At 37.4% G+C, this 144,179-nt stretch overlaps 5 protein-coding genes, 3 long non-coding RNA genes and 2 pseudogenes across 13 annotated transcripts; 6 read left to right on the forward strand and 4 right to left on the reverse strand.

The window, feature by feature from the left end:
- Positions 1–10,055: 10,055 nt before the first annotated feature.
- Positions 10,056–20,011, forward strand: LOC120012401 (tobamovirus multiplication protein 3). Of its 2 annotated transcripts, none has more exons than XM_038863815.1 (12): positions 10,056–10,216; positions 10,338–10,537; positions 11,108–11,198; positions 11,297–11,358; positions 11,442–11,534; positions 11,614–11,685; positions 16,766–16,838; positions 16,942–16,987; positions 18,362–18,425; positions 18,519–18,572; positions 19,004–19,081; positions 19,592–20,011. In XM_038863815.1, the coding sequence occupies exons 2-12, from the start codon at positions 10,379–10,381 to the stop codon at positions 19,682–19,684; spliced, it is 885 nt and encodes a 294-aa protein (XP_038719743.1). In that variant the 5' UTR covers positions 10,056–10,216; positions 10,338–10,378; the 3' UTR covers positions 19,685–20,011. The 2 variants fall into 2 exon arrangements, with proteins under 2 accessions (XP_038719743.1, XP_038719744.1); XM_038863816.1 differs by having other exon boundaries at positions 10,057–10,216; positions 11,297–11,349.
- On the reverse strand, positions 17,807–20,457 carry LOC120012403. Its single transcript, XR_005471263.1, has 2 exons — positions 20,313–20,457; positions 17,807–18,387 (listed from the first exon to the last, which is right to left on the reverse strand). It is a non-coding gene; the product is annotated as an uncharacterized LOC120012403 (long non-coding RNA).
- An 11,460-nt stretch (positions 20,458–31,917) lies between these two features.
- Positions 31,918–40,297, forward strand: LOC120012954 (aldo-keto reductase family 4 member C10-like). Of its 2 annotated transcripts, none has more exons than XM_038864528.1 (3): positions 31,918–33,249; positions 34,832–35,083; positions 36,634–37,392. In XM_038864528.1, the coding sequence occupies exons 1-3, from the start codon at positions 32,683–32,685 to the stop codon at positions 36,814–36,816; spliced, it is 1,002 nt and encodes a 333-aa protein (XP_038720456.1). In that variant the 5' UTR covers positions 31,918–32,682; the 3' UTR covers positions 36,817–37,392. The 2 variants fall into 2 exon arrangements, with proteins under 2 accessions (XP_038720456.1, XP_038720455.1); XM_038864527.1 differs by lacking the exon at positions 36,634–37,392 and adding an exon at positions 39,798–40,297 and having other exon boundaries at positions 31,939–33,249.
- Positions 35,213–36,951, reverse strand: LOC120012955. Its single transcript, XR_005471315.1, has 2 exons — positions 36,813–36,951; positions 35,213–35,877 (listed from the first exon to the last, which is right to left on the reverse strand). It is a non-coding gene; the product is annotated as an uncharacterized LOC120012955 (long non-coding RNA).
- A 12,124-nt stretch (positions 40,298–52,421) lies between the features above and the next one.
- Positions 52,422–58,423, forward strand: LOC120013165. Its single transcript, XM_038864888.1, has 6 exons — positions 52,422–53,817; positions 54,886–54,941; positions 55,049–55,279; positions 56,892–57,183; positions 57,425–57,621; positions 57,784–58,423. The coding sequence occupies exons 1-6, from the start codon at positions 52,609–52,611 to the stop codon at positions 57,935–57,937; spliced, it is 2,139 nt and encodes a 712-aa protein (XP_038720816.1). The 5' UTR covers positions 52,422–52,608; the 3' UTR covers positions 57,938–58,423.
- A 14,473-nt stretch (positions 58,424–72,896) lies between these two features.
- On the reverse strand, positions 72,897–91,973 carry LOC120012514 (annotated as a pseudogene).
- An 11,253-nt stretch (positions 91,974–103,226) lies between these two features.
- On the forward strand, positions 103,227–104,679 carry LOC120013892. Its single transcript, XR_005471495.1, has 3 exons — positions 103,227–103,276; positions 103,561–103,652; positions 104,324–104,679. It is a non-coding gene; the product is annotated as an uncharacterized LOC120013892 (long non-coding RNA).
- Positions 104,680–121,706: 17,027 nt separating this feature from the next.
- LOC120012516 lies at positions 121,707–126,471 on the forward strand (annotated as a pseudogene).
- Positions 126,472–127,918: 1,447 nt separating this feature from the next.
- On the forward strand, positions 127,919–134,837 carry LOC120013814 (inactive leucine-rich repeat receptor-like serine/threonine-protein kinase At1g60630). Its single transcript, XM_038865753.1, has 2 exons — positions 127,919–130,175; positions 134,004–134,837. Exons 1-2 carry the CDS (start codon positions 128,849–128,851, stop codon positions 134,660–134,662), a joined length of 1,986 nt encoding a protein of 661 aa, XP_038721681.1. The 5' UTR covers positions 127,919–128,848; the 3' UTR covers positions 134,663–134,837.
- A 34-nt stretch (positions 134,838–134,871) lies between these two features.
- On the reverse strand, positions 134,872–137,549 carry LOC120013815 (photosynthetic NDH subunit of lumenal location 3, chloroplastic-like). Of its 4 annotated transcripts, none has more exons than XM_038865755.1 (4): positions 137,460–137,549; positions 137,213–137,285; positions 135,423–135,672; positions 134,872–135,338 (listed from the first exon to the last, which is right to left on the reverse strand). In XM_038865755.1, exons 3-4 carry the CDS (start codon positions 135,660–135,662, stop codon positions 135,240–135,242), a joined length of 339 nt encoding a protein of 112 aa, XP_038721683.1. In that variant the 5' UTR covers positions 135,663–135,672; positions 137,213–137,285; positions 137,460–137,549; the 3' UTR covers positions 134,872–135,239. The 4 variants fall into 4 exon arrangements, with proteins under 4 accessions (XP_038721683.1, XP_038721684.1, XP_038721682.1 ...); XM_038865756.1 differs by having other exon boundaries at positions 137,218–137,285; positions 137,460–137,531; XM_038865754.1 differs by lacking the exons at positions 137,213–137,285; positions 137,460–137,549 and adding an exon at positions 137,040–137,200.
- Positions 137,550–144,179: the final 6,630 nt, after the last annotated feature.

The raw sequence follows: 144,179 nt of genomic DNA on the forward strand, positions 1-144,179 counted from the left end.
ACTATTAGTTTTATAATGCAAACTTTATGGGTTTGAGAATAATGAACTAAAAAATGTGTTTGTTTTCTCTTTTTTAAATACTTTTCAATTTAGGTGGTGGTGATTTTGAGAATTCTGGAAGAGAAGACAATGAGTTTACATAAGCTAGTGTTTATGATCGTGATGGTGGGAGTGGGGAGCATGAGCATCCATATGGCTCGAGAAATTTGGATCATGGAGATTGTTCTTTTGATCAAGTTGATCTTAATGAAGGTGTTGATAAAGGCATGGATGAAAATACTGAAAAGGAAAACGCTAAAAAAGATGACAGTCTTGAAGTATAAGGTGTAGCTAGGGTGGACATGGAAACAGATGCAAATGATCTTTTTTTAATATCCTGTGCACTTAGGGAAATACATGATGTGATTATTTTAGTTTATATTGAATGACTGATATGATTATTCTCATATTGGAATTCCACTTTTGATGGATTTTTTTTGGTAAATGATATTAATTATGGATGGATGTATCATGTATCATGTATGTCATTTTAGGTAGTCAGTGATTTTCATTTGTGAGTTATGCTTGCCTTACAATCTTTTTTGAATAAGGAAATACATGATGTCAATAATTTTTTTTCAATGAAGATTAGATTTCAATTTCTCATATAAGACCTATTAAGGAGGACAATGTATAGACATCATTATTGTATTATTTTATATTTATTTTTAATTTTTTGTAAAATCTTATGATTTCACAATTCGATCTTGTCGACCTCTCATCGATCTTAAGTAAAATCTCAATTTTGACAACCTTGATTACACCTTTATTTTTTAGATTTTGAATACCCCAAAGTTTAGATTGGTTCAGTTAGACAGGGGTGGAGCCACATGGGGACTGGCGGGCCGAGGCCCCTTGGATTTTGAAAAACATAGTACTTATATATATTTTATACATAATGTATCAAATTTAAGGTGGGGCCAGTTGCACTCCACAGATTCTCATTCACACCCGAAAACACACAAAAACCTAGTCTGTAAAACACCCCAACGCACCAATGTGTCACCCATTCCCTCCTTCCTCTTTTTTCTTCCCTCTCACTCTCTGTTTCGTCTCTCACCCTTCCCTCTTAGTTTTGTCCGAAACTGATGGGCGACGACGATTACGACGTCGATCCGAACTTCGATGACTTCACTGATGAGAACATCTCTGACGATGAGGCCAGCTCCAACGATGAATATGTAGAAGACCCAGAAGACCTGGTAAGTCTATCTCACCCACACAGTACCACATTACCTTTTATTTCTTGTTGAGAAGACTAGTTTGTTTAGGGTTTAGTTGAAATACCCACTGTATGTTGTCATTATGTAGGATTTGGAAAAAATGGCTGAGGTGCACACCCCTATAAACATTGAAGTGGACACCACACGGCATTTTGAAACTGATATGGTATGTTTTCGAAACTTTTGGTATGGTTTTGTGCTATTAGGGCAGATTGTTGGTTACTTGTTTGGATTTTGGTAGAATTTGAGAATAGGGAGATTGTTGTAGACTATGCCAGAAAGTGTGGACGTAAACACGGGGTAGTTGTTGTGGTTAAGAGATCAGATGTTAATGATACAAAGAGAACCCCAAGAATTATGCTTGCTTGTGAGAGAAGTAGTGGGTATAGGGGGAAAGGCAATGCAACAAAGAGGAGGTCCTTAACAAAGAAGTGTGGCTGCCCTTAGTCTGAAAGCTCATGTGTCTAATTCAATTCCTCAAGGATGGCGTTTGATTATGGTGAATGGGAAACACAATCATGATCTGGTTAAATGCTTTGAAAGGCATTCATTTATGGGTAGGCTTACTAGGGAAGAGAGGGATACTATTGAAAGGTTATACAAGACAGGAGTGAGGTCTAGGGAAATTTTGAATAACCTCAAGTTAAAAAATCCAACAAATGCAACAACTATGAAGACCATATACAATGTGAGGACTGCAATGAGAATCAAGGAGACTATTGGCAAGTCTCATATGCAACAGTTGTGCAATTTGCTTATTCAGAATGAATATGTGGTAAGGATCGATTTGAGGCAAACACTGAGGTAGTGAAGTATTTGTTTTTGAGTTACTCAACTTTAATCCAACTTGCCAGAGCATTTCCATTTGTTTTCATGCTTGATTGTACTTACAAGACAAACAAGTATAAGCTGCCTTTACTTCAGATGGTTGGAGTGACTTACACAATGAAAACTTTCTGTGTTGCATTATGCTATATGAGTTCAGAGAAGGAAGAATCTTATGAGTGGGCTTTATGTTGCTTCATGAACTTGTTTGATATTATGCTGGTAAGTGTATTCATCAGTGATCATGAACTTGAACTAATGAATGCTTTGAAGACAATTGTCTCAAGTACGCATTTTCGTCATCTGTAGAAAACTTACATAATGTGCTTTCTGAGTATAGAAATGAGTGCTCGGTTGTTGAATGTCAAACGATGATCAACGATGTGACAACGGGGGAGACGAAGATTATTTTGAGTAGTTCAAGATTAAAATATTAATAATTTTCAAATAAAAGTGCATAATAGTTATATTCAGAGTTGAGCATAGCGTGGGACTACAACTAATCAAATTAAATAATGAAATGTTAGTAGTTGTAGAATGTTAAGTGTATCTTATGTTGGACACTAACAAATGTTACGATTTTGGTCTCTATTTTCTTAGTGTTTTACAAAGCTAATGCCAACTAATATATGCATTGTATCTACATGAGCATGCAAGTTCCCTTGAAGTTAATTGCATTACTCAATTTCTGTAATCAAGGTAAGTGATAATTATTGTCGCGACACACTAAAGGAACCCTGTTGTTTAACACTAAATTTGTACTTGTATAAATGAACAGATGCCTCAATAATTCATCAACTAAATGTAATTAAGATTTAAATGTACATGTAATTTACGTGAAAATAACAGCTAGGAATATCATGAAAACATTTTGCTCTAACTAAATGAGCTACTATTATGTAAACCATTTATAATAACAATCAAGAAAATCCAACAACAATATCTAAAACTATGACATTAGAATCTACAGTGACATTTTCAGTATATAACTATAGAAGTTCTAGATTAAAGATTATACCACTAAAAGAAGGCGGCTTAAATACTTGATTATTCATGTCCACGACAATTATTTCTAGAATACAGAAAATCCTAACCCTCGGAAACAATCTTTATTCCTTGGCCAATATAAAAACCACCTCTCAAAATAATAAAGGTATACGTAATGACGTGCCATTCTTCAATATTCAAGACATATTGACAGGAATACTTAAGCATAGCGTATCATCCAAAGATAGAGAACCACTAATGCTAAAGAATATAATTTAATGAGAAGAATAATAATGTGTGAGTGACTCCAATCCTTGAAGAACAGTGACACGCATTACGCCAACTCCCTATCCACCATCAATACTGGCTTGCTAAATAACAACTAAAATTGCCACTCTATCTGCTTGCCTCAATCTCTCTAAAATCGATTTTGTGTTCAACATCAATATTTTTTTTATAATTGGCAATCCTATTTCAAAGGGCTCATAATTCATATCTATGCTCATAATTCATATCTATGGTCACAATTTACAGTTACATATTTCTCTCAAAAGCAACAACAAATTATGCAAACTAGTATTGAAATCACAACAATACTAACTCACTAAGATTAGAATGGATAAACAAGGATAACAATGTGACAATCATTCTCAAGAACAATGACTCACTCCTAGGAATCTCTCCTAATATAAAGAACTTTCTTTCATATCAAATAATGTACTAAGTCCAAATGATAAACTAGAATAAATAGCAATTCGATCTGCATTCTTAAAACAGCCAACTACACATGGTTTGCTTCATTCACGTTTGACATCTGTTGCTTTCTTTCACCTTTTCAATCAACCCGTTAATCATGCTCATTGATGTGCTAAAGATTTGATCATGCTGTTGACTTCCTTAATTCTTCATTTTGCTACCACTTCTCACACCTTCAATTGAGCTTCTGATTTGCTCATTTGTCTTGCTGGAAATCCCACCTATTATGTTGTTGACTTTGTTGCTTGTTTCAGGATGACTAAGAAGCATTTGAAGTCTTGCCCCTCCGTGAGCCTTATGGGATGCCTAGCTATGTCTCTTGCACCAATTCTTCTTGAATACCCATATTGCATCATTCTCACCGTTTCACAAAGATTCGACTCCGTCGAATGAGCAATTTGACCCAAGCTCAATCTACCAGGATCAAAACAAAAGTTCAATCCATTAAGGTCCAAAAACAAAAGTATTCTACTTGCTAACACAACTGCTTGTAGAAAAAAATTAGATGTTCTTTCTAGCATATTATAGTCAGTAAGACATGTAGATTCACCAAGTCGAAAACACATAGACTCAAAGTATATTGATTTGTTAGGAATCATAAAATCATGCAACAAATGTCCTTCATGAGGCAAGCCCACACCTATAATGTGATCACATGGTTCAAGAACAATAGTTTGAACTGCAAAATTAACAGGGGAACCAAATGAAGGTTGAATATTGACACCACTATTCTTTCCATCTTGGTGATATGCTTCAAAAACTCTCTCCTGACATAGTGATGCAAGTTATGTGCTCACTTCCACCATAGTAACTTTTATCATATTATTGTCCAGAATACTTGTTTGTGAAATAAGAACCAAATTCTCCATCGCTACTCTAGGTGTAAAATTTTCTGAGGCAATAAACTCGAGGCCTTTCAATTGTCTTTCCTTATCCATACCAATAACATCAGAGATCAAAGATCAAAAAGTTCTCCACACCCCATTCAATATTTTTTTATGTAAGATATTCACTTCAATCCTATCTTTGTCAACTCCCTCATGCACAGGCAAAATATAACCCTTGCTCTTGCGTTTATCCTCCAAGAAAAATAGAAAAACAATATAAACAAAGAAGATGACACTCACCTGAAAGCAAGGCAGAACTTCCAACTTTACCTTTCAGACCTTACAAAAACAAATAGATGTCACACAAAGCAATAATGAAGAATGAATTACAAAAGACAAATATTTTTTGAGGAGTGATTGCAAACTACCCACCATCCCCAAGGCATAGCACATAGCGCAGTCATGCATGCATTATTGAAGAATGGTGCAGAGATATTAGTAGTTGCAAATCTCATTTGTCTTTCTCCACCACGATGATGTTATCCTCCCCTCGACGTCGACATTCCTTGGAGTCCCAAGTCAAATATAGTGAATGGTCTCTTTCGTAAAAGAGGCGTGTTTGAAGCCTCTGTACTTACCAACAAATGTCGAATCCTGAAGGTTAAAACTTTCGTACTGGTGATAGAGGAGAAAAAGTGGAATATTTCATGGGAGCAACGTGTTGAGAGAGAGATCATGCAACTTTTCTGTTGTTGAGAAAAATGTATTTGAAGTCTTACATGGACTAAAATGTGAACAATGCAATTCGCACTGTCGTCAATAAGCCCCTCATTCGTAATTTTTAAACCGTCGCGAAGAGAAAAAGCTTCTCATTCATCTGTCAATAAGAATTAAGACCTATTGCAACTCAATTGAGTAACAAAAAAAAAATTATTAGCAAACTACCACCATCCCCAAGGCATAGCACATAGCGCAGTCATGCATGCATTATTGAAGAATGGTGTAGACATAATCAGTGGTTGCAAACCTCATTTGTGTTTCTTCACCATGGTGAGGTTATGCCTCCTCTCGATGTCGTACCCCTTGGATTCCCAAGTCAAATATAGTGAATGATTCATTTCGTAAAAGAGGCATGTTTGAAGCCTGCACTTAACAAAAAAATGTTGAATCTTGAAGGCTAGAATTTTCGTACTGGTGAAAGAGGAGAAAAAGTGGAATATTTCGTGGGAGAAATGTCTTGAGAGAGATCACGCAGCTTTTTTTTTTTTTTGTGAAAAACATGTTTGAAGTCTTACCTAGACTAAAATGTAAAAAGTGCAGTTCAAACTGTCTGGAATAAGCCCCTCGATTAGTCTTTTTTATACTGCCACGAAGAAAAAAAGCTTCCCATTCATCCTTCAATAAGAACAAAGACCCATTAAAACTCAACTGAGTAACAAAAAAGCAATTGTTACCACTACCAAAGAAGCTTTCCTATGAATACCTTATTCTGCTTTGCCGCTTACAGAGGGCGATTCTCCTACTGATCATACGCAACACTCGAAGCGCCCTTCGTCTTGACATAAGGGGGAAAATCCAAAATCATCCCTAAAATAATTAATATTTGTAGATTGAAAATCATGCTCAAAAAAGAAACTATTGGAATTCTTGGATAATGATAAATTTGATGTACATGCATCAACGCAGAAGCTGAAGAGACTGATGAATGTGAATTAAAATGTGCATGAATGAGACAAGTCCTTCAAACTTTCTTGAATTTAATTCAATTAAATTTAAATAAAAATACATGTGGTCGTCATGTAAAGTACGTAAAATACTAAAATCTTACGTGGCTTTACTAAAACTTGGCAAAACTTTATCTCGGCTCCCGTCTTATAAAATTGTATAGATAGATAGATAGATAGTAGGCCGACTTAGCGTTCAAAATGAGGTCGATGCTTAGGGCGGGGCGGGGCCGAGTTGCATCGAAAATCAATCTCAATACAGAGAATAGGGGTGTTAATCGGGTTACAAAACCTGGACCACCTGGTGACCTGATGATTATCGAGCCAGCTCGATAAGGTTTTTATCGGACTGGGTCAGACCTAACCTGGAAGCTATTTTATCGGACCGGGTTCCGGGTATTATTTTTCTAATTTTTCGGATTATCGGGTCACTCGATAACTCGGTTATAGAAATAAAAATAAAAAATACATTATACTGAGCCCGTGAGTCACTTAGACATGTTTGGGACAAAAACACATTTTTCTCCCCTCTTCTTCTAGCTTCTAAGTTCTATGCTCCCTGCCGCTTGCCATCAATGTTGTCGGCCATCAAAATGGTAAAAAGGCTTATCAGTTCTTGTTAGGGGTTGTCGTTGTGTGAGATCAAAAAGTACCAAAAGGCATAGAGCTCCAGATCTGCAAGCATCTCTTCAAGAAATTGGCGAGGGAAAAATTGCTCAAGAATTCAAAAACAGATCTATGATTCTGGATCTTGTGACTTTGCAAGCATGGCACGAAGCGATTCAAGATCTTATGGCTTTGCCGGCATGACAAATATATTTTTTTGTCCTTTTTTCAACTTTAATTTGGGTTTTAGCTTGACACGAACAAAAGGAATGATTTGAGAAGGTGTATCGAGTACCTGGGGTTAATTCACATGGGGTGAGGGATGAGAGGTGTGGGTGTTTGCCGTGTGGGAAATATCATTTCTTTTCTTAAAAAAATTTTCTTTAATTCTTCGAGAAATTATAACAAAATGTGGGCCTTGTCGCCTTAATATATTGAATGGGCCCTGCAGCAGTCCAGTAGGCATTAGGCAACTATCTAACATGTAGCTCTACTTTTAGTTTTTGTTAAGAGTATTGGGTCACCCGAAACCCAATCTAGAAAACCCGATAACCGGTGACCCTAGACCCATTAATCTGATATGCCTTAACAGGGTTATCGAGCGGGTCACTTTTATATTAAAAAATTTAGATCGGGTCGGTTTTGACCCGATAACCTGGAACCTGACCCGATGAACACCCCTAACAAATAAGATCCAGTATTTTGAAAAGCAGACCGGACCGGATCAACTGGTGACCAGGCTTGGCTCCGATCCAGTCACATACACGAAAATCAGTGATCAGTAATCTTTCAAAGATGTGAACCGGATCATGCGAACCGGCGTATATGAATAAATCTGAAAATTTTGATTTTGGCAAGTCTCGAACCGATGTCCTCACCTCATGAAAAAAGTAGTCTTACCGTCAAGGCATGACGCCTGTAACACTCACAGTAGGATGTTTATTATATATATTCTATTCATTTAAAAGTGTGTCAGCACATTATAATGAGGTGTAAAAAATATTTTTGCACATTTATTTTTTAAATACATTATAATAAATATATATTTAATAATTTAAATATGTTTACGTATATCTGTTGTAGTTTTTTCACTATATGCTTCTTTTGTATTTTTTTCATAACAACTTGTTTATTTATTATATTATTTTATATATTATATTTTTTGTTTTATTTGAAAACTTAAGATTTATGAATGGTAGTGAATTTTTGAATATAGACATATTAATGATGTATTTCTACATTATTGTGAATATTATAATATATGAAATATTTTTAATCATCATTTATATTAAATAAATACTTATAATAATGTATTATGTTGAATCCAGTTCGAACCCGATTTGAACCCTGATTGAACCATTGATCTTGAATCAAAGAATTTTCGGATTCGATGACCGGTCCGGTTTTCAAAACTTGGATAAGATCTTATTCGATCCCGTCCATGATCAACTTCTTTGGGACGGAGAACACCAAACAATGAATGGTCAGCATTCCGCACAATAATAAGGAAAATGTTATTTGTCCCAACATTTTTTGTCCCAAATCTTCCCAATCCCATGTGGCATTGCCACCTAAGCTTGTTGACATGGAAAGTGCTTACATGGATGAAACACATTTGAAATTTAAGTTTCCCTCTTCTCTCTCCACTTCTCTTTTGTTCAAATTTTAAAAATCAAATCTCCTTATTTTATCTTCATATTCTCTCCTATTCTCATCTTCTCTCATATACCTTTATGCACACTGTTTTTTTGCATACAAAATTGCGATTACATTGTTTTTGTTGCATACAAACATTATGAAATTGGCAAATTTCCAGCAATGTAAATTGCCAAAACAATGTAATTTCCAGCACAATGTAATTTCCAGCAATGTAGACATTGCGAAATTGCCAAAACAATGTAATTTCCAGTAATGTAAATTTCCAAATTTTCAACACAATGTAAATTGTCAAATTTCCAGAACAATGTAAATTGCCAAATTGCTAAAAGACAATGTAATTTCAAAATAATTTGAATTGCCAAATTTATCAAAACAATATAATTTTACAGAATAATGTGAATTGCCAAATTTATCAAAAGAATGTAATTTACAGCTATGTAAATTGCCAAATTTCCAACACAATGTAAATTGTCAAATTGATCAAAAACAATGTAATTTTCATTGTTTTTCCATATATAAGCTAGAGAAAAAATAGTCTATAAGCCAATCAAGAATAACAAAATAAAATAAATTGTCTCAAAAGCATATTCATTCAAATAAGTGTCAAACACATTGTTACATTGTTTTGAATACAGTGCAACTTCCAAAATATGTAAAAAAAAATAAGTGAGAAAACAAATTACATTGTTGCTGGAGCTGGAGGTGGAGGTGGTCGGAGACATGCTGGAGGTGGCTAGTGCACGAATTGACAAATTACATTGTTTTTAAACAATGTAACTTGCATTGGGCTGCCGGATTCCGACAGCTATATGGCTGAAAAATGGTTGGGTAAGGTGTGTCTTGGTGTGTAGAGCCCAAATATGGGGTCGGTTGTCGGAGATGTCGCCGGAGGTGGCCGGATCGACACGATTTGTGTCGCGGTTACCTCCCTCTTTTGATGCTTTTTTCCGACTATACAAACGGCGATGAGTGGTGTGGAGGGTTGGGAAATGATCGTGGTGGTTAGGCGCTTCCGATCGGTGGGTCGATGACTCCGATCGATGGCCGGACGGAGGAGCTCCGGTGGGAAGTGGTGGTGCTCTTGAGAGTGGGAGGGAGAAAATGAGAGAGGAGAGAGGGAAAGGGGAAAAGAGAATAAAGAGGGAGAGAGAGTGTGAGGTTTATATAGAGACAAAAAAGATGATGTGGAGTCTATGTGGCATGCCACATGGGATTGGGAACAATTGGGACCATTTTCTTTGGGATTGCAATAATAAAGATGGTCCGACTGTATAGAGGATCAACACCCAATCAGACGACAAGAAGGACCTGAGTCCGCTGACGCGGAATTCGCTTGAAAGCACATGAAGCGTATCGGTAAAATTATTATTGACATCCAAACAAAATCCACGTGGACGATCAAGGGCGCGTGAAGTAGCAGTTAATATCAAGGCGCGTTGTAGAGAAAGCTAGCCAGCCAAGAGAGACTAGTGCCGGTAGATTCGAGAAAAACCTACTCGATTCATTCCCTCCTCCGCACATCCTCCCTTTTCTTTCTCGCCGGACGTCTAGTCGGAGGCATACCATCTCGGTGAGATAAGACAAATTCTAGAAGATCAGTTTTATTTTGGTTTCTTTTCAAATTGAGGGAAAGAGAGACCTACACGTGATTCCAATCGTCCTCACACATATTGGATTTTTTTTTGCATCAGAGAGGGAAAAGAAGGAAATCAAGTGTGTTTGAGGAGGCTTGATGGGGCGGATCAGCGTAGAAGTAGGTGAAGCGGTGATCGCGTACAGTCTGAAGGAGGCGTCGAATTGGTGGGAAGACATAAATAAATCTTCATTATGGCAGGATCGCATCTTTCACGTCCTCGCCGCCCTCTATGGTCTCGTCGCCATCGTTGCCTTGGTCTACCTCTCTCTCTCTCTCTCTCTCTCCCCTTATGCGCATACGTATACTTTACCAATTGATGTCAATTTGGTCAATTTTTGTTGAATATTCAAATGATTTAGAGGGCATGGCTACGAACTTCAATGAGATTCGGTGAAGCAACGTACGACCCAACAAATTGAAACGATTGGATGCCTATATGTTATTTGTTGATTTATTTGTATTAGTGGGAATTGTTATATCTGGAAAGAAGAAAATGGAGGAATTTTGTTGGGTTGGTTGTTTTTGTTTGATTGAATGAGAGAGGGAACTGCCTTTTACTTGAGGTTTCTAGGGTTTATAATAAAATGTAGTGAATTTTTGAATTTTCGTTCCTCATCTTGTCTGTTAGTTGATGCCCTATGCATGCAACTTTATTTGTCTTCTATTAATGAGCTACTGGGGTCTATATTGTTTCAAACTTGTTCTTCATCTCTCTCCCCAGCTATAGCGGGGTGCATTGGAAGTGGTGCTTATATTCTCAGTTCTTCTAATTGTTGTACTTAGTAAGGAATTTCAATTATTGACTTGCTGATTTATTTTTTAAAGGTTCAATTGGTGAGGATACAATTGAGAGTTCCAGAATATGGTTGGACCACGCAGAAGGTTTTTCATTTCCTCAATTTCCTTGTAAATGGGGGTCTGCAACGAATCTTTCTCTTTATGCACTCAATATCATTTTTTGCCCCTCATGTGGGATGTTAACTTGTGTTTGCTGTGATTTTTTCTCTGTCACAGTTCGAGCACTAGTTTTTGTTTTTCGCCGAAATGTACAACAGTTGCATCCACAGGTCTGCACTGTGCGTGAATTATATATATTTTTTCCTTTTCAGGACATTGGTTCTTAGTTTTTATTTAGTGATGGATACTGAATCTTATCTAGATTGTCCAACATATCCTGCTTGACTTGCCAAGCCTTGCTTTCTTCACAACATTTGCGCTTTTGGTTCTGTTCTGGGCAGAAATTTACTATCAGGTAAGGGTTATTTGCCGTCCACTTCCAATTGTCATTTTAGCTGCTACCTTAGTGTAATTCTATCATTATTTTTTAACAGGCACGTGCTGTATCGACTGAAGGACTTAGACCGAGTTTCTTTACGATCAATGCAATTGTTTATGCAATTCAGGTTACGTTTCTCATTCATAGTTTCTCTAATAAGTTCCAGAAAGAGGGAGATTACCAAGTTCGGTTTCTGCTCAGTGGAAGCTAGTAATGTTTGATGACACCATCATAATACTGTATAGCCTTTAGTTTATTTTCTTCTTATTTGAATGATTTATTATTGGAATGTCGATATGAAAAGTCATGGATGTGAAAAAGTTTCAAGTTTTGACTATTTTGCGATAATTTTATCTCATAATCATTGATTCTTTAAAAGTAATCCTTATGAAAGCAGGCCATTAAGAGAGTTTATAACTAGGGTGATAAATCTGTTTTAGGGAATGCTTTCTTCTATTCATGTATACCTTTCATATAATAAGGATGCAACTTAAATGGATATTGCCTTTTTTTTATTCCTTGAATTGATTGACATTCTAGTATGTAATTCAAAAATAAATAAGTGAAGATGTCACATGATTTCCATCAATGGAATGTTCTCAAGAGATTTATTGGTGAAAAGTCTATGGGTGGGATACTAATTTGGGTTCTTAATTTTTTTTATCATTACTCTGCCACGTAAATGTTCATTTGAGGGCTGAAAAGGTTTTTGTGGGATGATGGGCTGGGGTTTAAAAGCTGGATCACCCTTTGGTCAATAAGGTTGTGTCCATGGCATGTTGATTAGTTATGAATTAACTGGAAACCAGTAGAAGGTGAAGGGATCAAGTTAGTTTTTTTTTTTAATTTTTAATTTCCTGTGGATTATAATTTGGGCAAGTGGTTTTGTTGTTTTCTTATCGAGTATTTTGAGTGGCAAGAAATATGCTTGGTTGATGCATTTTATTTAATTCGGATCTCTTACAAGAAATATGTTTGGTTGATGCATTTCATTTCTTTTGAAACATTTGGTTGTTAACACAAAGCCAATTTTTTACTTAGACTAAATTGTTTCAGCATGGACATCATGTCTTACTATCATCACTTTTTTGTTTTCTTTCTTTTGCTCCCCCTTTTGACTTAACAAAATAGGCTCGCTAGAAAAGCTGAAAAGGACAATAATGAACTGATGTAGTTTTCGGACTACTGATGTAGATTTTTGTTTAGGATTGAGCAACCAAAACCCTAACCCAAAATTTTAAGAACCCTAGGACAAATTCACAATTCCCAGGTCTGAAACTGGAACAAAATTCTTGAATTTTTTTGAATCAAACAAAAAGTACCCTGAATCTCTTAGGTAGGGTTCGATAAACTCACCTTCCCCTCTCTGCCTCTCACCGAACGTGTCTAAGGAATCTCTCCTATAGCAAATTTGTATAAAAACTCTCATTATTATTTATCCTTGACTTGCATCCATATATAATATATATAGACTCCTAGTAATCCTAATTACATAAGAAACTTCCTTCAAATAAAACTAGGATCCCTAAAAGTAAACTAATATGACTCCAATTATGACTAGGACTTGACTTAACAAAATAACATAATAAAAGACTCTCAAAACAAATAACTATTACTAAATTCGAAATTCCAACATATCTGAAAATTCCGACAATACCCTTAGTATGAAAACTAAAGAACTTAATTAAATAGACCCAATAATAAACTAGCTTATGAAAACATAAAATTAATGGTCTTCCTGCATCATGAACATTTCCATCTTGAAGAATTGGTGCTTTTCTACCTTCGCCTTAGCAGTGTTTTTGGGATTTTTTTAAAATTTTAAAAAAACTACTTAGTCACAAAGGTCAAAATGCTTTATTGGTAATTTCTTGTGAATGACGAGATTTTTTTTTTTGGATAAAAAATGATCTTGTGGGACGTTGGTGGTGTTTTCTACTCTAGAGTATTGTCTCTGATGTAGCAAACTTTTCAGCTAAAGTATTTATTAAGTCCCTTTGCCCATAGTTTAGTTTCCGTCTTTAGGGGTCATAGTCTTATGTGGAGTCCTTGCCTTCCTTCTCTCTTAGTTTCTTTCACATAAAGAAGTTAGTCTATCATTCTCCTTCGTGACATAGTGAGCACTTTTTCTTCCTTTCTGTCCTTCTACTTCTTCCTCTTCGTAGGGTGAAAACTGAAGAGAGAAAAAAAGAAGGAGAAACTTTGTGTTGGATTGTGAAAGACATCATATTTAATGAGAAGTTGATGGATTTTCATTGGAGGGATGTAAATATTTGATCAAATTTAAGAAAAAAGTCCCTTCCCTTGGGGTTGACCTTTTCTTGTTCTTGGTGGAGGCGTAGAGCACAACTTGCAATACCATGGGCTTGTCCAATAACGAATTCTGACATATATTTGTTCCTCTTCCTATAGTTTAAGAATGTGCTGTTTAAGCTAAGCTTGGTAAACGCAATGGCGAATAAGTGTTGTTGTGAATTTCTTGTTTTGCTATTTTCCATGCATATTTGTGACATCCATAGGCCCAGTCTTCTTGTGTTAGTAGTTTGGGTTACTCTAATGGGCTGTGCGGGTCTGTGACAAGTGAGAATCTGGATTCTGATATCCTCCATTTAAGATTTCAATTCAGCTCCAGTTGAATTTTAGTTTAACTCCATTCACAAAGTTGAGAGGAGATTGTAGGAGTTCTAACTTGTTTGACTCTTGCTCTAATACTCGCCACATTTGACTATTACAAATGCTTGTTTCTTTATAAGACCCAATCTGAAAAAGTGGCTCGTTTAATGAGAGGCCTTTAGATAAAAGTTAGATTAAAAATGCCCAAGAGGATTGTGGCCGAGTATAGTATATCATGCCTGTTGATTTTACTCCATCTTTTTCCAAATCGCATTGGAAAGACTTTAGAGGGAACAAGGCATTCACATATGCAGATGTGTTCATGGATTTGATGAATTCCACTTCTATTACTTAAATTTTGAAGAAAAGTTGAGGCATCGATGTCTAGAATTTATGTATTAATGTGGAAAGTGTGTAACAGAAGAACATATGGCCCAGTGTTAGAGTTGCATGGGTGCAACCTAGAGATCACATGTTCAATTTTTAGAAACAACCTCTACACATATTATGTGAGGATAAGGTCTACGTACTTCTTGCCTGTATCCGACCTTGCCCACTGCGGGAGCTTTGTGCACAGGAGTTGTTTACTGATGTGGAAAGTGTGTACAAGCTGATTTAACTTGTGGTGGTTATTGACCATAAAATGGGATATCAACAATATGGCGGATTCTCTCTAAAAGTATTGCTTTGGGAAAAGTGAATCTGAGATGCCTCCATTGCTAAGGAGCTAAAGGACTCCCAAATGAAGAAGTCTGGAGGAGTTATCTGCGAAGTCCATACGAGAAAAGTGAGCATGTAAATACAACCTCATCTAAATAATGGATAAATTGGGTGTTGTGCTGGAGCATTGGAGTAAATGGATTAGTGAATGCATTTGAACTTCATTTCCAATTTTTATCAATGGTGTTCCTTCTTGTTCTCTGGGTTTGAGGCCAGGGGATCCTTTATCTTCTCTTTTTATCTTTTTCTTTTTTTGGTGATGGATATTTCTTAGTAGAATGCAAACCAAAGCTGCGGAAAGAAGCTTGTTGGAGGGTTTGTAGGTTGAAGGAGAAGGTAGGTTGGTTGGTGGGTGCTCATGGATGGGGGTGAGGGTTGGTGTTTAATACTGTCAGATATCCTTACGGCAGATGATCATCAAGTCTTTTTTTGGGGTAGAAATGCAGCAAAATTTGTCACTTAAGTAGCATTATATTGTGAAGTTTTTACTAATCTATGGTAAACTTTAATAAAAGTAATTTGATCCCTTTAAGCTGCTAGCCACTCTGTGAATGCTGACATGTCACATATTGATGGATTTGAGTTGCAAAATAGAATATATTTCAACTGTATATCTTGGTCTTCGGTAGGTTGAGGATTCTAGGTGTAAACAAACTGAGCAAAGTTGGCTCATTATCTAAAAAGTTATACCTACAATATATTTAAACTGTATATCTTGGTCTTTGGTAGGTTGTGGATTCCGGGCATAAACAGACTGAGCAAAGTTGGCTCATTATCTAAAAAGCTATACCTAACCTTGGCCCATCTTTGAGGGCTTAAATTCGAGTTTGGTTGGTTTAGGCTCATTTTATCAAGATTAGGCTTGAGCTTGTCTGATAGACGAGGCTGATCCCTCAATGGGTAGCTCTTGAATGGCCCTTTCTGTATAGTGTTTACACACATAGGGTGGATGTCATGGACACGGAGAAAAATAAATACATCTTTTTGAGAAGCCAGCAAAGTGGACAACAAATTATCTTTCAAAGTTGGAAATTCATTCAACTTTAAAATAAAGTATTTTTCCCAACTTAAAACAATTATAAGTTGATGTTTATATGTTTATATTGGCTACCAAATACTTGGACGATATTCAAATGGGGCTTAATATGGTATGGTAATTATTTGTTTTTCATTTTATATTTGTTTTTCCCAAATTCTTGAGGAAATAGCTAGTTAGGTTGAGCTATTATTTTGCTGGCAACTAGTTTTGTGACACCTTGTTCTTCTGTCTCGGTTAACCAGTCTATAGTTTGAATTGTTTTAAGTTTTGTCTTCCTTATCTTGTAAAAATGATGTTGAGGCTATTTGCTTAGCCCTGTTTGTAATTTCTGTCCTTGTACCTTCTCGGTGCTTAGTAAATTTTCTTTCATACAGAAAAAAAAAGAAAATGCATATATGTTCAGAATTGAGTTGGTGGCAGAACAATTTGAACAATAGCAATGAAATCACTCCCTCTTTTTTATTGGCGCCCATTGCATAATGTGATTGGAGGCTCACTCTTTACTATGATGTCCTGGACTCTTTAGTTAAGTGGTTGTATTGCCCCTTTTAATCAGTACAAAGACAATTTATTTGGAAGGTACATAAGTCAATGTACCTCATTACTAGCAATTGTTAGGCAAGAAATCAATGAGATCTAGATAAATAAATTTTTTACAATTGCTTTCCTACTTGACTAATATCAACAATATTAAGATACTTCATTACCTATATGGATCCTGTGAGGTCAATGTTTTATAATGATGATGATTTTTATTAATTTAGGGCTGGTCATTTTTGTGTTGGTACTGGTTTTGATTTTCTGGCTCTCATTTCTTTGATTAAACTGTTTGTAGATCGTCATCTGGTTTGTGTTATGGTGGAAACCTATCCCTGTTGTGATCATCGTCTCAAAGATGTTCTTTGCAGGTTCTAGCTGCGTACCCACTAAATAAACTCCATGTACTGCTTAATAGTCTATGTTGATGATTAGTTCTGGTGCTCACGCCCGATATTTTTATTTGTCCGGCAGGAGTATCTTTGTTTGCAGCTCTTGGCTTTTTGCTTTATGGTGGGAGGTAATATCTATGGCAGTGTGTTTCTTATTACATTTGAGCACATTAAATGATGCTTTACTGTGGGTGTGGTATATAGGGGATTTAACAATTCTGACTAATAAATTCAACATGTCAAAAACAGATGTAAAAGCTTTTTGTATCTCACAATTTTAAGTTGTTAACATCAGAGGAATCCATATAAGTTGTTGACTTAATTGTACTGTAACTATACCATCAAAGTGAATCTATTTATACTCAGCATCAACATCCATGGTATAGTAGCCACTATTATTGATGCCGAATCCACCCTGTTGTTCTGAAGTAGAATTCAGACTAAACATAAAAGCTAATAGTATTATAAGTTTTATGGTGGTCTAAATAACTTTGGTTGTGAGACTTGTCTTGTGGAAGAGTTTTGGGTCCCATTTTCTAAAGAGCTTGCAATGTCCCTGTGTTTTACGTATAGTCCTATAGATTGAATAAAGATTATGTATATACCTAGTGATTAGTCGTTGAGTTTGTTTGGCTGCTGGTATCCATATCTTTGCTATAGTGCTGCAGGAAAAATAGGCTTATAGCATTAAGAATAGCAAAATCGAGAACATGAACATGTGGATTAGAAGATGGGACGATAGAATTGACGCAAAGGAGTCTCTAGTGTTTAAACGCACAGGAAAATCTGTATTGTCATTTATCAAAAAGCTATCGCGAAAGAGTCGTAACAACTAACAACCCTATTTATATTAGGTTTACAAACTAACAACCCTAATTAAATTATAGTTTTCCTATTAAATAAAGATACTTGACTCCTAAAAGATATGACTTGTTTAACAAGTAATAGACTTCGTAAAATACCCTAATAAATTATTAATTTTGTATTTCTAATTAATTTTGGAATTACGACAATGACCTTGCTTCTAAAGATTAAATCAAACCCTATAATACTAACCCTACAGTAATGCTAACTCGAAGAAACGTTAAATGAGACCTCAACCTAACTAGAAAATATTTTCTAAGCTCTAGAACGAACCATAACTCCAAATAACTCTCAGCTCCAATTTAACTTATCCCCATCCGCATCATTTCGATGTGGATACCTTGAAAGAAATCTAACTATTTTTGTATTGCAATGTCACTGGCATTGGAGTTGCCAAGTTTGAGAACCTTTATGTGCTGTCACTAATGGGTCCTTCATGTGCATCATCTTGTCCTTGGTCATGTGATACATTTCTGTCTACAGTAGTAATTTGGGGCATGTTTCCAAATCAAGTTATGGATATCATGTTCAATAGTCATGGATGAGACAATGTGCTTGTGTGATAAATTTACCTCATCTTGTTGTACGTGATGTGTGCCAAGCTAATGCCTTTTCTTCTCTATGTGATCTTCTGGCAGGCTTTTCTTGATGCTGCAGCGGTTCCCTGTAGAATCCAAAGGTCGGCGTAAAAAGCTTCAAGAGGTAATTATTTGATTCCAAACTTAGTATGATTCTTGATTATTTCTGTTTACTTCTTTTCTTTTTGATGTGCTGTTTTTGTTTATGATCAAGCAGGTTGGCTATGTAACCACCATATGCTTCTCATGTTTCCTTGTCAGATGCATTATGGTGAGTTTATGTTAAGAGTCATTATATTGTAGTTGTATCTTGTTATGCTTGGGGCTTGGGACTTGTAAATATGTTAGCCAACACGATCAGCAAAAAACAAGAAAAATGAAGAAAGGCGACAACGGTGGTCTATTTGATGTTTCATAGAGTCACATAACATACGCAGCAATGTAAAATTTTCAGGGACCCATAACATTTTCCTTAAATATGCTATTTGTTCTCGTGTATCTATTAACTTGTATCACAAAGGTCCGCAGGTGTTGAATTTTATTGAAAATTTAAGTAGTTGTGTCGCTTAGATTGATTCAATGCAAACCTTTCCTAAAATAAGCAGCAGCCAGCAAGGATAAGATGAAAGCAAAAAAGAAATAGCGATGTATACCACCGGTTATAGCGTCAGCTTGTAATCTCTGTCATTGATTCTGTTGCAGGAGTGCTTTAATGCATTTGATAAAGCTGTTGACCTTGACGTCTTGGATCATCCGGTCTTAAATTTCATATATTACCTGGTAAGTTATGATGGTGTTTTCTTTTTTAATAAGTATGATGTGTTATATTTATGCTTAAAGATTTCCTCACTGAATAAAGAACCTGGCTGAGGATCTGAAATCAGTGGGCTGACTGCTTGGCTCCGTGTGTTTGCAAATGGGGTTAATGGTCTTTCTTTGCATTTGATGCGGTTTAACATTTAAGTTTTGTGGGGATAAATATAATATACATGGTTATTCTACACCTCCATGGACTGTTCCATGTCATTTGAAGTAGCAAATAGAACAAGATATTCTTTATTTTCTGTGCATCAATGCATGAATGTCAGTACTGGAATCTATGAGCATATGCATCCAATACTTTTGAATAACTCTATTGGTAGGAGAGAAGAAAAGGGGAGGGAAAGGGAAGGGCAAGAGTGATGGAATGAGATACTTGTTTGGCTTTGAGTAACGGAGCTGAGGGAAGGATTAGAAGTTCAAGTGATGATTTATTTGACGAAAAATCCATTTTGCCCCTTATTGTTGCAGTTGGTGGAGATATTGCCGTCTTCTTTGGTCCTCTTCATTTTGAGGAAGTTGCCACCAAAGCGTGGTATCACTCAATATCATCCAATACGTTAAGGACCGCGTAGCATGCCAGCATGATGGAATTGTGGTGACATCAAGACTGTTTATACCTTCGAAGGGAATAGAAGCGAAAGGGAGGAACAAACATTGAACATTCTGTTTGGAATTTCAAGCTAATCTTGTGGATTTTATAGTCGGTTTGTTTTCAAAAGGCATCATGATAAAGTTGTAAGAATGACCTAAAAATAAAATTGTGAAATATGTTGTGAAAGTGAGATGAGTTTGTCACTTTTTATCTCTGTTGTTTTCTGGTTACACTAAACTTTCAGTTAGCAATGCTAATGCTACTGACTGGAAAGAAATGAAGATCTATTTTTGGTGTTGGTGGGGGTGGGGTTGGGGTCTGGGCTTGTTTGGGGAGAAGAAAATATTAAAGTAACTCTATAATTGGAATTTTTATGGTGTACGTTGAGTGATGATAATGTAATTTTCTTAATCTGTGCATGTATTTTAAGGGTCTGTCCGTTTGTTTCCTATTTGGTTTATCTGCTAATTGCAATGGATATTGAATTTTCGAAAGCAGAGTATGATGGACATCATAGAGGTTGTAATTTGTAACCCAGAGAATCTATCAAATGCAGTAATGAAGGATATATGTAATCTAAGATCAACAAGAACTAACCTTCCTGGACGTCCTCCCTGTAATGGCTTGTAATGGCTGCCTGGGCCTGAACGAGGTTTGCCCTGGAATCTTGTTTTGATTGTGTAACAAGGACGGAAGGAGGACGATTAGAATGTGGAAGATAAAGTTTTTCTGGTGAATATGAATGACAATGTGACTCCACTACCATTCAAATCCCTGGTGCAACTGATGAATGTTAGGTTTAGGGTTTCATTATTTCTAAAACTATACACACTTGTGAATGGTAGGTCTGATTATTTCTTTCGCAAAAAAAGTAATAAGTGGGAGTTGTGAAATATGCTCACTTTTGAATGGTAGCTCAGTTGATGTATTAAAGGAATGAATCCTTTTCCATTAAATAATAATCTTCTTTGTAATAATAAAATTAATTTAGTGTAGCAGTATTGCTTTGTTTTACTATAAACCAATTATTTGAGTTTTCCAAATGTAATAACTTCATAAAATCTTGAGTACAAATAAAGTTGTGATCATCAACGTGGCATCCACTTTGAATATCCAAAAATATCACAAATGGACAAAGAAAGGCCGGCCTCATAATCCACCCACTTTTTATCATCTATATTACATATCATATTCTCTAGGGTTAATTATATTTATCAACACCAAAAGATAGTGTTTGTTACGAATTTACAAAATTGTCATGCAATGTTTCAAAATAAGATAATTTAATCACTCGGTCAGATTTAACACAGTTTCAATCAAACGTATTGCTGACGTGGTTTTAAGTCGACAAATCTTATGTGACAAAAAACAACAGTGCTAGACATTCCAATTGCTGAGGTGTATGGATAATATTTAAAGTGCATGTGGAGCCCATCAACATTGAGCCCGAAGGAGTCCACTGGGGGGTCGATGTGCTAGGGAGTCTGAGTATGCCACATATGTTTAGATGCAACCTTTATCAGTTCTAAAGACGAAAACTCAACTTAGAAAGACGATGATTTCTCTACAATCAGTTTGCAGAAGAAGTCATGTGAATCATGATAAGTTTTGCAAAAGAGACCTTTGCAATCTTATTTTTGAATCATTTGTAATCTATTTTTGAATCAATATAAATTACAATTTAAATATATTTTATTTCTATTTCATATTATTGATTTGAGTATAAATCCTTGAGTTGCCGATTGCACGATTAGGACTAGGGGTTTACTCGTACACGATTTTTTCTATATGATTCCAAGATTTTTCGAATAAACACTAATATAAGTAGCGTCTCCGCTCGTATAATCATTCGGGTCAAATCGAAATGAGGTACTATATCAACATATATAATCAAACTATCAATCATTTCTCACGACCAAAAAGAGGACACGTGACCGGCGCATGATCTCAATGGGCTGGAGCCCACAGAGATCAAGCAAGCCTCAAAACAGAACATATAAACCAATTGAGATACGGAAGTCCTTCCTATTTATATGTCCAAAACATCTCCGGGCCTGTTGGCCGTAAATACAAGAAGTGCGCTAACTATTTTTAAATGGAGCATATAATTTCTGAGATAAACATAAGATCCAAAAGACACAGATATAAAATACTTATACAACAGGTGTGGGGCTCACCAAAACAACGGAACAATCGAATAAATCGAGGACAATCCTGGTCCTATCGGATTAACACTATATGAAAAAAAAAATCATCAAAAGAGGCGTGAGTCACAAGACTCAGGGAATGAACAGTGACTTAAACAATACAAAGGGAACAAGTAGATTGAAGGAGACAAGTAATCATGTGTCATACAAGTTAAATTTATAATCAAATCATACGAGTCAAGCTAATGTTCAAGTCATACGAATCAAACGGATGTTCAAATCATACAAGTCGAACGGGAGGAATTCCATACAAAATCAACATGCAGCGCCCACAATACCGTAACAGGAAACACACCAAATGTCATATCAGGGTAACAGGTAGCACATATTATGTCGTAACAGGCAGCACACATGGTGCCATAATTGACTGCACACAAGCATCATATCAAACAACGATTGACTCGAAACTTGTCCCATAAAATATACGAATCAAGGATTGCGAAAATGATAGACTGAAATCAAATTAGAAAGTACATGCAGGGTCATAGGCGCGTATACAATGTATTGGATAAATCTCTATTCATTCACCTAGTTTGCGCAAATCCACTCATTTAGCTACATCCCCGCATGATTATGGATGTAAAACGGTGTCTCAATCATTAAACAACATTCATTAACTACCTAAACCTCCAAAAATATACCACAATGTAATTCAACAAGTATTTAAGCATGAACCTCAAATTCCCTTAGCTAACTAATTTATGTACTTGAATCTATATGAAATTAATTTAATAAACTCAAAATATATGACATAACCAATCCATAACTCATACCCACGCTTGTTACGTTTGAAGACTTGATTCTCCAAAATCTTAAACCTTTGATCCCCACAATACGTGAAGAATTCCACCTTGAAACGCCCCACAACTTTTCCTTGGTCTCTAGTCATCCCTAATTGAAAATGTAAATGTTACTTCAGCTTATATCAACTGCATAATTTCACAAAATAAAATCTCTCAAAAACCAAGATCTTACCTAACTGCATGTGTAAAGTTCGTTGACATCAACCCTTTTTTCAAAAGTGGAATACTGGAGGAATAACTGAGGTTAACAAAGCTGACTTGTCGACTCACCAAAAGACTAAGCAAATTAGCAATACTGTCCTTAAGTTGTTGTTGTCGACTTGTAGAGTACAATCCAACATAATTGATTGAGATTGGAATTCAATGGACTTCAAACACCATGCTTTAGAGCTCAATAAGAGAGACTATCGAGATTGAGATATAAAGACTAAGTGCATTGATTTGTGAGAAGGGAATTACACTAACAACCCAACTACCCCTTCTTGTAACAGTAGTGATAATCATACATATATAAGGTACATAAGATACATAATTTAGGTGGCATGCCACATAGATATAGTTACACAAAACCCTAGATGGCAACTTTGATTCCCCTTTCTCTCTCTTAAGACTCCTGCCCGTTGTTGTATCTCTTACTTGTAGGGTGTACGATACCTATTGAACTACTTTCTCTCTCTCTCTCTTTACGGTAAACGAGTTTCTCTTGGCATATCTAGACCGACAAGTTTCTCTTGGCACATATACATCGACGGTAAACGAGTTTCTCTTAGCAGGGGTAAATGAGTTTCTCTTGTTTGATCTATCCAACATTGTGCACATATAATCGACGGGTGTGACTTTTCTTACTGTGAACAAACTAGTTTCTATGTGGTTCTGAGTCTCTTCTTCATACAAGTTATGAGTTTCCCTAGTTGTTCTAGGTTCTTATTCTCTTATTCAACATATTTTGATGGACACTAGAGTTTACCTTTGTGTTTTTGTATGGATTTGTTGAGACTGAATTGGATGTGGTAAATGCCCATTTATTCCTTTTAGATTTGTTGATAATGAAAGCTTAATTTGTAATTTTTGTATGTGCTATTTTTTAAAAAAGTTTAACAATTTGTTGGTGATGAAGATTGTTAGTTATATTTCTTAATTACACATACGTTCTACATAGTCATTACACAAGCAACGCAGTTGGAGGGTCTGGAATGAATGGAGATATAGAGAGTTGAGTTTTTAAGATGTGGTTCATTGTGTTTTATCTATTTGTTGGCGTAAATTTTAGTTGATATGTCTTTCATTGATTTTTCTATCAAGTCTAATTGTTATCATGGCGGTGACTAAATACATTATGTTGTTGACAGTGTATTTGTTTCTCAGATAGTAATGCATTACGAAATACCAGTGTATTACACTATTGTATGATAGTGTAATAATAACATAGTCATTATATTTTGTAGGTGCGATTATATGAGTTACTACATTTTATAAAAAATTTATGTATGCATCTAACAAATGTCTATTTCAAGAAAATGTGTAGAGCTTCCTTTTTTGATAATAAAAAAATTTTCGATTATAAGTCGCTAACAAGTATGCACAAAGCCTTATTTCTTATACATAAAAAGCAACTGAAATTATAACAGGGTAGATTCGTATACTTCCACAGAGAATATTAAAAATTTCGTATTCAAGAAATCAAACCTGCCGAATTTATTCCATTAATTGAATAAAAAAAAAAACAACATAGAAACACCAAATACATTGTTTAAGCACAAATGGAACCCTGAAAGTTCATAACTTTACCTTGGATGTGGATTGCTTGTCGATATGAAGTCGATATCAACAAAACCAGGCCAGAAATAGCTCCTTCTTCGGCGGAAATAATAAATACACTATATCTCGACAACGATTGTAACAGATGCTTCTCACCGAAGTCGAAAAAAAGTCATCGAAAGTGTCAACAGGCCTGAGCAGTTGAGAGAAGTTTGAGAGGATTTTGAAAAGTTCTCTTAGAAACGTTTATCGATGTTTGGAGGGTTTAGTCTTGGAATATGTAAAACCTTCTTAAAATATCATTAAAGCTCTACAATTTTAAAATTTAAAATTACGTAGTCAACAAATCAAAAACATACCCAATCAGCATGCCATGTCATTATGATCTCTCATGTACACAAAACCTATGCATGACTCACTACCGTTGTAATTATATTCTTTGAACTAGTTATTGGACTCGTGCGATGCACGAATAATAAAAAATTTATGATTTCATTGAAATATTTGATCATAAAAGAACCAACACAAAATGGATTTAACAAAAGTGAAGAGACACTCCAGAGTCATGACATTAACTTTAACTTTCTTGCTAGAATTTATTGAAGTCGATAATCATAGAAAGTTGACAATAGTATGACATGCTTTTATTAAATTATGAAAAAAAATACTACATACATTGCTTGCATGTACGTAGTATTACATAATTGTACTTCATCATTAACAATCAATATCTTCAGTCCATTCATACTTTTTACCCTTGTGACTGTAACATATAATTGGCCATAACTTAAAACCGACATTGACAAATACAAACCAAAATGAGAAAGTGATTATCCTTGACTTTTGTTTATTGTCATAGCAAAATTAATAGCTAATTGATACTATCTTCTTTGGAGTTTAAATGACAACCAAGAATATGATGGAGATAATACCATTCGAGATATAAATATCTTGTGACCCACATTGATTTGTGAAATAATCTTAGCTTCTATAATGTGTTTTTTCAATTGTATTACTATCAATCTGGTTTCATTGCATGCACCAGATTTCTGATCAATATTTGTAAACAGCATTACTGGAACACCAATCATCAATATTGATTCATGGTTTAAAAGACCAAAAGATGCAATGGAATTTAAGAATTTAGTTGTGTATAAATATCTTCATGACTATCGACATTCACATTTACTTTGCAAACATTGTCAAAACTAAGATAAGTTATTTGTTCACCTGACACTAATGAAAACATAAAGTCATTCACTCTCTCCACAATTTCAAATGTATGCGCAAGAATTGTCTTCTCCTACATATACTTAGAATCACTCATTTGCTGAAGTAAAGAAAGATATGTGTTATTAACAATTACTGTCAAAGGTTTGTCTGGGTTCTTGATAAGGAGATCATCTAGAATTTCTACAATTCTCTCATAATTATGATCTCCAATTTCACCATCACCGATTTTTAATATCCATTATGAGAACTCTCTTATAGTGTTTAATGCAAAATCATGGCCACTTATATGATGAAGCCTCATTTTTTTTTTATCAATCTTAAGACCTTGCAAAATTTCACAAATATAAAAATTTTATCATTAAAAATACGATGTCTATTCTTCAACATGCAAACCTGCAAAGGACAAAGATAAAAAAAATATATTTTGTCAATCAAAAATTTCTTTGATTTTTTCAGCAATTTGTAATTATTCTTCTTTGGCTCTACACATTAAGCTACATTTTTAAAAAATAATTCATTTCTTTATATTTAATTTCGAAAAAAGATAGCATAACGAACATGTACTTTGACCGTTACAAGATATTCTCATACGTTTGTTTGAGAGGTCTGAGAGGTATTTACTCATCTTGATCAAGTAAAGGTGGATCATGAGGAGAGTCTGAATTTTTTTGGTAAGTGAGTAGAGTCTGAACAATGCAGTGAAAAATATATGTGCATTTAAATAAATTTTAAAAGACTCAAAGAATAAAAAATTCAAATATGTGTATCATATATCTAAGATGATGAAAAATTCAAATTTGAGTGTGACTATTATTATCATGTAGAATTTTAAAATATATATTATAATTTAAATTATTAAACTAAATATAATAATTTCCAATAACTTACAAATAAATGAAAAAATAAAAAATATATTTTGAATACTTACCCCAAACAATGAAATCGAGTTCTCGTATTGCTATGGATTTATATAGTCAAAAGTCTAACACCTTTAGTGCTAGTTAAATTTAATTTAAATGATTAAATGCTATAATTCGTAATAAAATGAAAATTTAAATTTAATATTAAATTTAATTACTTTTCATGGATATATATCACAAAATTTAATTTTACGTATTATATTTAATTCCAATTAAAAAGTGGTTGTAAGTTGTTTGGATATGATTTAAACTATTTAATATAAATATTTAAATTAATTTTTGAACAAATATTTAAAACTTATTAACTAATTTGCTTATTTAATTTGAATTTATTATTTTAAATTCTAACCATCTAACATTTATATTTTTTATAAATTTAATTTGATTTATAAAAGTAAAATAGAAGGTGGCAAAATTATTAAATTATGATCTATTATTGTAGAATTTTCATTTAAAATTGTAAAAAGATGGCAAAATTTTTTATGTTGATAAAGATAATCATAAAACTTGTTATGTGTAGAATTTCAAAAAATAATTATTACGATTATAATTATTATATTGTGAAATTTTCAACAATTTCATATTAATCAAAATTATATTCAAATAGTGATAAAGTGATAAAGATAATAACTAAAAAATGATTGAGGATTAAAATTTCAAATACAATTAGTATCGTTATTCATTTAACTGAATAAAATATTTATTCACAAGGATGACTCATGGTTCGTGGGGCAACTATAATGTATATATAAATTGAATAAATAATACAACTTATAAATATTTTTATTCATCAATGTCATGGTGTAATCATAGAGGTGACACATGAAGTAGTTATAGTATTTAACATCCTTGTGAACAAATATTTAAATAATAAAAATTATCAATTAATAATTTACCTAGTGATAAAAGATAATGATCATATTTATAATTAAATAGTGATAAAAGATAATAGTTAAATAATTATATTATAATTTATAAGATCATAAAGGGTATTTATAAATGTTGTTAGAAGAATAAAATGATAGCAAATTCAAATATGTTTAAAATCCTGAAAAAATTATTAAGGATTAAAATCATGGGTACAGTGATAAGGATAAAAATAATATTGTGAAATTTTCAAAATTTTCATATTAATTGAAATTATATTCAATCAAACACAGTAAAGTGATAAGGATAACATCAAAAAATATAATTAAGAATTAAAATTTCAAATACAATTAGTATCATTATTCAAATATGGGTAAAGTAATAAGGATAATAACTTATTATTTTTGATTGAGAGAATAAATTAATAGATTAATTCTCTAATAAATTAATAGCTTAATTCTCTAATTCTGAGAATTAATCAAATCCAAGTGAGCAATATTGCTTATTTCGTAATATTTAATATTTATGTGTATTTTTTTATAATTTACATATTCATTCATGATTAGAATTATCATAATACATACTACTTTGCTAACGAATTCATTGTTTCTAATGAAGTTAACATAGTCTATTTCACTTCGTGAATATCAAAATTATATGACCGCAAATTATCACTCTCTCCAACAACAATGAAAAATAATGGAAATTATAACACCTTATCGCGGAATGACTACTCTAGTCACTGGTGGAACATAAGGAACCGGGTTTCAATTCTTCTTCTCTATCAATTTTTTATTTATTTTCTAGTTTCAACATAAAATTTTCATTTGATTTTCAGTTCCAAGAATGTTGTCACTTGTCAAACCCTGATAAAAGAAAACAAAACATGTTGATTTTGAACCTATTGAAAACACAATTACAAAAAAGAAAAAGAAATAGTGTACAATCCTAACCTACAATTTCGTAAGTGAAATTGACTGAATCCGTAGCAGCCTTTGAAGGATATTTTTGAAAAAAAATAATCAATAAAATTATGTTTAAACTCATCGTAATTAGAATATCTATGAATATTAAAAGAGATTGATGCACACTGAATTGTGAGAGGGCAAACCATATGAATAAGGTGTAAAACCATAATCAAATTGAAAAAACAATTGAGTTAAACAAATTAAAGCTCCCCACGAGAGAGCTAAGTATATAAATATTAGTGGGTGGGAGAGGAGAGGAGAGAGAGAGAAATTGGGATGTAATTTTTAAATATAGTTAGAAATATTTGAAAAATCTTTGAAATATTGGTTATCAAAATCTTTTTTCAATATCTTTAAAATATTTGAAAAAAATCTTCAAATATATCTTTGATTTAAAAATAGTTTATTGTTGGTTTAGGAAGAATAAATTATTTAATTAATTAAGACTAAAAATCTTGGAAGTTTGGGAGGGAAAAAAAGGTCAAGTGTATCCTACTTTTATTTATATATATTTAGATAGATTTCAACCTTTATGTTGGGATGATACATCTTGATTGATTTGCATAATCCAGGATCTGCTAGAAGATTTCTAGATAAGATTCAAACTCCATCTAACTTCTTTTAGAACTAGGAAGCTCCTTAATCACTGTCATTTATATAGGGATAAATTGGACAGTAACAACATGTGTAGACTAACACCACATGTCCTTTTAAAGTATCTCTTCATAATGAGCTAAAACTAAAAATTCCTTATTGTAACTGCAAATTATTTAATACAAGGTACTCTTTAGTAACCGATGATACATATAAGATTTTTGGTAAATAAATAGTCGAACCATTATGTAATTGCATGTCTTCAGAAATAAAGCAAAAAATCATGGTAACAAATAATTGAAAATATCTTCACTAGTTAGTTAATTAATTAGTTGACTAATTGTTCTTATGGGTTATCTATTTTTTCATTGCATTAAAATCTTTCCCGAAGCTGACAATGACTATAGTTAGCAGACATTTCAATGTATTGTAATCCCATTTCATTTTTGTCTTATTTTCTTGATAATAATTTTTAAAATTAATTATTGTCTTACTTTTGGCCACAGAGGGATTTAGTTCCATTCAGAAATCCAAACATCTAAAAAATTAATTTGTGAATTATAAGATTTACAATCTAATTTTGCAATAAAATTCAACATAGAACAAGACTTGTAAAATGGGTAATCTAAATTTGAAAAATCAATAAAAATAAATAAATTGAAAAAAGAAGAGCAAAAATATCTAGGGTTCGTAAATGAGTCCTTATCAGCCAATAAAAGAATGAGGTCTTGAAGCTGGGGTTGTTTTTGGATGAATTTCTCAAACGCAGCATCAAAGGTTGGAACAGTCGCATCGATCAACTAGAGAGGCATTTTTTTTTTTTTTTTTTTTTTGAGTTTTCTCCTACAATCAAAGAGGAAGGCCCTACTAGGTTGTTAACAATTATTCAAAGAGCACGACCCACTAAATTGACCCATGAAAATAGGGATAAAATATATCCTATGAAAATATGGAGAGAAAGTGTTCGGGTTGGAAAAAATAAGAAATTATAATTACAAATATGGGTAGCATATAGGGTATTCTAGTTAAAATATTTATTTTAAAATATTATGTCAAAGAAAGGGAATAGTAATTCGAATTATCTACTTGAATTAGGTCATAAGACATTTATGCCTATTTTGGTATTAAAATCTTTAGTTGACTAAGTTAAAACTAAATCTATCTTTGGGCCAATAAATTGGTCAAGTGAGCTACTACCTATAATCTAATCAGGCCAAAAGTATTTTCAGTCTCTTCATTGATGGTTTTATAGTGGTTGTGAGCAGCCTATTCATGAGTTCGGGATTGGAGATGCTTAGAGCACGTTTTGTTGGGGTATTGACCAGGATGGAATGGGAATCACCATTCCTCGTCACACAATTCCCGCATTTGATAGTCTACTTTCCTAAAAATCGGAATGTCCATTCCGAATTTGGTTGGAATGGGCATTCCTTTGATTTTTATTGGGAATGGACATTCCTATTCTTTTTGTCAACAAATGTTAAACAGGCCGGACGCAAGAGTGGGCTACACTAGGTGGTAGCCTCAATTTTTTTGTAAAAATTTATACTTCACACACATATATATAATATACACACACATATGTTTATATATATCTTAAACAAACGTAATACTTCATACACACACACATATAGGCATTCCTTTGATTTTTATTGGGAATGGACATTCCTACTCTTTTGATCAACAAATGTCAAATTGGCCGGAGGCAAGAGGGGACTACACTAGGTGGTAGCCTCAATTTTTTTGTAAAAAAGTATACTTCACACACACACATAATATATACACACACATGTTTATATATATCTTAAACAAACGTAATACTTCACACACACACACACACTTATATATATCTTTAAAATTTTTTTACTTCATATATATATATATATGTGTGTGTGTGTACTATGTGTATTTTTTAGTCCGTGTATATCTAAACGACAATACATAACAATATTTATGTGTTCTAGTTATATATTTATATATTATTTCATTTTACATGGTATTTGATTAATTTTCATCAATTTTAATATGTATTTATGTCAACCTTTTGTGAGACGAAATATTAAGATGAATGTTCATCGATGATATCATTTTAATAAGTTGTAGTGTTATACAGTAACCCTAAACAAAATTTCTGGAGCAAATCAAAATATAAGTAGCCTATCCCACCGTCACTTCCTAGCTCCGCCCTTGATGTCCAATGACATGTTTGTCCCAATTTTTTACTTATAATATAATTATATTATAATATCTAAATATTATACTAATTAAAATAATCATAATATAATTAATATTAGATTATAATTTTATATATAATTATAATCATAACATTATTATTATATTATAATATTGGAATTATTGGAATATAATAAAGAATAATATAATATAAATGTTAAAATCAGATTTTTAATTTAATAAATAAAATTTAATCATATTGTATTTTAAAATTTATAAAGTATATAATGATATGTTGTATTTTAATTTTAGATCACAAAAAATATTCTCTAACCATTCCAACAAATATTTTGCATAACAAACATTCTTGATGCAACCAACATATCATTATAATGATCGTCCTCATTATCATTACCATTACCATTACCATTACCATTATCATTTGTCATTTGTCATTATCATTCATTTTTTTTTTCTCATGTGCCAAAAAGACAAAGAAGTAAAACTAACTCTCCATCTCTACCTCTATCTTTTACTAACGTAAATATTTTTAACCCTAGTAAAAAATTCCTTTTAACCATGAAAAGCCATTTAAAAATAAAACAGAAGAAAACAAATGTCATTCCATTGTTTACCGTTATGACAAGTCCCTTCATTAGTTTAAAAAGACGAGAACAAAAAAAAATCAAAAGGAGAATATTATCACATTGAGCGAGAAAATAACAAGGATGCAAACTGCCATATGTGTCTGCTTTTGTGTCGGTGAACGTAGTAGTACCTTGGTGGGTGGTGGGTGGATCCAGACGACGCTTGTTCTTTGTTTAGGTGTAGGAAAACCCAATTTTGTCTTTGCTTCTCCTTTCCCTTTTATCTTACGCAGCACGTGTGTACATGTTGGACTTGGACTCTCTTTGTTCCGTTGCATCCTTTCTAGATAGAGAAAGTGAGAGATTGAGATTGATTTTACAGCTAAGCCTTTGATTTGTTTTTTTGGGTTGAGTACAACCCCCGATTGAATACTTGCCGTGTATTATTCTGTTTGCATATACGAATTATAGAAGAACAAAGTCTTTGGTTTGGTGGGTTTATTTTTCGTGAATTATAAGTTTGATTATTTGATGTAAGTTGTCCAGTTTCGTGTAGATAGCAACGTCTTGTTGATGGCTTGCTTTGTTTGCCGTCTCAGCCGTTGGATTTCGGTCAGACAAATTCGCATACACAGTTTGTGCGTACTTTCAGTTGTTAAAGCTGACTTCTTTGAATTGGGTATTTGATTATTAGGTGTTCGCAAGCATTGCAAATCACAGTTATACTTTCGTGTTGTTTTGGGTTTCCTGTATATGGTTGAATTCGCAAAACCGTGCCGCCAGAGCTAGATTGTTGTGAATCTGCCATAGCCGTGATTTCTGGTATCTGGGTCATTTGGTTTCTATCTGGTCAAGGAGATGAAAGAAAAGTCTTGCAGTCCAGGAAGTTTCTTTGTTTTGAACACAGGAGCCAAGATCCCTGCCATTGGGCTGGGAACATGGCAGAGTGGCGGTGACCTTTGTGTTGAAGCTGTTAGGACAGCCTTGTCGGTGGGTTATTGTCACATAGATTGTGCACATCTTTATGGGAATGAGATTGAAGTTGGGGAAGCACTGGCTGAAGCATTTCAAAGTTCATTGAAGAGAGAGGATGTTTTCTTGACTTCTAAGCTGTATTGTACCATGAATTCACTCAATAAGATTGAGAATTATGTTAGAGTTTCGATTAAGAGTCTTGGAGTCACATACTTGGATCTATATTTGATGCATTGGCCTGAGATCTCTGCATTTGGGGATGCAACTGACCCTCCTTCAAAGTCAGGGGGTGAGTATAGACAATTTCTCAGTCGATTGAAGAAAGCATGGAAAGCTATGGAAGGTCTAATTGATTCAGGTTTGGTGAAAGCAATAGGTGTCAGCAATTTCAGTGTTCAACAATTGAAAGAACTGCTTAAATTTGCAAAAATTGTACCAGCTGTCAATCAGGTTTGCTCCATTGTGCTCATTCTTGTTGAATTTCAGTTGTTTATCTTACAGTACTGCATTGAGTTCTGTTTGATTGATTTTTTAAAAATGCCTTCTCCATCAGCGGATAGATGAGGGGGACCTCCTTCAATCTTTCTGTCGGTGATACAGATTTGAATTATAGATGGAAGTCTATTTGATTGGCTGCATCTTGCTTTATATACATTGCTGGTGTGAAGGCTGGTAAATTTGTGTCAGTAGATAGCATAATCAACATGGTAACTTTTAGGCTTTTAGCTTATACAAGGGTTTCTGAATCAATCCTTTCTTTTACGACCCATCTCCAATTGGACCAATTATCCATCTCAAAGTGTTGGAAGTTGTATTTGATTCATTGTTGAGTATCAACGTAGGTCTCTTCTGGTAGCAAAAAACCTAGATCTATTATTGAACATACCATTCATCTATCTGGATTCTTCACTAGTGGTTTACCAAGGTGCTCTTGGTTGGAACTTCTTTTATTTATTTGAGTGTATGGCTGGAACTTCTTTTAGCTGCTTACAAGATTTATCTTTTGCTTTAGGAGATACTTCCATGACTGAGGTGTTGAGTTTAGGGTAAAAATGAACCCCTAATTATTATTTAGTCTTAACTAGGGAACTCAACTAAGAACAAGCAGGAATATAGTTAGTAGGAACATGAAGAACAAATTGGTGGTGTAGTGTTTGTCCATATGTAAATTCAACTCCAACCCATGATTGGAAGAATTATGACATACTTGCAGTTACTTATCTTTGTATAGCTACCAAAGCTTAGGTTGTACTGATCGGAAGACCTTGACTACTGCTTATGTTTGAAGTTTTTTCTCTCTGTTTTTTTTTGCACAAATCTACATGCACTTTACCTTTCTCCCTCAATTAGTTTTTTGCAGCTCTATAATTTATTTTGTTATGACATCTTTAGGGAAGTGATTACAGACACAAAGACTACTACTAGAAGTGATATTTGATGAAGGCAGGATCTTCCTCGGGATTTGTGGCTCTTTGTTACTAGTACTTCATCTCATGAAATTAACTCTACCCACTAATAATTATATTGATAAATACTTGATGAAGATAGGATCTTCCTCGGGATTTGTGGCTATTTGTTACTAGTACTCCATCTCATGAAATTAACTCTACCCACTAATAATTATATTGATAAATACTTGAAGTTAAACATGAACTTGTCAATGTTTTGAGTTAAAATTTCATGTAATTCAGCACCACATAAATGTGCATTTCTTTTCTGTAATCTAGTTATGTGTCTTCCACCCCATGCGCTGATATGATGGATTTTGCAATAACATAATCCATCTCTAATTATTTCTTTAATGGATTGCTGTATTTTAATGAAAGTAACTGTAGATTTTGAAGGCTAAGTTTTGTGAGTTCCCTACTTTACATGACCTGTAATTTTGTTAGGAATGAAGCATTTTCTCTCGTGGTCTTATTTCTTTCGTTAACAATAGAGCATTTCCTCTCTTGTCATCTTATTGTTACCAAATATTTATTCAAATGTTTTAGCCACGAATTTGAGGTTTTGTAATTATTGTATCTTTCAGGTTGAGTTACACCCCTTTTGGAGGCAGGATGAACTTGTAAAGTTCTGTCAAACGAAAGGTATTCATGTATCTGCGCACACTCCTTTGGGAGTACCTACTTCAAGTCCTGGACCATCTGATAGTGGATCTGGGGAAGATGAACCTGGAACTCCTCGTATATCATTTAGAAGATCAAGATCAGTACATGGACCAATGCTGAAGTTGTCTATTGTTTCAGAGATAGCAGACATACACAAAAAGACGCCTGAACAGGTATTTCAACTCAGTTTTATTTCTGATAAGTCCCTATATATTTTCCATTATATCCAGTATACTCTTTTGAATATTATCATAGTTCCTTTTCTGCCAGTGATAGTGCTAGCTACTTGGATACACTTCCTGTTTTTATCTAAACAATGATGCATCATTAGTTTTTTTTCTGAATGTAGAATGTGTAGGAGCTTACAAAATACAAACCATGCTTTAGAAGTGCAATATGTCTGATACTGCATATTTTCTTGAGATATATAATTTACTGGAAATTTTAGGAATCTTTGTAAAAGATTGTAGTATACTATATTTTAAGCTGTCACATCTCTGGTCCACAGGTCCTCTGCACCAAAAAACTTACTCCAGTAGCTTAAGATTTGTATATTTTAGAACCTTGTATCAGCTAAGGAGTTCAGTACAAATGCTGGATTCTTCTGTTATAGACCCTGAATATCTCTTTCACGTCTGAGTCTTGTTAATATCTATATCATATATGCTATGTCCACTTTGAAATTGAGGAATTCGCCTGACACAATTTCCGCCTTCCTAGCAAAGAATACTTGTACTGAATTGGTTTCACCGAATTTTCGTCACGGTATGCATTAGAGCCATCCATGGCTTAGTCTCGTGTTCCAATCTTGAAGACTTGAAGTTTTATGCCACACATTCCGCTCACTGGGGCCCAGTAGGCATTGGCTTTTCCCAGTCTAGTCTTCTACCATTCCAAGAGACTCCAATCCACCAAACAAAAACTATGTCCTCCATCTTCTGATGGCTGCCACTTCCTGTACTTTGTTCTGCTGGAACAACATCACTGATTAGCATTCGTGGAACAGGTGAAATGTACCTGTTGTGTTATTAGCTTCAAAGAAAGAGTTGGAGGTACTATATTCTGGTCAAACAATTTCCTGTATACTTGATTCTCGGCAGAATGATAAGGTTGTTCTGTTCTCGACAGGGATTTCATGAATTAAACCGAGAAAATACCATTGTTGCATATGCAGTCCTAATTCTGTTTACATATGTCCCTTCTTAGACCCCACACGTGCAAGGAGCTGGGGGACACAGGATGCGGGGATTCGCAAAACCTCAAAGAATCTTGTATTTGAGTGCGGGGGGACTCGGCGAATAAAAAATATTTATATATTTTATATACATATTAGAGAATTGTATATAAACAAATCAATCCAAATGAAACATAGTTGCCATAATAGTTGCGTGGGACCTTTGACTAGTCTTCGAAACAATGCATTCTTTTAGTTATTGTACTCTACAAAAAATACTCAGGAACAAGGATTTGGGGGAGAGCTGGTGCAGTAGTGCACCGGTTATTAACGAGCTCATAATAAGAACCGTCCGATCATTTAAAGTAGATCTGAATGGTGGTAATTTACTTTATTTTATTTTAATTCTTTAAAGACGATATTTCATCTTTATCCCAATTCATGTGATCTTTATCTTTCTTTGTCTGTCTGCACTCTCTCTCCCAAATTGATCTGGTATATCACTTGGAAGTAGAAGAGAAAATTAGGATAAATTTTCTCTCTCTTTAGGTTCAAGCCCATCTTACTCTTATCGAGCCAACAGAGGTGAGGTCGCGATCGACTGAGAAGGGGCTACAGTCGCGATTGACAAAGAATGAAGAAGAAGGGGAGACAGAAGGCAAAAGCACAATATCAAAAAAAATTGATGGGTCGATGGGAGAAGAGAAGAGAAGAGGTCGATCACATACCTGAGATTCAGTGGCGAAGTCGACGACGAAGAGAAGAAGTGTGAAAGGAGAGCAGGTCTTCTATTCAGAGCTTCATTCGCGCCTGGAAGGAGAGCTTTGGGTCTTCGATTCAGAGTTGGTGATCCATTCAGAGGTCTTCTATTTAGGGCTTCGTGTGTGGAAGGAGAGCTTTAGAGGAGGTCTTCGATTTAGAGTTCGCGTGTGGAAGGAGAGCAACAGAGCAGGTTGTGAGTGGTTTTAAGTGGAAACCGAGTCCCCCTGCGTCGATTACGAGTCCTCGGTGAGTCATTGCTGTGTTTATTGTTCCGACGTGGTCAACGCGTGTCGTAGCCGTATTTTTGCGCGTCTACCGCGTTGGGGAACTAAGTTCGTGTGTGACGCGGACTCGGCACCCATTTTGCCGAGTCCGTGCTTCCTAGGTCAGGAGTCTCCTATATGGATCTTGCATCCTCAAACTAAGTGACATCTAGCTTTCTTATGAAATTCTTGTTTAAAGGCTGTCTGTCTGTCGCCTACTAGTGCTAAAAACTAATGCAAACTCCATAAGTATTCATTCTACTTGTTCTTTGCGATTCCTTAATGCGAACTTGTACTACCCCTAACCTATGTTGTGTGGTCAACATTTTGAAGGGATTGCTTTGCAGTACTTACAAGTTTTTGATCCATCCTTCGTATTGGACTAAATATATTTGGAAATATTATGTCAAATGTGATCCATGCGATACCGATGCTTCCTCTTAAGCCAATTATTGACTAGACACCAACTATAAGAAATTGAGAGTTCTAGAATACCTGTGCCTGCTCCATTTCTTTCCACATGAACTGTATCCCTCGTATTAATGAGGCTTTGAAGTAATACAAAGGATGTAGACACTAAATATTGGTGGAAAGCATAGCTTTAGACTGGAAAAAACTGCAAAGAAAAACCGATTTGGAAGATTACCGCTAATTATTTCTTAAAAATTTCCATACCTCACCCAAAAATGTTTAGAATAAGTTTTTGAGGATTATAATTTTCCAGGCCCCATTTTTTACTTTTATTTTCTCTGGTGTATCAAAGCTTATAACTTGTATTTTCAATCTTATAGGATTTTCACCTCTCTATTTAGTCTCTTGTTAACAAATTATGTTAACCGTTCGTCTGAGCATAGTATCAACTTAATCTACCCATGAGTCACCATATGTTGGGAGTCTCTCCCAAATCCTATGATCATGTGCTGTCTTCTTTACCACCCCCCCTCCCCCAACTCCTTCATCAGGGTTTAAGATTTCATTAAAAAGGTGTGGGTTATTACAAGGCAAAGTTAATGGTCAGATAAGGAGCTGCTAGTTGCTTCAAAATATTATGATATCCAAGATGATCTTCGAGAACTTTATGGCAAGTGAATTTGATAACCAGTTTTTGATCTGTTTTAACTAACTAAAGAGTTGCATGGACATTGGAAAGTAACTTATGGCATACAACACAGGCCAACAGCACGGCAGATAAATGCTGTAGCATGTTAAAGCAGTAGCAGGTCATAACTGCATATTTAGCTTAGGCATTCCCAGGTAGGATTCTAATCTGAGAGCGGCAATAACTTAATTTGGACCGCACATTTCAGGGGAGGTACTTCTGGTTCATTAGTTTAAGATAACATATGCTTCTCGACATTTGAAAAAAAAAACTGTATGAAGACGTTCTTTGTTTCGTACTAATATGTCAAGGTTGCTGAGAGAAAACCTAAAAGTTTAAGTGATACATTTGAATTATTAACAAAGTAATCCTTGTATGAAGAAGCCTTGCAGCAATGTGGTGTGGAGTTGTTGGCCTTGTGTCCAAGCCAGAGAAGTTGAAATTGATGTAGGTATAACATACTCAAAGAGCTTGTTTGTGCCATGATGTGGCCAAGAAGGCATGGTGGGGCAAGCTCTTGTAATTTTGAAATGTAATTTACTATTAGTTTTGATTTGAGCGTTCTTGGAGAAAGTCAAATTGCCTGATTTAGGGAAAAAGAGTAAACAAAAAATAACGTGATCATGGGCTTGAGAATTGGCCGAGGTGCTCACAAGTTTGAGCTTCTATTGCTAAGAAAGCTTTTATTTTTCTTTTTATTTCTTTTTCCAGATACTGACCCTTTCATTGTTTAAATCATTGTTTAAATGAATTTCCTCTCGGATCCAGCTGCATACTCTCAAGAAAAAATTTAACACAACAGTATGATATGCTCGAATCAACATGAAACTTGTGTTTGTCCTTATTGCTTATATTTTTGATGAATCATACCTATCATTTGAAATTCATTCATCTTCTCTTCTTAGAAGCAGTTGAAATCGAACACACGTATATAGTAGTGGTAGAAAACACTCAAACAGAGAGTAAAAATAGAGAGAATATTGTTATCTTGGTACAAAACCCTAGTCTGACCTTATATAGGTTGTTACACACAAATAGTAATAGTAATACACCTAATCGTAATACGACTTAATAACTCCAACAGGAGCAATGCAGGAAACGAAATGGAAAGATCTATCTGAGGTTTCATTTAGTATACTATGATTCTGATGTGAAACTCATTCTCAATGTTATTGACTGAAACTCAAGATGCGTATAACTGATTTGGCTATCAGTAAGAAGCTGCCCTTGAAGTAGGTAAAATTAATTAACATCTTCGCAATGAACATATCAGATTAGTTGTTCTATAAGATATCCAAATATGTACTTATTTATATAGTCTACTCGAAGTATTCATAGTACGGAAACACTTTGCACCACAGAACCTCAACTGAGGTAAGCACATGGAGAAAGAGTGACTGAATTGATAATTGCGAAGTTTGCAACAGTTGTCATGAACTTGAAGTCTCAGGGGCATTAATTGGTTTAGCAAAGCGAATGGACTTCTATCTAAAATATTACTTGAACATTTGGCTTCGTAAATAATAGTATGTGCTCAATTGTTGCTTGTAAAGTAAATTTATGCATTATTTTGCTTTGATCTGTTGTAGGTTATTCTAAGGTGGGGACTGCACAGAGGAACTAGTGTCCTGCCTTGTAGCTTGAAGCCTGATCGAATACGGAAAAACATTGACATCTTCAGTTGGTCTTTATCAGATGATGAATGGAATCGCTTGAACCAGATCGAGCCTCAAGTATGTTTATTCGGAAATGGTCCTCTGAATAATCTCTCGGAGAGTGGTTTCATATCCGGAAGGGGTCCCCTTCAATCCGTGCGTGAAATGGAAGATGATGCGGAGTCCAATGCCTGATATATAAACACTGGTTTCTTGATGTAATGTGCCATATTGCGATCAAACTTGAACTTGTCCTCATAATATATTGTATTGGATTTGACCATTAATTTGTTTGTGAGGTTTTGATTTTGTGGATGCTGAGTAGAAAATTGAAAGGAGCTATACCACTGATCAAAGTGGCAAATCTTTATCTGTAAACAATGTTTATCATATTTTAATGTCTTTTATAGAGGATCTTTTGCTTTGCACAGCCACTTGGGTGTTTCTGGGTTCCTACCTGTTTTTTCTTCCTCAATTGGACTCACAATTGTGCAAAGCCAAAGCAAGACAGTCAAGTCTGCGCGCGCAGACATGCTATGTTCATGCTAGAATATGATGATTCATAAGAGTTCATAATTTTCCGAGGTTTGTTTGAAGAAGTTTATTTGTTGAGAACATATTCATAAACTTATCTACTATGACTATCAAGATTCAAGTACCAGATGAAATCAAAGAAGAAATATGTCAACCTCCGATGAAAATGACATAATAAACATCTCAATCAAAACCTTCAAACATGGACATTTGAACATGCTCATATATATAACACTGCATTTAAGGAATGCACATTTAGAACATGCTCCAAGAATCCTTGGTTAACTTAGCAGCCTACCGAATTTCAATACCTAAAAAATTATCGACTTCAAAGGATCGAGCAATACAAAAGAATTCTGACAAGTAACTAATTTTCTGCAGATATTTTCATCGGATTTATAAGTGATAACAACCTTATTTTTCCTTCTACTTGTATTAGGGTTATTGGCTTACTGCCTTACTGGGTTAGAAAGGGCCGGTCCTAGCTATTTTGGTGCCTAAAGCGTCACAGTATAGTGGTGCCCTATTTTGAGGAAAAAATCGCAAAGTGAGACAGTAATCACACAACTTTTATATCAAAAGCGAGACAGTAGACGCACAATTTTTAAAGATAATTATTGTATTTGTTAATAAAAAAATAAAATATATTAAACATCTCCACTAAATTGAGCTTTTAAAGATAATCTTGTATTTGCTAACGAAAAACACAGAAATAGAGAACATTAAACAAGAGAGGGAGAGAGAAAATTCTGGAAATATAGAATCAATAGAGAGTACTGTTGAATTAACGGTACAATGATTTGACATTAAAAATAATAAATAAACTATTTGATTTAAGACAAGCGTTGGACTGATTATTTATTTGAGCTTATATATTGAGTAAGATATACAAGCCTACAACTAAGTTAGGCTAAAAAAATAGTTAGGCTGATTGTTTATTTGGGCTTATATATTGAGTAAGATATACAAGCCCGCAATTAAGCTAGGCTAGAAAAACTAAAAAAAAAAATTGATTTAAGATAAGAGCCGGGCTGATTACTTATTTGGGCTTATATATTGAGTAAGATATACAAGCCCAAACTTAAATTAGGCTAAAAAAAATGTAAGCAGAATGCTGACTTGCAGAGTTGAAGATAAAACAGTTATGTAGCACCAAACTAGTTCCATCATTGTGTTATCTATGTAAACTAATATATATACATATATAATTATTCTAAATTAATATGGTGTTCCTTGGGCCTTGGGCTAGCCTAGTGCCCGAAACCCTAACTTTTGCTTTTGCTTTGGGCTTAGGCCAGACATAGAACTTAGAGCAACTCTATTAGAAGTTGCCCAAATGAAACTGTTAGAAGTATATAAGGTTTCTCTCATACGTTTAGCGTGTGTATTGCATTAGGATATTGTATTTGCATGTGTGTATTTATTTAATGTTGAGTCAAGAGTTACTCTAGAACTTTTGAAGAGGTGGTTGTGGTTTATTTATTATGCTAATATGATTCATTTGTCTAGACTTTTCTGACATTTTGTATTCTGTCATAAGTCTATATATCTCTAGTTAGTTCTCTGTAAGCTATAAAACTTGTATTGATGAAGATGAGTAAGCAAGCAATCATATGAAAGATCAAGAGTGTTTAATGATTATAATTAAGTCTGTTTACAACTATTTTCATTGAGTTCTATTATACTGCCTTGTATCTCTGCTACAAACAAGGACAGTTCTTATCTGTAAAGTGGTATTGGAGCCTTATTCATATCTTACAAGAACTGTGAAGGAAGTACATATGTCTACCAATACAAACCTACCAACTCCACCTATATTCACAAGGGAATGCTATGACTTCTGGTACATGAAGATGAAAGCTCTCCCTAAGGCTCAAGACCTATGGAGTATAATATATCAAGGCTATGAACTTGCCAAAACTTCAGATGATGTCACAATTTAGCAATTCAAACAACAAAAGGAAGCTCAGACAAAAAATTTCGAGGCCCTCAACTTTATTCATGCTGTTGTCTCAAAATAATTTTTTTCAAGAATAGTTGATCTCAAGACAACCAAGTAAAATTAGGATAAACTCAAAGAAGAGTTTCAGGGAAGTGACAGTTAGATCTATCAAGCTATTGACTCTCAAGAGGGAGTTCGAATTGTAGAAAATGAAAGAGAGCATCAATGATACTGTGAAGGAGCACTCGGATAGGTTGATTGGATTGGTAAACAAGATGAGATTATATGGTGAAAATATCTCTAACAAGAAGATAGTTGAGAAGATGTTGATTTGTTTACGTAGAGAAGTTTGAGGCAAAGGTGTCTGCAATCGGGGAGTCTTGTGATCTTTCAAAACTAACAATCTCAGAATTATGTAGTAAACTACAAGCTCATGAACAAAGAGCTTCAATGAGACATGAAGAAGTTTTTAAGGGGGTATTCCAAGCCAAGCACAAGGGATGGAAGAATGGAATCACTTCTAAAGATCGAAGGAAGTTCAATCATGACAAGGCAAGGAGAAACAAACCTACTAAGGGTTTTAATCGTACTCAAGGAATAAGGAAGTTCCCCCATGTGGTATTTGCAGCAAGACAAACCACTTAGAGAGGGATTATAGACTTAAAGGCAAGCAAGTTCAGTGTTGGAACTGCAAAAGAATTAGTCACATAGAAAGGAATTGCAAACAAAAGCAACAATTTAGTGGACAACAATCAAACCAACAAGCAAATATAACAGAAGAGCATAAACTAGAACATGAAGACCATTTGTTTTTGGTTCATAATGCTACACAACCTTCTGCATCAAATGTATGGCTTATCAACCTTGAGACAAATGTCTTACTTTCTTGGGATGGAGATTTATCAAAGCAGCAAGGGTATGGATCATGTCGCATATATAACTGCATCTTGAATCACATACTTGCATTACTTGAAATTTGACTAGATTAATCAATTAGAACAAACCACAACAATAATCAAGATATTATATCAAATGTGTATAACTAGTTTACAGATACAACAATCAAAGCAAAAGTGATGCAATAGAATGGCAGAGATAATGTGGATATGGATCATGTTGCACACATAATTAACCATGCATATACACCAACAACATATATATATATAAATTCTCTTATGCATACTTAAAGTACGGACGTATATTTTCACTGTTGATTTGAAACATATGGAACCCAAAGCAGTTGGTCCCACATGTCATCTCACTTATCCACACCCTCAAAAAGTTGTCCACATTTTACATCTCTACCATAATTTTTAATAGAATAATTGCTCTCTGTGTGTGTGTGTGTGTGTATATATATATATACTATCCAAGGCTGCATAGGGTGGTCCAGAACCACCATCAAAGGCCATGACGCTCAAAAACCATCCATAACTATCAAACTAGCACACAACAATCTAGAACCACTATCCTCTTTGAAATCCTTGATTCCTACGTCTAGTGTTTTGTTGCCTATCATCTTGTCCTTGATAATCTCGATCATGACGATCAACCCTTTGATCGTCTCTTCAATCTGATCTCCGTTCTAACTTATGCCTCGAATTCTACTTTGCCTTCTTTCTATTTTCTTCTCCAACTCTTGAGGATGAAGATTCACCCATCTTTGATGGTCTAGTCAACTCATAATACTTTTCAACATCCATATTGCTATTTGCTACCATCTGTGTCGCCTCCACAACCTCCACATACGATGTAGTCTTGGTGGTGGTGAATTTTCCAATTACTTTCAGATGTAGTTCTATCTTAAACTTACCCACTTGGGTCACCTCATTCGGCACATACATTCCTTCAAATTTTCCTAACTCATCAAACTTGGCCTCATACTCGGCCACTATCATACTGCCATGTCAGAGCTTTAGATACTCTTGTGACTTAGCCTCATGGACTGTTAGAGGCACATATTCTCCAAACATGCAGTATCAAACTACAATCATTACACTTTGTCACAAAATACGCAGCTCACTCTCCTACCAAGTATACGCTAGTCCCTCAAAAAAGTGAGTGGCCAAATCAATTCTAACGTCCATAGTGATCCCCGTATAGTCCATCCTTCTAATGATCATCTGAAGCCACTCCTCGGTAGCCAATGGATCCAACTGACCACGAAAATTTTTTGGTCATGAACTTTATAGCTCTCCTAACTCCAATAATGATTTGTTAGCAGCTCCAATCTCTTGCTCTCTAACTCAAAACCCATGCAGTATGTCCCATTGCCTGTTAAGCCCCAAACATTTGTGGCATAAACTGAGCTACAACCTGTGCAAATGCCTTCATCATCTCTCTAACCATTGAATCCAACCGTGACGTTACCATTGGTGCTAGTGACAGATACATCAACATATATGTATGTATGTATATATGCAGTCGCACATCACAAAAGTGATGCAATAGAATGAGCAAAGACAATGTTAATATGAATCATACCGCAAACATAATCAACCATGCATATACACCAACAACACACATATAAATATGTGCAATCACACATCACAAATTCTCCGCGTGCACACCCATTTGGGACAACCATCGGAGGTTGTGGCTCCATAACTATCAAAGGCAGCACACAATAGTTTGGAATCACCATTAGAGGCGCGGTGCTCAAATACCCCGTATAATCACATAGGTAAAAAAAAAAAGGGATACAATTTTAATCAGTGATCACGTCTCATAATGGTGTGTCATGAGTACAATCACCACACAAAGCCAGAAAACATCAACATGTTTTCACAACCACTCGCACGACTCCTAGTCATAATTCAATCCATCCAAACACACAAACAACCATATATCATGATGTATGTATTTTCAATAAGTTTCTCATGTTCTCAAAAACAATTCAAAACTCGTTTAGAAAAATAAATTTTCTAAAATATTGCAAGGCTTTACGAAGAGTCCTAATCACATCACCACCTACAAAAATGATTTAAAACATTTAAAATAATTTATTTATGTAAATCAATGTAAATTAAACATTTTATGAATTTTACAAACGTGGAAGGAATTTAAAACAAAATAATTTTTTTAACAAACAAAATAATTTTTAGCCATTTATAGAATTTCCATTTTTTCCCCAAATTCCTTTAGTCTCTTCATTTACCCCTAAGGATTTTTGTTTAAGTTCAATTGTACGCCTATAACAATTTGAATTACGCATAGATTAAATATGTATATATGGGTATGGTTGTCTTTGCCTGGAGTTTAAAATCTCATCCAGTGAAGCCACTTGGATAACAATTGCAAAAAATAGCTTCACTTTTTTAAATCAAATTGTCCAAACTGCATCAAAGAGCACGGTCAAATAAATTGACTTATTTATGGTGATTTTTTCCGTCTTAAGAAAATCATAAAGAAGTTTTTAAAAAATCAATACTAAATATTAATTTGTTAAAACAATTGAAAGGAAAAAATGATTATAATTTTGAATAATATTAAAATATCATTTCAATATCTTAAATTCGAGCACATATATTGAAATCCCACTATTCAAATTATATCCATTTATATCGTTCAACAATTTGTGACTAAATAAATTGATCATTGATGATACCAAAATGATCTCCATCAAAAATGTGACTGGTGTAGCCCGAGTGGGGATTGACCATCAAACATCAAACCAGCAAGCTGATACTGCTATTCACGAATTGAAACACAGATAATCAAAGAAGGCATCCAACTATCAATTATACCATGAAAGACACCGATATCTATTACTTGAGATCTCTAGGATGCAATACAAGGCAATAACTTGCTAATAACAAAGACTAACATTAAGAGAATCTCTCCAGAGATTTGTTCAAAATCTAAAACCTAACTAATCTCTAGCAAATACATACATGTCCATGGTCATTTTGCCAACTTATTAATTTAACCATCGTACATACCAAATAAGTAGTTAAATAATTAAGGGAATAATTTTAAAGATTCTAGTAATCTATTTTAGACTATTTAATAATCTACTAAATGCCAGTATATTTTTAGGGGATCAAGGAAACATGGTAGACAAGTATTTGATTGTGCATTGCTATCGAGGAAGGGGTTATGATCTCTTTGGCCTCTTATATATGATCTTTCATTTTATTATAAATTCTGAGATATTATTCCCCTCGTTATTTACTTCTTCATTAACTCCCTCATTGTCATTTACATTGGGAATTATCGACGTTCTGCTGTCTCTGTCTGGATTCGTATAGAGCTTGATTTTGATGTTGTGAGTTTTGATTCTGTATTATGTTCGTAGCGCGTTAAATACTCACTTCATTGGATTGTTACTTGATTTCTATTCATTGAATCGCCATATGCTTGCATCATGAAATATGGTTGATTGTATGTTTGGATGGGTTGGATTGTGACTGTGAGATGTATTATGGATGTGATTGGTTGGTTTTGTGCGATGGTTGCGCTTGTGACACACCATCGAGAGATGTGATAACTGTCTGAGATTTATCCCTCTTCTGTTATTTGAGCATCACGGCCTCCGCTGAGGAATCTGGACTATCGTGTGCTACCTTATTTTGTGTATGGATTTGAGTGCCACGACCTCCGATGAGGAATCTGGACTACCATGTGCTGCCTTGGTTTTTGGATGGATTTGAGCGCCATGGCCTCTGATGAGGATCCGGACTGCTATATGCTGTCGATCGGTTGAGGATGTTTTGTGGTGTTTACGCCCCACATGTTGGATGTGTGTTTTGCATATATATATATATATATATTTGTAAGCTTATATATATGCATACCGGGTTGTGATTGTGGCATGATCATGTTCATATTGTTCTCGCCCTTCTTTGCATCATTTCGAGTGATTTTTGTATCTATAGACTAACTCTAGTCTTTCTCTTATCGTTGTGATTTGCTCTCTCGATATCCGTCTCATGGATATTCAGGTCATTATCAGGTATTATACCCCTATTGGGCTATTTAGCTCAACCTCTATTTTCTTCTTTCCCTTTCAAGTGAGTACGCAGATGGCGATAAGCTTCTTGGGTCGTGAGCGGTTTCCCCATGGATACAGTTGAGGTTATGGGTAGTGTAGGGTTGATAGTATAAAGACTTCCGCTTTGTATAAATTATAAAGACTTATTAATTACATTTTAATGGATTTATAAATACATTTTATTCATTTTGGGATTGTATTAAATGATTTTTGGAGGATTTGCATAGATAGTTTATGTTTTAGTCAACTTGGTAATTTTGTAGACCCCCCCTTCGGGACCGGTCATTACACAACTTCTGCACTTGCCAACTAGCCAATCTGGTTATGTTCCTTTGCAAGACCAAGTTATGGCCATATAAAATATCTTGATCAATAAAAGAACAAAACACATGCACAGTTGGCTCCAAATATCCTTCCTTAGAGGTGTTTTGATTGCCTTGTAGTAAGCTAACATATTTAGAGGTCAATACAACAAAGGTGGTGTCTCCACCTCTTTGATAGATTTTATATAAAAATAACAAAACATGGTAATGATCAAGCATTTTCAGCTGACTTTCACAGTGGATAAAAGAGCAAGACTTAATCAGTTACACCAGAGTATCAACAAGCAAGACTACTAACAAGACCCAATTCATAACTTTATAAAAGTGATGGAGAAGTGAATAACCTTGGCCAAATGTCAATCCTATTTTTAGTTTCAAAAAACTAACTATGTCAAACCAATACGGAATAGGCAAGGTGATGCCCCAAGCAATAGTAGTAGTGTAAATTTTCACCAAGTAGGAGCAAACTACCTCCATAGTATGATGATACATTGCCTAAACGAATTGTGGAATTATGCTCCCAATCCTTTTACAAGTTTGTCCATGCTCTAGGATCCCCACAGCATAACTCATCACATTCTCTTTAGTTTTGTCCATATCGTGGCAATAGATTTCAATAAAATTTTCTTTTGAAAAATGATCCTCCAGTGACTTGTTTGTGCACTTGGCAACCAAGTCCACCCCTTCATAGATGTCTTATTCCTTTATAAGCATGGACTCTATCAATGTATCACTACCTGGAACAAAAATAAGATTGTTCGTTTTATTTGGGAGCTCAACCTTTTGCTTCAATACATTAGTAGAGTCCCTGTGCACTAGGATATTCAATGTTGTAAAATCTCCTCTCCCACTCGGGTTAAAGGTTGTCTTGGCTTCACTTGTTATCTTTCCACATGCACATGCCCAAGAAATAATTGGTGGTGCCTTAATGGCACAAAGATCAACAAACAAAGAAACATGTAGAGCTTTTGTCCTTCCCATACCCAGAGACCATCAAAAGAGACAATCTATGTTTCAAGGATGTCTCCTTGGTTTGTAGTAGCAATGTAAGGTGAGGATTGAGTTACTTTGGCCTAGGACGGATGACCAACATGTAGGACAACAACTGTAAGCTTATTTACCTCATGTTTAATTTCATATTCCTGGGTTTCACATTTTGATTGAATCTCCTCACCGACAACTTCTTCTTGTTTCTCAATCATATGCCCATTGGGTTCAACACTGAGCACCTTAGTTACCTGTTTCGAATGGAATTCACCTCGTACTACACCCTTACGATTTTTTTTTGGTAGAAAGTTTGTCCAACAACATGCCTACTTTGTCAGTCCAAGCACCCATTTGTTGACTCATAGAGTGGAGTTGTTCTGACATACCCCAGAGGATATCATTATGTTGCTTTGGTGATATTATTGCTTTGTCATATGAGCACACTAAATGTCGAGCGCGAGGCATTGAGCTAGATTCTCCATATGTAGCATTACTTGAAACAAAAGCTCGTTCGAGCCTTTCGTCAAACAAATGGTAGGCGTTACTTCCTCGTTGTGGTAGACATTACGCATCAAATTTTGAAGCATGCCCTCCTCCGCTACTATAGAAGGTAGTGCTTGGTTGGTCATATTGAGAGGGGTTGTACCAATTTTTCCAACCACCTACAAACTGACCATCGCGAGCTCTAGATCGTTGGTACTAATGGGTGCTATCATAATGTGAATCAAACTCATCAGCTCTGTAGTTATGCCAACCTTCGAGCTTCAGATTATGGACAGGACTATCCCATGTGCCTAAGTCCTCCGATACCACTTTGGTGCTATTCACTAATTGAAGCATAGATAATAAAAAAAGGTAGCAACTATCAATTACACCATGAAAGACACCAATATCTATTACTTGAGATATCCAGGATGCAATACAAGGTATAACTTGTTAATAAGAAAGACCAACATTAAGATAATCTCTCCAGAGATTTGTTCAAAATCTAAAACCTAACTAATCTCCAACAAATACATACATGTTCATGGTTCTTAATACCTATAAATACAATAAGAAGTTGCACAATCAGAATAGAAAGGAGATTACTAACCAACGGGGAGAACCCCTAATGTCGATTGATTGCTTGTGTAACAGGTTGAAGAACCCAAACTAGAAGAAAACTAAGAACACCTAAACTTTAACCAAAATATCCAAATTTAAGCTCCCTTAAGCTACTGCCATTCCTGTAAAGAGGATATTACTAACTTCATGGGCCTAGGCCTTGAGTACTAACCAAATCAAGGTGCAACCTATTTCCATTCCCAAATGGGCTTGCTAAACAAAAGCCCACTGCATCAGTGACACATGTCTTAACATGTGGTATAAATAAATGAACATCTTTGGGAGAACAAGTGAAAAGAGCGAGGGAAGAGCTCCTCGTTAGCTCGGCACCCCACCGAGCAAGTATGCTCGGTATGAGGAGAAGGGAACATGCTCCATTAATAAGAACCCACGTAGAGATCAGTTACTAGGGGAGTAAATATTGGGTCCACTAACCCACGTTCTCATCCACGATCTCACTCATTAATGAGGAGATACCCACGATCTCCTATAACCGACCCTTCCTAGCTCATATAATAGGGGACCCTCCAACCATGTAAAAGATTCAAACTCGGTAACTTTAACATACTAAAGAGCGACTTGAGAGAAGAGAGTTTCGAACACTGAACACTCTCCCTTTTTGATTGAGATGCTTGCTTGAGTGTCGAAGCAGTTGTCCCGAGCACACCCTCGGGCCTCCCATAGCTTATGTGTTTTCCTATGTAGATTAGCTTTCACTCTCATGAGGATCATCCTACCTTCGATCTCAGCTCTTATGACATCCTCATAACTAGACTAAATTTTGAGCAACATCAATCACAAACCTACTTTTTCTAAATTTTTTTATCATAATGTAGACCAATTCTTGAGCAATTAAATCTTAATAGTTTTTTAGTTTAGCTCTTTAAAATTCCAAAGAAAAAGTGTCATGCGACCAATAATTTTTGGGAAACGTATTTGAATGAGTCGCCTTTCTCTCAGTCACACATCTATAAGCCATACTTTAGAGTTGAAATGTTCTGGGTCTTGTGGTAGTAGCTAATAAGAAATTTGTTTACAATCAAATGGTCCCCCTAGTTCAATAGAAAAATAAAAAGGACATTTGAAAAAAGAGAGTGAAAGATTAATAACTAAAACAATTGGAAAAAAAAAGGAGATCATAATTTTTGATAAGAACCAAATATCCTTTGAATATATTCAATTATAGCGCAAAATGTTGAAATTCCACCTTTCAAAATTCTACCATTTATATCCTTATGATGACGTGGAAAATCGTGACTTCTCAAATCTCAATTGCTCGTTATCATATCCAGTTACTCAATTTTTATTGACGTCTTAGTTTATCAGACTAAATATTAGGAGGTTGATGTTTTGTCTTTGCACATGTAGAAAACATAAGATTTGGGTCCCCAAGGTATGCCTTAGGTGGACATTTCAACTCTCAAGTTAGTTATGCAGGTAATTTCCGTAGCAAAATTCATAGTTTTTTATAGTGTCGGTATTCAAAACTTTCTCCTTAACAAGTAGTGAAGAGCGAAAAGTGAGAGAGTTTTACCTGAATGGAGTTCTCCTTATATATGGCTTTTGAATTACTGATTGCCCCTGATTGGAGAGAGATTTTTTTTGGGTGAATCCCCAAAGATCTCTTGTAGATATCCTAACATATTTTCTTCCTAATTGGGGGGATATTTTCGACGGTGAGTCCATAAAGATCTCTTTGTAGATATCCTAACAGATTTTCTTCCTGATCGGTGGTAAGTTATTTCGAAGTCTTTTGGTCATCCCCCAAGGCCACTAGTTAAGCCATGTCGAGAAGCATAGAACGAGGTGATATATAGGTTGATCGAGACGCTCCCCAACTCGATCTCCTCTTTTTCCATCTGTGTGGTGTCACGTGTTAGCATCCCAGCTCCCATTCTTGCTCCAATTTTTAGCTCCAATTCTCTATCAAAACCATGTTAAATCATGAATTAAAATGTGTGATTGAGTATTTTGGTGTTTAAAATGTTATAATATAGTAAGTTTTCGAAAAAAAATTCTAAATATTAAAATTTCTAAACCCTAATATTGGAATCAAGAATTGGAGTCCCTCCCAACCCGAATATTTTTGGTATTATCACATTCCACTATTTGTTACTTAATAGATTGTTTCCAAACTTGCTTTTCCTATATTAACACTAAGTCAAAAAATTATTTATTACCTTATTTTTTATTTTTCTTCTAAACTAGAAATGGAAAATATCAACCTTCTCTATATTATAAACAAAAATAAAAATGGTATACAAATTAGTCCAAACACGTTTAGGCGACGACATATGGACCATGACCGGGTGTGCCCTCTGGACACGTTCAAAATTGATAATCAAAATAAGATTACATCATCTATAGGTGATAAAAATCAGCCCCATTTATATCACCTGGATCATCGCAATCCCAAGTGGATTGCATTGACTTTTCAAAATCAAGTTTGACTCAGCCAAGTCAGATAAATTTGGATTCGTCCTAACTATTAAGTGCTAGATTAGCGGCCATTGATTCTGAATTTACATTAAAACCCTTCACTCATCACCTAAAAATTAAAATAACGCGCAAAGTGGGGCCAAAAATATCTCAACGGGCCGGCGTCACACAATCTGTGAGCAGTTTCGCCGGTTGAGCTGCTGACCAAAGCGACGTCGTTTGGGGACATCATGTCATGTCTTCACGTTGCTGACCCCTTCCTGTATCATTTCTTTGGTTAAACCTCCCATAATCTCCTCCATAAAACCCCCTCCGGTTTATTCGTTTCCTCTCCATCGTTTTCTTCGCTTTCGATTTTGTCGCCTTTCTCCTCCCATGGCTTCTTTGTTTTTCTAAAGTAATCTCTCCATTTCAATTCAATCAATGGGCTTATCCAACCGAGAACACGCCGTCGCCGGTGAGAAAAGGCACTTGCTGGACGATGGAGTTTTCGCCGGGAATAAAATCAACGGGAATCTCGAGAAGATTTCGAATGGATATGCTCACGATTTGCACTCTGATTCTCGAATTTTAAACTGCGAAAATAGTGTAGATGAAGATATTCAAGATTCTAATGATTTTGTTGTTGAAGCTCCGGAGGAACGTTTGACACGAGAAGAGGAAGAGTTTTCGGAAATCGAGATGGGGAAGCGCGACGTAGAAGATATCGTTGTTAACGATTCGGAAACAACATTATCGCAGGAAATAGGAAATAGCGCTCCCGATACTCGCGAGAATCATGACATAACCGTTGGAAAAGAAATCAGGGGGCATGAAGGGATTGAGCAGCCTCTTGCACAGCTGCCGAAGCCAGAGGCACCACCTGGCGTCTCCATCTCAACCACACCACCTCCGTCTGGCGAAGACGATTCTAACGAGCTGATCCGATCGCAATCCTTGACGGAGAATCTTAACGTCGACATGCCTGCGATCGGCAAGTTTATACGCGAGAGAAGCAACAGCATATCCGCGGCGATTGCGAAACGGTTGTCTTCTCTTAAAGATAGCGGCGACTTTGACGATTCGAAAATGAACTCGGTGGACTCGGAAGTGACCGAGTTCAACATCTCCGGACTCAAAGTAATCGTCAAGCTCAAAAACGAAGACGAAGAGCTCAAAGGTCTCATAAGCTTCTTCTCGAGATCGAACTGCAGAGACTGCACAGCAGTCCGCACGTTTTTCAGGGAGAGAGGATTGAAGTTCGTTGAAATCAACATCGACGTTTATCCTCAGAGAGAAAAAGAGTTGATCGAGAGGACAGGGAGCTCACAGGTGCCGCAGATTTTCTTCAACGAGAAGCTGTTTGGAGGTCTTGTGGCGTTGAATTCGTTGAGGAACAGTGGGTGTTTTGAGCACAGGTTGAAGGAAATGTTAGGCAAGAAATGTCCTGATGGTTCGCCTGCACCGCCTGTGTACGGGTTTGATGATCCGGAGGAGGAATCGACGGACGAGATGGTGACGATCGTGAGGGTGTTGCATCAGAGATTGCCCATCCAGGACCGTCTAATGAAAATGAAGATCGTCAAGAACTGCTTCGCAGGGGCTGAGCTTGTGGAGGTGCTGATCCATCACTTGGACTGCGGCAGGAGGAAGGTACGAATCTGACCGTTGTTTGATTCCCTGTGTCGCGGTTTAAAAAAACAAAAACGTACTCCCCATTTTATCACCAATAAAATATTTGACCTTGGATTTGATCGATGACTAAGTTGCTGACTCTATTGATTTTTAATTTTCGAATAGAATAATAATCAATATAATTTTGCTTTTATGGTTATTGAGGCATTGGTGCTTTCTATGGCAAAACACTAATGATGGCGGACACGCAACTGGTATGATGACAGACAATAACAGCCTCGTTTGCTAAAAACAAATAGTGAAATACATCATGAAGTTAATCAATTCATATCTTAACAACAACTATGACAAGAAGTGTATCAGGGATTATAGTCTGTATATTATATTCCAGATTAGCTCAAAAAAGACAAGGCTGACAAACAAAAAGTAAAGTTTTGTTTGAAAGAAGTCCTTTGAAGCTTAATAAACCGTCATTGAATTGCTTGCCGTTCAAATCTCGCAAGTATTTTACTTGTGTGACATGTTTACAAAATTTCAATGAACTTAAACAGGTATTTGTTTTAATTTAATTCTAATTAAAGTGCAGTTTATTGTTTTCATAAATTTCAATGAACTTAAAAGGTAAACTCGAACAATTGCAATTTTTTGATCATTTTTTGGGGTCCCATACGTTAAATTTTGTTTTTCCTTTTCATTTACTCTTATCCTGAGTTGCAAGAATTTCTCGTTAGAGTAGTTTATCTGTTTGAAGTAAATAATTAATGAGTTTCCAGATCTATATTGCATGATGTCAACATTAATTAGCTTGTAAATTAGTTCATCAGTCAACATTTAGGTTGTAATTAGTTCATCAGAATCCTCAAGGATTTTTCTTCCTGCTACTTTTGTTATAAAGCTATTATTGTCAAAACAAAAAAATTCATTCAAAACTTGCTTATTTTAAGTTTTAAATTGAGTCCCAGGTTAATTCAAGATTGAATTTAAGCATCCATTGTTTTCATGCAATTATTATATTACCTATGTGCACACCCGATGGAAGTTCCTTTTATAGATGACGATATTAGTTCGATATGACAACTCCTGTAGGCCATTGATGTTGGAAAGCAGCTAGCAAGGAAGCACTTCATCCATCATGTCTTTGGGTAAGCAAATTTTTTTCAGCGCACATGAACATATATAATTGTTGGTTTGGTTTCTTTATGCATACAGGTTCTTTTTTTCTTATGTTATATATGTTTCATGCTCGTAGGCAGAATGATTTTGAAGATGGAAACCATTTTTACCGTTTTCTAGAGCATGAACCATTTATTCCCAAATGCTACAATTTCCGAGGATTTACAAATGATTGTGAACCTAAGCCGGCATCTATGGTTTGCCAAAGGCTCACCAAAATAATGTCTGCCATACTTGAGTCGTACACCTCTGACAACAGGTGCCATGTTGATTATGCAAACATCAGCAAGAGTGAGGAATTCCGGAGGTATGATCTCATTGCATACTCTTCCTTTGCTTCTTTTTTATTCCCTTATTCCATTTGACCGGGAAAGATTTTGTCATCTTGGATCTATGTTAATTTTGAGTTTTTAAACTTGATCTACCGCAAGCAACAAAAACTTGCTTTTAGAAAATTTGAATTGGCATAGTTGGTCAATGCTCCAAGAAGAACCCATTCTATTTTGGTCTCTTGAAATTTTTTTATTCAAATGGATCTAACTGAACAAATAAGATTGTGAAGACGGCAGTAGATGAGTCCATTTTGCTTTAGTGCTCGGTAAAGTGAGGGTTAATAGGATGAGTACTGGGAGTAGGAAGTAGCGAAAAAAAATAGCAGAACCAAATTTATTAGTTGAAAATGGCCAAATAGATCACCATTGCTGTGTATTTATGGAATGTGAACTAAGATTCATTGATATAAATGCTGTGTAAACTGTTCATCGATGATAGATGAGGTCATGAACATCTACTAGACTGCTTAAATAAGTGTGAAAGATTCTTATACAGTTATACATGTGATATGATTGGTAAATCAATTAATGAAGGAAGGGTCAATCTTCACAAGTGGGGGGAGAATTTCCCACTTGATTCAAAGACTTGCTCCCCTCTTCTTTTGAATAAATAACTACACACACATGCACGTAGATGTGCTTTGTTAAGTGCATATTACAATAATTGCACTAATTTTTCAGAACTTCTGGTTCTAGTGAAAATTAAACAATAGAATTGTATCATAAACTGAGTTATTAAATCTCCTTTATTTGCATGGCAATGGTAATACCTTCTAACCTCAGTGAATCATGTGTGAATCATGTGGTTGGTGTATTGAGAAACTCGTACAATGAAATAAAAGATTAATGTCATTTTAATTGAAATTGTGATTCTCGCTGGCATATTTGAGTGATACAATTCAATAATTTAATACATCATGAAGGACTTACTCAGAGATAACTAAATATGTGCTCTCTTGTCAAACCGGGATATCAATTTTTTTCCTTCTGAGCAATTGACATTTCCTGTCTCTTTTTTCTTAATAACTCCGGTTTCTGGAGATGATGTACTTTATAAATGTGCCTGGTTTAAATGATGAAGATGAGTTTGTTTTCTCAATTTCGGATGGGTTTTTTATTAGTTATATTCTGATGCTTGCTCTTTGCTTATTATTTTATTTGTCTGTACTTCTTATCATGGCGCAGAGTTTAATCTTTCTTTTCCTTTAATCCTTGAGGCATTGTGTAAGACCATTAAAAGACATAACAGTTTGTCTAGGATCTAGTAGCTTCAGTATTGACTCCTTTGTTCCTTCAGTGGACTGTAAGCTTATATCATGCCACGCTGTTCTCAACAATATTCATCGGGACTAATTCAAAGCATCATATGATTTGTCCAGCTAAGAGTCCGTAAATTAAAACTAGGAGAACAATAACCGTAGAGGAATTTTATATTTTTGTTTGAATTCCATTGACAGGTGCATATGTTCGTTCTCTTCAAATTTACATTATTTATGCGTATTGCTAGCTTCTGGAACTGCCAGCATCCACGAAATCTTTTAATAATAGTAATTTTCTAAATGATTCTTCTCTCTGTCCTTCGCACAGATATGTAAATTTGACTCAAGATCTTCAAAGGTTAAACCTCCTTGAATTGTCACCTCACGAGAAGTTGGCCTTCTTTCTGAATTTGCATAATGCAATGGTGATCCATGCTGTAATTAGGCTAGGGCATCCTGAAGGGATGAACGATAGTAGATCTATCTCTTCTGATTTCCAGTATATTGTAGGAGGGTATCCGTACTCCCTCAATACAATAAAGAACGGCATTCTCAGAAGCAACCGGAGAGCGCCCTACTCCTTGGTCAAGCCCTTTGGTACCGGAGACGGGCGCTTAGAGGTAAAGAATTTCCATCAGTTTACTTTCTGAGAAAACTATAAGTTATAAAATATATAATTATGTTCATCCGGAAAAGTATTTTTCTATTTACTCATCCAGAAGAAAGGATAAGAAAACGTAAAACATTAAACAACTTGGTTTTCTAAGCATTATAATGAAGCATAAACACAATTTAGTCACGTAAACCAATTTCTGTTAATGGAAGCTGCATAAGGACTTATTTTTGTGATATATATTGCAGATTGCTCTTCCCAAAGTGAATCCATTAATTCATTTTGGACTTTGCAATGGGACAAGGTCGAGTCCAATAGTAAGGTTCTTCACACCCCAAGGGATTGAATCTGAATTACGGTATGCTGCAAGAGACTTCTTTCAAAAGAGTAGAATGGAGGTGGACTTGGAAAAGAGGACAGTTCATCTTACGCGGATCATTAAATGGTGAGTGATAAGAGCTTGCTTCTTTTTAAAGATATTTTTAGCTGCTTGTTTGCTTATATATTTTGAAAAGGAAGTTAATAACATGAGATTCCTGACAAGTATGTGAATGTTGCTTCTTTCATTCAATTTCGTCTCTAAACTTAGTTAAAATTTTCAATACAGGTTCAGTGCTGATTTTGGGCAAGAGAAAGAAATCCTGAAATGGATCATCAATTACTTGGATGCAACAAAGGCAGGTCTTTTAACGCATCTATTGAGTGATGGAGGCCCAATTAACATTGTGTACCAAGACTACGATTGGTCTGCGAATTCCTGATCAGTACAAATTGGCTGTCTATTGGATATGTCATTTAGATAGAGAGTGAGAGAGTTTGATGGGTATGATGTGGTATAGAAGAACCTGCCCTGCCCTGACCAATGACATTTTGTATAGAATACCTTGAGATTTGATATTTGTCATCTGGCCTTGAGCAGAGGTTTCACAGAAGAAGATATAGGAATTTTGAGTGAATATTTTCTATTGAATTTTGGGCAACAATTTTACATCTGGGAAAGGGAAAAGAAATTAGTCTTGTTGAAACATCGCTTCCCTTTTCCTGTTTCTGCATGGTGAACGGATGGTGAAGAATTAGTCTGAGGCACACCACATGGATGCAGTTAGGAATGGCTTCATATATCCCCTTTCCTGGCAATAATATGTTTCATATAGTCTGCATTTCCAGTGCTGGAAACTCATCAAAGCCGATGCTGTCAATAACAATGGTTACTATAGTTATATACTTGCAGTGAATGCTTTGTGGAATTGGTTGGCTCGAGTAATCCATTTCCTAGATTGCAGAATTATGGAGACTTGTAACAAATTAAGTGCAGAACTGTGTTCACATCGAAAAAATGAATCCCGCGGCTAGGAAGATTTAAATATGTGACATTTTCATAGCATGCGAAATGAGGGGCTCGGCGGCCGGAAAGTGAGCTGTTTAGGGCTCACATAAATTTTTGAAAAAAATATTAAAAATAGGAAATATAAAATATACATGATTTTGAATCAATGGTGTATTTTTTTGTATAATAAAAAAATTCATTTAAAAAATGACAAAGCTGAATTGTTCTAAGTTGTTGAATGTAGATTGTGGAATATATTATACTCTTATGTTAACATCTAAGGTTAAGGTCAACTAAACAATTTAAGGATAAAAAATTGCATACTACCATTTTATTTTATTTTTGAAGGCTTGGCCATGGTACCTACACCACTCAAAGTTTCTTTGAGTTTCATTGGATCAAATCCAAGTTCACTCTTATCAAGGTAGTGCTTTGAGAGGCAAGCAAATCATCAAGCTTAGATGAACTTATAGAGAATTTAGAAAATTGAATTTCTAACATCATGAGCGTGTTTGGTAAGCGTTTTGAAAATGGTTTTCAGCTTTTGAAAATTTTAAATAAGGTTAAAATTCATTGGTTGTAGTTTCCATTAAACAATTTAAAAAAAGAGTTTCTCATTTGTTGCTTTTAAAAACTGAAAAACAAAAAAAATCTTTAATCGTTTTCAATCGATTTTAACTAAAACATTCGAAACAGTTTTCAAGTATTGACGTGAAACGGTTTTTCGTAACCTCGCGTATCTCTCGACATCACTCGATAATCCTAGCCGCAGCACGCTCTTCTCTTCTTTCTCTCCCCTTGGTAGATCCAGGTATGCAATTTCTTGAACTCTCTCTAGCTCGATCACCATCCGCTTATATCCATGCATCACAGTCTCTCTCTCACTCTCTTTGTTTATCTCTCTATGTTGAAAAAGTAGCGAAATCTTCGATTAAGATCAACACCATATTTGAGTGTTCAGGAATACTACTAAAATTATTCTTTACTTATATGCTATGTAGATACCTCATAAAATAAGGGTCAACCGAGTTGCCGGATAAATACAAACAAAACTCAAAATATTATCCATGGTTCGAGGTAAACCCAAAATCGTTATTGTTATACTTTATTTATTTTGCAGAATCCCTGAAAGTTTGTTAACTTCACACTTTGTGTTTATTGAATTGTATTGGGGCCATTGACGATACACATATAAGTGTATGGGCTCCCATTGAAAACTAATTGCTTGTAGAGGGAGAAAATCAATTGTAACTTCGAACATCATGTGTGTCTGCGACTTTAATATGTTTACCTTCGTATACACGGGATGGGAAGGCACAACAAATGACTCAAGTCTTTCTAGATGCAATAACAAGATTAGAAAATAAATTTTAACATCTAGTTGGAAGTATCTACATAACTTTTAGTATAAATTTAGCTATATTTTTTATATATGTATGTCAACTAATTCAAAAAATTTAAACCATGCAAACCAATATTATTTTGTTGATTCCAGATACCCTTGCACCGCCGGCTTCTTACCACCTTATAGAAAGAGGTCGATATCATATACAAGAGTATCATGATCGAGGTAGAGGACCACGGACACGCAATGAATTGTTCAACTATCGGCACTCATCAATGGGATGGTGATTGAAAGATGTTTCGGAGTTTTAAAGGCCCGCTTCCCAATTTTGAAATTGATGCCCTCTATCTGCCAAAACTCTTTTCAAAATCTAAACTCAAAATCGTTTTTAGGAACTAAATAATAAAGGAGTTTCCAAACACACTCCATATATTTTTCTTTCACATCATCAAGTTCAATTTGCAAAGAAGTAGAGTGGTTCAAAATTATGAATTCATACTCATCCCATGTTCTCAACTCTTCTTCTAATTCACGCACTCTAGTATACAAGACATCAAAATCATGAATTTTTGAAGTAATACAATTTGTCATGTTACTACTAGAAGCATGCATAGACAATTGCTCTATAAGATCTTCATTTTCTTTCGTCAAAACATCAAGTGAAAAACACGTATCATGATGTTTAGCATTAAAATCAACATACTTAGCATTCAAGTCACTAATCTCATCCACATGTGATTTCTCACTTTTAACAAGCCCAAATATTTTTATTCTAGCATCCTTCTATTTAGAAATTAAAGCACAATGAGCATCATACACATCACTCAATTCATCATAAGTGGGGAGTGTAGAATCATTTATCATATCATCCGAAATGGATGACAACTCTTCTTCTTTGCCACCATGCAAAGGTTGGCCTTGATTTCTTTCTCTTCATCATTATAGGTCTCCTCCACTTTGGTCACTAGGCACACATCGTCTTTTGATCCTTCATACTTTTTTTTCCATCATTTCCCAAATTTGTTTAGCATTTGTACACCCAGAAATGTGGTCAAACCCATATCTACTAAGAAAAATATGAAAGAGATTAATAGCATAGGCATTTAAGCATATTAATTCAATGTTCTTATTTATCCATTAATCTCCACTCTTACTAGGACAATGAAGACCATCCCTTACTATCCTTCATACATCTATGCCTCTAGATCTAATGATTGTTCTCATTCTATTCTTCTAAAATAGGTAGGCACCATCAAAGATAGGTGGACTGATCTATAGAGAGCCTTCAATCTCAACATGCAAACATGTGTAAGCCATAAAAACACTAATAAGGGTGTTAGTCCTATGTTTTAGCAGATCTAGCTCCGATACCAATTGAGGGACCTAGGTTCACCTAAGAGGGGTGAATTATATCCCCAAATTTCAATAGCAATCCCTTTTTTAAGTGATTTATAGTGGTTCAGAGCCCTCTCCTACATCCACTATCTAGGTTCAACCTAGGATTCCTAAATCCACTAAGGGTGTAATTTTCACAAGAGCTCCACAAAACTCACAACAACTAGGGTTTCAAGAACTCCCTCAAACTCCAACGGTTTCAAAAACTTTCTCAAACTCAACCTCTTCAAGGTTTCTGCCCAATAAAGAGACTTTTACAAAATTGGGCACAATAGATTCACTCAAGGTTAGCTCAAGCTAATATGGGGGGGGAACACTCAAGAATTACAACAAATATCTCATGGATAGTATAGAATGTAAGCCTAAGTGAGGTATTTCAAAAATCTAGATTTGAGCCCTAAAATGATAAGCACTCCCTCTTTGCAAAAGCAAGTAGATAAGGAAGTTTTGAGATTGTACGGCTCGGGTAGAAGCAATTTGGAGTAGCAAAGATGGCTTTGAAGGCTTGAGAATGTTGAGAGCAAAGATTTCTTCAAGTTTAACAATGGCTTCTTCAAGAAATGAATGAGAGGGAGACCCCTCTTTTGTGTCCAAGCTCTCTCCATCTCTCAATCATAGGATCAAACATTATCTTCAAATCTGGTCTCTTCAATGCAATATATAATCTTGACCCTTGAAATAAAAAGCTTCAGAAAACCTAGTCCATTCACTATATGGTCGTTTGAACATATGAGAACCCCTCAAAGGAGAGTTGGCTTTCCTTCACTATATGAGAACACCAATTTTTGATTTCCTTCACTACCAAGGAGAGTTGGCTTCAAACAAGAAGCCTCCTTCTCGTGGGATTCTGTCCCCGTATGGAGGAGGTCTTTCTTGCCACTTCTTTACAAAGATTACTCTGTTTTAATATAAAGTGTTTGAAATTATCTTGGTTTGATTTTGTTTTTCCTCTCTTGAATACCCATTTTGGCAAGAAGCCCCGAACTCATAAGTTTCTTCTCTCATGAGATCCTATCCCCGTATGGGAGGGACTTTTTGATATGGAGTCAGGCATGTCAGGTCGCTGGCTTCATTGTTGTGTGTCTTGCCCGCTTTATGTCACTAACCAATTTTAGTCATTCTCTTCTCTGCTGAACATGTTTGTCTTCTACCATTCCCTTGCAAAAGCTTGATTTTGTTCTTAAAATTTGTTGTTTACGTGCTTTGGTTTGCTGTAGAGGAATACTTGGGTTGGGTTTAGGTTATACCAAATCCTTGTTTTGGACCCAAATTCTTTTATGGATCAAATCTGTCACGCCCCTCTCCCCTAAGGTATACCGAAGTATACCTATATCTACAGAGACGTGACCGGCAGGGGACACCCCATCCCCCAAACCAGTTCCTAAACCGATAATTAAACCAAACAGATAATTAAACCAAATAACCATACGTAATAACAATAGTAATAACCACCTAAACCACTAGAGATGTAATATCCTAACCCGATTATACACTATTTATGGTATTTTGACACGTTGATCGAGGTGGAGTGAACCTCGGTAATCGTGAATCGGGATTTAGGGAGAATAAAAATTAAATCAAGAAAAAACTATGAAAATATTTTTAACAAATGGGGGATTTAAAAAGAAAATTATTGGCGCAAGAATTACTCGAATCGGATGTAAATTGGATTTATTATAAATTTTTGAAGTTAATTTGAACATTTTAGTTAGGGGTGTTTTTGAAAGATAGGTGTTTTTGAAAGTAAAATATTGTATAAAAGAAGAATTAAAGAAAATAATAAAAAAAAATAAAAAATTGCAAAAATACCCTCTTCTCTCACGATTTTCTCTCTCTCTCTCTCCTCTTTCTCTCTCTAAAATGGGTTCAACTGTGATTTTATGATTCCGGCGACGGTGACGGTCAAGGCTGGTATCAAAAGAAGCGTACGGACGAGACGAGTGTAACCCAACTTGAATCACGTCGATCGGAGCTCCGGTTTGGGAGAAATCTGAGATTGAAGTTCCGGCCACCGTGAATTTTCTTTGGTCGATCCGGCCGATTCCGGCAACGGTTTGGCTTGATTCAGGTACCTATGAGTTCATTTCATCGAGCTCTTCAATTTGATATAAGATTTGGCAGGTTTGGGTGGCCGGATCGCCGGCGGTGAAGTTGAATGGGTTCCTGCCGAGTTGACCGAGTCAGGCCGAGTTGACTCGGTTGACTGATGTGTTGACCGGTTCAACCCAGTTTGACCCGATTTAACCCGGTTTGACCAGGTTTGACCCGGTTTTGACCCATTTCACCCGGTTGGACCCGGTTTTGACCCATTTGATCCGGTTTGCCCGTTGACTGTTGACTTTGACCGTTGACCATAGTTGACCGAACGTATTTTAACTGTATTTTCGTATAATGTGTTTTTCGATGTAGACGGTGATCCCGGTTGAGATTTGAAGCAGGTTGACTTTCAGAGTTAGGGGTTTATTGGGGACGCGTGCGGGGTATTCGGTTTCTGATTTTCAGGTAGGGGTTTTCTATGTATCTTGCGTGTGATTCTAGTGTTCCGGTTTCACGGACTCTTATTATATTATGAATCTGTCGGTTTCCGGGGGTGGAAATACGACCTGTTTGTATAATTTATATGTTTTCTATGTTGATTATCATTGTTGGTACGTCTTTGGGAGTGGGGTGATTGGAGGAGGTTGAGGTACACTGTGGGGCCCATATATGAGCCCAATATATTGGATTATGATGGATTATACAGTAAACTGGGTACGTACCTGTAGACCGTATGAGGTGAGGTGCATCACAGGGGACGCTCTCTGGTGTAGGCTATGCTATCGGGATATCCGATCCTCATCCAGTTTCGGTGTGGACCTGGACTGGGAGACACCCTACGGGGATTAGGGTGGGTCCAGGGGTGGATTATGGATTATGGATTACCGGAGACTAGTGTTTGTGGTTACGGTGATGTATAGCCTTATCGGCTACCATATTACTTGGGTGAATTGCCAATGATTGTATATTTATTGTGCTGCATATTATGCGTCATATCCCTGGATTTCTTATTTTTTTGATGTCGGTGTTCCCTTTCTATGCCCTACTGAGCTTCTTGGCTCACCCCTCTTCTTGTTTCCCTTTCAGGTGAGTTGGATTTAGGTGATGCTGGTCAGCGGCGGGACGCATGAGCTGGTGTGTAGCCTCGAGCTGTTTCTTTAGCAAGTTTTGAGGATTTGGGGTTTTGTAGTTGTATATATGTTACTTATTTGCTCAGTCTGATCTCGGGTAGATAAGTCTTCTTATTTCCGCTGTTGTATAGATACTCCGATGTTTTCGATAGGTGTATATATGTGGTATTCTGGAGAGACTATGCCCATGTTATATTTCAGGAGTTGTTACTATTTTATATATTTTATATGTTGATTTAGGTATATTGGATTAAGGGTTGGTTCGGGGGATGGGGTCCCCTGCCGGTCACGTTCTTATGGGTTTAGGTACACTTCGGTATACCTTAGGAGAGAGGGGTGTGACAGTTTGGTATCGGAGCTGTAGGTTTAGATACTTATGGGGTTAGACTACCTAAGTTATGTCGTTGGCTACATATCATGCGCTTCCCGGCTGACCTGGTGAGTTTTTATTTTTGTGTTTCTTGCTTTTAGATTTATGTATACGTGTGTTAAATTTTGTAGATATGGTTGGCACACGTAATACTCGGGTGCGAGGACATGGAGGGGGTAGGGGACGACATGAGGCAGATGAGCCTCAGGTGGTAGGTGAGGCGGGTATGCCGGAGGTGTTTCCATTGGAGCGTGGGCGGGGACGGAGAGGTAGGGGTGCGAGACGTGGTAGGGGTGTGAGACGTGGGAGGGGCGGGGGCAGGCGAGGAGCGTATGTAGCTCCAGTAGACGATATTGGGGAGGTACCACTGGTACAGCCAGCACCACAGGGGGTAGAGGCAGTAGTAACTACTTTACGGCAGGAGGTCCGTGATGTTACTGAGTTGGTGCGAGCACTTGGGCAGACTGTTACCGGACTTGTGACACAGATTGCCGCTCCAGCCCCAGTTGCATTACAGGCTCCTGCTGAGGATCCAGCACAGGTTCCTATTTTAGGTGGGTTATAGGAGGGTGCAGGACAGATTATTGAGGCGCAGGCAGCTCCTTTGGCGATTGATACTTCGATCAAGGAGCTAGCTGAGTTACGAAAGACGAACCCTCCAGTTTATAGGGGAGTGATAGATCCTGTGGCAGCAGAGGAGTGGCTTCGCCAGCTACGCAGGAAGATGACTTCCTTGCGGATTCCTGAGGAGAGGAGAGCTTTATTGGCTGCAGAGTTTTTAGAGGGTGATGCTTTTACATGGTGGGAGGTGATGACAGTTAGCAGGGGCAGAGAGGGTATGCCATGGGCGGAGTTTGAGACAGTTTTTCTGGCACAGTATGTACCACAGACAGTGCGTGTAGCTAAAGCTAAGGAGTTCCTTGAGTTGATTCAGTCCCCAGACATGACAGTGACTCAGTATCAGGCTCGCTTTGAGGAGTTAGGGAGATATGGGGAGGAGTATATTTCCACTGAGGAAAAGAAGATACTGAGATTTCGGAGAGGATTGTCTCCAAAGATTTCACCTCACTTGGCAGCTCAGACTATCACCACCTATCGCGAGTGTATTGATAAGGCACTCGGAGTTGAGAGGACTTTAGTGGAGATTAAGGATTATTGGGAGATTCATAAGAGGAAGCTTGAGAGTTCTACATCTACTACTGGTGAGAGTAGTCAGCGCAGACAGAGGACTGATACCCGTGTGCAGCAGCAGAGTCAGGGGCAGAGTTCTCAGAGTCAGAGACAGAGTTATCGGGGACCTAGGCAGGGACAGCAGGGTCCTAGACAGGGTCAGCAGGGGCAGAGACAGGGTCAGCAGAGGCAGAGATTGGATCAGCAGGGTCAGGCTCTGAGACGGGATCAGCAGCCTCAGCATTGCTATGCATGTGGTCACGTGGGCCGTATGCGTTGGGATTGTCCTATGGCAAACAACCCGTTATGTTTTCAGTGTGGCTTGCCAGGACATACTCGGAGAGATTGCCCACAGGGTGGAGGACCTGCTCCGCCAGCACCTCGAGGTCAGAGAGCTCCAGCTCCAGCTCCAGTTTCAGCACCAGCACTAGCACCAAGAGGTCCTGCAGGACGTGGTAGACCATTAGCTCAGCAGCAGCAGCAGGTCCAGAGAGGTGGAGTGTATGCACTCGGGCCTGATGCAGTTCCAGCAGAGCGAGATCATTTGGGAGGTAGGTTTCTCTTATTCAGTTCTTGGGTACGTGTCTTGTTTGATACTGGTGCTACGCATTCATTTATTTCTGCATCATTTGCTGAGGCATTAGGTTTAGGGATTACAGGAGTGGCGAGGAGATTTATAGTTGATTCGCCCCTAGGATCAGGTACCGTGATTAGTGGTATCTGTAGGGACTGTATATTTAGTTTTGGAAACCATGAGTTTAGAGCGGATTTGTTTGTGATGCCATTTACTGATTTTGATGTTATTCTCGGATTGGATTGGTTGACTGAGTATGAGGCAATTATGGAGTGTGCTGAGAGGAGGATTACACTGACCACACCTGCGGGGAGGGTTAGATTTCGTGGGACGAGACTTCTTCCGTGTCCACATTTTTTAGATAATCCTCAGTACACCGATTGTATTGTAGCAGGTTTGATTACCTCAGAGTCTAGGGAGGAGTCTTTGACTCCTATACCTGTGGTGGATTACTATATGGATGTTTTTCCTGATGATTTACCGGGGTTGCCACCGCAGAGGGAGATTGACTTTGTGATTGAGTTGTATCCCGGTACAGATCCTATTTCTATACCACCGTACAGGATGGCACCAGCAGAGCTGAAGGAGTTAGACGCTCAGTTGACAGGTTTACAGAAGTTGGGTTTTATTAGACCGAGCACTTCACCTTGGGGAGCACCTGTTCTGTTTGTGAAAAAGAAGGATGGTACGATGCGGATGTGTGTGGATTACCGACAGCTGAATCGGGTGACAGTGAAGAATAAGTATCCGTTGCCGAGGATTAATGATCTGTTTGATCAATTGAGGGGTAGCCACTATTACTCCAAGATTGATCTCAGGTCAGGATATCACCAGCTGAGGATCCGGGAGGAGGATATTCCGAAGACAGCTTTCCGTACACGGTTTGGCCATTATGAGTACTTGGTTATGCCATTTGGGCTAACCAATGCACCTGCAGCGTTTATGGATTTGATGCATAGGGTATTCAGGCCATATCTGGATCAGTTTGTGATTGTGTTCATTGATGACATATTGATTTATTCAGCCACTGAGGAGGAGCACGTTAGACATCTGGGGATTGTGCTGCAGACGCTCAGGGAGCATAGATTATATGCCAAGTTGAGCAAATGTGAATTTTGGGTGACTCAGGTGAAATTTTTAGGGCATGTGATATCCCAGGAGGGGATAGCAGTGGATCCAGCTAAGGTGGAGGCAGTGATAGCATGGAGGAGACCGAAGAATGTAGGAGAAATTCACAGTTTCTTGGGGTTAGCAGGGTACTATCGACGTTTTATCGAGGGGTTCTCGCGGCTTGCAGTACCGATGACGCAGTTGACCCGAAAGGATACTTCGTTTGTATGGTCAGACGAGTGTGAGCAAGCTTTTCTTGAGTTAAAGACTCGACTCACGTCTCCACCAGTGTTGGTGATACCAGACAGAGATATTGGTTATCAGGTATATTGTGATGCTTCAGGAGTTGGATTGGGTTGTGTGCTGATGCAGCAGGACAGAGTGGTTGAGTATGCTTCACGTCTACTGAAGCCGCATGAGAGGAATTATCCGGTGCATGATTTGGAGTTAGCTGTTGTTGTGTTCGCATTAAAGCAGTGGAGATATTATCTTTATGGAGAGAGATTCGAGGTATTCTCAGATCATAGGAGTCTCCGGTATTTGTTTACTCAGAGAGATCTGAACCAGAGACAGCGTAGATGGATGGAGTACCTTGAGGACTTTGATTTTACTTTACAGTATCATCCAGGCAAGACCAATGTGGTGGCTGATGCCTTGAGTAGGAGATTGGTTGTAGCTCGATTGGCTATCCGTGAATTTGAGTTAGTGGATACGCTTAGTCAGTATCGACTGGATATGGGGGAGCGTGGAGACTCATTGAGTTTACGGAGTTTGATTGCTCGTCCGACACTTGTACAACAGGTGTTGGATGCACAGTTGGGGAATACACTATTTGATGAAGTTGAGGATATTGAGGGATGGGTCAGAGGTACCGACGGTGGAGTTAGATTCCGGGGTCGGTTAGTGGTCCCAGAGGATACCGAGTTACGGGAGGAGATACTTCGAGAGGCACACCATTCACAATTTGCGATGCATCCTGGTGCTACTAAGATGTATCAAGATTTACGGAGACAGTATTGGTGGAGTGGCATGAAGAGAGATGTTGCACAGACCGTGACTCGATGTCTTACCTGTCAGCAGGTAAAGGCAGAGCATCGACGACCCGCAGGATTGTTACAGCCGCTTCCATTACCTGAGTGGAAGTGGGAGCATCTTACTATGGATTTTGTGATGGGTTTACCTATGACTCCACGGAGGCATGATGCGGTTTGGGTGGTTGTTGATCGGTTGACAAAGACAGCTCATTTTATGCCTATTCGACAGACAGATTCGATAGAGTCGTTGACCAGGTTGTATGTACCAGAGATAGTCCGACTGCATGGCGTACCATTGAGTATTGTCTCTGATCGGGATCCCAGATTTACTTCACGGTTTTGGGGCAGTTTTCAGGATGTTCTAGGAACGAAACTGAACTTCGGTACAGCTTTTCATCCTCAGACTGATGGGCAGAGTGAGCGTACCATTCAGATTTTGGAGGATATGCTTCGGACTTGTGTGGTAGACTTCCGAGGAGATTGGGAGACTCATATTCCTCTGGTGGAGTTTGTGTATAATAATAGCTACCAGAGCAGTATACAGATGGCACCATGTGAGGCATTATATGGGAGACCTTGTAGATCACCATTATGCTGGTCAGAGGTTGGTGACAGACCATTATTGGGTCCAGAGATGGTGCAGCAGACTACTGAGGTAGTGACAATGATCCGGCGACGACTTCTGACAGCTCAGTCACGTCAGAAGAGTTATGCAGATAGGAGACGTAGACCTCTAGAGTTTCAGGTGGGGGATCACGTGTTTCTGAGGGTTAGTCCGAAGCGAGGGGTCCAAAGATTTGGGAGAGCGGGGAAGTTAGCTCCGAGGTTTATAGGACCATTTGAGATTTTGGAGCGAGTGGGGACAGTAGCTTATCGATTAGCTTTACCCCCACAGTTGTCAGGGGTACATGGTGTGTTTCATGTGTCTATGTTACGGAGATATCATAGGGACCCTTCTCATATATGAGATTGGTCTACCTTGGAGATTGGTGAGGACGCTACTTTTGAGACACGTCCTATTAGGATTGCGGATAGACAGGAGAGGCAGCTACGATCGAAGACCATACCCTTAGTCAAGGTGATATGGCAGCACTATGGTGCTGAGGAGGCGACCTGGGAGTTGGAGTCTGACATGCGAGCTAGATTTCCGGAGTTATTCACTACCTAGGTACGATTTTAATTTTGGGGACGAAATTATTTTCTTAAGGGGGGAAGGATGTAATATCCTAACCCGATTATACACTATTTATGGTATTTGGACACGTTGATCGAGGTGGAGTGAACCTCGGTAATCGTGAATCGGGATTTAGGGAGAATAAAAATTAAATCAAGAAAAAACTATGAAAATATTTTTAATAAATGGGGGATTTAAAAAGAAAATTATTGGCGCAAGAATTACTCGAATCGGATGTAAATTGGATTTATTATAAATTTTTGAAGTTAATTTGAACATTTTAGTTAGGGGTGTTTTTGAAAGATGGGTGTTTTTGAAAGTAAAATATTGTATAAAAGAAGAATTAAAGAAAATAAAAAAAAATAATAAAAAAAATTGCAAAAATACCCTCTTCTCTCACGATTTTCTCTCTCTCTCCTCTTTCTCTCTCTAAAATGGGTTCAACTGTGATTTCATGATTCTGGCGACGGTGACGGTCAAGGCTGGTATCAAAAGAAGCGTACGGACGAGACGAGTGTAACCCAACTTGAATCACGTCGATCGGAGCTCCGGTTTGGGAGAAATCTGAGATTAAAGTTCCGGCCACCGTGAACTTTCTTTGGTCGATCCGGCCGATTCCGGCGACGGTTTGGCTTAATTCAGGTACCTATGAGTTCATTTCATCGAGCTCTTCAATTTGATATAAGATTTGGCAGGTTTGGGTGGCCGGATCGCCGGCGGTGACGTTGAATGGGTTCCGGCCGAGTTGACCGAGTCAGGCCGAGTTGACTCGGTTTACTGATGTGTTGACCGGTTCAACCCAGTTTGACCCGATTTAACCCGGTTTGACCCATTTGACCCGGTTTTGACCCATTTCACCCGGTTTGACCCGGTTTTGACCCATTTCACCCGGTTTGACCCGGTTTTAACCCATTTCACCCGGTTTGACCTGGTTTTGACCCATTTCACCCGGTTCGACCCGGTTCTGACCCATTTGATCCGGTTTGCCCGTTGACTGTTGACTTTGACCGTTGACCATAGTTGACCGAACGTATTTTAACTGTATTTTCGTATAATGTGTTTTTCGATGTAGACGGTGATCCCGGTTGAGATTTGAAGCAGGTTGACTTTCAGAGTTAGGGGTTTATTGGGGACGCGTGCGGGGTATTCGGTTTCTGATTTTCAGGTAGGGGTTTTCTATGTATCTTGCGTGTGATTCTAGGGTTCCGGTTTCACGGACTCTTATTATATTATGAATCTGTCGGTTTTCGGGGGTGGAAATACGACCTGTTTGTATAATTTATATGTATTCTATGTTGATTATCATTGTTGGTACGTCTTTGGGAGTGGGGTGATTGGAGGAGGTTGAGGTACACTGTGGGGCCCATATATGAGCCCAATATATTGAATTATGATGGATTATACAGTAAACTGGGTACGTACCTGTAGACCGTCTGAGGTGAGGTGCATCACAGGGGACGCTCTCTGGTGTAGGCTATGCTATCGGGATATCCGATCCTCATCCAGTTTCGGTGTGGACCTGGACTGGGAGACACCCTACGGGGATTAGGGTGGGTCCAGGGGTGGATTATGGATTATGGATTACCGGAGACTAGTGTTTGTGGTTACGATGATGTATAGTCTTATCGGCTACCATATTACTTGGGTGAATTGCCAATGATTGTATATTTATTGTGCTGCATATTATGCGTCATATCCCTGGATTTCTTATTTTTTTGATATCGGTGTTCCCTTTCTATGCCCTACTGAGCTTCTTGGCTCACCCCTCTTCTTGTTTCCCTTTCAGGTGAGTTGGATTTAGGTGATGCTGGTCAGCGGCGGGACGCATGAGCTGGTGTGTAGCCTCGAGCTGTTTCTTTAGCAAGTTTTGAGGATTTGGGGTTTTGTAGTTGTATATATGTTACTTATTTGCTCAGTCTGATCTCGGGTAGATAAGTCTTCTTATTTCCGCTGTTGTATAGATACTCCGATGTTTTCGATAGGTGTATATATGTGGTATTCTGGAGAGACTATGCCCATGTTATATTTCAGGAGTTGTTACTATTTTATATATTTTATATGTTAATTTAGGTATATTGGATTAAGGGTTGGTTCGGGGGATGGGGTCCCCTGCCGGTCACGTTCTTATGGGTTTAGGTACACTTCGGTATACCTTAGGAGAGAGAGGCGTGACAAGAGTAAATATGCAACAGTGGATCAGCAGAATATATCTACTCGATACCAAAACGTATAATACACACAAAATACAATACCAAAATCCATGCTCCGCTAGAATAGTCGGCTCGAGGTTACACATCAGCTCGCATAACCCGTCACTGACCACCATCACTCGCACCGAACTCACCTGAAAGGGAATAAAAAAGAGGGGTGAGCCACAAAGCTCAGTAGGGCGTAGAAAGGAAACACTTACATCTGGAAAAAAAAAAAGGAAATCCAGGAATATGACGCAAAATATGCAGTACAATAAATATACAATCATTGGCAATCCAATCAAGTAATATGATAGCTGATAAGGCTATATAGCACTGTAACCACAAACCCCCGGCCTCCGAATATCCATAATCCGCACACCAAAATCCATAATCTGTGATCTATAATCCACCCCTGGACCCACCCTAATCCCCATAGGGTGTCTCCCAGTCCAGGTCCACACCGAAACTGGATGAGGATCGGATATCTCGATAGCATAGCCTACACCAGAGAGCGTCCCCTGTGATGCACCTCATTTCAGACGGTCTACAGGTAAGTACCCGGTCTATATATATATCATCCATCATAAATCCATATCCAATAGGTTGGGCTCCTATATGGGCCCACAGTTTACATCAACCACCTCTAATCACCTCCAACCACCCCACTCCTAAAAACAAACCAATAATCATAATCAACTAGAAATATAAATAAACATATAACAAGTCGTATTTCCACCCTCGGAAACCGACAAAACCACCATATAATAAGAGTCCGTGAAACCGGAACTCTAGAATCACAAGTAAGAGATAAGGAAACCCCTACCTGGAAATCGGAATGCCAATACCAAGCATGCGTCCCTGATTAACCCCTGACTCCGAAAGTCAACTCGCTCTGAATCTCAATCGGGGTCACCGTCTACACCGAAAAACATGATATACGAAAATCCAGTGAAAATACGTTCGGTCAACTACGGTTAACGGTCAAACAGTATCGAACCGGGTCAAACAATGTAAAATCGGTCAAACCGGGTCAAACAGTGTATAAGCGGGTCAAACCGGGTCAAAACGGTCAACACACCAATCAACCGAGTCAACTCGCCCAGACTCGGGTTAACTTAACCCATTGGTGTCACCGGCGATCCGGCCACCAAAACCGACCAAACCACACACCAAATTGAAGAGCTTGAAGAGATAAACTCATAGGTACCTGAATCAAGCCAAACCGTCGCCAGAATCGGCGGGATCGACCAAAGAAACCCACGGTGGCCGGAAACTTCAAACTCCGATATCTCCCTAACCACAACTCCGATCAACGTGATTCCACTTGGGTTATGTTGCTGCCAACTGTGAGCTCCTTTTGGTACCGATGGTGTCGCTCACTGTCTCTGAAAATAGTAGATCGCCGTAGGACCCGTGTATAAGAGAGAGAAATAGGGGAGAGAGTGAGTTGTGTAGAGAAGAGGGTGTATTTGCAAATAATACAAAAGTTGGGTATTTAACTTATTAATTTAAAACTTCACTGTAGTCCCTACAGTTTTTACAGAAATGCCATTGTACATTTACAAAACATATATACGTATTAAACTTTAAAAAAACATAACTAATCCAATTTAACTCTCATTAAGGTGATTCTTGTCCCAAAAATTTTCTTTTTAAATTCTCCATTTATGAAAAATATTTCCAGATTTTTATCTTAATTTAATTTTTATTCTCCCCAAATCCCGGTTCACAATCATCGAGGTTCACTCCACCTCGATCAACGCTACAAGATACTATGAATAGTGTAAAAAATCATATCAGGATATTACATCCTTCCCCCTTAAGAGAATTTCGTCCCCGAAATTAAAATCATACCTAGGTAGTGAATAAATCCGGAAATCTAGTCTGCATATCCGACTCCAACTCCCAAGTCGTCTCCTCCACTCCGTAATGCTGCCATATCACCTTAACCAAGGGTACTGTCTTCGACTGTAATCGCCTCTCCTGTCTATTAGCAATTCTAATAGGACGTGTCTCGAAAGTAGTGTCTTCTCCAATCTCCAAGGTAGACCAATCTAATATATGAGAAGGGTCCCTATGGTATCTCCGTAACATAGACACATGAAATACACCATGTACCCTTGACAACTGTGGGGGTAACGCTAACCGATAAGCTACCGTCCCTACCCTCTCCAAAATCTCAAATGGTCCTATAAACCTCGGAGCTAACTTTCCCGCTCTCCCAAATCTTTGTACCCCTCGCTTCGGACTAACCCTCAAAAACACGTGATCCCCCACCTGAAACTCTAGAGGTCTACGTCTCCTATCCGCGTAACTCTTCTGACGTGACTGAGCTGTCTGAAGTTGTCGCCGAATCACTGTCACCGCCTCAGTAGTCTGCTGCACCATCTCTGGACCCCAATAACGGTCTGTCTCCAACCTCAGACCAGCACAACGATGATCTACAAGGTCTCACATATAATGCCTCAAACGGTGCCATCTGAATACTGCTCTGGTGGCTATTATTATACACAAACTCCACTAAAGGAATATGAGTCTCCCAATCTCCTCGAAAATCTATCGCACAAGCCCGAAGCATATCCTCCAAAATCTGAATAGTACGCTCACTCTGCCCATCAGTCTGAGGATGAAAAGCTGTACCAAAGTTCAGTTTTGTCCCCAGCGTATCCTGAAAATTGCCCCAGAACCGTGAAGTAAACCTGGGATCCCGATCAGATATAATACTCAACGGTACCCCATGCAATCGGACTATCTCCCGTACATATAATCTCGTCAATGACTCAATCGAATATGTCTGACGAATAGGCATAAAATGAGCTGTCTTTGTCAACCGATCCACAACAACCCAAACTGCATCATGTCTCCGCGGAGTCATAGGTAAACCCATTACAAAATCCATAGTGATATGTGTTGGATCGGATGGCACCACAAGAGGGGGGGTGAATTGTGATCTTAATCAAATTTAGACTAAGTCACCTCTTTTTTGTTTCAATTGAGTTTCACCCTAAGCGGAAGCAATTTAAATAAGTTGAATATAAATGTATGCAAAGATAATCACATAAATCAAACTTAACAACAAGAATCAAGTCAAATGATCAAAATGAATATCACACACCAAAACAAGTTGTAATGAAGCACAAAATCAGATTCAACAAATGTATGCACAAGCTTGATTCTATCACCCTAGATGTCCAATTTCAAGTATGCAATGCAAGTATGATATGCTAAAATGAAATTACTGTAAAGTAAAGAGGGCAAAGAGATTTATAGTGGTTCGGCTTAACCCAAGCCTACTCCACTCCCCAAGTCCCACTTGGGAATTTCAAACACTCCACTATAGCTTGTTCAACCGAGTCAAGCGGAACTCATACAACCAGTGTTTTTGTAGCTCAAACACCAAACTTTACACACCGTGTGGTTTATAGCTCACCACACAAACTCTTATCAACAATACACCTCGGTCTCACCGAGAACACAAATCAACAAGTTGAATTCTCAAATAGGCTCTTTATGACAGCCGGGTAGAGAAGTAGTTTAAGCTCAAGGTATGGCTCTTTGAGTAGCTAGATATGGAAGTGTTTAGGCTCAATTTATGTTCTGGAAATCAGATTGTTCAAGTAAGAAAATGGCTCTTGAGGAAAAGATAAGAATCAAGTAAGAAAGGCTCAAGAGTAACAATAAAGCTTTGCTTGGCTAGTGTATATGATCTCTCTTCAAAATCAAGTATGCAATCAAGGAATGAATGAGTGAAAGGATGAAAGCTTAGAAGATGAAGAACACTTAAGAGAGAAAGAGTAATTTTCGGCCAAGTCTATGCACCATAGACAAAGAGTTAGTTTTTATAGAAAATTGTGGAGTGTAAGCTCATGAAATGAGGGCCATTGGATTGATATGAAAGATATGGACCCTTGGATCATTATAGACGTTAGAAGGCTTAGAGAAGTGTGAAAATGATTACAACAAGTCTCTTTTGGTAGGAAGAAATAATGGCTTTTGGATGGATATAGACTTTGGAGGCCACATTGAAAGATACAACAATTGACTTGAGAAAAGTTTGTCTTTTAGGTGGAGTAAATCATGGCTTTTGGATGGATATAGACTTTAGAGGCATCTTGAAAGATACAACAATTGACTTGAGAAAAGTTTGTCTCTTAGGTGGAATAAATGATGGCCTTTGGATCAAATGAAGATTCAATTTTGGCCATAGGATGTAAAGTAGGAGAGATAAGAATAAAGCTTGAATCTTTGGCCATTGGATTAAAATGTGATTTTGATGTAGAGAGAATATGATCCATTAGATATGGAGTGTCTTGGTGGGAAAGAGAAATGGTTTTGAAATAAAGCTTCCCACACATGTGAAGAGAAAAACTTGTCATAAGACTTGTTGTACCTCTTGTCTCCTCTTTTCAAATTAACTTTTCCTTCTCTTCTCTTTTTGGCTCCAAGTCTTCTAGTTAAGATGTAACTATGGTTAACTTGTCTTCTTTGCCATGTCATCAATGCCATGTCATTAATGCCATGTCAACAATGCCATGTCAGCTGCCACGTCACGTCCGTCGATTCTGACTTTGACTAGAAAGTTAATTTTACTTCAATTGATCCCAATTAAGCTCCAAGACATCTTTGGCAAAACTTGACTTATGTTGACCACGAAATTGACTTTCTTAATCATGTTTGACACTGATTAAGTCTTCATTACAGTTCGGTTAAGGTCACCATGTTGATACATGGCCAACTTGATCATCCTACACACAATTAAACTCAAGATATGCTATGTAAGCCTTATTAGGGCTTCTTGCAATGTTAGTCCATGTTAGTTCAATAATCAAATCATCAAATAAGCACAATTGAACTAGTTTAATATAAGTCTTGAATTCCTAAACTAATCGGGTAGTTTCTCAACACAATCAATAGATCAAAGTTCAATCAATCATGCTTTTGTAATCACTCAAACATATATATTCAACATTCTCCCCCTTTTGATGATTACAAAATAACCTATGTAACTTTGAGCTATTTTCTTTAATTCACATGAGAAACTCTCCCCCTCACATTATGCTTCACACAAATAAACTTCCTATAAGCATATGTTTCAATAAACACAAGGGAATTGCAATTCAAGACAAGTAAAGTATCAATAAGCAAAGTCTATACAATATGACATTCAAGTTCCTCCCCCTTAACCTATGCATACCAAACTTTAAAGTTCAAAGTATATTTCTCCCCCTTTATTTTGTAAATGCATCCAAAAGGTGTTCAATATAAGCAATGCATAAAATTCATACACATATCAAGGAATCATTCTCATGCCAAGATTACCTCTTAAAAATTCAAATCTCTCTTGGTTTAGAGGTTTCGTTAGTATGTCCGCAAGTTGGTTCATTGTGTCCACATAATCTAATTTAATTGTCCTTTGAGTCACATGGTCTCTAATAAAATGATGCCTAATTTCAATATGTTTAGCCTTAGAATGATGCACCGGATTTTTAGAAAGGCTAATGGCACTAGTATTATCACAATATATAGGAATATCTTTCAATTTAAGTCCAAAATCATTTAGTTGTTGTCTAATCCATAAGAGTTGAGCACAACAACTCCCTATAGCCATATATTCGGCTTCGGTGGTAGATAAGGCAACACAAGGTTGTTTCTTGGAGAACCAAGAGATAAGCATACTCCCTAGGAATTGGCATGTACCCGAAGTACTCTTCCTATTTATCTTACATCCAGCAAAGTCGGCATCACTATATGCATGTAAATCAAACAATGAATTTTTGTCATACCATAAGCCAAGAGTTGATGTATGCCTAAGATACCTAAATATTCTCTTAACCGCTAGGAAATGAGAATGCATAGGCTGACTTTGAAATCTAGCACACATGCATACACTAAACATAATGTCGGGTCTACTAGAGGTCAAATACAAAAGTGAACCAATCATGGACCTATACATTTTAGAATCATAAGGTTGTCCATCTTCATCTTTTTCAAGTTTAGTTGTCACACTCATGGGAGTAGGAGAAGGGTTCAAAGAATCAAAACCAAACTTTTTAAGCATATCATGAATATATTTAGTTTGACTAATATGTATACCTTTCTTAGTTTGTTTAACTTGCAGCCCTAAAAAGAATGTAAGTTCACCCATCATAGACATCTCAAATTCATTTTTCATGCAAGACTCAAACTCTTTGCACATAGCCTCATTAGTAGCACCAAATATAATGTCATCTACATATATTTGAACAATAATCATGTCATGACCTTTTTCCTTTAAGAACAAAGTGCTATCAATTCTTCCTCTTTTAAAACCATTTTGAATTAAGAATGAGGAAAGTCTATCATACCATGCCCTAGGTGCTTGTTTTAAACCATACAAGGCTTTTGTCAATTTATAAACATGGTTTGGAAAGTTAGGATCTTCAAATCCAGGTGGTTGCTTTACATACACATTCTCATTGATAAAACCATTCAAAAATGCACTTTTGACATCCATTTGATAAAGTTTAAAACCTTTCAAACATGCAAATGCCATAAGCAACCTAATAGCTTCTAACCTAGCTACGGGGGCAAATGTTTCTTCATAGTCAATCCCTTCTTCTTGGTTGTACCCTTGTGCAACCAATCTAGCCTTGTTTCTAATAACTTCACCATCTTCATTCATTTTGTTCTTAAACACCCATTTAGTTCCAATTATGGTTTGGTCTTTAGGTCTTGGAACTAGATGCCAAACTTCATTCCTAGTGAATTGATTCAACTCATCTTGCATAGCAATAATCCATTTATCATCAAGCAAAGCATCATCAATGTTTCTAGGTTCTACTTGAGAAATTAAGGCATAAGAACCATGCACATCAACAATCAAAGCAGTATTCATTAAATCTGCAGTCACATTATCTACCACATTAGCATGCATATCACCATTATTAGGAGCTAAGTGAGATCTACGAGTCCTTACCCCTTGACACAAATCGCCAATTATGAGTTGTTTGGGATGCTTGTGTTTGTCCTTCACTTGCAGCCATGATGTAGGAGCTGTAGTTTCACTATTGGAGGCCACGGGTGCAACGTCACTTTCTTCCAAGCCCACGGGTGCATCACTATTTTGTATCTCCTTGTGCTCATTTTCTCCCTCTTTGCTTGGATCATCATCTTTAGGTGTAGGAGAGTCATCTTTATCATATTTTAAGCTCAACTTCTCCAAACCTAACTCAATCTCATCATTCTCAAGCAAAGGGTCAAATGCAAGAGTTTCAATAAATTTAACATGAATGAACTCTTCTATTCTCCTAGACTTTGGATTGTAAACTCTATAAGCTCTAGAAGTTAAAGCATACCCAACAAATACACAAGGAGTAGATTTTACATCAAATTTATCTAAGTCATCCTTAGTGTTTAGTACATAACATTTGCAACCAAAAACTCTAAAATAGTCAACCTTAGGTTTTCTATCATTCCAAATCTCATAAGGTGTCTTATTTATCTTCTTTCTAATAGACAACCTATTTGTAACATAGCATGCACAATTAATGGCCTCGGCCCACAAGAACTTAGGCAAATCATGTTCACAAAGCATAGTCCTAGCAATTTCTTGCAAAGTTCTATTTTTCCTTTCTACTACCCCATTTTGTTGGGGTGTTCTAGGTGAAGAGAAATCATGTCTAATGCCATATTCATCACATAGATCAATAAATGCATGATTATCAAATTCTCCTCCATGATCACTTCTAATCTTGCTAATGCTTATGTTCTTTTCATTTTGAAGCCTCTTGATTAGTTTTGAAAACTCATGAATGGTCTCATGTTTATGTGCAAGGAAAATCACCCAAGTATATTTAGAATAGTCATCAACAATCACAAAGGCATAGGATCTACCACCTAGACTTTTTACTCGACTTGGACCAAACAAATCAAGATGCAAAAGTTCTAAAACCCTAGTAGTTGAAATCTGGTTTTTAGACTTGAAAGACTCCCTAGTGTGCTTTCCTCTAATGCAAGGCTCACAAGCATCATACATGTCAAAGTTCAAAGAAGGTATGCCTCTAACAAGATTATTTCAAACCAATTTTTCAATTGTAGAAATTCTTATATGTCCTAATCTTCTATGCCATATATTCACATCATTAACATTGGAAATCAAACATTTAAGCTTGCAATCATTCAAGTCTTTCAAATTAATAGAATACACATTACCATCTCTTTTTCCTACAAGCACACATTCGTTCATGGCATTTAAAAGCTCACACTTTGAATCATCAAAACATATGCGCAAGCCACCATCACACAATTGAGAAATACTAAGAAGGTTAAAAGACAATCCATCAACTAATTGCACATTAGAGATAGAGAAAGAGGATACATCACCTATGGATCCTTGACCAAGGATCCTACCCTTCTTGTTGTCACCAAAAGTCACATGACCACCATTAGAGAACTTCTTGAGAGAAGAAAAAGAACTTGAGTTCCCGGTCATGTGTCTTGAGCAACCACTATCCAAGTACCACTTGGAAGCCTTAGAACTTTTGATTTTCAAGAACACCTACATTAGTTTAACTCGCTTTAGGTACCCAATTTCTTTTGGGTCCTAGGAGGTTAGCATCAAGAATCTTGGCATCAAGAATCTTGGTTCCCTTTGGAACCCACATTTGCTTAACTTTCTTGCCAAATACATATTGAAACTTTGGAAAAACTTTGGCATTCAAGTTATGCATATATGCATCATTTGAAGAATGAAATGAAGTGCTAGCATACATAGAGCCTTGTGGAGCTCTAGGAGCCCTAGAATACCTTATGGGTTGCCCTAATTTCTTAGGAAACCGTACGGGTCTCTTGGGACCAGATTTGATATCCTTCTTCCAAGGCTGATTTGGCACACCCCTAATGGGAATAGGCCTATGTCTCACGGATTGGACAAATGATACATGTTCATGATGTGATTTCGAAGTACTAGCATGCATATCATTCAAAGCATTGTAGTTAGGAGGTGAAAAAATCATTTTCTTAGGAAAACAATCCTCCTTCATGTCATTCAAGGAATGCAAATATCCATGTGATACAAAAGATGTAGAAATATCATGCATATCACATTTCTTCAATTTTACATCATCACCAACATAACCTAAACCCGATTTGTCCAAAGATTGTCTAAGGCATGATAAGAGTGAATCAAGTCTAGAAGATCCCACACTAAACTTTGAGAAAGATTTCTCTAGATCCTCATATCTTAATTTCAAAGCATCTAATTCATTTTGAACAATAGAGTCATCATGTGACTCTTGGTTCTCATTAGGCACAATAGCAATCAATTTCAAATCATCATACTCTTCTTGCAAGGTACTAAGTTTAAATTGCAAATCTTCAATCAAGGGTTCATGATCACACTTAGATATATTACTAGCACACATGGCAGCAAGCATATCGCACTTTTCATCACATTTAGCATTTAGATCATCAATGGTCTTTTCATGCTCTTCTACCTTAGCATTTAAACAATCAATCTCATTTTTTAATTGTTTCTTTTCCTTATGCATTTTCCTATTCTTAGCATTCATGTCATTGAGTAAGGAAAGCAAATCATCAATAGACACATCATCATCATCATGATCAAAAGAATTTACCTCCTCATCCGGATCGGATGAGTTTCCTTTGGCCATCAAGCAAAATCTAGCAAACTCATCCTCACTTGAAGAGCTTTCGGAGTCCGAATCACTCCAAGTAGCTTTGAAGGCTCTCTTGGATTGCTCCTTGCTCTTATCTTTCTTCTTTGGACACTCATACTTCATGTGCCCCTTCTTGCCACACTCAAAGCACCTCAAATCTTTGTCTTGCTCCTCATGGTTCCCTTTGGAGTCGCTTTGATCCCCACGGCCAGATTTGAAGTTGTCCCTCTTTGAGTGGCCAAAAGGTCTACCACCTTGCTTCTTCTTGTTTATCAAGTATCTCTTGAACCTCCTTGTCATTAAGGCTACTTCCTCATCACTCAAATCATCTCCACTATCAACCTTGGAGGCAAAGGCAATGCTCTTCTTTTTGGTGTCCTCTTTTTGAGCTTCTCTTGCCTTCAAGTTTGTCTCATATACTAGAAGTGATCCTACAAGCTCATCCAACTTCAAAATTTTGAGATCTTTAGCTTCTTGGATGGCAGTCACTTTGGCATCCCATGCTTCCGGAAGACTTCTCAAGTACTTTTGCACCTTTTCTTGATTGGAGAATGTCTTCCCTAAAGATTCAAGAGAATTCAGGATTTTGGTTAGTCTAATATCCATATCGGTAATAGACTCATGTGGAAACATAGTGAACAATTCATATGAATGCATGAGCATGTTAATCTTAGACTCCTTTACTTGATTAGTTCCCTCATGCTTCATCTCTAACCTAGTCCACATATCTTGAGCCGAAATGCATGTAGAAATATGTTTAGCTTCAATTGAATTCAATGCATTAAATAAAATAGACATAGCTTTAGCATTCAAAGAAATCTTTTTCTTATCATTATCATCCCATTTATCCCTAGGTTTTGAAATCTCTTTTTCGACATCACCGATCTTGGTGGTGATGGTAGGCTCATAAGGTCCATCCTCTATGACATACCACAAATCAATATCAAGAGACATGAAATAAAGTTTCATTCTCATCTTCCAATGGTCATAGTCTTCTCCATTAAAGAATGGAGGTCTACCACTAGATTGACCCTCTAACACATGATCATGTCTACCACTAGTAGATGCCATCATATAAATCACTAATAATGCACAAGAAAATTACTTCTATATGCAAGGGAACACAAGCTCCGATACCACTTGTTGGATCGGATGGCACCACAAGAGGGGGGGTGAATTGTGATCTTAATCAAATTTAGACTAAGTCACCTCTTTTTTGTTTCAATTGAGTTTCACCCTAAGCGGAAGCAATTTAAATAAGTTGAATATAAATGTATGCAAAGATAATCACATAAATCAAACTTAACAACAAGAATCAAGTCAAATGATCAAAATGAATATCACACACCAAAACAAGTTGTAATGAAGCACAAAATCAGATTCAACAAATGTATGCACAAGCTTGATTCTATCACCCTAGATGTCCAATTTCAAGTATGCAATGCAAGTATGATATGCTAAAATGAAATTACTGTAAAGTAAAGAGGGCAAAGAGATTTATAGTGGTTCGGCTTAACCCAAGCCTACTCCACTCCCCAAGTCCCAATTGGGAATTTCAAACACTCCACTATAGCTTGTTCAACCGAGTCAAGCGGAACTCATACAACCAGTGTTTTTGTAGCTCAAACACCAAACTTTACACACCGTGTGGTTTATAGCTCACCACACAAACTCTTATCAACAATACACCTCGGTCTCACCGAGAACACAAATCAACAAGTTGAATTCTCAAATAGGCTCTTTATGACAGCCGGGTAGAGAAGTAGTTTAAGCTCAAGGTATGGCTCTTTGAGTAGCTACATATGGAAGTGTTTAGGCTCAATTTATGTTCTGGAAATCAGATTGTTCAAGTAAGAAAATGGCTCTTGAGGAAAAGATAAGAATCAAGTAAGAAAGGCTCAAGAGTAACAATAAAGCTTTGCTTGGCTAGTGTATATGATCTCTTTTCAAAATCAAGTATGTAATCAAGGAATGAATGAGTGAAAGGATGAAAGCTTAGAAGATGAAGAACACTTAAGAGAGAAAGAGTAATTTTCGGCCAAGTCTATGCACCATAGACAAAGAGTTAGTTTTTATAGAAAATTGTGGAGTGTAAGCTCATGAAATGAGGGCCATTGGATTGATATGAAAGATATGGACCCTTGGATCATTATAGACGTTAGAAGGCTTAGAGAAGTGTGAAAATGATTACAACAAGTCTCTTTTGGTAGGAAGAAATAATGGCTTTTGGATGGATATAGACTTTGGAGGCCACCTTGAAAGATACAACAATTGACTTGAGAAAAGTTTGTCTTTTAGGTGGAGTAAATCATGGCTTTTGGATGGATATAGACTTTAGAGGCATCTTGAAAGATACAACAATTGACTTGAGAAAAGTTTGTCTCTTAGGTGGAATAAATGATGGCCTTTGGATCAAATGAAGATTCAATTTTGGCCATAGGATGTAAAGTAGGAGAGATAAGAATAAAGCTTGAATCTTTGGCCATTGGATTAAAATGTGATTTTGATGTAGAGAGAATATGATCCATTGGATATGGAGTGTCTTGGTGGGAAAGAGAAATGGTTTTGAAATAAAGCTTCCCACACATGTGAAGAGAAAAACTTGTCATAAGACTTGTTGTACCTCTTGTCTCCTCTTTTCAAATTAACTTTTCCTTCTCTTCTCTTTTTGGCTCCAAGTCTTCTAGTTAAGATGTAACTATGGTTAACTTGTCTTCTTTGCCATGTCATCAATGCCATGTCATTAATGCCATGTCAACAATGCCATGTCAGCTGCCACGTCACGTCCGTCGATTCTGACTTTGACTAGAAAGTTAATTTTACTTCAATTGATCCCAATTATGCTCCAAGACATCTTTGGCAAACTTGACTTATGTTGACCACGAAATTGACTTTCTTAATCATGTTTGACACTGATTAAGTCTTCATTACAGTTCGGTTAAGGTCACCATGTTGATACATGGCCAACTTGATCATCCTACACACAATTAAACTCAAGATATGCTATGTAAGCCTTATTAGGGCTTCTTGCAATGTTAGTCCATGTTAGTTCAATAATCAAATCATCAAATAAGCACAATTGAACTAGTTTAATATAAGTCTTGAATTCCTAAACTAATCGGGTAGTTTCTCAACACAATCAATAGATCAAAGTTCAATCAATCATGCTTTTGTAATCACTCAAACATATATATTCAACAATATGCTCCCACTTCCATTCAAGTAATGGAAGCGGCTGCAGCAATCCTGCAGGTCGTCGATGCTCAACCTTTACCTGCTGACAGGTAAGACTTCAGGTCACAGTCTGTGCCACATCTCTCTTCATGCCACTCCACCAATACTGCCTCCGTAAATCTCGATACATCTTGGTAACACCAGGATGCATCGCAAATCGTGAGTAGTGTGCCTCCCGAAGTATCTCCTCTCGTAACTCTGTATCCTCTAGAACCACTAATCTACCCCGAAATCTAACTCCACCATCAATGCCTCTGACCCATCCCTCCATATCCTCAACGTCATCAAATAATGCATCCCCCAACTGTGCATCCAACACTCGATGTACAAGTGCCGGACGAGCAATCAAACTCCGTAACCTCAATACGTCTCCACGCTCCTCCATATCCAGTCGATACTGACTAAGTGTGTCCACCAACCTAAACTCCCGGATAGCCAACCGAGATATAATCAATCTCCTACTCAAGGCGTTAGCCACCACATTGGCCTTGCCTGGATGATACTATAAGGTAAAATCAAAGTCCTCCAGATACTCCATCCATCTGCGTTGTCTCTGGTTTAGATCCCTCTGAGTAAACAAGTACCGAAGACTCCTGTGATCCGAGAATACCTCGAACCTCTCCCCATAAAGATAATATCTCCACTACTTAAGTGCAAACACCACTGCAACCAACTCCAAATCGTGCACAGGATAAGTGTATCCACCAACCTAAACTCCCGGATAGCCAACCGAGCTGCAATCAATCTCCTACTCAAGGTGTCAGCCACCACATTGGCCTTGCCTGGATGATACTGTAAGGTAAAATCAAAGTCCTCCAGATACTCCATCCATCTGCGTTGTCTCTGGTTTAGATCCCTCTGAGTAAACAAGTACCGAAGACTCCTGTGATCCGAGAATACCTCGAACCTCTCCCCATAAAGATAATATCTCCACTGCTTAAGTGCAAACACCACTGCAATCAACTCCAAATCGTGCATAGGATAATTCCACTTGTGAGGCTTCAATAGACGTGAAGCATATTCAACCACCCTCTCTTGCTGCATCAGAACACAACCCAATCCAACTCCTGAAGCATTACAATACACCTGATAACCAATACCTCTGTCTGGTATCACCAACACTGGAGGTGATGTGAGCCGAGTCTTCAACTCCTGGAAAGCCTGCTCACACTCTTCTGTCCATACAAATGGAGTATCCTTTCGGGTCAACTGCGTCATCGGTGCCGCAAGAACCCCTCGATAAAACGTCGATAGTAACCTGCTAATCCCAGGAAACTGCGAATCTCTCCCACATTCTTCGGTCTCCTCCATGCCACCACTGCCTCTACCTTAGCTGGATCCACCGCTATACCCTCCTGAGAAATCACATGCCCTAAAAATTTCACCTGAGTCACCCAAAACTCACGCTTACTTAGCTTGGCATACAGCCTATGCTCTCTGAGCGTCTGCAATACAATCTCTAAGTGTCTGACATGCTCCTCCTCAGTGGCTGAATAAACCAATATATCATCAATGAAAACAATCACAAACTGATCTAGATACGGCCTAAACACCCTGTGCATCAAATCCATAAACACTGCAGGTGCATTGGTTAGCCCAAATGGCATAACCAAGTACTCATAATGGCCAAACCGTGTGCGAAAAGCTGTCTTCGGAATATCCTCCTCCTGGATCCTCAACTGGTGGTACCCCGATCTGAGATCAATCTTGGAGTAATAATGGCTACCCCTCAACTGATCAAACAAATCATTAATCCTTGGTAATGAATATTTATTCTTCACTGTCACCCTGTTCAGCTGTCTGTAGTCCACACACATACGCATCGTACCATCCTTCTTTTTCACAAACAGAACAGGTACTCCCCAAGGTGAAGTGCTCGGTTTGATAAAACCCAACTTCTGTAAAGCTGTCAACTGAGTGTCTAACTCCTTCAGCTCTGCTGGTGCCATCCTGTATGGTGGTATAGAAATAGGATCTGTACCCGGATACAGCTCAATCACAAAATCAATCTCCCTCTGCGGTGGCAACCCCGGTAAATCATCAGGAAAAACATCCATGTAATGCTCCACAACCGGTATAGGGGTCGAAGAATCCTCCCTAGACACTGAAGTAATCAAACCTGCTATAACACAATCGGTGTACTGAGGATTATCTAGAAAATGTGGACACGGAAGAAGTCTCGTCCCACGAAATCTAACCCTCCCCGTAGGTGTGGTCAGTGTAATCCTCCTCTCAGCACACTCTATAATCGCCTCACACCCAGTCAACCAATCCAATCCAAGAATAACATCAAAATCAGTAAATGGCATCACAAACAGATCCGCTCTAAACTCATGGTCTGTGAAACTAAACACACAGTCCCTACAGATACCACTAATTACGGTACCTGGTCCTAGGGGTGAATCAACTATAAATCTCCTCGCCACTCCCGTAATCTCTAAACCCAATGCCTCATCAAATGATGCAGAAATAAATGAATGCGTAGCACCAGTGTCAAACAAGACACGTGCCCAAGAACTGAATAAGAGAAACCTATATCCCAAATGGTCTCGCTCTGCTGGTACCGCATGAGGGCCAAGTGCATACACTCCACCTCTCTGAACCTGCTGCTGCTGGACTGGTGGCCTACCCCGTCCTGCAGGACCCCTCGATACCAGAATCGATGCTGGTGCTGGAACTGGAACTGGAGCTGGAGCCCTCTGACCTCGAGGTACTGGCAATGCAGGTCCTCCATCCTGTGGACAGTCTCTCCTAGTATGCCCTGGCAAACCACACCGAAAACATAACGGGTTGTTTGCCATAGGACAATCCCAACGCATATGGCTCACATGACCACATGCATAGCAGTGTTAAGGCTACTGGTCCCGCCTCAGAGCCTGTCCCTGCTGGTCTGATCTCTGCCCCTGCTGACCCTGTCTCTGCCCCTGCTGAACCTGTCTAGGACCCTGCTGTCCCTGCCTAAGTCCTCAATAACCCTGCCTCCGACTCTGAGAACCCTGCCCCTGGCTCTGCTGCTGCCCCCGGGTATCAGTCCTCTGTCTGTGCTGACTACTCTCGCCAGAAGCAGATGTAGAGCTCTCAAGCTTCCTCTTGTGAATATCCCAATAATCCTTAATCTCCACCAAAGTCCTCTCCACTCCGAGTGCCTTATCAATACACTCACGATAGGTGGTGATAGTCTGAGCTGCCAAATGAGGTGAAATCTTTGGCGACAATCCTCTCCTAAATCTCAGTATCTTCTTTTCCTCGGTGCAAATACACTCCTCCCCATACCGCCCTAACTCCTCAAAATGAGCCTGATACTGTGTCACTGTCATGTCCGGAGACTAAATCAACTCAAGAAACTCCTTAGCTTTAGCTACACGCACTGTCTGTGGTACATACTATGCTAGAAAAAATGTCTCAAACTCTGCCCATGGCATACCCTCCCTGCCCCGACTAACTGTCATCACTTCCCACCATAAAAGCATCCCCCTCTAAGAACTCTGCAGCTAATAAAGCCCTCATCTCCTCAGGAATTCGCAAGGAAGTCATCTTCCTACGTAGCTGACGAAGCCACTCCTCTGTTGCCACTGGATCTATCACTCCTCTATAAACCGGAGGATTCGTCTTCCGAAACTCGGCTAGCTCCTTGATCGAAGTATCAATCGCCAAAGGAGCTGCCTGTGCCTCCACAATCTGTCCTACACCCTCTTGTAACCCATCCAAAACTGGAACCTGTGTTGGAACCTCAACAGGAGCCTGTAATGCAGCTGGGGCTGGAGCGGCAATTTGCGTCACAAGTCCCGTAACAGTCTGCCCAAGAGCTCGTACCAACTCAGTAACATCCCGGACCTCTTGTCGTAAAGTAGTCACTACCGCCTCTACCCCCTGTGGTACCGGCTGTACCGGTGGTACCTCCTGATCCTCCTCAACATCATCCACTGGGTCTATATACACTCCCCACCTGTCGCTACCCCTACCCCTCCCATGTCTCACACCTCTACCACGTCTCGCACCCCTACCTCTCCGTCCTCGCCCACGCTCTAATGGGGCTACCTCGGGCACACCCGCCTCATCTACCCCCTGAGGCTCATTCGCCTCACGTCGTCCCCTACCCCGTCCCAGTCCTCACGCCCAGGTACTACGTGTGTCCACCATATCTGGAAAATATAACACACGTATGCATAAATCCAAAAATAAAAACTCACCAGGTTAGCCGGGATGCGCATGATGTGTAGCCAACGAGAAAACCTAGGTAACCTAACCACTGTAAGTTTCTAAACCTACAGCTCCGATACCAAATTGTCACGCCCCTCTCTCCTAAGGTATATCGAAGTATACCTATATCTACAGAGATGTGACCGGCAGGGGACACCCCATCCCGAGAACCAGTTCCCAAACCGATAATTAAACCAAATAAACATACGTAATAACAATAGTAATAACCACCTAAACCACTAGAGTAAATATACAACAGTGGATCAGCAGAATATATCTACTCGATACTAAACCGTATAATACACACAAAATACAATACCAAAATCCATGCCCTGCTAGAATAGTCAGCTCGAGGCTACACATCAGCTCGCACAACCTGTCACTGACCACCATCACCTGCACCGAACTCACCTGAAAGGGAATAAAGAAGAGGGGTGAGCCACAAAGCTCAGTAGGGCGTAGAAAGGAAACACCTACATCCGGAAAAAAAAAAGGAAATCCAGGAATATGACGCAAAATATGCAGTACAATAAATATACAATCATTGACAATCCAATCAAGTAATATGATAGCTGATAAGGCTATATAGCACTGTAACCATAAACCCCCGGCCAATCCGTACACCAAAATCCATAATCCATAATCTATGATCCATAATCCACCCCTGGACCCACCCTAATCCCCGTAGGGTGTCTCCCAGTCCAGGTCCACACCGAAACTGGATGAGGATCGGATATCTCGATAGCATAGCCTACACCAGAGAGCGTCCCCTGTGATGCACCTCATCTCAGACGGTCTACAGGTACGTACCCGGTCTATATATATATCATCCATCATAAATCCATATCCAATAGGTTGGGCTCCTATATGAGCCCACAGTCTACATCAACCACCTCCAATCACCTCCAACCACCCCACGGTGGCCGGAAACTTCAAACTCCGATGTTCCTTAACCACAACTCCGATCAACGTGATTCCACTTGGGTTATGTTGCTACCAACTGTGCTCTCCTTTTGGTACCGGTGGTGTCGCTCACTGTCGTAGAAAACAGTAGATCGCCGGAGGACCTATGTATAAGAGAGAAATAGGAGAGAGTGTGAGTTGTGTAGAGAAGAGGGTGTATTTGCAAATAATACAAAAGCTGGGTATTTAACTTATTAATTTAAAACTTCACTGTAGTCCCTACAGTTTTTACAGAAATGCCATTGTACATTTACAAAACATATATACGTATTAAACTTTAAAACAACATAACTAATCCAATTTAACTCCGATTAAGGTGATTCTTGTCCAAAAAATTTTCTTTTTAAATCCTCCATTTATGAAAAATATTTCCATATTTAATTTTTATTCTCCCCAAATCTCGGTTCATTCCACCTCGATCAACGCGACAAAATACTATGAATAGTGTAAAAAATCATATCAGGATATTACAAAATCTGTCTTCGGCTTTTATTTCCTTTGATGGGCCGAATTCATGTTGAGTCTAAAGTCTGTTGTGAACATAACTTTTTTTAAGATCCATTTTTGTTAAATACCAATCAGGTCTTGAACTCAATCCTTTTTTTTTAATTAGACTGAATTGGGCTTTCCATGTCCATTTTGTGTCAATATTCAGTTTGATCCAATATTTATTATTTTTGGCTTTAATTTTAGTTTTGGGCCAACACTTGTAATGTTTTAATTTCTTTAAACCGGGATAGTTGCCGCCCCAAATAAAAATGGTCTTTACCACCCACTTGAGAAAATTAGTTTTCATCCAAATGGTTATTGTCAAATTCGAAAGAGTGACATAATAAAATTTTTCGAAACAAATAAAATAAAATAATGAATATCTTTTTACAAAATTTTCGCTAGCTTCTTCTTCATGGTATTCTGTACCCGTACGGGAGAAGTCTCCAATTTGCATGTAAGCTCAAAAGAGCTTTATTGAAAGTACTTGGTTAATCATAATTATGTGATGTCATGCTGATATTATTATTTGTAGATCAATAAGGACATCATTAAAAGTATTACACAATAATTCCTTAACTTAATCGTTGATACTCCAATAAGTACAAACTTACTTAAAATAAAAATTAAAGATTCTACCATTAAAGTATAAGACGTGTATTTTTTTATTTTATTCTGTGATGTCATGTTGATATTATCAGTTTGTTTTTCTTTAAACAAACTTCAAAATATTTTTTCTCTTAAAATACATATCGGATTAAACTTTTTTATATATCTAAAATCAACACAAAAAACTCTTTTACATGAGACTCATTGTCGATATCTTTCGATAGCAAAAAAATGATCAAAAAGAGCACCCATTTAAACAAGAGAGTTTCATACTTTTTGCGCATTGGCGTATAGACATCATAATTGAAAAAATCAATTTTACTCATGATAAATCATGTTAAGCATGTACTAATAATATTCATATGAGATTTTATACCAAATGGAGTACATATGATCCCTCAACAAGAAATTCCACTATACTCAGAACAGTGAAATTTCCCTATTGGTCTAATTTTCACAGATATGAAATTTTATGTTAGTATCTCCGATTTTTACTCGCAATATATCGATTTCACTATTTTTTTGATTTTCTACAAGACTCAACTTTAAGTGAGAGCCTAATTGTTTTTAACCCAAATAATGACTTGTTCACCTTCAAATCAGACAAAAATCAAGATTTTTTAAAAAATTTGTTCTTTTTTGTTCCACAAACACTTGCCACATATCAATAACATACCCAAACTTTCTACAATATATTCAGATTTGTCTAAAAGTGCATATCTAGATGTCGAAACAAGGGTCACGACGCGGACCGACGATGGAGGATGAAAAACGTTTAGAGTCGTCATCAATTGTTTTAAGGTGCAATTGAAAATCGTAAAGACCTGCGAACCAGAGAAAAGGGGTACGGGGATCGATTGAGTGTGGGGAAGGTGTTAGACACCCCACAACTCCCGTTTAAGAACGGTTACCCTAATTAATTTAATGACTATCTCATGGAACTTGCTCTTTGCAAGATATACTTGTTTTGAAAAAAAGTTTGTATGAAAAATACTATCAACTTATGATAGTTTTGGAAAAAGGTTTGAAATAATACTAACAACTTTTGATAGTTTTTTTGGGAAATACACTACCAACTTTTAGTAGGCTTAACAAAAATACACTACCAACTTTTGGTAGGTTTAATGAAAATACACTACCAGCTTTCGGTAGGTTTAATTTTAAGCACCAACTTACGGTATAAATAATCTATTAAGAAAATGTCACCTATCAATTTAAATTATTATTGCCAAATTATGACAAATTTATAAATGAAATCAAATAGGGCCCATAATCCAAATACAGGGAATCAACTTATGATTTCCTTAATTGAAATGGCCTACATTCCATTTTAAACTCATACACTCATAATAAATAAAAAAAATTCGAATAATAAATGTCCAAATTATACATGCCAATATGAATAAATTACCCAACATAAGGGCCAAATATACATACGTAAAAATAAAAACCGAAAACAAATTGCAATAACTCAAATAAGATCCTAAAATTACTCAAGCTCTCATTAATTCCGATCCAAATAGAGTCCAACCCGGTACGCCTCTCTCTTGCTCTTTTTCCTTCTCCTTCAAAAATCATCAAAACACAAAAACACAAACCACGGGATATACAAAGGAGAATCTAGGAACATGGAATAAAAGGCAATTAAAGAACAACAAAAACACAAACCACAGGATGTACAACAGGATAATCTAAGAACATGGAATAAAAGGCAATTAAAGGAAGAAAAGACGAAAACTAAATTCCCCTTTCTTTCTCTTTGTCTCTCACGTATAACCCACACCCAAAGAGCACCAAAACAAATAGGTAATCTCCTGACATAACACGTAATCCATCAAAATACAGAGCACTGTACCCCCATAGATAACAGCACACATAGTAATACTCATATGCTCAAGCAATAGTAGATCTACGAAAGAAAATACATAAACAAAACACAAATTTGAAAGATAAGACCTCACATACATCGAATAATACAGCGAATCATAAGAGCACGTAAATCTCATACTAACATATTAATCGAGAAATTATCAGAGTTGCCAACAGAAGAAGAGATAACCGAGACAAATAGATACATAAACAACATAATACAACTTCCGATCAAAACGAAGAAATCAAAAGGCTTATGTATACGTCGTCGACAGATAAAGAGAACAAAGAGAGGTTTCGGGCTTCACAACCCTTCTCTTTGCTCTTTCCTTGGTGTGGCGTTCTCTCTCAAAGAAAGGTTTTCCCCTCTTTTTTCTTCTTTCTTAGCTTTTTCTTTTTTCTCCTCTTTTTTTTTTACGGCTTCCTCTCTTTTTTTTTGTGTGTCCGTGAGACTCCCTCTTCTTCCTTTTATATTATGAGGCTAAAACCCTATTTTTCTCTTTTTACCAAAAAGCCCCCCAAACCCTATTTCTTCTCTTTTTAGAAACCCTAGGAAACTAACCCTTTTTGTATTTTTCATTCTTTTTTCAAAACCCTAAAAATGTGCCACCTTTTCTCTTTTTAAGGTTTTATTTCCAAAATATTTTAATTTCCTTATTTTTTAGATATTTTCTAGGGTTTTTATTTATGGGTATTTATGGGTCAAGGTAATGACTTTTTGTAGGCTTGTGGGTCTAAATACGGGCTTTTTAATTTTTGTGGGTCTGTGAGCTCAAGAACGGGCTTTTGAATTTTAATTTTATTATTATTTTTATTCTTATTTTTTCTATTTTTTGGCCGGACAAAAATCGGTTACTACAGCTGCCCCCCTTTGTATGTCTTTTATGGAATAAAAGACAAACAAAGGTGTAGTCAACCAAGTTTCATATGGAAAAACTGAAAAAGGTAACGCGGGATCACTGTGGCCATTCCCGGCTTGACCTGCAAGAAAAGAAAGTGCATGAGATCACTGTGGCCATTCCCAGCTTGGCCTGCAATAAAAGTAAAATGCGCGGGATCATTGTGGCCATCCTCGCTTGGCCTGCAAAAAAAGAAAGTGCATGGGATCATTGTGGCCATCCCCAGGTTGGCCTGCAAGAAAAGTAAAATGCACGGGATCACTGTGGTCATTCCTGGCTTGCCCTGTAAAAAAAAAGAAAGTACATAGGTGTGGCCATTCCCAGCTTGGCTTACAATAAAAGTAAAATACATGGGATCACTGTGGCCATCCCCGGCTTGGCTTGCAAGAAAAAAGTGCATGGGATCACTGTGGTCATTCCCAGCTTGGCCTGCAAAAAAAGTAAAATGCATGGATCGTTGTGGCCATTCCTGGCTTGGCCAAATGTTTGGAAAAAGGTGCACTGGATCACAAGGCCATTCCCGGCTTGGCCAAATGTTTGTGCAAGAAAAAAAAAACCCATGAATGTATGAAGAAACTTATATTTTCTTTTATTTCCTTTCTTTTTGAAAACTTGATTTTGTTTAATTGTCCCAAACATCATCACCCCTATCGTCCTGTAATCGTCCATCATGAGAAAACTGCATCTTTCAATGGCTATCAATCATTCCCATTTTCAGTCTGCCGTGTTGCATTTATTCTTGCATCTTTTGTTCTCTTTTTTTGCCCAGACTTTCTCTCAATTTTCGGTTTAAGACTGATTTCCATCAAATCCGTCATACCTTTAACGCCTTTTCCTTTGCTCCTTTAGCGTCATTTGATTTCTTTTGCTCTGTTACCGTCAGGAACACCAAAATCTCTCAAGCTCCTGCTAAAAACAATGTCCTAACGCACATGTCATGATTCCTTTCATTACTTTACTTAATTTCAAATAAATTCAATAGCATGGCAATGCTTGTACCATATGAGATTTTTACGCAAGCAATAAGAATCTTGATGAAAACAATCAATGAATTAGGAACTCAGAAATGAATGACCTCAGAGTATTTTATTAAAAATGGATAGATAACAAGAGAAACTGATTAAGTACATATATGATTCCAGAAGGTTAGAAACAATGGAAATAGGAGAAATCTTTGCAGGATATAAATGAAATAATTCCGATTCCGCACAAAACTGCCCCAGTTTTGTGTGCACCCATTTTACAATTATTGAATCTGACTATTTCCATATGAAGCTTCTCCCCATGGATTCATCATGCATACCCTTGATCATAACCAATTCAATTGTGCCTAGCCTTGCCATCTGTCAATCAATGTATTTCTCCACCTTCTTCTCAACTTCTCATAAAGGCCCTAATCTAAACGTAACTTGAAGCGCCCAGGAAAGGTCTTCACTTCAGTAGCGACTTTTCTTTTTCCCTAATTTTTGCCTGAAGCGCCCGTGAGGGGTTTTCATTCCAGCGGAATTTTTGTTGCTCTAATTTTTGCCTAAACCACCCTTTCTGGTTTTCAATCTAGCGAGCTTTTAACTCTAATTTTTGCCTAGATCGCCCTTTTGGGTTTTCAATCTAGCGAGTTTTTTACTCTAATTTTTGCCTAGACCGCCCTTTCAGGTTTTCAGTCTAGCGATTTTTTTTTCCGCTATCTGTAGTACTTTCTGATTGCATTTGCATTCACCGGATTCGGTAATTCTTCACTATCCATTGTTGTCAAAATTAATGCTCCTCCTTCAAAGGCTTTCTTCACCACATATGGTCCCTTATAATTCGGTGTCCACTTCCCTCGATGATCTTTTTGAGGTGGCAAGATCATCTTCAACACTAAATCTCCTTCCCTGAAACTGCGAGGTCGAACTTTCTTGTTATGTGCTTTCATCAATCTTCTTTGATACAATTGCCCTATACAATTGCCCTTTGCAAATTGCTTGTAATCTTCGCTCTTCAATCAAATTCAACTGTTCATATCTCGTTCGAGTTCATTCTGATTCTTCCAATCCTGCCTCCAGAACTACTCGAAGGGATGGAATCTCTACTTCAATAGGCAAAATCACCTCCATATCGTACACCGAAGAGAAAGGAGTCTCTCCAGTAGATGTGCGTATTGATGTCCGATAACCGTATAGAGCAAAAGAGAGCTTTTCATGCCAATCTTTATAATTCTCCGTCATGTTCCCAATAATCTTCTTGATATTCTTATTCGTCGCTTCGACAGCTCCATTCGTCTTCGGGTGGTATGGCATTGAATTATGATGACTAATTTTGAATTGGTCACAAAAATCCTTCACCATTTTGCTATTGAAATTCGTGTCATTAGCAGTGATAATTCTTTTCTTAACTCCTTATTGACAAACAATATTTTTCCTCAAAAACCGAACAACCACACTACTTGTCACATTAGAATACGAAGCGACCTTTACCCATTTAGTAAAATAATCAATAGCAACCAAAATGAAACGATGCCCGTTAGAAGCCTTCAGCTCAATTGGACCAATGACATCTAATTCCCACGTCTAGAAAGGACATGGTGATGTCAACACATGTAACGGATTAACTGGAACATGTGTTCTGTCTGTAGAAATCTGGCACTTGTGACATCTGTTTGCATAACTTATGCAGTCCTTCTTCATGGTTAACCAATAATACCCTGCACGAATAATCTTTCGTGCCATTGCATATCCACTAAAGTGAGTCCCACATATTCCTTCATGAATTTCTTCCATGACTTGTTTAGCCTCAGCAACATCAACACAACGCAAGAAAACTATCCCATCATTCCTTTTGTAAGAACATTTCCGCTCAAGAAGAAATATCCTGACAATCTCCTGATGGTGCGCTTGTCATTCTCTGATGCCCCTGATGGAAACTCTTTCTTCTCAATGTACTGTTGAATATCATGATACCACAGTTTACCGTCAGGCTCTCCCTCCAGATTTGAACAATAATCTCGAACTTCTCATTTCTCAATTTTAATCACCTGCACCTCACCTCTTGGGTCTACATCGAACATTGTTGCCAAAGTTGCCAGAGCATTCGCTATTTGATTTTCTTCCCTTGGGATATGATCCAACTCCACCCAATCAAAAAACTTGATTAATTTTTTGATATGCTGGTAGTACGGAATAAGCTTGTCATCTTTGGTTTCCCACTCGTCATTCATTGCCTAATCACCAACTGTGAATCACCATAAATCTGTAGCCTCTTAATCCCCATATCAATAGCAGTTTGAATCCCCATCGTACATGCTTCATACTCAGCCACATTGTTGGTACATTCAAAATACGACTTAGCTGTAAACGGGATAACATTCTCTTCAGGTGATATCAATGATGCATCGATTCCGCATCCTATGACATTAGAAGCGCCATCAAACAACATAGTCCATTTTGCCAAGTCTTTCCGATTCTTCTTTTCCATTGACACAGCCATGACATCAACATCTGGAAATTTCATATCCATAGGCTGAGCATCCTCAATCGCTCCATCCGCCAAATAATTTTCTATTGCACTTCCTTTTATCGCCTTTTGTGAGACATACAAAATATCATATTCTGACAACAACATCTGCCATTTACCTATCCTCCCTGAAAGAGACGGCTTCTCAAAAATATACTTAATAGGGTCCATCCTAGAAATCAACCACGTGGTATGATAAAGCATATACTGTCGAAGTCGATGTGCAGCCCAAACCAACGAGCAACAAGTCTTCTCCAACATCGAATAATTTGCATCACAACTGGTAAACTTCTTGCTTAAGTAATAAATGGAATGCTCTATCCTCCCCGATGAATCATGTTGTCCAAGCACATATCCCATCAAACTATTTGAGATCATCAAATAGAGGATAAGCGGCCTAACAACCACAGGAGGCATTAATACGGGAGGACTTTTCAAGTACTACTTAATCTTTTCAAATGCCATGTGACAATCTTCATTCCACTCAGTCGAGTTGCTCTTACACAGCAATTTAAAGATAGGTTCACAAGTAGCTGTCAATTGTGAAATAAATCGAGCAATATAATTCAACATTCCTAAGAAACCCCTAACTTCTTTTTCTACGCAAGAGGAAGGCATCTCCAAGATCACCTTCACTTTGTCAGGATCCATTTCAATTCCTTTTCTACTTACAATGAAACCTAGCAATTTCCCCGAGGTTACCCCAAATGTGCACTTAGCTGGATTCAATTTCAATTGATGCTTCCTTAATCGATTGGACAACTTCTGGAGATTCACAATATGATCTTCATCTTCTTTAGATTTCACTATCATATCATCGACATATACTTCAACTTCTCTGTGCATCATGTCATGAAACAAAGTGACCATGGCCCTTTGGTAAGTAGTACCGACATTCTTTAAACCAAATGGCATGACTTTATAGCAAAAGGTTCCCTAGAGGGTAATAAAAGTCATTTTCTCCCGATCCTTTGGTGCCATCTTGATCTAATTGTAACCTGAAAATTCATCCATGAAAGAGAAAGTAGAATGTTTGGTTGTATTATCCACCAAAACATCCATGTGGGGAAGAGGGAAGTTATCCTTTGGGCTTGCACGATTAAGGTCTCTATAGTCGATGCACATCCGAACTTTACCATCCTTTTTGGGAACATGTAGAATATTTGCCACCTATTCTGGATATCGCGTCATTGCTAAAAAACCAGCATCAAACTACTTCTTCACTTCATGTCTTATCTTCAAAACCATGTCTATTTTCATTCTTCTCAGTTTTTGTTTCACAGGGGTACATTCTGAAATTAATGGCAACTTATGAACAACAATGCTTGTATCAAGACCGGGCATGTCCTGATAAGACCATGCGAAGATATCTTGGTAATTATGCAATAAATCTATCAACTTATTCCTGTTTTCTCCTTCAAAGGCAGCTCCTACCTTAACCTCCTTTTTCTTCATTTCAGTTCCTAAATTAACAACTTTAGTTATCTCTTGGTGCGGCTGTATTATTTTCTCTTCTTGATTGACTTGTCTTAACATCTCAAGAAAACTCTCAACTTCTTCATCTATTTCATAGTTAGATTCAACATTGCTAATGGAAGCATCAAAATCTGGTTCATTAAGTTCGTCCCCTTTATTATCATCATTTTCAATCCTGTTAAAGAAATGAATGAAAGTGATATTGAGAATGAAGGATAAAAACTTGAATGGACGTAAAGAAGCATGAATATGTCAAAAGACTTTCATTTCAAGGAAAAATGAAAAAGGAAGTATGTATAGAAATAGAACATGCAATCGCCATACTATAAAATTTATCGAAAGCAAAGTAAAGCATGCTCATTAGAAAAGACCCAAACGAAAGCCATGAGCTAGGCCAACGATGGTAGTGCATTAGGGATTACTCTTGTAGGCTCTTGAGAGATATTGGGAGCTCTAGACTAGTCCAGTTGCCAAGTTTGAAATTTGAAGGGCACGAAATGACAAGGCAATGCCTAGCAGCTGAACTCTGTTCCTCTTCCACCACAGCAACTTGGAACTCTTCAAACTGATCACATATATTTGCCAACATTGCCCCAGCTACATCAGATGAGTTTTCAAATGGCAGTTTTCCAAAAACTGCCCAGTATCAGCCAAACTTATCTTGTTATGCATCCCTCCATAAACAAAACTGTCATAAAGCCAAGGGATCGGTTTCTTTTCAACTTCCAGTTCCTTTCCTTCCAGATGAGCGAACCTCTTCGCCTGCTTTTCTGCTTGCACACAGTTCCTGTCAACCCTAATTGGCTTATAACCCAAACCCCAATGTTCTGGATGTTTCACCATTTCTACTGGCTTCCTAATTCCCTGTCGATTCTTACCAAGTCATTCTCCCAGGCGAAACCCTTTTTTCAACGTAAATTTTGCTACATTTTTCGTAACCTTGGATATTTGTGGCTTTAGGGGAGGAAGTTTCCTTCACATAACTAGCGCTAGCAATTTCAAAAGATTGGAATGAACTCTCAATCCCCTCCGTTGGAGCATCAATAGGAGAATTATTGGACAAGCTCACAACCATCCATTCTGACTGACCTTTTACTATATAAACCCTTCCATCATAAACGAACTTGAGCCTTCTGTAGTGCGAATCCAAGGTTGTCCCAACAAACAACTGTAGGTTGGTGAGATATCCATTACCACAAACGGTACATTGAAAGTTACACTTGCAACCTGTAAAGGTATTTCACTTTCTCCCATAATCTCTCTACGTGTTTCGTCGAATGCCCTTACTACCATCGACACTTGTCTTAAATAAGATCTGTCAATCGGCAGCTTCTTAAAAGTCTCCTTTGTTAAAATATTGAGGGATGACCCATTGTCCACCAGGATACTTGCTAACTCCTTTCCACGACACATGGCTGAAATATGCAAAGCTTTATTGTGCCCCATCCATTCAGGCAGAATATCATCTTCAGTAAAGAACAACATATGAGAGGCCAACATATTTCCCACAATGCCATTAAAAGAGTCTGTAGGAATTTTCTCTGATACATACGCCTGATTTAAAATCCTCATCAAGACTTGTTGATGCGGTTCAGAACTCATTATCAACTCCAAAATTGAAATTTTTGTAGGAGTTTTCTTCAATTGATATACCACCATGTACTCACTCTGTCGAATAATTTTCAAAAACTCTTGCACTTCCACATCGGTTACAATTTCTTTCTCTCTTCAGGGTATACAAAAAGACCTTCTTCTGGAATAAAACTTGATCCTTCAACTTCAAGTATTGCCTCCCCTTTCCTCCTACGCTCAGCTTCAAGATCCACCACCGGATTTCCTTTTGGCTCATTCTACACATAACATCTTCCACTTCGGGTAACTCCACTAACACCAAAAATATTATCTACCATTTCTCCTTGCTTTCCACTAACTCCTGCTTCATAATTCCATGGAGCAGCCTTGTCATTTTTGTACAAAGGATTTTTATTTGGTTTCAGTGGCCCCACTGGTAGTGTATCCTCCATATAATATTGTAGGACAAATTACGGAGCACGATTTGACCTAGGCCCTTGATAATATCCTCCAATGACACTGACTTCATTTGACTGGCCTTTCACCTCAAACTTTATTATTTTCAAATCCATCAACTCTTGCACTTTCTCTTGAAAGCCTCCACAATTCTCGATAGCATGTCCCTTCTGTCCCCTATGGAACTCACAAGTCTTCATTGCATCAAAAAGTCCATATTGAACGGGTGTATCCACTATTACCTCCTCAACCAATCCTTCTTTCCTCAACACCATAAATAACTGGTCCAAAGGCATTGAGATCTCCAAAACCCATCTTTTTGTAGCACAGAATTCTTCAATGGCATTCACCCCCTTCTTCTCATGATTGGGCAATGGATTATTATTGACATTTGGTTTACTGATTGCGTTAAGGTCCAGCCATTTCGCTTCAATCATCCCCTGGACTATCCTTTTGAATTGTAAACAACCTTCAATTGAGTGCTCGGGTGCACCTCCATGATATACGCACCTGATATTAGGATCGTACCAATGGGGAAATGGAGGTTGATGGACCCATCTCAGAATAGGAGCCACTGCTCCTTGTGCTTGTAGTTTCGTGAAACACTCAACATAAGTTATGGGCAAAGGATCGAAATGCTCCACTAGCCTTCTGGGTCTTTGGTTTTCAAAATTTGGACGAGAATTTTGGTAAGTGTTTTGGTTCTGAAAGTTTTGGTAAGTGTTGGGTTTTGCGGGTTTTGGTAAGTGTTTGGGTTTTATGGGTATTGATTGGGTGGTGGTGCGTTGAATCGGGGTGGATAAGGATTTTGGGTGTGGTTATGTGGTTATAGTAGGCTCCTAGGCTTAACATCATTGGGGCATTGCCTCTGGGGCGATAGTCTGAAGTAAGGGCACCATAAACAGCGGGATTTGAATCAAAATTCACAAAATACACTTCAGTCTTTTTGCCTTTACTTCCTTTAGTTGGGTCTGGTTTGTCAAGGGTGGGATAATGCAAGGTACCCCTCTTCATACAACGTTCAACTCGTTCTCCTGCTTGTATCATATCAACTAAGTTATTATGACCGCCTCCCGCCAAATTAGAAGTATAAGGCTCTTGGAGAGGGTCAATAAAAGCATTCAACGAATCCTTCTTTAAAAGAGGTGGAATTATCTGTTCTGCCAAATCCCTCCATCGATAAGCAAACTCCCTGAAACTTTCTCCATTCTTCATTACTGTGTTCTGCAAATCATAAATGGTAGGGATCTTTTCTTCATTGTGCTTATACAGCTTCATGAACAATTATGCCAAATCCTCCCACGAAGATACAGACGAAGGATTAAGGGTACTAAACCACCTTTGAGCTGCCCCAGTCAGACTATCTTGGAAATAATGCATCATCACTTTCTCATCATTTGCATATGGCTGCATGCGCCGACAATACATCATTAAATGATCCAATGGAACTCCAGTGCCATCAAACAGGCTAAATTTTGGTAGTGCAAAATCGTGCGGGATATTCAAATTCTTCACGAGGCATAAGGCTGGGTTTAGCATTCCAGAGGCATTGAAACCCTCCATGGCCCTTAATCGCTTTTCAAACTTCTTAATTGCATCCAATGAACCACTTTCTTCATTCTGAACTCACTCAGTCACTACTCCGTCAGTGAAGCTCCCATGGTATCAACACCCATTGGGAAGGGATTGTCATGCATATGAGTCTCAACTGGATGAATATACGTTGGGTTCTGAGTCATTGTGTAATATCCTTACCTGATTTTTACACTATTCATAGTTTTTTTGACGCGTTGATCGAGGTGGAGTAAACCTCGTTGATCGCGAACCGGGATTTGGGGAGAATAAAAATTAAATTAAGATAAAAATCTGGAAATATTTTTCATAAGTGGGGGATTTTAAAAGAAAATTTTTGACGTAAGAATCACTCAAATCGGATTTAAATTGGATTTATTATGATTTTTTTAAGTTAATTGGATTTTTACTTTTGGTGAGTGGCATTTTGGTAAAATTGCAGGGACTACGGTGAAGTTTTAAGTAAATAAGTTAAATACCCAGATTTTTCACTATTTGCAAATACACCCTCTTCCTCACACAACTCTTCTCTCTCTCCCGTGCACGTTTCTCTCTCCTGATGATTTTCCGATTCCGGCGACGATGACGGTCAGGGCTGGTACCAAAAGAAGCGTAGGAGTGAGACGAGTATAACCCAAGTGGAATCACGTCGATCGGAGCTGTGGTTAGGGAGATATCGGAGTTTGAAGTTTCCGGCCACCGTGGGTTTCTTTGGTCGATCCGGCCGATTCCGGCGACGGTTTGGCTTGATTCAGGTACCTATGAGTTCATCTCTTCGAGCTCTTCAATTTGGTGTGTGATTTGGTCGGTTTTGGCGGCCGGATTGCCGGCGGTTGTGTTGAATGGGTTTCGGTCGAGTTGACCGAGTCAAGCCGAGTTGACTCGGTTGACTGGTGTGTTGACCCGGTTTGGCACTGTTTCACCCGGTTTGATCGGTTTTACACTGTTTGACCTAGTTCGATACTGTTTGACCGTTGACTTTTATAGTTGACCGAACGTATTTTCACTGGATTTTCATATTTTATGTTTTCCGGTGTAGACGGTGACCCAGATTGAAATTCGGAGCGAGTTGACTTCGAAGTCGGGGGTTAATCAGGGACTCGTGCTTGGTATCGGTATTCCGATTTTCAGGTAGGTGTTTCCTTACTCTTATTTGTGATTCTAGAGTTCCGGTTTCACGGACTCTTATTATATGGTGGTTTTGTCGGTTTTCGGGGGTGGAAATACGGCTTGTTATATGTTTGTTTATATTCTTAGTTGATTATGATTATTGGATTGTTTTTGGGAGTGGAGTGGTTGGAGGTGATTGGAGGTGGTTGATGTAGACTGTGGGGCCCATATAGGAGCCCAATTTATTGGGTATGGATTTACGATGGATGATATATACATAGACCGGGTACGAACCTGTAGACCGACTGAGATGAGGTGCATCACAGGGGACGCTCTCTGGTGTAGGCTATGCTATCGGGATCCGATCCTCATCCAGTTTCAGTGTGGACCTGGACTGGGAGACACCCTACGGGGATTAAGGTGGGTCCAGGGGTGGATTATGGATTACAGATTATGAATTATGGATTTTGGAGTGGATTATGGATTTCTGGTGGTCGGGGTTCATGGTTACAGTGTTTTATGGCCTTATCGGCTACTATATTACCTGATTGGATTGTCGATGATTACTTATTTATTGTATTGCTTATTCTGCATTATATTCCTGGATTTCTTATATTTTTTTGGATATCGGTATTTCCTTTCTACGCCCTACTGAGCTTTATAGCTCACCCCTCTTCTTTATTCCCTTTCAGGTGAGTTCGGTGCAGGAGATGGTGGTCAGTGACGGGTTGCGTGAGCTGATGTGTAGCCTCGAGCCGACTATTCTAGTAGGGGCATGGATATTGGTATTGTATTTTGTGTATATTACATGGTTTGGTATCGAGTGGATATATTCCACTGATCCGCTGTTGTATATTTACTCCAGTGGTTATTACTCTTATTATTACTACATATGTTTATTGGTTTTAATTATCGGTTTGGGAATTGGTTCGGGGGATGGGGTGTCCCCTGCCGGTCACGTCTCTGTGGATATAGGTACACTTTGGTATACCTTAGGAGAGAGGGGCGTGACACATTGCTTGTTGGGAAACATATTGATGTTGATACAAACTAGGAAAAGGTTGGTTACTAACAGGAGTAAACCCAGGTGGGTAAGTTTGTATTTCCTGGTGCGGACAATGCTCTGGAACCTCCAGCGCTTCAAAACTTTCGGCTATTCCTTTCCCTTTCATCAATAACGCCATATTCTTCGCTAATAGGGCCATTTGCTCTTTCAATTCTGCTATATCCTGACTCTGACTCTGTTCCCCTATTTCATGCTCCATATTCTCAATGATTTTCAATTGTAGATGAGTTTGATAGGGGTGACGATGTTGCTTCTTGGAAGCTATGATTAATGATGCACTAAACCCTAACTTGAAAAAATGGAGCACAGTTAGTTTTCTTGTCTTGTGATTTTTCTTATGCATGCTTCTGTTTTTATTTACGTGAATCCTATATAGCCATTGCAATTTGAGAAGATAATAAAAACAAAACATCATTTCATTAAAATGATTTGTACTTTTACATGATAGCCCTGAAAATAAAACTAATCCCTAGTTTGGAAACCCTCAATGCTGGAGCCCTCCAATTATCTCTAGGTCCTTGCGAAGATTGGCCAAGAATTGTAGGGCTTTCCCAAATTCTAGCCCCTGAAGCACTTATGGCTCAACTTTGCATCTTCTTCCTCAAAAGCAATAGCCCATGTAGACAACTTTGTCACTTGGCACATTGTTATCTCAATCTAATGGGTAAGTGTAGCTCATGCCTCACGATTCTCTACAAGCCCATCAATTAATGCCTCATTCTCATCTGCTAGCCTGGCCATCTCAATCTGGTTCTGGTTTCGCAACTCCTTATGTAACACTCTTAGCCTCTCATTTTCTTCATTTGTTCTTCTCATGGCCGCTTCCATTGTGACATTTGCTCGCTTATTTTTTTGGTGCTGGGACTTCCAAGCTTTAAGCTCCTCTAATGCATGTGACATCTCCACTTTTGCCCTTTGGAGTTCAAATTGCATCTGTAGGTTATTTTGTTCCAACTGCTTCCTCTTCTTACTCACCCTTTCTAGTTCTTTCATTTCTTCCATCTCTTGTACCTTTGCTTGAGAGAGTTCTTCTTTTGTTAACTCATATTTCCTTTTATAACTTCCAGCTTCTTGAGTCATCCACTGTAATGCTTCCTCTAAATCTTGAGTCCTCTTCGCAGTTAAGTCTTTAGCTTCTTCAATGTTAGGTCTTTTCCTTCTGTGACCCGTCTGCTCACTTCCTTGAAATCTCATGTCATTTTCCCCTACTGTATTCTGAGGTACCCTTATTCTTTCCTTGTGGGTATGAACTTTTGAAATAGTTTTGCAGCTCTTCTCATGCCATTTAAAGTAAATTAGGGATCCATCGGATCTGTGCTTGCCTCGATTTGTAAGCTTGAGATTTTTCCATGCTTGAAGTATATTTCGTACCCTTAGTACAATCAACTCCAGATCTTCTCCATCATCATGAAAAATCAAGATCTAACAACCCATGCATTGCTAGAATACAAGGATTAGACCCTATTTGCCTAAATACTAATATTGGTGCTTGACTGACAGCTCCCCACGAGCCTAAAAGAGGGACCCAAGGAAAATCTCCTCACCTGTATAGAAATGTATCAGGCAAAAAAGCAAGGTGTTTTTCCTTCTACACTGTGAACATTTAGGGACTGCAAGAACTTTTCCCATTCTCCAATATTCGGGTGTCCAGGTTTCTACTTTGCCTCTATGAACTCCAGTATCAGTCTCCTTTCTGGCCGCGTGTGATCCTTAAAGCCAATCTTTGGAAATCAAACTCCCTACAGTATTTGAGGTGACTTACTAACCAGATTCCGAGCAAAGCTGAACATCCATTGAACCTTGCTTTCATGTTGTGGCGACAAAAGTTGAGAGAACGAATAGTTTCACATATTATTGCAGGAACTGGGTTCACACCGCGATATACCGATTAAAAAGCTTGATCACTCTCCCTTCCACATATCCTTGAGTGCAAGGAAATAATACAGCTCCATATATTGGAAGTGCCAATGCTGACTATCCCAATGCTGTCGTTGGCTTTCTCTCAACATACCTCATCAACTCATCAATTGGAAAACACCACTTGCCCCCTTTGAATGAACGCATCCTTTTGACATTTTCAATCTCACATCCCAACATCTTGGCAACAATTTTTTCAGCTAACATGTTTTCGTGGAAGTAATACATTTTCGTATTATGAGGCTCCAATTGCAATAACTGAGCATATTCCTCAATTGTGGGTGAGAAGTTTATCTGCTCAAATGTGAAGCACCTGTATGTCGGATCCCAATATGAAATAGCTGCTTGAAGCAACGTCACTGGTGTATCGACCCTTAACAGACTCCCAATGAGACCATATTTTTTTGAGAACTCCAAGCTTAAATGTAGACTTACCCTTGCCCAGAAACTTATCAGACGTGGCAATGTGTGACTCTGAAATTTTGTCTTCATTACCCTTGGTAATAAGACATCCTCTTTCAAATTATCTCCATGCTTAGATTTTATTATGCTCAACTCATCTCTTACACATAGATATCCACCTTTTCAAATGTGGACACTCTTGACGCCATCCTGTTTTAATTGAAAGATGTCTTGACAATATTATCAAACCAAATTGCAATGACTGTGCCTATGTGAATGCCATGGAAAAAGAAATCGATAATGGAAATTACAATTAAAAATGTGTAAAACAAAACATTAGCACCAAATACCAAAGAAAGAAAGAAATAAATCACACCAAAAATAGAATATGCCGTCACATGGGATAACCTAAAATTTTGGAGGTTTCGGACATGGATCTAGGGCTTTATAAAGTGCATGGGTAAGTTTATCTAACTACTCCGCGAGGTCCCGGATCAGGTTGCTTTTAAAATCCCAACTATTGAGACAAAAGCTCCTCCCTTAACTTTTAAGGGAAGTCAATCCGGTGACGATGTCTTCCACTATCCATGCGGAGACGGAATCTCACGAGAATAGTGGTCAACCCTCTCTAATACTAAAGGTAGAGCCCGGGTGGTAGGCTATAGTAAGTGTAAATGTATGTGATGACAAATAATTTACCACAACAAAATAAATCAACATCTCTAACATATAAAGGAAACAAACAATTAATCATACAAAAAGAAACCATAGACAATTAATTAATCATATGGGCTTGACCCTCTTAGGTTTTAAAAAAACCTGGACTCCCCAGTAGAGTCACCAGTTGTCGAAATCGGGGTCACGACACGGACCAGCGATGGAGGATGAAAAATGTTTAGAGTCACCACCAATTGTTTTAACGTGCAATTGGACACCGTAAAGACCTGCGAACCAGAGAAAAGGGGTACAGGAATCGATTGAGTGTGGGGAAGGTGTTAGGCACCCCACAACTCCCGTTTAAAAACGATTACCCTAATTAATTTAATGGCTATCTCATGGAAACTTGCTCTTTGCAAGATATAATTGTTTTGAGAAAAAGTTTGTATAAAAAATACTATCAACTTATGATAGTTTTGGAAAAAGGTTTGGAATAATACTATCAACTTTTGATAGTTTTTTTTTTTGGAAAGACACTATCAACTTTTGGTAGGCTTAACGAAAATACACTATCAACTTTTGGTGGGTTTAATGAAAATACACTACCAGCATTCGGTAGGTTTAATTTTAAGCACCAACTTACTCTATAAATAATCTATTAAGAAAATGTCACCTATCAATATAAATTATTATTGCCAACTTACGACAAATTTATAAATGAAATCAAATAGGGCCCATAATCCAAATAAAGGGAATCAACTTATGATTTCCTTAATTGAAATGACTTACATTCCATTTTAAACTCATACACTCATAATAAATAAAAAAAATTCGAATAATAAATGTCCAAATTATACATGCCAATATGAATAAATTACCCAACATAAGGGCCAAATATACATACGTAAAAATAAAAACCGAAAACAAATTACAATAACTCAAGCAAGATCCTAAAATTACTCAAGCTCTCATTAATTCCGATCCAAATAGAGTCCAACCCGGTATGCCTCTCTCTTGCTCTTTTTCCTTCTCCTTCAAGAAACATCAAAACACAAAAACACAAACCTCGGGATATACAAAGGAGAATCTAGGAACATGGAATAAAAGGCAATTAAAGAACAACAAAAACACAAACCACAGGATGTATAATAGGATAATTTAAGAACATGGAATAAAAGGCAATTAAAGAAAGAAAAAGACAAAAACTAAATTCCCCTTTCTTTCTCTGTCTCTCACGTATAGCCCACACCCAAAGAGCACCAAAACACATAGGTAATCTCCTGACATAACACGTAATCCATCAAAATACAGAGCACTGTAACCCCATAGATAACAGCACATATAGTAATACTCATATGCTCAAGCAATAGCAGATCTACGAAAGAAAATAAGTAAACAAAACACAAATCTGAAAGATAAGTACTGTTGGTGAAGAAGAAAGAAGAAACCTGGCGCATGTGCATGGACTTTAGGGATCTTAATCAGTTGACAATCAGAGATAAGTACCCTATCCCTCTGATTGATGATTTACTTGAAGAGTTGCATGGGGCAATTTATTTTTCTAAACTGGACCTGAGAGCTGGTTACCATCAAATAAGAATGCATGAACAAGATGTGGAAAAAACTGCTTTTAGGACTCATTCTGGTCACTATGAATTCCTTGTAATGCCCTTTGGTTTAACTAATGCACCAGCAACTTTTCAGGGCTTGATGAATGACATTTTCAGGGATGTCCATAGGAAATTTGTTTTAGTATTCTTTGATGATATCTTGGTGTATAGCACTACCTGGAACATTCATTTGCAACATCTGGGACAAGTTTTTGATAGGTTGCACCAACACCAGTTGCTGGTTAAAAAGCAGAAATGTGCTTTTGGACAGCAAAGGGTGGAATACTTAGGTCATATAGTGTCTAAAGAAGGGTATCTGTTGATCCTGGAAAACTAAAGGTCATTACAGATTGGCCAACTCCCAAGAATGTCAAGGAATTAAGGGGATTTCTAGGACTTATGGGATATTATAGGAAGTTCATTCCAAGTTATGGGAGGATTTGTCATCCACTTTATCAATTGACTACGAAAAATGGTTTTGTGTGGACTGATCTAGCTGCAACAACTTTTGCTCGGATAAAAGATATCATGGTTTCCCCACAGGTCTTGGCATTACCAGATTTTGAAGTGATGCTTGAGCTTGAATGAGATGCTTCTGATGCGGGCATTGGGGTAGTATTATAGCATAATGGTAGCTAGACCAGTGGCATTCATAAGTCAGTCTTTGGGTCCCAGGAATCAAGGGCTATCTACATATGAGAAAGAATTGATTGCAATTGTGTATGCTGTCAAAAAATGGCAGAATTATCTAACTGGAAGGCATTTTGTGATAAAAACTGATCATCAGAGTTTGAAGCATTTCTTAGATTAGAGAGCTGGCTCACCATTTCAACAGAAGTGGGTATCTAAGCTGCTAGGCTATGATTATGAAATCCAGTATAAACATGGGAAGGATAATATGGTGGCTGATGCCTTATCTAGGGTGATAGAAGGTTCACACAATTCAGACGTTTTGGTTGTTCTGCTATTTCTTATCCCTACTTTGGTTGGATGGATGATTTAAGAAGAGATTTGGAGAAGGATAGTTGGATTATGGATAAAACAAAGGAAATCAAAAATGCTGAACCTTCAAGTACAAGGTATTCAGTGGATAATGGATTATTGAAATAAAAGGGAAGGATAGTTATGAGTCCAGTTTCAGATTGGAGGAGGAAATTATTTGAAGAATTTCATGCATCACCAACTACTGGTCATACTAGGATCCTCATAACTTATTAGAGATTGAAGAAGGGATTATATTGGAAAGGTATGAAAAGGTACATTAGGGTATTGATTGCTGAGTGTGTCGTTTGTCAACAAATCAAATATGAGACACTTGCCCCACCAGGTTTATTGCAGCCACTGCCAATTCCAAAGAGAATTTGATAAGATATAAGTATGGATTTTGTGGTCTCATTGCCTAATTGTAAGGGGAAGACAGTGATCATGGTAGTGGTGGATAGGTTATCTAAATACAGCCATTTTGTTGCTATGGCTCATCCATACACTGCTGCCATGGTAGCTCAATTATTTACTGAACATATTTTTTGATTACATGGCATGCCTTCTTCAATAGTAAGTGATAGAGACCCTGTCTTCTTGAGCTTATTTTGGAAGGAATTTTTTAAGCTCTAAGGTTCTAAGCTTTGCATAAGTTCAGGCTACCACCCTCAGAGTGATGGCCAAACTAAAATTGTTAATAAATGTCTTGAAACCTATTTGAGATGCTATACCAATCAACATCCTAAGCAATGGCTGTAGTGGCTCCCTTGGGCAGAATGGAGTTACAATACTTCCTATCACACTACAGCAAAATCCACTCCATTTGAGTTGGTTTATGGATATCCCCCTCCCACTGTCATTTCTTATGAGATTGGAACCGCTAAGTTGGACTTGGTTGAAACAACCTTACTTGACAGAGATAGGCTATTAGCTGTGTTGAGACAGAATTTGCAACTAGCTCAGGAAAGAATGAAAATTCAAGTTGATAAGCATCGCACTGAGAGGGAACTTAATGTGGGTGATCTGGTTTACTTGAAGTTAACTCCTTATCAGCTACCATCTTTAGCTTCCCACAGTTATCACAAGTTACATCCAAAATACTATGGCCCTTATAAGATTCTAGAAAGAATTGGCTCTATGGCATATAAACTTCAACTTCCCAATGATTCAAAAGTCCATCCCGTGTTTCACATCAGCTGCCTTAAGAGACATGTTGGACCAGCTATAGTTCCCACTGTTACATTACCCGCAGTTATAGATGCAGGTTTGGTGCAAGCTCAAATTCCACAAGCCATACTCAAAAGGCGCATTTACAAGAAAGGAGACATTGCTGGAACTCAAATTTTGGTGCAAAGGCAGGACCATAATGTGGCAAAGGCTACATGGGAAGATTATGCAGAGTTTGTTGCACAATATCCAGATTTTAACTTTTGATTGTTGTTCATTAATCCAAACTTGAGGACAAGTTTGTTGTTAAGAGGGGGTAGTTGTTATGAACCTCTAAGTCTGTTTTCCTAAACGGTGTGTATTGTGCATCATTGTTTACCTTTTGTTTAGTTTGGGATTGCCACGTGTAATGATTCTATTTGACATTTTAGTTGAGTCGGTTAATCAGTTAGCTTAAATACTGATTACCGCTATTGTAAAAGGTTACGAATGAAATGAAACTGAATCTTCTTCTTCAACTCTCCCAACTCTCCATTACATTCTGTTTGTGTTAGGTCAAGGATGCCAGAGGCATAACACACATACATCGAATAATACAGCGAATCATAAGAGCACGTGAATCTCATACTAACATATTAATCGAGAAATTATCAGAGTTGCCAACAGAAGAAGAGATAACCGAGACAAATAGATACATAGACAGCATAATACAACTTCCGATCAAAATGAAGAAATCAAAAGGCTTACGTATATGTCGTCGACAGATAGAGAGAACAGAGAGAGGTTTCGGGCTTCACAACCCTTCTCTTTACTCTTTCCTTGGTGTGGCATCCTCCTCTCTCAAAGAAAGGCTTTCCCCTCTTTTTTCTTTTCTCTCTTAGCTTTTTCTTTTTTCTCCTCTTGTTTTTTACGGCTCCCTCTCTTTTTTTTTTGTGTCCATGAGACTCCCTCTTCTTCCTTTCATATTATGAGACCAAAACCCTATTTTTCTCTTTTTACCAAAAAGCCCCCCAAACCCTATTTCTTTCTCTCTTTAGAAACCCTAAAAAACTAACCCTTTTTGTATTTTTAATTCTTTTTGCAAAACCCTAAAAATGTGCCACCTTTTCTCTTTTTAAGGTTTTATTTCCAAAATCTTTTAATTCCCTTATTTTTTAGATATTTTCTAGGGTTTTTATTTATGGGTATTTATGGGTCAAGGTAATGACTTTTTGTAGGCTTGTGGGTCTAAAAACAGGCTTTTTAATTTTTGTGGGTCTGTGGGCTCAAGAACGGGCTCCTGAATTTTATTTTTATTATTTTTTATTTTTTATTTTTTCTATTTTTTGGCATGAAAACCGATTACTATACAAGAAAAAATAAATCGAAAATCTCAAAAATAATAAAAAAAATGAAGAGAGAGATTCGTGATACCAAAAGAAAATAAAGATTGGAGAGAGAGTGAGAGTCAAATCTTGGAGAGGAAGAGAGAGAGAGAGATGCGTGAGGTATAGAAAGAAAAGAGAGGCATGAGGTAGAGAGAGAAGAGAGACGTGAGTTTACTGAGAGAAAGGAGAGAGGCTTGAGGTAGAGGACGATACAAAGTATCTTAGGGTTATAAATTTTTTAATACACACATTTAACTTCCCAAATGACCCTTTTAAACATATTAATTACATAACTTTTAGTATTCTAAATTGCCATCTTTCTCACTCACATTGGAGTCCCTCTTGACAAGGAGTGGTGCAGCCAAGAGCTTAAGAGTTAAGATTATCATAATGGCAGAGCTTCCATGATTGCGGAACACTTGGCATTCACTGATTTTGCTCGAACCCTTCAACCTCATTTACTATTCAAGGGGATTTGTGTATCCATATATCTTAGGGAAAAGCAAAGCCTCTTCAACCTTATCAATGGAATAAATGAACTTGTCAACCCTGCATTAGAGTTGTGGACCCCAAATTAACTATGGACTATATTTTTTTGTAACTGAGCACTTCGTTGATGATGAATGGAATTGCTTAATGTTATAATGGTACCTACGCCTGAGTATGATTATGCCTCAAATCGGGCTGTTGTTGTTTGCTTATCAGATTCACATATGGAGAGACTCTTCACCCTCACTCTTGATCTATCATTCTCAAATGAAATTATAGTTAGAAACCTCAGAAGAGGGAAGACTAGGAGAAGATGGGAGGCAAGGCAAGGATGAGATGAGAAGATTAGGTTTATAAATTTAATTTTAATTAATTATATTGAGAGAAAAATAACTGTAAAAATAGGTTTTAAGGTAATTTCACTTAAGAATAATTTTGTAAATTTAAATATTTTAAAAAATTCGTATGTAATGAGTCGACTCCCAATGTAAAATTGGATCAGTCTTTGTGGACCAAAGACGGCCCTAGCCCACTACCAAATTTCGAGTTTTTTTTACCAAAATAACACTTTGAGCATAAATATATACCTATATATACCTAGGACGAAAATATTACCACAATAGCAGTCCACGTCATCCTGAACGGTGTGATTAGCTTTAGGTTTCTTCAATCACGCCATCCAGGATGGCGTGACTTGTGCAAACAGTGTAGTCATGCCGTCACAGACAGCATGACTCATGTAATATATGCAATCACGTCGCCACAGACGGCGCCACTGTATAAAATGTATAGTCATGTCGTAGGTAACAGCGTGACTTGTGCAAAAAATCTTATCCCAAACCCGTCAACACCATACAAATCTGGAACCTTATCCCTTCTCTTCTCTCCCCCATCTCACACACAAACCAGTCCAGTCTACTCCACCACCGTACCCTTCCATCGACAGCTTCACACACATACCAGTAGCTAAACCAGTCCAGCCTTCTTAGTGGTGAAAGCTCCATCACCGTAGCCTCTGCTCAAAATCCCATACCTTACCCCCTTCTCTCTAACATCTCCCACGCAAAGCAATAGTCTCCCAAATGGTCGGCCCTCTTGGTTGTGAAACATCCACTATCGCAGCCTCCGCACTTTCGTAGGATACACTCCTTCCAAACAGTCCGCCACACGGTCCGAGTTCAAGGCAAGAATAGATGAGAGGTTAAGTTTTATGTTGTTCTATAATTTGTTCATGTAATACTCTGGCATTGGTTATGTGTAGATGTAGGCGTTGATTGTAGTTGGTGTAGGTAGTTTGTGTGGTTAATGTGGAATTAGTGTTTAGGCTATTATATTATTTACTTATGATTGGTTAATTAGATTATTTGACTAATTAAGCATTTTGTTAGTTGAAGAAAACATAATAATGTTAGGTCAAATTATTATATGATATTGTTTTTGTGCGTTAACTCGATAATTTGTATGTGATGTAGATTGGAGGCGATAATGACATCACCTTGGAATCGAAATGTAACTAGTGGATTTTCAGATGTTGATGAGTATGACCAAAATCATAAGCCATCATCACCATGGGTTCATTATACTCAAACTGACGTTGCTAGTTCATATCAGCAAGCATCATCATCTATTAACCTTAATCTAATCTCAGAAATGTGTGGCAATGAAGACAACAATCACTTTGAGCAAGCAATTGCTAAACAATGATTCAGAGTTGGTAGAAGATGAACATGACATTCCTACTGATGATAGTGACGATGATGAGGAGGTTGGTGGTATAATGTATAAGTCAATATTGGTTCAACTATCGAAAATGAAAATGGGCACCTAAATTTGGAGGAGGTCGTACCTGAATTTGGCGATGTTAGTTAAGCAAAATATGTAGTATGTCGAGATTAGGATAAGCACGAGCAGGGTACATATGATACGTTGGTAGTAAATGAAGTTTTTGAAAACAATAATAACTATCAGTACAAGAGACAATGCTCAAGTAAAGACTCTTTACAATTGATATGCGTGAGAGAGCCAGTTTGCAATTGGTATCTTTGAGCAATGAGGAAGGAAAAATTTAAATGTATGGTTGATAATAGTAATTAAGGATCGTCATACATGCACAAATGGCTCACTGTATCAGGGACATCGCTAGTTGGATTTAGAGTATATTACAGAGGAAGTGATTTCTATTGTTAAAGCAAATTTGAAGATTAATATGGCAACTATTCAGGCATATGCTAGCTCACACTTGGGTCACAAAACAAAAAATTATGGAGAAATTATTTGACACATTTGAAGATTCATACAACGTGCTCCCCAGATTTTTATAGGTATTGTTGAATTCTAATCTAGAGTCAATCGTCAATTTAAACTATAAGGAATGTGCAAATGGAGTGGCAACTTTCGATCGTGTGTTTTGGGCATTCAAGCCTTCTATCGAAGGGTTCTACTTTTGTCGTCCATTGATTAATATTGATGGAACTCATTTGTATGGAAAATACAAGGGAAAATTGTTGATTACGGTTGCATTTGATGCAAGTAATGGCCCTTTTCCACTATGTTATGCAATTGTAAATGAAGAAAGTGCCGATAATTAGGGTTGGTTCATAGATCACATTCGTTCTTATGTAACAAATTGACGGAGAATTTGTGTTTTGTCTGATCGACATATAGGTCTTTCGGCAGCAATGCGGGATAGGTGGCCCAAACCATTTGCTTATCGCAAGTACTGTTTGTGACATTTTGTAAGTAATTTCCATGATAAATTTAAGGATAAAGATATGAGGAATGCAATAAATTTGATGGCCAATGAACCTTCCAAGGAACATTTTGATTTCTGGATGTCGCGAGTAAAAGATTTGAACATTGCAGCATGGAATTATCTAGATCGTGTTGGAAAAGAAAAATGGAGTTTATCGTACGATGATGGGCATAGATACGATAACAGGACTACAAATATGTCGAAAATCTTGAATAGTATACTAAAGGGTGGGAGATTCTTGCCTATTACTGCACTTGTCCAACTCACATTTTACAGATGCAACAAATATTTTGTGAAGAGGAGAATTGAAGCAGAATAATTTAGACTTCAAGGTACTGAATTGCCACCGCAAGTTTATGGTCACATTAATCCGGAAAATCAAGATTCCAAGCTGCAATATGTTCGGATGTTCAACCATGATCCACCTACATTTTAGGTGACAACAAGAACACGGGGTGCGGAAAATAATCAACGTGGTGAACGCCGGGCTGTAGTATGTCTTGGATAATGTACTGAAGATCAATGTTGTTCTTGCAATATGTGGCTATTGTATCATCGTCCATGTTCACATGTCTTGGCTTGTTGTTCAATTAACAAGATTGACTGGAGACAATATATGGAGGCGTATTTTCCAGTTGGTTCGTATGAGAGCGCATATGCGCCTATCTTTTGCCTAATACCCGACAAGACAGGTTGGCCGATGTACAATGGACCGTTGGTTATTGCTAATCCCGAGCAACGCAGGGCATCGAAAGGTCTTTCAAATTTGACTCAAATCACAAATGAGATGGATGCGTGAGAAGGTCGTTCTACAAACAAGTGTAGCATTTGTGGACAAAGACGGCATAATAAAAAATTCTAGAAGTCCAAGAGACAAAGTAATTTGTATATGTTTACTTATTGTGTATTCATTTTTTTGACAAAGAAATATTTTTATTGTTTTCTTAAACTGTATAAATATGTTTCACAAGGTATTGAAGTACTAACTTCATTTTCAGTGCAGGTTCAAGGAGTTGACGTATGGCACGGACACGAGGTGGTCGATCATCTAGTCATTCAGGGACCCCTGATGTTCGCAATATGAGGGAGGGTCATCCTGGATCGGAGGATCGATCTGTTCTTTACATGCAAGCAAACCACCGATCAAAAGATGTGTGGCGGAGACAGGTGAAAAAATATTTAATCTTATTCAAATTATGCAGTGAGAAGGTCACACTTCATTTATTGAAATCCTTTTCTACAAGATACAGGAGTGCCAATCAGATTTAGGCAACATGTGTTTTGGAATTTGGATGTACAAGTGAGACCCTATGTTATCCAGGCTGGGTTCTATGGTATCATACATATAGGTAACATCAAACTTGATAATGGCCTTCTAACTGCGTTGGTCGAGCGATGGAGGCGTGAAACCCACACCTTCCACCTTCTTGTTGGGGAGATGACGATAACATTGGAGGATGTTGTTGTTTTATTAGTCCTGAGAGTCGATGGACCAGTTGTAACTGGTACTGTGATATATGATTGGGATGATATGATGTTAAGATTACTAGGTAGGGTCACACTTAGTACCGAGAGGGAGGGGGCCTCTTTATCGTTGTCATGGTTAGTTGTGCACTTTGGTGAACATAATCCTCCAGCCGATGATGCCCCTGAGCAGGTCTTGCAACAATATGCCAAGGCTTACATATTAGCCATGTTTGGGAGCATTCTCTTCTCGACGACGACGGGTGATAGCACACCCCTTGTTTTCCTACCTTTTCTAGTGAATCTTCAGGAGACCTCTTTGTATAGTTGGGGAGGAGCAGTATTGGGCTGCTTATATCAAAACCTATGTCGAGGATGTCTGAGCAGTGCTCGTACGATTGGAGGTTGTGGCCTATTACTTTAGGTACGGAAAAAACGTACGAATAAATATGTTATTGTTAAAAATTTTAATGTATATTAGTTTGATCTTGAGCAAGTAAATTGATACAATACCGTGTGGTAATTGAGTATCCCAGAAATTAAAATTTACTAAAGTATAAATTTTAACCATGTACACTGCCCCGTGTGTGTGAATATATATATATACATAATCAGGTATATGTATATGTATATGTTTATTTTAAATTTGATAATGTTTGTATTTTTTTTAGTTGGCGGGGAAATAGAACTTATAGAAGATCCCCAAGGCAAGTCCTTATATTTGCTAGAGATGAATTGGATCAACAAGAACCAATCAGGTCTAGTGGATGCCTTATATAGCTGCCAGATTGATGGATGTACCTATAGTATGTAATACCCTGTCTCAAAATAAAAATAAATAGAATATAGAATAATAAAAATAAAATGACTAAATTGGCTTTAATTATAAAAAGAATAAAATTGTAGGGTAAAAAGACTTTTTGGAAGGATTTAAAGAATATAGGAAATTATTTTTGGGACAAAAAGTTAAAAGAGAGAAAAAAATAGTAAATAAATAAATAATTGAGTTAAAAAGAAAATTATAAAGTGGGTGAAGGTCGTAAAAAAAAGAGAGAGGGAAGCTACCCTTTGCACTTTCTCTCCACCACCTCTGGTCAGTCACTTCCCGTGACATTTCCGGTGACTTTCGGCGAAGCTCCGGCCGGCAAGGGTTTCCCTTGGGTAGAGACACACACACACTTCAACTTTCTACAAGAAAAGAGTTGGATTGAGGTAAAGTTTTGGTTTTAGGGTTTAAGAGTTAAATGGGTTTTGGGGTTTTTGTCTCAATGAGAGTTTCTTTGTTCAATAACTTCAAATGTGGTTCTAATCCTCTTATATTTCTAGGTTCAAGTGAGGTTTTTGAGCCAATTCAAGAGAATCCTTTGTTATCTTGATTTGGTGGAATTACCAAGCTTCAAGGTAAGGATTCTTGACTCCAATTGTTTTAATTAAGGTTGTGTTAGGATGGAAAATAATATTGGGGTATGATTTTAATGGTTTAACCTTAGAGAATTAAGGTAGAATATGAATTTAGTGGAAATGAGGACATTGTGGAGTATGGAATGTGGGATTTGAATGGGTTGATGAATATGGGAACTAAGTGGAGTTTATTTCATTAAATAGGTTTGTGAATTGGCGTGGAGTGTACGTTGCCTGTTGGTGAGAATTTCGAGTCCACTTCGAGGTAGGGATTTTTCCCCTTCTCTTCGTTATTTTCAATCTTTAAAAAAAGACAAGTCTTGAATGTTATTTCGATTGATTTGGTAAGTTCCTTTGGACCATTCTTTGCGTATTCCAAAGAAATGTCATAGCCCAATTCGTATTCATATCATTTGTTTTACTTAAAAGTTTATTCTTGCTATGCATTATAACGCATGAAATGCTCGGTCATAAATCGAGCATTATGAAATCTTCATGCATCATGATGAATGGATGTTGTAATTATATTTGTTGCATGAATGACATGAATTGTAGGAATTCCATTAGATGCATGGTGTGTCCTGAGGATGGACCCGGGGCTCACGTTAGGTGTTGGATGATTTGGGCACGTGCGTGGATGATGGTTAGGAGCCTTGTGATGGTCCTAGGCCAGAGGATTTCCGTAGCGGAATTTGTCACTGCACGCTGGCTAGTATGTGATGCTAGGCCAGGAGTGGCAGGCCGAGATATCACCGTGGGGCCAGCGGTGAGTGGTTGCTACCACGTGTGCCAACCTTCTCCCTAGAGGTTTGAGATTGACGGATACGTGATTGTGGTATGGATTGGATGCTAGAGAGAGAGGCAGTGCGGTGGATTCTCATCGGCTTATAGTCGCAGGGTGGGAATCTGATTCGCCGGCTTGGGTGTCATTGGTGGAGGATATGGAGGTTTGGTTAGGTTGATTGGGTGCATTAGCTTTGCATTGCATATTTTTGCATTGATGATTCGTTATAAATTTCCAACCATAATATTGTTTTTATGTTCTATTATTTATCCCTACCGAGCCTTCCACTCACCCTATCTACTTTCCCTCCCCATAGGTGAGATAAGATCTAGTGCACAGGCTGCGGATCAGCAGGAGGACGCGTGACGGAGATGGCATGGACATTAGTTGTTTTGTGTATCTATGTAGTACTTGTGTGTGTTTTATATATACATGTACGGTTATGTTTTAGTGGTAAGTATGCATGGATATGGTTATATATGCATGACGTGTTGTTTTGCATTGTCAAGTTTGTGTATGGTTGGATATGGATGGTATACGGATGATTGAGAGTGGTATTCTGTGATTTTTGGATGGTTGATGCTGAATGATGGAATTTGTATCTAATGGTAGACCCTGAGGGTCAGTGGATTTGGATATAATAGAAGTGTATATTTGTTGTGTCTTGATTACAGGTGGGTTTCCTCAATTTATGGGGAGATGCTGTCTAAATTTTTGGTAAAGTTTATACTGGGTTGGGACGTAGCACGTGATATGCACGTGGTTGTGTTTGGTGCATGTGGTTGTTGTGTCTTTGTCCTTATCTTCACGCTCTGCGGATTGAGGCGTGACATAGTATGTATTGAAGGAAGCAGAGTCTGGAGAGCCATCGTGCCGTTGATTTGTTTTGAGATAGTGGAGTTATATTTTTCGGATCGTGTGATGAGGCAATTTGGTATTTCTTAACATGTCCCGAGTCCAGTGGATACCAATGAAAAATTGCATGACTAAATAAGAGAGGTCGTGGTGATGTGGATTGGGCTATCCAAAACGCCACATGGTTAGCACAATGGGATGATAGACTTGCTCATATCGCGCAGGAGCAATTCCCTCGCACGAGCATTGACGAGTATATGCATTGGTATTTGTCGATAACACAATGGGTTATTAGTGCTCCATCGATAGTGAGACAATTTACAGATCTGGAGTATACGCCACAGGGGAGACGACTACGATGAGTGGTAAATATTTAAATAATTTCATATTCTTTTATAGCATTTAAATTATATTATAATGTAAAATCTATTAATTCATGCTGCTTTGGCATTGGCGGGAGCGAGAAAAGCTGCTACTACGTTGTGTGATGCATTAAATGAGTCCGCCTCTGTCATTGCCATTAATTGGTTAGGGAATTGTCGTGACATTCTAGAAGAGGTTGGTGAGGGTCATCGATTTGAGGAGGTTATAGGCAATATGGAAGTTACGCCCCAGCATGGTCGTAGGCATCTAGGAGGTCCATCACATAGACGCGGTCGTGTTTCCCGTTCACCTGACTTTACAATGCATGCCTCCCAATTGACATAAGATGAGCCTGGAACATCTACTACTCCCGCGACATGGACTAGGCACCAGATCATATGATATTTATCATCTTTCTGTTTATAGTGCTGTTGGAACCATATGATATTATGTATGTCTTTTCTTTTCCAAATGTTTGGTGTCTTTGGTTGGATACAAGCAAGACATGGCCAAGTCGTGTTCTAGATTTATTTTGTTTGTTATGGATGGCATGGGCTGATTGTTGTTTTGCTATGGATATTAACAGGTTTCGAGTTGCTGTTGATTGTTACGTGAAAATGTTTAAAGAATCACGCCAACTAAAATGGTGTGATCTAACCTCTTGGTTGATCACGCCGTTGTATCTAGCATGCTCTATGAATTCATAGAATCATGCCATCATAGATGGTGTGATTATGGTATTTTCAATTGTCACGCCACTTATTGTGGTGTGACTCTTATTCAATACTAGTCACGCCATCATGGATGGCGTGCGTGGATGACGTGATTGAAAAAACCTAAAGCTAATCACGCCGTTCAGGATGGCGTGGACTGTTATTGTGGTAAATATTTTCATCATAGGTATATGGGTGGCGTGACTCTTGTTCAATACTAGGCACGCCATCATGGATGGCGTTCGTGAGTGGCGTGATTGAAAAAACCTAAAGCTAATCACGCCGTTCAGGATGGCGTGGAGTGCTAGTGTGATAAATATTTTTGTCATAGGTATATATAGGTATATATTTATACTCAAAGTGTTATTTTGATAAAAAACTCACCAGAGTCCCTCTTCCATTTCCAGCCAAAGTAAAAAAGGTATTAATTAAATAATATTAAATCCCTCGAAGTAAATCCGGCGGAGAGGGAGAAGAAGGAGACAGATAGAGAAGGGAAATGTAGCAGCCTCGACTGGGTGTTACAAGTGCGGTCTCCTAGCCCACTGGTCTCGTGACTACTCTTCTTCTTCTGCACCTGATTCAAACCCTAACCCTAAACCTTCGAATTTCAACAACAATAGTTCCTCCTTTAAATCTTCTTCTTATTCTTATTCGAAGCATGTGGCAGCAGCAGCGAAGCCTGTGGTAGCAGTAGCGAAGCCCAAGAAGGTCCCCAGAAGCTGACCTAAGCTCACACCAGAGCTTCTCCTCTCTAACGATGGCCTTGGCTACGCACTTCGCCACTTCCCTCGCGCGTTCAGGCGTCGAGGTCGCGGACACGAGGTATCCACCCTCTTCCTCAATTTCTGAAGTCTCCTTGGTTCAAGAAAAACACGACTTTTCTGTTCTTTTAATCTCTTATGTTCTGTTTAAATCTTTCTGTGTGGTGTATACATTTCTCCGTTTCACAGGTTAGCGATTTGGGGAATCTGATCCGAATGTACAGCGAATGGCATTCCCATTTGATTCACTATTATTCATTTGATCATTTTGTACATAAGGCAAAACAAGTTGCTGCCACAAAGGTGTTAAAAGTAAGAAATGATCTTTTTCCTTCTTCTTTTTTTCTCATTGGTATGATTTACCTCGTTTATATTTCTATGCCCTTAGTAAAGATGCGATTGTAAAAGTTGGATCTCTGTTCCTTTGTCAATTCAAGATATAGTAGTTTACCTGGCAATCTCAAAGCGATTTCCTCGTGAAGATTGGATTTTTTTATTAGTTCTTGGATAGAGCCAATTAATATTGGGACCCTCAAAGTTTGATGAAGTCTGAAATGATATGCTTTTCAGACAATTTAAAAGTTCAATCAAATTGTAATCGTGGTCGAACTACTTAATACATTGGTTTAGATTCTAATAGAAAATGAATTAGCTGAGGAAGAGAGTATAGACGAATGCATAGATAAACCATGTTCCTGGGAACAGTGTGGCAATCAATGGAAAATAGGTATAGGGGTTTGAGTCCCAATATCATTTCCCTGAATTTTACATTTCGTTGTTTTGGATATCAAATTCTAAATCACTTTGTGTTTCTGTAACATTCTGGACATGTCATACTTTATGAGTATCCGAATTTTGGTTGGTTTTCTTTAGGAGACACATCATGAACTGAATAGCGGAACACTTTCATGATTTTTTTTTCATTAAAATACAATTTCGGTGATATTTATCCTCTAGATTTGAGAATGCTATTAACAAATATTGCTCAAATAATATTTAAGAGGTTAGAAATATATCGGAGCTCATAAATTAAATTTTTTAGCAATTGAATGAATTTTCCCTTTTTTTTAATGGGATGGAGTTACTGGTGCTCAAAAAAGAACGGAATTTTCTGGGGAAGAACCTCAAGAATCAGCAATCTTCAAAAGCATAGCTTCTACATGGCAAACAAATGTTTCTTATGTAAAAAAGAAGCCGAAAGTCTGAAATATAAGCCACACATTTCCCTGCGACTCCGTTGACATTGATTGGCAATTTGGCATAGATTTGGTTGCAGCCAGATCATGAGAGGAAGTGTTAAGATCCTGGGGTTAAATCTCTGTACCTGGTTTCTTTGTTGTTATGTATGGAAGTCCTTCATTTTGTGTACGAAAATTAAATTCTTATGGATAATCGTTTTCTATTGGGTTGACATCCCCTTGGTATCTGTTTGTGTCCCCTTTTTTAGCTAAAAAAATAGGATTCGTAGTTTTTATTACATCAAATGAGGAAAGGCTGTTGAAGTTACACATGTTCAAAAAATCCCCAAAATTCCTAGATGATGTTGTAGTAACTAGTAAGTATGAGTGAAGTATTAGTTGTTTGGAGACTGGGATAGAGTGCTTGGATTGGCTAGATACCATCCCCAGAAACTTTTGTTCATTTGGCCATAATTGTGGTTAAGCGATGAAACTTCCATCATATTGAAAATATGCATTAACATTCTCTTTTTGGTACTTTCAGATAAGATAAATTACAAGTGTTAGCACATATGATGCGAGAAGCATTCATACAGCATACTTTTATATATTTGTACACAAGTTCTTTACCCAGTTGCTTTATTCCTGCATCGAATCTATTAAAAATAAGTTATAATGATCAATGGATTCATACAATTTCGTTGGCAGATATGTATTAGAGAGTTAATAGAAAGAGTTGCCAATGGGGGAGATCCAACAAAGTTTCATGAACCACCTGTTGAATATGATGGTCCAAGCAATGAACAAGGTCTACTTGCTATCTTTTCTCCCCCATTTTTTTCTTTAGTAAAATAATTGTTCAAATGTTGCACAATTATAATATATTGGTCGGCTTTATTATTTAGAAGAAAAATGTACTGGTTATTGATCCTACTGAGGCTTCATCTTGTAAATAACTTTAAAATGTCATATATAGCTGCAAATTGGTGTAGCCAGTAGGAAAGGTTTTCCAGTAAATAAATCACCTGTATGGATATTTAGTGCAGATATATCAATAAGGAAGCCCTACGTATGATATGATCATATGGGATTTTTGATGCTCTGATAAATGTTTAGATATTTATTCATCCAAAATTTGAAGAGGGAAATATGTCTGACAAGTCTAGGATGCGTGTGGTCATAGTATCAGAAATGTGCCATACCTTAGGATGTCAATATTTGTTTTACATTCAAAACAAGTACAAAATTATAAATTAAAATATAAGAAATTTAATATTTTCACTCTTTTGGCATGTTTAGTGTCCCTTTTTTCATCTAATAAATTATGTAGCAATACATGATTAAATGATTTTGATGGCAGCTTTTTATTGTGGTTAATATAGGTATGTACTTTGCGTATGTGCCTGCATTTAGGGTGTTGTAATATTTGAAAAGAGAGAGATCCCTTTCTTACACATTTGATTTGCAGATCGTTGAGGGTATTTGGTATTTGTTCATTACATCTGCCTTTACATGTTATCCTCTTAATCATACTTAAAGTGATGGATATATCTATTTCAATATATTATTAGGCTTTTTCCTTTTCATTTCTTGTGATCCTTCCTCCATTCTGGTCCAGATCTTTTAAACCCTGGCGAAGGGGTCGTTATCGAAGGGCAAAGCCCTCATAAGGGTGTTTCATCTTCAAAGATTAATGTCGTCAATGGCATATAAGAAGACATACTTCATTAGATATATCAGAAAGCGCTTGAAGTAAGTATTATTCACCCTTCGGTTATTCTGGTCTATCTTCTACAGTTCCACTTTCCAACACATTTATCAGAAAGGACTAATTTGGCAAGTTTGAATATGTCTTTCACTCAAAGATAAACCAAGTGAAAGAGTAGAACTCTGTTTTTGTCAGTATAATTTATGCAAATGTTGATTTTATAAAAAGTAAAGTAAAAATTTTTGACATTTTATATTGTTGCGGGTAAAATAAAAAACTGTGTCATTATTTCATAAAAGCAACTTGTCTTACATGTTTCATTAGCCTAACATGTTGTTCTAAAGGAGTATTTACAATTACACGAGCTTTCAATCAAACCTAGAGGTAAAAGTTCTTTAGCTTTTGTTACTTTTTTATTATTGTTGCTTGAAATAGGCAAAAGAATAAAAGATAAGTAACATACAGTTATAGGTATAGCATATTCTGTGTTGGGCCATTAAAAAAAAGCACATCATGTGTTGGAGATTCTAATCTTAAGTAATTTGTTTCAAGTTTCTAGATAGTTGTTGTTTAGATATACTTTTCCTTTCCGGGTTTAATGATCAGAGTCATATTTGATGATTTTCATAGATTGAAATGAATGACGGAAACGAATACATGTAGTGATTTCCCATTGATTGTCTTATAAATTAATATAGCTGACTCTAAACTCGTGAGATAAAGTCTTGGATGATGATTAATGATTAGAGTCTTATTCATCTTAAATTCAGGAACAATCTGCATTGGATGGTGACAATGTTGTCGCTGGTAGAGCTTCTGTTGAAACCACTGGTAATGAAGTACCAAATCAAGTGCCAAATAGTGGTGCCAGCTGCTCTAAGGAAGATGAGATCACAGCAGCACAAAGAGCTCGTATGGAAGCTAATAGGGTGAGGGCACTTGAGAGAGCAGCTGCTCGAAAATGCTCATTACAAGCCGCCTGAGGTATTATTATCTTCTGTCTTATGCAACAGGTCAAGAAGAAATTTCGTAATTTTGTTTTTTTCTTTTCGTGGGTCTGTCTTATTTAATTACTGGAGACTTTCTGCCAAGATTTGTTATTTCTGCTGAAACCTCATATGCGCTGCATATTACATTTCACATTTTCAACACATTTAATAGAGCAGTGTAGTTTTTTCAACTGTCCAAAAGTTAATAAATTTCGTCAACTCACACCAACCCGAGAAAGTTCACGAGTAGATAGATAGTCACCAATGAATACCTAAGTTGAAACCCTTTGAACTTGACTAGATCTGAAGACCATCGTCAAATCAACATCCATCCAAATCACCATGGATCCATCTCCATGGGAGTCATAGAGACCGAACATCAGCTCGTGAGGAGGTCTCTGAAATAACTCCACCAACTGATTTATATAGTACACTAGATAAGAAAACTAAAAAGAAATACTAGAAGAAGTCATTATTTAGAGAAGCTCGTAGATCAAATAGGAGTAGTAGTGAGAGATCGTTGCTTTCTCTTCCTCAACATTGCCAAAAAAAAAAAAAAAGTAATGCAATTTTTACTCATCAAAAGAGTTGTTAATTTTCAACTTAATTACTCAATGTTCAAATATTTCAATTGTCAATTTGAGAATTTAAAACTGAAAATTATTTCAATATGTACACATATCAATAATTCAAAATTTGTCCGAGTGTTCATTCAGTAGTGACCGTTGTATTACCCTATAAAACTATTGTAGAGGGAAGACAGAAAAACGATAGAAAGCAAAAAAGAGAGATTCTTCTCCTAGGATGCAAGCAGACAATTCTTGTCATGTACTTGAATGCACGTTAGGCCTAAACACCTAATAACTAACTAAGCAAACAAATGTTTATAAAAAAACAAAACAGCAAAACCATATATTTATTTTGATTGATGCTCTCTCTCTGTCCCATGAAAAACTGGACCAATTCACCGATGTCGACCTGTCTTTTATTAGAGTCACAGGAAGTAACACTGGCAACACTACCACTTTGATACTTTCGGTCAAAGGAAAAATGCCTTTCAAGCTCGTGAATGCTCTATTGCACCTACACCGAGCCAACAATACAAGTCGAGAGTAAATATATATAGGTGATAAAAAAATTAATATATTCACACTTTGAGTTTGATTGACCTTGATATAACATATATTTTTTCAAATTACAAAAGTACTTTTATTCGAATGACCAAAGTGCTATTTACAACAACTATATCAAGAAAAAAAAAAATCCGAGTCATTAGTAGATTGATAAGAATGATGTCTATCACTTTAATGATTAGGATTTAAATCATTCTCCTTAATTTTTTAAAAAAAAACTATATCAAGAAAAAATCCTTCTTTATATTTATGAAAAATCTTAGATCATCCATGCATGACTGTCGATGGAAGCCTAGATTTCATTTCAGGCAGGCAACGAAGCAAGATCTCCTGAACTGTTAAAGTGGTTTGGTGGTTCTACACACAGCCTTAACGTGAACTCTACTACAATAGAATGATAGATACGGCTCTTACTGCCACGTGTATGATTTCGACACGTGTAAGGCTAGATATCGAAACACCTTGGTAACAGAAAGACAACTAGGTCCTCCCATTTATTACATATCATCTTTGCCTTCCCTGCAACTTCGCAGAAGCAGATGTTATTTGAATTACTTATTGCCCGGTATAGATGGATAGATAGATCTATTGCATTGGCTATCTATCGCATTGGTCTATTGCTGATTTTGTTACCTCAATTAGTTCTTGTGTATTATCACCTTTTGTTCTTTTTTGGCTTTTCGTTAACGGGATTTGGTTCTTGAAGTAAGCCGTTCGCCGTTCTAGTGTTTAAAGTTCCAAGCTTTGGAGGGATTGAGATTGCTGCTGCAACTGGGTGTCTGCCATTGAAGAAGCAGAGTATTGGGTCCTATGAGTTTCAGAGTTTCACCCAAAACTTGGTATCGAAAAAGGTTGACTCTTTGAGGAGCCCAAGAAGGGTTGAAATAAAATAATGTATGGGTTTGTTTTTGTTTGTTCAATAATGCCCGCAGAGTTAAAGAATATAGATATTGGAGATTCACAATCTCCTCTGCAACTGTGAAATTATGAGATTAGGGAGCTCACGTGAATTCTAAATTCTACGCTGTGCCTGTCTGTGTCTTCTCTCCACTTGATGAGGGTGGGAGTGAGAGTCTTCCATTGATGAACTATCTTTCTCCTCAAATGCTCTGTTTTCTACGTCTGGGTTTCTTAAACTGAGTAGTAACTCTTCAAGATGCTGAAAATGAGTCTGTGTCAGAGGCTATTGTCTGTCAATGTTTGTTATATATACAGTCATTTTAGATGGCAAGAATAGATCTAAAAGGTTTGGTTGAGTGATTTGAACTGTTTTGGCATTCTTGATTTGGAAACAAATGTCATATACACTGTTTTTGGAAATTTACAGCGAAACAAATCAATGACTCAATCAATCATGGGCTTTATTTGAGCACAAGTCCGTGATTTAAGAGATTCAAGATTGTCATTCTTCTGTTTCCAAATTAAAGATTTTCAAGATTGAGAGTCAAGGCTCTTTGATGGAACCTCTGGTTTCAAGGTACAATCTTCTTCTCTTGTTGTTGTCACTCTTTGTGCTCTCTCTTCAACCTACTCTGGTTAGATCAGGCGATGCCGATGTTTTACTGAGCTTGAAATCCTCAATTGATCCTTTCAATTCACTGCAATGGAGAAGAGGCACCGATTTCTGCAACTGGGACGGTGTGAAGGAATGCATGAATGGAAGAGTCACAAAGCTTGTGTTGGAGTATTTGAACTTGACGGGTCATCTCGACCCGAAAATCCTGAACCGGTTTGACCAACTTCGGGTTTTGAGTTTCAAATCGAACTCCATTTCTGGCCCAATCCCAGACCTCTCCGGCCTAATCAATCTCAAATCGCTCTTCCTCAGCAACAACAACTTCTCTGGTGATTTCCCAGAATCAATTACTGGACTCCACCGCCTGAAAGTCATAGTCTTGGCCGCGAACCGACTCTCCGGCGACATTCCGCCGTCGCTACTCAAGCTCAATAGACTGTACGTTCTCTACTTGCAAGACAACAGATTCACCGGCACAATCCCTCCATTGAACCAAACGAGTCTCAGGTTCTTCAATGTGTCGAACAACCAACTCTCCGGTCAGATCCCGGCAACCCCTGCTTTGATTCGGTACAATGCGTCGTCGTTTTCCGGGAATCTCGACTTGTGCGGCGAACAGGTCCACAACCAATGTGCAATTACCGGGTCACCGCCGTCAATCAGTCCTGCCTCTCCAACAGTTCCAAAATCAAAATCAAATCGTTCAAAACTGATCAAGATCATCGCAAGCAGTGTAGGAGGGTTCGCATTGCTTCTTCTAATCTTGGGATTCTTAATATGCTTCATCTGCTTCCGCCGCCACCGAAAAGAGGAGCCACCGGAGGCGAGGAGTAAAGGAATTGGCGCTACAGAAGGTACTAGAGCAGAGACAGGGGAGGGTAGTGGCATAGGAGGTAATAACGGTGGAAAACAAGGGGGTTTTTCATGGGAAGGTGAGCGTCTAGGGACTCTGGTGTTCCTTGGTGCAGGAGATCAGCAAATGAATTACAGCTTGGAGGATCTATTGAAGGCATCGGCAGAGACACTGGGGAGAGGTACGATGGGGAGCACATACAAAGCAGTGATGGAGTCCGGGTACATCGTGACCGTTAAAAGACTCAAGGACGCGAGATATCCAAGGATGGAGGAGTTTGGGCGACAGATGGATATTCTTGGTACACTCAGACACACTAACCTGGTCCCACTCAGGGCTTATTTCCAGGCTAAGGAGGAACGGTTGCTCGTATACGATTACTTCCCAAACGGCAGCCTATTCTCCCTCATACACGGTACGTCGGCGAATCATTATTTAATTATTAATATTAATTTTGAATTTCACTTTTTGGTGTTAATTTAATTTAAATTTTAGATACAACCAAGAAGTCCGGAAAGTACTGGAGATAGTCAAAGGAAATGTTTAGATCAGGTTTGACCATAAGAGACACGTGTCAATTATTTATTTATTTTTATTTTGGTAAAAATTGGTAATAATGGCACGTGCATTAGTGTTTGGAGGCAATGATTTGTTTTTAAGTTTGAGGGGAAGTTGAGTGTGATGGGTGGGTCAAATGTTGCCTTATCATTCAAAATGAGTTGGGTCTCTCTCGAAGAGATCTTTAATAATATCATCTCTTTCATGCCTCGAAAAGGCGTACTTTTTTTTTTGAAAAATAATTTAAAATTGACAATTCATATCAGATAGGGTCTCTGACTCCTGCATGTTAGTGGTTGTCCGGACCCCCTCTCAGGAGTGATTTTATATGGCCTTTTGAGTGTCCATGCTGATGCTGACATCACCCAGCCAGCTCTTTTGTTTTGTCTTCATCTTCCATTTTCACTTTTGTTTTTGTTCTTTGCACACTAGCTAAGTTGAGTTTAGGTTAAGTAAGTGGGCTTGTGCTGATTCTGCTGTGATTGGATTATTTTGAATAGGATCACTAATTGCTGTTGTGGTTTTGTTAGTTTTAGATATTACAGCTACTTGTGTTTTGTGCTTATATCTAAGTGGTAACTTGTTGAAAGAATTCAATGAATCCTATGTCATTATTAGAAATCTTCACGAGCAGTTGAATTTTTATTGTGGGATTTAAAAGAATGCTCAATGAATGCTGCTGGACGGAAGTTGCGGCACTGTTCTTACTACCAATGTGTCTTCGTCTGTGAGATCATATGATTGGATTTAAAACTTTAATGTGAAAGCCCAAAGCACCTAACTTTCTCAACGTAGAATTTGGTGATCAGTCGTCGTTAGATTTTGAATTGAAGTCATGGATAATATCGTTTTTAGTTTAAAGAAAGTGGAAAGCTGATGGAAGGAAAGTAAATTGAGAGAACATCTCTCTCACTTGAGGCTCTCCGAAATTGTCCATACAAAATTGAGATTAGGGAGAAGGGAAGACATGAAGGAATTGATGATATATATATATATATATATATATATATAATTTTTTTTTCCTGTTATCAGTTTTCTTATCTCTAGCCAATTCTTTTACCTTTTTACTTTTCCACAGTACGTGGCAGTGGAGTATAAGTTACTGTAATTCAGCATTTCGACTTAGACTTCCGAATTATTGAGTTTTGGATGTTTGGTTTGGGGATCTTTGATTTTTGGAATTTTGATGTAGATCAGTTTTAATCTGAAAATGATGGACAAAAAACATGCAATGAACTAGGGTTGGGTTACCCATCCTAGAAGAAGTGGGATGTCTGTCTTAATTTGTTAATTGGGATTCAAAATTCGGATCACCATGTTTTTTGTCCATAGGAAGTGGGGTGTCTGTCTTAATTTGTTAATTGGGATTCAACATTCGGATCACTAGTCTCTAGTTGGAGAAAATATTCAATGGTCCTGGTATGTCACGTTATACGCTAATGTGTGGTGTACTAGAATCAATAGGACGGTGCCAATTTGAGGGTAGTTGGGGATGATTTGAAATTTGAATTATGAACCAACTATTTTCATTCCCAACCACCCGTGAATTGACACTATCCCATTGGTTATGATACACCACATTTAGCGTATGAAGTGACGTACTAGGACCACTGAATATCTTCTTAATCTAGTTGTGTTAAATGCTTATTAATAAATGCTCTTATGACACTTGTTAGCAAATACGAGCAAGATTGCTAACAAACTAGTGAAATAAGGGCACTTGTTAGGAAATATTACTTATTATGACCAATACATGACTAATAAGTAGTTTATTGATGTCTTCTCACCCGGATTTTCTAGAATTTTCTGGAATAGGTCAATAGGTAAGTAAAGGGAGAAAAAATGTGAGAGGACCTTCCTCGCCTAGAACAAAATCATTCCTCCTAAAACAGAATATATGAAGGAATTGATGACTCTTGATCCTTTATCAATGTCCATTTCTCTAGCCAGTTCTTTAACCTCTCTTTCCGATTCCTTCTACCAAACAACGCATTGATTATGTCTGAAATTGATGAAAAATATGTGATAAACTAGGTCTCTCTGTCCTATAGAAACTTGCACGACAGAGTCTGTTGATTGTTAATGAAGGCTTCTATTACTGGTGAACAGCTGTAATAAATGTTTCTTAAAAAGTGTTTAGGGCACTCTTTAGCAAGATATTTTTTGCTAATGAATGGATTAAGGACACTTGTTAAGAAAGCATTTACTATGCATAATCCATGAGAACTTGACAAGTGAACGTTTCGTTGACATTGTAATCCAGTTTTTGTAGAAGGTAAAGTAGAGGAGGCAAAAAGTGAGCTTACTTCTGCCTCTTGGGCTTTGACAAAATCATTCCTCCCAGAAGTGGATATTAGGGAGAAGGGAAGGTATGTTGGAATTGAGAAAATTTTCAATGTATTATCAATTTAACCTCTACTTTTCGGTCTCTTCCTATGATACCTAGACTTGGGTACGAGTGTCGGGTATGGGTACATATATGAGTGCCAGACTCTTCAATTTGATAATTGATGGGTACTTGGACACTGTCCAAAACCTAGGATATGGGTACATGGACACCATCCAAAACTAGTATATGGGTACGTGGGTATGCCATCTTAATGTGTTAGGATTATTATATAAAAATATTGATGTGATGTTATGTTATGTTCAATGTAATTTTGTAATGAATTTCTTATTTTTGATACATTTTTTTTATGAAATGAAGTTTAGTAATCTTATCAACTATTTAAATATTTTTCTTATACAATTGATGAATGTATATATGAAAGAATTGGGACAAATGCATAAAATTGTTTTTCTAATTGAGTTTTCACATTTAAGAAGTAGAATCATATAAAGGGGAAAAAACCGTAGTACACAAATTTTTTTTGGAGGATACAACACGGATCGTGTCCCCATGTCGTGTCAACACGGGTATGGTGGGAGATATTGAAGAGTCCAGGTATCATAGGTCCCTTCTACCAGAAAAGCGTTGAAATTGATGAAAGAAATTCAATAAACTATTTCAATCTGTCTTAGAAGTACAGATGTGAGACACTGTTGTTTGAGATTCTTAATTCTAATCATTCATCAATCGTCTTGTGATAAATACATAGCAAAGGAGAAAAGAATTGCATGGCGACTGTGGGTGGAATGTCTGCATCACCTGTTCACCTTAATGTAACTAGAGTTGATGTTACAGGAACCTGACATCATTTTATTGAATGTCTGCATCCCGTCGCATGGTTGAATAACCTTTTAAGATTGCAACTGCCATTAGTTTCAGATGCTTTGGTCTGTCTTGACATCTTATCTTAGCATGTAATTCCTTCTTACTGAACCCGGTGCAATAAATTCAAAAGTATGGCATGGTCCTGACTCTTGATAAGTAATAGTTCCTAGATACTGAACCAATGACACACATGTTGATGATGCTTTTTGTTTATAAGCAAGTGCAATGAAACTTTGTCGCATGGAAAATAAGCATAGGGAAGTGTCATATTTCCAGCATGTCAGGGAGCACTGCACATTAACAGTTACGAAGATCATTTATCAATAGTAATAATTATTTTCAATGACCGCAAAAACCTATGAATGAAATTGAACTAACTTCGTTTATTTTATTTATTTATTTTTAAAAGTTTTCATGTTTGAGCTTCATCCTCTTTCTTTCACGAATTATATGTTTTGGCTACTTTTACAGGAACAAGAACTGGAGGTGGGGGAAAGCCTCTTCACTGGACATCGTGTCTCAAAATAGCAGAGGACTTAGCAACCGGACTGCTCTACATCCACCAGAATCCTGGATTAACCCACGGAAATTTGAAATCCTCTAATGTTCTTCTAGGGTCTGATTTCGAGTCCTGCCTGACAGATTATGGTCTCACCTCATTCCAAGATCCAGACTCAGTGGAAGAACCCAGCGCCACTTCACTCTTTTATAGAGCTCCTGAATGTCGTGACATCCGGAAACCACCCACGCAGCCAGCCGATGTCTACAGCTTTGGTGTCCTACTCCTGGAGCTCCTAACAGGGAAAACTCCCTTCCAGGACCTTGTTCAAGAACACGGTTCAGACATTCCAAGGTGGGTTCGGTGTGTCCGTGAGGAAGAGACTGATTCTGGGGATGACCCCGCTTCAAGTAACGATGCATCAGAGGAGAAACTTCAGGCTCTTATAAACGTTGCAATGGCATGTGTCTCGATTGCACCAGATAACCGGCCTGTAATGAGGGAGGTTCTTAAGATGATTAGAGATGCAAGAGCAGAGGCTCAGGTTTCATCTAACAGTAGTGACCATTCACCTGGAAGGTGGTCGGACACGGTTCAGAGCTTGCCTAGGGAAGAACATTCGAGCATATGAGTGGTTAATAAATTTGGCGGCTTCTTCAGTTTGTAAGTACTGATTCTTTTGGATCAATTCTTCATTCTTGAGAGTAGGCAGTGTAGGGTGCACTAATGTAAAGCATTTGAATTTATTTTTGGTTCCTCATTTTCTTGTGTTTAGTAGCTAGGCATGTCATCTCCAATTTGGCATTTGTTGGTTGATCTCAATTTGGTGTTTTTTTTTTTCCTTCTGCTTCCAAGAGTTGAACGAAGTCAACATTTGTTTTCAGTTTGCTCATCTTTTGTTGTTGATCAGACTCTCAAGCAGGTTAAGCTAGCTCAGTCTATGTCAATGGATAACTATTGTATGTCAACAAATTAAGAACTGGCCTTGCATGCTGTTCAACTCAACAGCTATGCTGGATTTGGCTGGTTTGTCCATGAATTACCACAAGACATCCCTGGGAAAATGGCATCAGTTAAATCACCAAAATCAATTACAAAGTCCCAACTTCCATAAGCTAATTCTGTGTAGAAACTAATTAGCATAAACTTGGTATGTACAACTTGAAAACATATTTATTGACTGTGTATGTAAAGACCAGAGGCGCGTCTCAAGGCATGATCGCCACCACCTCTTGTAAAATGATAGCAGCATCGTTGTAACGATCTTGGGTCAAAGAAATGTTTTGAATCTTCACTGCTACGTCCAACTGCAATCACAATATTAAACCATTCTCTTGGTATCTTGTGAAACGAAAAGAAGAAGAAAAAATATAAATAAGGATGGAGCTTACCTCCTCAATGGAGCAAAACAACTTGTTACCAAGCTCAGTAAGATCCTTCTTTTGGTCCTTTGGGGCATTTGAGATAATCTGACTGAAATCACAGTACAAGAACGTGGACTTCAGGGTTAGATCCCTTCTGAATAGATCCCAAGAGTCTGCGTCATCCATAAGGTCATCCCCGATTGATAGCAGATCAAAGGCACACTTCTTAATTCGCGTAGCACTGCCACTTGATTCCATAACCAACATCTTTGATTTCCTATATACACAATAAGAATAAGACTACAAGAATGAATAACTTAGCAATGCTCATAGCAGCTCAATATATCGTCACGCAGGCCACTATAAAAAAGTAGAAAAGGGGAAAAGAAGATATTCCTCTCATGCATATCATAAGAAAAGTATACACTTTTATCAGAACCTTTGAGGTTAAGAAAAGCTACAAGGGTAAAAAGCCTAGTTGATAATAAGAATTTGTCCTGGTATATAAGAATAAAGTTATGTGTTGAGAGGTAGGCTTTGGATAACAACCTTTAACTTAATTTCTTGATTGTTACTTGTTCGAAATTGGTTTGAAGCTCTGCTGGAAAGAATTTTGGAGAAAAAATCATTATAATATAGGTTTGTGTTCATAATATGGTATCTGTAAAGAATCAATGGGATCCTAGCCATAGAAAAGTTCACCATAGAATACAAAATCTTTTTTGTTGTGAAGGATTCTTTCTACATACATTACTTGATAGTGAATTCCCATCAATGCTAAAAGATGGAATATTATGTTCACCCTCTATTGCACTGCCTATGCATATATTATATAGACTTAGCATTTGCAAGAATTGTAGGGCCAACTTGAGACTTCATTCTCTGCATGCACAGATGGGGCACAGATGGGGCACACAGTGGTTTAGGCATATTCATAAGCTATTAATTGGAAGAATACTAAAGGACACGACGACAGAGAAAAGAAGGGGCTCGAATTGATCAGTCAGGGGTCCAGTCTTTCCATATCAACTTATGCCTTTGGTTGGTTTATGAGGAAGTACAAGGAAAGGCAATCGAGAGTTTATTTGGCTATTGAGAATATCTAAATTGGTGCTACTGTTTGGTAGAATGAAAATAAAATGTGAAAACAGGATGCGAAGACAGCTGAAAGATTAAACCAACATTCACTTTCCTAAGAAGATGAATTCAAAATACCATTGTTCAAATCCGTACCGATTGTCAAGAATGTGTTATCATAGTTTTTGGAGAAGAGATTTGCAATTACTTATCACAAGAGGATAAAAAACCTGAAAAGCAAATCCCCGGCTGCTAGAGCTATCACAAGGGGATTCAAGCTTGATTTGTTGTTAATTTCAGTTTTTGGGATTTCATTATACTTATGAGAGGCCGATATTGAATGTCTATTTTGCAAAACTGACCAGAAATTGCGCCCTTAGGATCGCTATAATAAATACCATCCACAGCCAAACAGGACCACAAATGTTTTCACAACAGAACAACACACGATTCGGTAGATATGGGCATCTAAAGAATCAAATCAATCAAAAGAGCCCAAACATTTCATAATATTGCAGAATCAAAACTTCCCAAAAGATTCATCTTGTTTACCAAGTCTGAATTTACCCCATCAGAAAATCAGAAAGGCTCATTCTATTCTCTTCAACATTCAAGAAATGGAGACACATATAAGCAATACCCAGAAATCAGAAACAAGAATCCAAAAGAAAGGTAAATGCTTTAGCGATTAACATGTCAGAAAAGCATAGAAAGCAGAGCAAAAGCAAGAAAAGAGAGACCTTGCCTCAATGACTCGGGTTGATTAAGAAGAATAAGTGTGTCCGTATATGTGAAGAAGACAGGTCACGGGGTCTGCAGGTGACAAAGACAAGAATTAATTAATATCTTCTATATATACATACACAACAAAACCCACAAAAAAAAAAATCAGGTTTTGTTTGCTCCGATGATATGAATAAGAAGATGATGATGGTGATGAGGAGGAGGAGAATAATATCTCAATAATCCCTAGTATGACACACTTACAGCCAAGTCTTTGCTATCTTATCATTGTAAGACACGACATAAACCCGAATGTTTTGCTAACCCCAACGATTTTCACTCTCACCCCATGAATATAACCAAACTGAATAATTAGTAATTGATTTTCTAAAAGGTTTTTAGAGGCAGAAAATTGATTGAAAAAGATGTTTTTGATTTGCAGTAAAAGGAGGAGGTGGAAGAGGCTGCTTGGTTCCCAGGACATTTTTGTCCTTTATCCGCCCATCTATCTATCTATACATATACAAAAATGGAGTTTTGAGGCGGAAATGTAGCATCGTCAGTTCATCCACGTCAGATTTTACATTCTTTATGTGAATGGCAGGTTTAATTTGTTTAAATTAAATTTAGAAAAAAAAAAAAGTTTGGTTGGTGTTATGGTCGCCATGAGAGGATTCGTCCCCTCATGTCTATCGCCTATCTCCTACATTAGCAAAGCAACGATTCATATCAGTTTAGGTAAGTCTTCATCTCTTTGATTCACGCATGCATTCATTTTTGTTGGTCGATTCATTGCTTCTCGGGAGAACAGGAAGATTCAATATCAGTCTATGTTCATCTTCTTCTATTCATGCATACCTTCAATTTACACGACAATTCGGTATTAGTCTAGGTTCATCTTCTTCTGTTCGCGCATACATTTATTTTGCTCCGTTGAATCTTTTTAAAGAGGGTTAGGGGATTGAGAACCATGTCAGATCACCGTTTAAGGTTTTTTATTTTGGGGACTGCAATGCCTCCTCTCCCATTGATCTGACCAATTTTGAGGTAATAATATCCTTTAATTAGGACGTTCTAGCACTTAGATGATGTATTTATGTTTAATTTAGTTAGTTTTACTCTTATAATTGTCTCTCATTGGTTTTGCAGAAAATCGGGCTAAGTTACTAATTTGGAGCTGAAAATTCAACAAGTGTTCGGACACCTCAAATTGCCGTCTAGACACTGTCTTCACAAAACAAGACAATTCAAAGAGTTTTTTTCTGGGGTTTAAAGTAGTGAAGTGTTCGGACACCTCACACTGCCATCCAAACACTTCTTTCACAATTGGAAGCAGAGGCTTCACCAAAACTTAAGGCCAAAAGTGTCTAGACACCTACATATCTATTCGAACATCTGCAAGCTAAATTAAAGTCAGAGTCCTCCAAAGTTTTGAAGAGCTTCAGCCGTCCAGACACATTAACTTCCATTTGGACACCTACCTTTGTCGTTCAGACACCTTAAGGCAAAAAGGGGGTTAGTAGCTTCACCAAAAATCTTTGAATACATGAAGTGTCTGGACACCTATTGCGATTCAACAATTTTCTGCACAAACATTTTAAGGATATTTCGGGCAAATCTTGATTGTAAACAATGCATGACAACTTTGTAAGGGTAGATAGGTATTTTCAATTGTAAAAAGAGGACAAAAACCCTATTCCAAAGATTTTGCCTCATTCATTCTCTAACTTTCATATAGCCTCCATTGTACTTTTTCTCTTTCTCTCTCCAGGTTTTGTCAATCTTCTTGTGATTTTGATTGTAAATACTGATTTTCTTCTATAAAATTGAATATTTATCTTCATTATGATGAGTGGCTAAGTTCATTTTCTAGTTTTTAGTCCCGAACAATGGGTGCAAAGTTTCGATTGCTCGAGGTATGTTTAAAGAGTCGTAACTTCAATTTCTCTCCTTTAATTTTGTAATAGTTGTGTGATTGGGTGCATGAAAATAGCATGTTTTAGTGTGTTTTTGGATTGTATAATCTAGGGATTCAATTTAATGTGGTTGATTAGAAATTTTTAATGTGTTTGATTCAGTTTCCATTACATAGATATTTATTGTGTGTATTGATGATGTGATTTTGTGAAATTTATGAAATATGCATGAGAGAGTGCATGATTTCCTTGATTGATTGAGTTTCCATTGCACAACTATTTATTGTATGTATTGATGATGAGATTTTGTGGAATTTACGAAATATACATGAGAGAGTTATGGTTAATTGGTATTTGAATGTGAAACTAGGGTGCCAGCAAAGTCGAGCCCCAAGGGGGAACATTGATCCATAAGTGTAACATCCCGGTCTTTAAATTTGTTTTGATTAACATTTAGTATGGATTAATTAGAGGAAGCAAAGGGGAATGACTTATTAGGAATACTTATTTTTAGTGGTGGCAACTTCGTAATTGACATATCATATTTATCTTATAGAACAAAGAATGAAAATGTAAAGGATAAAGAAGGGGATGAACTGCCATTTCCCTTTTGTCTTTGCGTGATAAGCAACAACTTAGAAAAGAGCCGAGTTAGCTAGCTTGCAGCGTATATCCAAGAACTATTTCCAGAGCAAGGGAAGTTACCATCAGATGAGAAGTTTAATTTGAGTAAATGGGTCTTCTAGGTAATCGATTCTCTCCCTTAGATTAGTGAAGTCATGTTTACACGTCAATCACTAATTGAGTAAAAATCTGATCTCTTAGGAGCTTAGGGCTCTTGATTTGTTGAGCAGGAAGTTAATTGGCTTGCTGTTTATTAAGATTTGAGTGTAGAGGTGGAGGAAGTTAAGGGGTTGGTGTGTCTAATTCAGTTTATGGTTTTGTTTTAGATGAACAAGGCTCTACACCCAAAGTAAGGCTGAATACTTGTTCAGCTTGATATTGAGAAAGTGCACAGTATCTATTGGGGAAAGAGTCTGGGAAGATAGGCGGGATTGTATTAAGTAAAGATGAGTGATACTTAAACTCTTATTTTTCACTGAATGAAAGTTCATGGCTATTACTTAGTATTTGAGCATTTTATGGAGTGATTTAATATGAAATGTTTTGGCCTATGTGACATTCATATTCAAGTATGACATTTTATGACGGAGAGAGTATGGATTACAGAGGTCTTTGGGACCGCATTTACTATACACATAGCCTTTGGGGCGTGCAGTGAGTATTTATGTTATCTACGTGCGTATGACGAGATTTATGAAATTGTACTTGCTCTGGTTTCTGATCCGTCAACCCAGATGCGAGAGATTGATGAGTTGTCCATGGCCAAGGGATGATATTTGATATATGGTGTATGCTGGAATACTTGAGATTTTAGATGCTATACTTAATTATCTTAGATTTCAGATATGTTTTTAAAGTGTATCTCTCACTGGGCTAGCGAGCTCACGCTTTTATGTTTTTTTTTAAATATATTTCCAGATGGGTTAGCAGATTGAGAGTATTCCACACTTCTAGAATTCAAGGAACACCGCTTGCCGAGCTGTCCACATGGAGCCAATAGGAAATTTGTAGGATATTTGTAATGTGCTTGTACATTTGTAAATTATGATTTAATTAGCAAAGTATGGAAATCCGGAGGTAGGTGTTACAATAAGAGTAGGTGCCTACCCCTTTGTGTTAATCGTAGACCGAGAGGCTCGAAGACCTCCATGTAGGAATTGAAGTCTTCATGCCCAATTTTCTTAGCATATGCATAGTTAATAGTATCACACAATGCATTGTGTATGGTTGTGCGTGTTTGTAATTATACATTGAGCATGAGAAATGAGCATCCATCGGGACGGATTAGAGACTAGTTGTTTTAATTAATTATTTTTCATCAACTCTTGCTTTATTTTGATTACAAAAGTGTTCAATGCTACGGAGACATTCGAACATTTTATTTACTTGCCTTTATTTGCCATTCATTGTGTTATTAGTTTATAATTAGTTGTTTGCATTCATGCACTTCCAAATTTGGATTGCTTCCTTGAGGATTCGATATTGGTCTCACTGAATTATTATTTACCGATACCCTACACTTGGGGTAAGTCACACACACACAATTTGATGTCGATCAAGTCTTTGACATCGTTGTTGGGGAGACGAGTGTCAAAACTAGATTTGGGTGGCTTGCAGATGCTAGCTTTATGCTATTAAACGCTATCAAATAAGGAAGAAGCACGATCATGCTTCAAGGGTAACTTTGTTCATCCCTTTTAATTGCTTTCTAGTGTAGTTGATTTAATATAGTTTGTTGAAAAGAGAGAAACATACAAAAAAATTATGTGGAGAATTGGTGGAAGTGATTAACTTAGGTCCTGTGAGCGATGGATGCCGCCTTGTGTGTTATATGGTAGTGATACGTTGTTGAGAGAGCTTTGTGCATCTTTCATTTATCACTATTTGCTTGACTTCTTGGTTTGCTAGTCTTTTAGGAACTATTGTTGTTCCATTTTTTTTAAGAGACAAAGGAAATAAGGGAGTGATTGACATCTACAAATTCCTGTTGAAAACGTGCATTCATATGCTTCACAAAGCTGGTTCTTTGTTAACATATTTTATTTGTTTCATTTTTTTTAATTTCTGTGACAGATGAACATGATTAGGAAAAAGAGATTGAGATGTCAAATTATGCGAAGTAGACAGTGTAGTAAACATTCTTTCTTGATGAATTTTTAGTCAACTTGACAAAGAAAACACAACATAATGAAGCAAACATGGAGCAAACTTTGCGTTGTTAAACATGATGTAAACATCATACAACACACATCTAGGGTTTACTGAAAATAGATAAGAAATGAGAATATCAAATAGCACTAAGTTGACTATGTGCAATCATTGTTTTTTCCCTGTGAAACCATCTTGATGTAGAGCTTTCTTCCCAAAGAGGGAGAAGAGGATTTACTTGATTTCATTTTCCAAGTATTGGTATAATTTTCTCACCGGGCGAATTGCATAGGTATTTGAAAGAAATTTTGTTAAGACAGTGAAATAAACCTGGTCAAATCACTAATTTACAGCATAGATTATCAATTTGTTTTCTCCACTCGATAGATCAGAGCATGAAAAGCTAAACTTTGCTGATAACGTAAATGTTAGGTGAATGAGCAAAATTGACTTCTACTTAACTCACAGTGAGCTGATGATCCTAGGGTTTTGTCTTGGTAGAACAAAAGTAGCGGAGGATGGAAGGAGGAGGCTGAATGTTTTATGTCGTCAAAGATGAGAATGGAGAGGATGAACTAGTGTATTCTGATTTTGGTAGAAATTTTTTAATAGTTCATATGCAGTGTTTGTGGTTTTCTCCACATTTGTTCCTAGGCCTTGTAGTACGGCCCATCAATGAATCATTTAAGCCCAAATCAATAGTAAATGATGGGAGTTAAACTGTGTTGTCTCACAGCTTTGTCCATGAAAAGCTACTTGAAAGTCCAAGTCCATGGAAACCGATGAAAGCCAGACATCTTCAGGCTATAGAAACCCAAAAGTCAAGTTCCTCGTAAAGGAATGTTCATTTTGCTCCTCAGTAAACTTTGTCGTTGTCTTAAATTTCTACTTTGTTGTAGTCAACTTCTCCATCAAGCGTTTGCATGCAACTTTTCTAAGGTTCGTTAAATTTGTACTCCTATTCTAGTTTTGAGAGCAAGGGTTGTTTGTTGTCGTTTGTCTATTCTGTGAATTTATGAATTCTCTTTTTCTTTATTTTCTGTCATTCTCCATGTTCGTGAATGTCGTCAAACTAAGTTGCGTCGGTATTTTGCATGGACAACTCTCATTTGCATGATTGAGGAGAATTGCTCCCCTAATTGCTAGGTCATTTCTCTGTAACTCCCTGACTTTGAAAGAGTCATTGTTAAAGGGAATTACAACTCGAGCTCCTATGATACCCATGCTTCCAAACACTAATTGTGTTGGGGATGATAGTTTGGAAAATAAACAGAGTTATGGTTACTTGTTCATTTTAGCTTCTTTGTCTAGTTAATTTTTTAGAATGTTCTCATTCTCCTAGCTTGTATGATTTTTGATTGTCTGTGGATACCATGCAAGCTACCTTTTTTTTGTGGGTGGAGAATTCTTGCTTGGATTACTGAGTGTGATTTTTAGATTTTTTTCCTACAAACTCCATGCTCCCTCCAGAAGTCTATAAGCTGTGATTTTGTCGGTTTAATTTTATTTTGCATGTATTACAATGTTATTTAATTGACATGTTCTGCGAAGTTGGGATCTTTTGGATGGATGTGCATTGATTGTGCGACACAAAGGCATATACATGCAACAAAAAATTACTTGGTTGTCGGATTATAGCTGAAAACTCCTGCTTTTATGACGCGGGATGTGGAACAAACATAGATTTAGCATCTCTATATAACTCGATGGTTTCATGACAGTAAAGACAAATAAATATATCGATGGTCGTGTGGATATTTGGGGAGATATCAATATAAGTTTTCGGTCAAGAGATCTCTTGATGTATCACCTGCAGAATAATTTGAAGATTAACATTGATCTTATGAAGTTTTGTTAACACCACAGGGACCATGAATCATAAATCTCTTAACTATGTCAAACAACTACGACTCTTTAAATTCATCCAGAGTTTAGTGAAGATCAATCTATCAATATCAGTAGGCGCTTGACACTTATTATTTACATGACACCAAATATCCATGTGAACATGCAGTAGACCACGTTTTTGGAATACAGTATAGACCACAATAGCAACCTCACCAAGGTATTTGTCAGATCGTATGTCAAATAAAAAACAATCAAGTTTCATTTTGAACACCCTTGTTATGATACTAGGTTTATCTTCTATTTTTTTGTCCAGGTATGAGTTTTAGTGCATCAGCAATCTCAGGCTATTGAGAGTTGCAAGTGAATGTTACAAAAAAATCTAGATAACCATAAAATTTACACAAACCCATGGCGTCGTAGTAAGTTTACACCATGTAACGTGGATCTC

Source organism: Tripterygium wilfordii, chromosome 13, assembly GCF_013401445.1.
Source record: "Tripterygium wilfordii isolate XIE 37 chromosome 13, ASM1340144v1, whole genome shotgun sequence".
NCBI lineage: Eukaryota > Viridiplantae > Streptophyta > Magnoliopsida > Celastrales > Celastraceae > Tripterygium > Tripterygium wilfordii.

Coding starts and splice junctions, on each gene's coding strand:
- LOC120013814 (XM_038865753.1), top strand. CDS start 128,849: ATGGAACCTCTGGTTTCAAGGTACAATCTTCTTCTCTTGTTGTTGTCA. Junction 130,176..134,003: donor CCTATTCTCCCTCATACACG/GTACGTCGGCGA, acceptor CTACTTTTACAG/GAACAAGAACTGGAGGTGGG.
- LOC120013815 (XM_038865754.1), bottom strand. CDS start 137,101: ATGTGTCTCCATTTCTTGAATGTTGAAGAGAATAGAATGAGCCTTTCT. Junction 135,673..137,039: donor CTTTCTGATTTTCTGATGGG/GTAAATTCAGAC, acceptor TTGTGTATATAG/GAAATCAAAGATGTTGGTTA. Junction 135,339..135,422: donor TGTTTTGCTCCATTGAGGAG/GTAAGCTCCATC, acceptor TTGTGATTGCAG/TTGGACGTAGCAGTGAAGAT.
- LOC120012401 (XM_038863815.1), top strand. CDS start 10,379: ATGGGGCGGATCAGCGTAGAAGTAGGTGAAGCGGTGATCGCGTACAGT. Junction 11,199..11,296: donor CAATTTCCTTGTAAATGGGG/GTCTGCAACGAA, acceptor TCTCTGTCACAG/TTCGAGCACTAGTTTTTGTT. Junction 18,426..18,518: donor GGCGTAAAAAGCTTCAAGAG/GTAATTATTTGA, acceptor ATGATCAAGCAG/GTTGGCTATGTAACCACCAT.
- LOC120012954 (XM_038864527.1), top strand. CDS start 32,683: ATGAAAGAAAAGTCTTGCAGTCCAGGAAGTTTCTTTGTTTTGAACACA. Junction 33,250..34,831: donor TTGTACCAGCTGTCAATCAG/GTTTGCTCCATT, acceptor TGTATCTTTCAG/GTTGAGTTACACCCCTTTTG. Junction 35,084..39,797: donor ACAAAAAGACGCCTGAACAG/GTATTTCAACTC, acceptor GATCTGTTGTAG/GTTATTCTAAGGTGGGGACT.
- LOC120013165 (XM_038864888.1), top strand. CDS start 52,609: ATGGGCTTATCCAACCGAGAACACGCCGTCGCCGGTGAGAAAAGGCAC. Junction 53,818..54,885: donor TGGACTGCGGCAGGAGGAAG/GTACGAATCTGA, acceptor CAACTCCTGTAG/GCCATTGATGTTGGAAAGCA. Junction 54,942..55,048: donor TTCATCCATCATGTCTTTGG/GTAAGCAAATTT, acceptor TCATGCTCGTAG/GCAGAATGATTTTGAAGATG.